This window comes from Camarhynchus parvulus, chromosome 13 (assembly GCF_901933205.1).
Source record: "Camarhynchus parvulus chromosome 13, STF_HiC, whole genome shotgun sequence".
Classification (NCBI taxonomy): domain Eukaryota; kingdom Metazoa; phylum Chordata; class Aves; order Passeriformes; family Thraupidae; genus Camarhynchus; species Camarhynchus parvulus.
Genome location: NC_044583.1, coordinates 6,369,564 through 6,513,742, shown reverse-complemented (window position 1 = coordinate 6,513,742; position 144,179 = coordinate 6,369,564).

Here is a 144,179-nt window from a genome sequence, read left to right as displayed (position 1 = left end):
ACCTTCATTTTAACTGACAGTCCAGAAATTTTTTCACGAGTGCTGAGACTCAGGCAGATCTGCCAAACCCTCGTGCCTCAGCACCACTCCACAGCTCAGCCAGGCAAACCCTTGCTGCAGGTCCACAGCTACAGCTTGAATAAATGGGCCTGAATAGGAGCGACTTTACAGCAATTTAGAAACTTATTTGTAAACAAAACGGCCCAGTGAGGCTGTGAATCTTCCTTTGTAACCAACCAAGCACCCTCACTGCATGTTTCAGTAAAGGCTTCTGCTTTAATTCACAACTCCACAGACTCTACTCCTCTTCGGTCAGTGAAGAAGCTGGAGGCAATTTGAGAAAGTTGTTTTTTAGAAAAAAAAGGGTTTTTCAAACTCTGCTATCTAATGCCCATTTCTTTTGGTAATCTTCAAGCCAGAAACAGCATCCATGTGAAACCCGCATAGTACATTCAGAGGTTTGAATGTGCATATGGAAATATTTTATTAAATGTTAGAATATTTTTAGAGACTAAGATCGTACACCACTTCAGCTCACGAGTATATGAGTCTCCATTTACCAATAGCAGGAACACACTCAGATTCTGTTATGATCCCATAGATGAATTGCATCAGTATTTTCAGCAGTAAAATTATAGCTCTGCCAGTTGCCTCTCTGCCATGACTCAGAATGGGATCACAGCCTGACAGTACAATCCTCTTAGAAGATACAGCTGCATGCAATTTTAATTTTGGAATTGTTTTTATTAATAATGTCTTCAGATTTCACTCTGATCTCTGTAAATCAATGAAACTCAGCTGAATTCAAAGTGTTAAAAGAGTGTTAAACCAATAAAGCAGTTAGTCAAAAAGACTTCACAACCTCCCTGTCAGTTTTGACATCCCACCATAAATATATTACCATATTAATACTCTAAATATTTGACCTTGTCAAGTCCTATAACTAAATGAAGTCTAGGTTATAGATTAATTGATGTATACAACTGCTTTTTCACACAAGCTTTTGCATTTCTCTGTTGCACACAGGAGAGGAGTTTGTAATTGATCAAACAATAATCTAACAGCAGAAGGAGGCCTGACAGGACTGACAGTATTAAAATAATCCAATGGGCTGTGGATGGATTTTTAAGCATACTGAAAACCATGAGGTGAGTGTCAAATTAACACAACATTAATTTCATTTCTGACCTGGAAAAATCAGAGAGAGGAGGAGAACACCAGTAAATAAATATTTTCTTTGTTGTTGTTGGAGGTTTATACTTTTAGGGTAGTTAATAAGGTTTATTTCATTTAGTTATAAGGTTTAGCTAATTTAATACTTTTGGATTCTATACAGTTGGGATTTTAATGATTCAGTTTAGAGACAGTTGGTTTTATATATTTTTTCAAGTACTGTTTTATACAAAAAGTTAGTTGTTTATACATTGGATCCTTAATGTGATTTGTGTTTTTTAAACTTTGGATTTTTCTAGAGTTAGTATTTTCTACTGGTTTAATGTTTTCTTTTATATTTTCTATACATTTGTGTTTTATATTTTTGATTCTTCCTATGGTTGAATATTGTTAGACTTCTGTATTTTTTATGTGGCTTATTTTAAAACTTTTGTTTGTTAAATACTTCTTTTTTTCTACACTTACACAGTTGTTTTTAGTTTGGTGGGGGTAGTATGTATGGCAGATTTTTCAAAAATTTCTTTTTTTTACAGTGGTTGTTATGACAGTTCATCTTTTTAACTGGGTTGGGGTTTTAAATACTTTGTTTACTACGTTTTGCCTTTTAAATACAGTTGGGCATTTCTACCTTGGTTGTTTATTGCAGCTGATTGCTTTTATACAGTTGGTGGTTGATTTGGTTGGCTTTTGATGCAGTCAAGCTGTAATATAATTGGGTTTTGGCACCCAGTTGTATTTCTACCACTAGTGTGTTCTATACTTTTGGGGTTTATGCAATTGGTTTTTGGTTGGCCTTTATACAGACGGTTCATTATACTTTGGCTGTTTAATGTGTTTGATTATTTATGCTTTCATATTGTAATACACTTAGTTTTTATACTGTTAGTTTTTCATACAGCTGCTTTTTCATATGGTTGGGCTTCTGTATTGTCAGGTTTTTATGTTTGGGTTTACACAATTGTTTTTTACACAGCTATTTTTACTACAGTTGGTTTTCTACCCCGTTGGTTTTTGCACATTTGGTTTTAAGAAAGTGGGTTTTTACAAGCTTTTTTATAAGGCTTTCTTATAAGGCTGGTTTAATACAGTTGGGGTTGGTATAGCTGGATTTTTACATGGATGGTTTTAGATTATTTTTTTGCACTTTCCTCCCCTCCCCCCAGCCCCCCGCTACTGGCTTTTGCACACTTGGTGAAAATATGTTTGGCTTTTAGTTATTTCTAAACCAGTTATTTTTTATAGGTGCCTAGACACTGTTTTTTACATGGTTGTTTATCATAATATGGGCACTATTTGGTATGGTTAGTTTTTTATATTGTTGGTGATTTATGCCCTGGTTTTATATTACATTTGGGGTTTTATACTGTTGGATTTTCATACCATCTGCTCTTATAGGCTTGCATTTTTTTTACAACTGGGCTTTACAGAATGGACTTTTTACCTGGTTGTGTTTTATATAAATGATTTTTTAAACTCTGATTTACATTACAGTTGAATTATTTAATGGATAATTTCAATACAGTTGATTTTCAGTGCTGTGTGGCTGTTATAGTGCAGTTAATTTTGATTTGGTTGGTTGCTTATACAGTAGAGGTCTTATTTTCTCCTATTTTTGCTTTTTCTACAATTTGTTTATGTGTATATACATATATATGTATTTTATATATATCTGTCTTAGTTTGAAAGACCGATGTCTGCCAAAGAAGGTGGGAATCTCCCCTGGAAAACAAACCTGTTTTTTTGGATGGTTGGTTTATTACAGTTAGTTGTTTTCATATAGGGTGGGTTTTTTTTTTTTTAATACCTACAGCTTTTTTTTCTATTCTGCTTTTTAATATGAATGGGTTTTTTACCATTTTAGTCCTTAATATGTTTGGGGTTTTTCATAACTTTTTAAATGTTTGAAGCTTCAACTACAACAACAGGTGAAATTTCTATACAGTGTGCATTTTGGCAGCAAACACAGGTTCCTCTAAAACCTTTCTCCCTCATTATTTCTAATAATAAATGCTATCTTTATCGGCTGTAACACAATGATTTTTATAATATGGGCTTTTCATATATTAAATAAATGTATACACACATACAGAGACACATCAAGGTGACAGAGGTGCTGCGAAGTCAGTGCTGTTTCTGGGAACACAGTGACTAGAGAATCATGAATACTGCTGACAGTGACATTATTAAATTCTCTCAGTGTCAGTGCTCAGACACCAGTCGAGTGCAGTGGGCTTCTGTTTTCCCCTTCAGCCTCTGGAGAGAAATGGAAGGTACCTGGCACATAACTCACCCCCCGCCCATGCTCAGGAACTGCAGCCTCTTCCAGCCTTGAAAGGACATTTTGACACCCTGGTACACTTGGGTACATTTATGGCCAAACAGGCATCTGGAACTTAGACAGTGTTTCATTTTTCAAGTTTTAATGACAAACTTATTGAGATTCCTCCAACCTTCCCATTTAATTTTTTTTCCTTCTTCTTCAAGCTCACATGCATACAGAAATTTTCTTGTCAAAATCACCGAGTAACTTCTCATTAAAAGTTGAGATAATATAGGGATCCATTCATTTGGAATCAAAGAGCAGTGTTACATTTTTGCAGTAAAGCTTATTAAATAATTTAAATGGGGAAAGAAAATCTTGCATTCTGCTCATGGGAAGTGAGGAGAGCAATGATTTTTAAAATGGAGATTTTTGATTACTGAATTAAATGATGTAGAACAAAACTGTCATGTTTAAAGAACAGGAAATTTTGTTTTAAAATACAATCCTCATTTTAAGTTGTTATTGGCACATTTGAGACCCACTGAAAGCTGTTGCAATATCCCTAATTAATAAGCCATATATATGTGAACATCTGCATTTCATTCTTCATTTATTTTCTTGCTCATCAACTTGGAGAAAAAACACTTTAAAATATTTAAATGAACATCCTAACAGTAGATAAAATCACATTTGTCTGGTAAAATTGTCTGGTCTGATCACTTATTATTTGTGTGATTTGCAGCTGAATGACCTTCTGACAATACCTGCCTTCTGTCATCTACACCATCAGCTCAGCAAAACGATCTGGTTTACATTCTGAGCTATGTAACATTCAGTTCAGCGGCCTCAGGGTGGGACACTACTGACTTTGTTCAAATGCTGCCCCTAGGAGATGCTCTGGATCAACTGGTAAACTTAACATTGGTCATAGCTGGTTACTGCAGACTATACATTGGGGGCAACAACTTACCATTCTTTGCTATTAAACAGGAGATGGCAGCAGGCTTTTCCTGACAGCCTTTTTCCTCTTAGCACTCAAAACCAAAGACCCTTTCTTGAAGAAATGTAGTTTTTAACAATAATACACATAATGGCTTCTGGGTTGTTTGCTGGGGTTTTATTTTTCTGTTTTCCCCACTGACTGCTGTTACTGCACCCTTTTTCAGAGTCACTGAACATAACAGTTTGCAATCTGGGTGGAGACAGATCCTCACACAGTCACATTGCCAAACTCAGTCTCTTACCTCAGTCTCTGCCTCACTGACATTTAAAATGCAGTAAAGAGGGGCTGAATTTTTGCCAGATACCTCCTGGAAATATGAGAAATGCTTACAGATAAATAAAATTAGACATTGTGATAGTATCAACCAGGAGAACAAAGCAGTTTTCCTGATATTGAATAGAATTTCATAATGCCAAACCAAAAATGCATTATGAGAGGAAATTTAACTGAGTCACTTTTTACAAGCAAATAATCCTGACCTCTATGTTTAACAGTGTGTATGACAGTCTGGCTATCAGGAATGCAGTGCCATATGTGAATGTACTTAAAGACCACTGAAACAAACATCAAAACAGGCTATTTCACTTTGACTTGGGTAAATTTCCATACTTACTGAATTCAGTAGGTTCATGCATATTTTACATGTTTCAATGAAAGCCTGACATCTTTCATTTAATTTCTTCTAAGCCTGCAGTAATGAAATGAGTCTTCTGCCAGAATTTTTCAGTCACTGGGTGACTGAATTGTAATACCATAGAAGTCTGGAAAATAACTACCAAGAGAATTTTCTTAGTTATCTAACAGCTACACAGGAAATGAACAGACTAATCAAAGAACTTCCTGCATGAAGCATCCAAGAGAGATTATTTTTGCTTTTTGCACTAGAAAACAAAATGTTATTGAGTGCTTGAGAGGGGTGAATACACTGGGCACCAACTCAAACCTTTCTGCATCACCACATCCCAGGATGTCAGCTGTTTGCTCTTGTTTCCCTGCTAGCAGCATCTGAGGCATGGCAACTCAGAGCAGTCCATTTCAATGCTTTTCCATAATCCAAAGTACTCCATCCATTTAAAAATATTCGCTCATGCAAATTTATATTGAAAGCTTAAATATGCTCAAAGGATAAAAAAAATTAAAGAAGAATTATGCAATTTTCAACCCAGTGTTGTCTTGTAGTATTCACCCTAAATATAAGTTAATTTTAAAAAATTATCTAAGCTCTGTTTCTCATGAAATAAAACACTCCTTAACTTTTTCATCTGCCTTGATTTGTAATTACCTATCTTAGTCACGTTTGTCTGTAAAAGAACAGTGAAGTGTCCAGATCATCCCCATTCACAGCAATCCATCTCATGCAGCTGTTTGCAGTATGGAGAGCTGTGAAAATACAGCTTAGAAAACCACAGAGTTAATATGAAACCTCTCATGGGAGGCTGAGGAAATGAAGAAGATTTAAGAATTAATATACACTGCTTCATTTCAGTCCCATTCTGTCATATCAGTTGTTTCCAGAGATATAGAAAAACCATTCAGCTGTAAACTTGCCGAGCAAATTGACTTTCTAGGCACTGCTCACTATCACACAGAGCTGTGTATGATCACCTGTGTCAGTGCACACCAAATCTCACCACAGCTAAAAAACAACACCATCATATTTTAGGAAAATTCCTTCTCCTGTGACAGCCACATGGAGTGACAGCATACAGACAAAAAGATTTTGAAAAAGAAAACTTTTTTGTAGAAGTTCTTTAAAGATTCTGACAGCTTTTACAGTTCTCATTGAGTTTATTTTACCACAAAGCAATTCTGAAATAAAACAATCTCGGCTATCATCTAAAGAAGTGGGAAGAAGGATCAATTACGCAGCCTATGGAATAATTCTGGTACCTATCCAAAACATTGACCTAATATAGTTTTTCCAGCAGATCAAAGAGTGACTCTCAAGGTGTCCTATTTCAAACTGTGAACTCTGTAAAAGATTTTCCTATTACCTCTGCAAGAGTTTAATAAACTGATTGTTCACAATGAATATGTAGGAGTAGGAAAATAAGTTTTTTATAAATTTATCTTATTTGTTTTTTTGATCTGCAGGGAGTAGCCAAGACTGAGTAGTTTAAACAAAACACAAGAGGGCTCAGGAGATGGAGTTTCTAGAAACAGGAATCGAAGCCAACTTTTGACAGAGGCAAAGGTGTTACTAAACTTCTGCTCATTTTATAGAGATAATTTTGAGAGAGAAATAAATAAACAATACAGGGGACTCTGCTGACAGTCTCCAATTCCAACCTCTTTTCAGCTGCTGTACCAAGCATTTCAGATATTTGGCAATATTCCAGTAGGGCTCACCTGCTGAAGACACAGTTTGAATGATTTTCCCCAGAGTTAACCAGTAAACCCCACATTCTACTCAAGTCACACCATGATGTGACATAAAATCAACGTGTCAGGGATTCTGGCACCATTAAAAACTCACAACATAACACAACAACAATGAAACAAAACAAAACAAACCAAAAACCCCCTAGAAAGTAAGATACAATCCTGAAAAACAGGATTGCGCTAATAGCAAGGTTCTTGCATTCCAAATGCTCTCAGGTAAGTTTAAAAAATTCTATGCTACTTCTGTGGTCTGTTCACTCTGATAGTACTGGGGACCCTAAGTCTCTGAAAGCACAGCACATATTACTTTTGTTTTCTCTACAGGTGGTCAAGGATATACCAAAGGATTCCTTTCTTTTGTTAGAGTCTTTGGTTTGGATTGTTTTTAGTGTCCTTTTACTTCAGCTTTCCTCTTGCAGTGCAATTATCTATGGCCCTCCTGGATCCTGGTAATGATGGAGCATAGTTCCAGTATTACAAGGTAACTTTAATACTATTTGAGGCAAAAATTTTTCATTTTTCCCTTCATTTTCTTTCTGTTTCTAAGAATAAATGACAGCTCATATTGTGCGTAGGTTCAGCTCCTGACAGTCCAGGCTGCTAACAGATTGCTAATCTGATAACTGGGCTATTAAAAGATCTTGAGGAGACAATTTCCTCTTGCTTTCCAACTACAATCTGGGAAACTTATTTCCCTGTATTGAATCATTAACAGTATGAATTACTGTCATGGTACCTAAAAGATAATGTTCCTTAAATCAGTTCCACACATTCAAAAAGCGCTCAATCTGCTTCCTCACAACCCCTGCCAAGGAGGGGAACATGCTGTGTTTTCATACACGGATGGTATCCTAGAGCAGGGAGCCTTCAGTGGGAGAAGAAACCAAACCACAGCAAGTTATGGTCAAAAGAAGTAAAAACGAGCCAGGAAGCTGAGACATGACCACAATATGGCACTGGCAAATGTTCCTGTCTACTGGAAATATATTTAGTGTCATATTTTCCAGAGTTACAGATACACACAGAGGAGCCCATACAGAGACAACAGCTGCAGACAGGAAAAACACTAAGAAATTAATAGTTCTCTACTAGTTTAATACTACAGGGATATTATTCCTAAATTCAGTTTGTATTATAAAGCATATTATCAGTTCTAAAAAGGCAGAAAAACTTCTAAGGCATTCCACCAGTTATCTTTTTTATATGAACATAGAGAGAAGTTTCTTTCCACAACAACAAAAGTAAATATTCCTCAGTGTTGAAAGAGGCTACCACACACTTCCTTCTCATGCAAGGCAGATGGGTTTGGTGCTAAAACCATTTCAGCAAGCCTGGAAAACAGGTGTATCATTATATTCTAACAGATGCATTATTATAGTCTTACTTGCACTAAGATAATTCTTAGGGTCCCAGGAATAGGGTAGGATGCTTCTGTACTAGGTACTGTAGAAAAAGAAGATCCAGAAAACACTTTCTTTGCTAAAGCTGTACAGAATTGCCAGCCTATAGGATAAATATAGGACGTCATGACAGCTCTTGGAGCAAGGCAGTAAAGTAAGATATTTCTATCAGGCACTGCTAGGCTGCTGGGGTCCCTTAGATGGAGCTGACAGCACTTGGTAACTGAGCTGCTCCTGCTCCCTCTGATTGTCTGCTGTGTCCTCAGAGGGAAACAGGCTTGGAGCGTTTGAGGCACTCAGCTGCAACAAGAGCTAAAGGTCTCTTCTCTCATCCGGCTTCAGCATGAAAATTATGTATTTTCTGCCTCTCACTGTAACACAAGTGCACACCTATGCAGCAGACAGGAGAAGGCAACTCTCCTCCAAAATTTCTGTGGCAGAATAGGCTGAGGGTAATCAGCCAGAGTATGCATAGATGCCTCTTCAGCCAGAGCTGATATTTAAACTGCAGAGTAGCCCCAAAAAACAAGAACAAAACCAATGTCAAATCCCACTTATTTGTAAAGTCCTCTCCTAAAATAAAACCAGTGAATCAAAAACTCACAGCTTTCAGTCTAAACATATTTTGAGGAAGGTAAGTTTACAGTGCTTAGAAAGTTAATTAATGTAATGAACCAGGATAAGACATGCAGTTTGACTTCTAAGTGCTTGTGAGGAAACTACTTCAATTAAGAAAAGATACTCATGTTAATAATTCACTGACTCTCCCCTTATCAAAAAAGCCCTAACTAGTATTACAGAATTCTAATTCTTCATTATTTCAGTCTATTTCTCCATTGGCTGACTCAGCTGTGGCCAATTAGATTTTTTGAACACTGAAGCATTTTTTAACATATATTAAGGTAAAACAAATCATGTTTATTCTAGCAAATATTAAATCTGTAAGATTTTTTAATAAAATGCATGAATTGCTGAAATGTCAACATTTCTCTGTGTGCTTTTGGTATTCTAAACCAAGCTATACTGCAGCAAGGAAGAAAACATTTTTTATTAACTGCTCCTTTAAAGATGATAACGCAGTAAGTAAATCTAAGGAAGTGAACTAATAGACTGTCAAATGATTTCATGAATAAGAAACGGAGACAAGACAACCAGAAGCTGACAGTGACTCAATGCTCGGATGAAAAAAGGTGAATTGGACAGGAGCACGCAGCAAAATCTGTGCTGGGATTCTGTGTGACAGATCATTATCTAAGAATAAAAACTGTCTCATTCCATATCAAAGCATTTACAGACTGAAGGGCTATTTGGTGAACTGCATGAAACTGTGGGTTTTGAAATGAAAATAAATTCAAAACAGTTACTTTTCAGACAACTATCTGGAGATCGAACTACTAAATACTACCAAAAGACAAAAGAAGAAGAAAAAGGTGCTACACAAGAAAAGCAAACAACTGTCATCAGGTAATTTTGCTATCCTGAGTCATGTTAACTGATTAGTTTAACTAGACTGAATGAGACAGCATTAATGGGTAAGAGAGCATTCACAGCAAGGTTATCACAACACAGATAGGGTTGCAGATGCTGAATACAGAAATTTTTTCAGATAGAGACAAACTATGGGTGAGATCTAGAAGTTAGAGGAGTCTGAGATTCTGACCAAATCCCACCAAAAATCAATTTAAAGCTCCACACTGACTTTAATGAACTCTGTCAAAACTAAGTGATGTAATCAAAGGAACATCTTTTAAAATATGTACTTGAGAGTTCATCCAGCATAGGAAAATAACATTCAAAGAGTACAGCAGAAAATAAGGAAGACGTGCCTAAAGCATGTAGCATCTCCCATCTGGTTGGGTTACCATCCTGTGACTGATGACACACTTTGGACTGTAGGCTATGAACTGAATTTTGTCAAACTAAATGAGACACAGGAGAATTTGAGCAAAGACCTTTAGAACCAAGAGCATGAAGTATTATCTTCTCAGACAGAGCTGTATTGTTATGTAAGCAACATAAAGAACATAGCAGAAATGTTAGCAGAAAGGTTAATCTTAGTGGAGCAAAGCAAAGAACAGCTTCAGAGCACAAACACCACCACATATACGCAAAATCCATTGCTGCATCCACACTACGTTTTTAGTTTGACCCAGGAATGCACTTCTAAAACAAAAATTCCTGGTTCCTGCAACCCAGCATGCTTTGGTGCGCATTGTAGAGTGTTCTCAACTTGTACAAACCAGATTTCTTTGGAAGAAATCTAAATTGTACGGAAGCCTTGAGGAGCTCAAACACTTGCTAGCACACATGCGGTTCATGGCATAGAGGAGACTCAGGTCAAGGAAAGATCTCCAAAAACTCACAATGCCACAAGAGTCCTCAACACCACTATCAAACCATGCTCCCTGAGATGTTAACCACAGTCCTCACATGAATAAATTATGTCTGAAGAATCTAACCAACACAAAAGAATCAGATTTGGATGCAGCAAAACAAAGTGAGAAGTCTGTTGAAACAGTAGGAAAAAGAACAATCAAAGCCTCAACCTGAGTTTAGTCTGAGTTTGGTAGAAAGAATACAAGCAGAAATGCAACCAAAAAAACCCTATTGTAAACTGTACTACTAAAAATTAAATTCTCAGTCTGAAACAATGGGAAAATGTAACTTCATGTAATATCTCAAGAGATTAAACAAACGTATCTGAGCTAGGCTTTTCCTTCATTTTGTTTCTCAGCTTAGGAACTGGGCAGTTAATTCTTAACACTAGTATGACTGGTTTATAGCTAAAAGCTACTTTTCTTGGTCTGTATTAAATGGTGTTTACTTGAGAACGTCAATAAACTGCACTGAGAGAAAACTGAAATATGAAAGAGATTTTTTCTTGGTGGAAAGCAACCAGATATCATTGACAATAATTTGCCCACTTATTGAATATTTCAACCCAAAGGATAAACAAACAATGAGACACTTAACTGCAGTGTTTCTTTGAAACTCAGATACTTCACACATTTAGTCCAGTATTGGTCTGTTGGAGTCAAAAGGTCAACAATATGTGAAAGGGAAATGGCTTAGTTACTCTAATGTAGCAAGGGAAAATATTTTGGTTTTGCCTTTTGTTTGTTATTAATTACTATGATAAACAATAACCCAGAAAATAACACTATTTTAAGCTTTGCTTGCCAATAATCACGGGAAATTAATTTCGGCAAAGAGAGAATATAGAAAATAACATCACTGATTTCCAATAAATTTTCTCCCAGAAACACTGACTTATTTTCATTTAACGGTACTGTTCGACGCATCCAATAAGTTTAAAGACTGTAGGCATCTTGTATACCATATTAAAACCCTAAAAGTTATTTTAAACTCTCAGAAATGTCTAACTACCTCAGTTCATTCCTTAATAAAGTTGGTATTATGAGTATCATAGTCTCAGTAGACCTTACTCTTGGAAGTAATGTTCATTGTAGTTCAGACCTCTTGCTACATTTGGTAAATTCTTATTGCTCTGACTAGAAATTGGAGCTAGAGACTTTAAAAGTGGAGATAGTACGAATTATTTTAGAGCCAAAATGCATCTGATCATAAGCATCTGATGAGAAGGATGTCCAAATTCCTACTACATCTGGGCACATCTGGGAGGGGGAACAAAAAGAAAAAGTAACTGAAATATGATAGCTAAAGTCTGTGACAGAGTAAGTGATCATATGGTTATGCCTTTGGACCATTTTTGTACCTCAACTTCATCTGCCATATAGCCATTTTTTAAAGAAAAATATAATTCCTGTTCCAGAATGTCAGACCATGTATTCTTTTTGAGATGGCTGGATACTGAATAACAGTGTTTGGAAACAATCCCATAGCATCTGTGGGATTTTCTCTGTGGCAGGTTGCCACAAGGAGTTTGTCACGGGTCCCAGCTCTGTGAAAGCCCAGCAGAGTCATTGCTGCAACCCCCAGCACACCAAGAGCTTGCAATGGAAATTTTCTTGGGTTCCTTAAAAAGGGAATGTTTTGAAAATGCCCACGCTCTGAAAAACTTCCCAATTACAACTATTTACATTTTGGGACAGAGGGGACTTCAGCTTTTTTAAAGTATTGCTATCAGTATTATTTCTATATAAAACATACACTGAAAAAAAACAATTTGTGCTTCATACTGTATTGGGTATGAAAAATTAGGAAAATTAGGATCATTTCCCAAGGAAGTTTTGAACAGAATTAATATTGTTCATACTGGACAGTTGCTCAGATGCATTAACCTAGACCTTACAGAAATGACCTTGCTGCATACTGCAAGCAGACTGCAACAGTGACTATTTTCTAATTATTGCTATGGCATAATGACACATTTCTGAAGGGTGCTTGAGTTGCTTCTGTCCTTCAAACATTTACTGGGAAACACAATAAAGATCTGCAGTCAGTCTAAGCCAAAGGCATTATGAAACCTGTATGAAACTCTTCAGGGATGAGTGTTTAGACAGTGCTCTTAAGTTGGTTTGTGTTTCTAGTCCATTTTATGTCCTGATGGTCTTTATAGGAACAATTTAGCTGATAGAATCAAGGCAAAGAGTTACAAAACTGCTGACAACACAATGCTAAGCAGCAATTCAAATAATTTAAGATGACACAGGAAGGATTAGGAGGGACTTAGCCACTGAAAATTACTGAGTGTTTGTTGGCATTCAGTGTAGATGGCTACAAAATTAGCTGAGGCATTTGAAACAGCAGTTGAAGGACAGAGATTTTGGTAAATATCCAGTTAGAAGCTAACTTTTCACAGTAATTGACTGTTACTGGGAACCATGTAGGCTAGTACTCTTTTTCTGTATAAAAAAACTAGCCCAAAAAACTGACAAATGAAACAAAACAAAAAAATCAGAAGATGTATGCAATTTTAGATGGTTTATGACTCTATTCAAAGGTATGGATAAAATATTAAGAATGATAAAATACTTTAACTGGGGAAAAAGTAAAAGCAAGAACAAAATCAATGATTGGAAATGCATTAATGATTTGAGGGTTTGCTTTGTTCATCATTAGAGTTGTGAGAAATGGTAATTCTAATGCAAAGTGACATTTCAAGGAGCGTAGCCTCACTGCTAACCCAGTAAAATCTTTTTCTAGTGCTGAGATCATTTAGAAAACATTAACTGCAGAAATTAGAATCTCTTACACAGACAAAGGCAATGAGTACCACAAGGCTGATCTTTGCCTCTGTTTACTGACTGGTATCTAGATTAGAACTGAGATAAGAAACTAAAATTCTTGATAGAATGCTTATTTGTTGATTAGAAGTTGAACTTGCTGCTTTAGAAAGTAAGATGTAGTGGGCTGATTTGCATCATATGAATATAATTGCAAAAAGCAGAGTTTTAGCAATAAAAATCTAAAGCATCCCTGAGGATTTCTGACCAAATATTTGCTTTCTTGGGAAATAAAGATTTTCTGTTTATTTACAGGCTGACTTGCAGGTCACCATTTTGGAGAGGCTTCCTTGTCCCAGCTGGCAAGTAATCACTCCTGAGTTATGTCTTAACACTCTTAGTCTCTGCAACATAAACCTCCAGCACAGCTATTTCTCAAGAATATCTTAAATCCTGAACTTTCTGTCAAATGCTCAATAATCCTTTCAACATCTCTATGATAATCTGTAATAGATGGTAATTTTTTTAAAAACCTATTTCAGAAGCTGCTAAATATGCCACATTTTCTGCACCAAGAAAAATAAAAAAATACTACCATTTGAGATACTAAAGATGCCAATATATTACATAATGAATTTGGATTATTTCTTCCAAGAAATTTCTATAATGGATTATGACTGTGTTGTTTTTAGCAGGATGATTTCTGAAGTGCCTGTCCTCTAGGGAAAGCCAAACAAAGTAATTCCCATGGAATTCTCTTGTCTCGCAGAATAGTGATTATGGTGCAGTAAAAATCGACATTTTGAGGGCTGATGAATATGGGCATTCATCAGATATCCAAGTTCTTTTTAGTTCAGAGACCCATCTTGACAAGTCTAAACACACTCTTAACCTGCTCATACCCTGGTTGCTAAAATTTCCCAGCAAGAGCTGACTGAGGAGCAAACCCACCCTCAAGCAGCCCCTCCTTTCTGAAGGTTGAGCAGTTTGAGGCCTCCCCTCTTCTGTTCCTGCCCAGGGGCTAAACTTACTCCTTATATGAGGCTGATACAGGAGGTTTTACTTCAACACTTGTGTAAAATTCTGATACTCTACCAGTAGAGAGTACATATGGATAATTCATATAATAATGACCTTTTAATAAGCTTTTAATAATCCAACACATTACATGGGAAGGAGCAGTTTGTCCACTTATGCTTCTTTTCATGACAGAGCATAAAGGATTGTGGCTTACTTGGGGAACAGCATCAGCTGACAAACACATATATTTACTTGAAATTTAAACAAATTCACAGTCCCTTAATCAAGCCCAGCCATACACATATTCAGTATTGCAAGCATTTCTGAAAGAGAAATGAGGCATGGGGCAAGACAGTGAAAGAAGCCCTTCCAGACTCTTCCATAGTTTGGCTTAAGCTCTGCTGGTACAAACTGAAAAGGGCATCATGTCCAAAAACATCTGCTAGCTTCAATGCCTTCATGCCAGAAAGTTTAATGCAACCTGAAACATGATACTACAGCCAGAAGTCATACAACTTCCAATCAAATAGACTGGTACAAACTGCATTTTAAAATTCAAAAGAACAGTTCTGAGGACAAGAACAAAATCCTTGCCAAGTTTTCAGTTTGTATAAGAAGCTGAAACTCAATGTGGACAACAAATGAGCAACAATGACAGGAGATTGCCATCTGGTCCTCTTTTTTTTTAATTAAGAGGCACAACAGGATGAACATGCAAAAAGAAGCAATAGGTGACAGATTACTGCCTTCAATCTGTCTTGAACCGATCCCTAAATTATGTAGATCAAGGGAGGCTCAGGTGGTATGTGGACTGATACAACTCACAAAACCTTGACAAAGCAGATGTAATTGCAATTTAAGTGCTTTTAAATGTCTTTTTTTGTGAAATGATTCTGGTTTCCAAAACAACTGGATTTTGATAGAGACAGTTTTGAACTATCTTTGGGAATCATTAAACTGCTATCACATATGAAGATCTCTGCGGACATTTTTGTTTTCTTTTCACTTATCTGCTATGCTTTTAAGGAGATTCTGCAGGATGGGATTTATTTATTCTGTCTCTCAAAGTCTGCACTACCTTAACATGTTAATTAAGATCAATATCTTTATGATAATTCCATTAGAGAGAAGTTTTACATAATAAGTTTCAAAAATTAAATTTTTAGCCAAAGGAAGAAGCAGGACAAATTATGTTCAGTCTGCTTATAAAACATTCTTGGTTTCTCCTCTCTTTTGCAAGAGGAGAATAAGAAATACAGGAAAATGAAGATGCCAACACTATCCACGCAGAAGTTTATATAGCTTCAAACAAAAGCACTGTTTATGTTCAAAGACAGCTTTGGATCCAAGCACTATGAAAAGAAATGACCTAAAAGTATGTGTGCTTCTTAGCATACTAATGCCTCTGAATCTGAGCAATTCTGCTTAACACTTCTGCTTGTCCAGTGCATACACTTCTTAGTTAAAACCCCAAAATACATCCGAAGGAGAATTCTAATTATATGTTTCATTAACTTTCAGAAAAAATAGTATGCACTACTGACTTTTAGGTGCCGTAATAAATGCTGCTGGGTTCTGCTTCTTCCCCCTAAACTAATTTATTCTGTTTCAATAAGTCCCTCTCCAGTAGGAGACGAAGATGTTTAGTGAAGAGTGGAAGGCAGGTATATTTATTTTAGACAATTGCTGGAGAATGGCAAATGGACAGTCAATATATTTTAGTTAAGTAACTCTATTCACTTAATATGAACAAGTTTCATCTGAATATTAGAACAACTGCTGAAGGAGATGTTAAAAAACAGCTTTTGAAAGTTCAAGGGAAAAAAAAAGGATGAGCTGGGATTTTTAATGCTTTTTTAAAGACTTCTCACAGTTGGCAGACTTTCCCCTAATATCTACCTCTTGAAAATGCATTGAATCAATTTTAATTAATTTCTTGAATTCTTTCAAGGAGTTACATGTATATCTGACAGAAATTTAATATAAAAAGGACTAGAAAAGTAGATTTACATTTTTCATGCACAAGTTCAGAGAGTCCAAGGCAGATAAATTTTCCTCCCTACTGCCTGTTCCTGAGAAGTATCAAGCACCAGTAAAATGGAGCTCTTGTTGCAAGTATCCATTAAAGACTGTCTCATGTTCTCCTCTCTTCCACACATCATCACCCCACACCTTTTTTCCTTCCCCTAAATCAATTAACATTATGATAATTTTGTTCCTGACTCCTGTTTCTGGCTTGATGAAGCTGACTTTCTAATCAGGAAGGGTAAATGTTAAAGTCAAGTGCAATCAGGGATTATTAGGCAAGAAGTGATTATGAGAAGTATTTAAAGATAACAACTAATGTTGTACTAGTATAAAAAGCAAACACCCTTGAAACAAACCAAATGAATTACTCTATCTGTCTTTGATTTAACAGAGTACAAATAATCTAAAAATGGGTTGATATGCTCCTATCTTATCTTCATCTTAGAAGGGGAAACACTTTTTGAGGGAGATTTAACCACAGAAAATCTTCATGAGATCTGATACTGTTATTTATTTTGACAGCCAACATAGAAAGCAGAGACTGGACAGAACTGGAAACTTAAGTCCCCAAAAATTTGCTGTGTTTCAGACCAAGTGTGGATGTAATTTGGTTGATGAAAAGTGAAGAGCAAACTCTGCCCCTGTTCTGTCAATGCTGATTGTCAGCTCTCCAACAGAACACACCCAGCAGAAAATGACAGTAAATGATGTTCTGAACATCAGGGAGAAGAGCCTTGGTTTTGTACTTGTAAGAAATTCAGACAAAGGCTTTTTCAGACAAGGTCACAAAATACTGCGTTTATAATATGGTCAGAAACATCTCCCCATTACACACAGAAATGGAACAAAGAAGACAGATGCATTTTCTTCTGCTGCTCCCAAAATCTTTAAAAATAATTCAAATCCATGTAATTTTTTTTCAAAGGTAAAATTTACAGGTATGGATCTGTGGGAATTTAACTTTTAGTATCGTTAGTCCTTTCTCACGTTAGAGATTGGACACACTAGTTACAGTACAATTGTCACGATCTCCTACAGGATTTCAGCCATAAGAGAATACAAACACATGGGATATGTACAGATATACAGATGTCTCCTCAAGGAAAATCTGGATGTCACAAAACCTGGAAGTACAAGCTTTACTAGGTGCCTACAGGAACTTTACAGAAACCAGTAAAATTAAGTTATTATGATAATTATGAGAATATGATAATATTCTCTAGTGAAATAGACTATTCAAGTGGAACCATTCCATGGAAATCCACCTGCTAAAAAAAAAGACTTATGCAAAAATGCTTCAGTGGAGGAAGAGGCCTCATTGAGAAATGTTCACGTTATTATCACTTGGAAATCCCTACAGAGCTAGCTCCACCACTAGGACATCAACAGAAGTAAAACACAAGACAAGTTTGTCTGTTCAGGGCTTTGGGAAGGCACATTGTTTTTAACAATGTGTTAAATTGTGTGGCAGAGTTCAATTTCCATCTTCTCCGTAGGTGCTGACTGCTCAGAAACTTGAGACAAACAAGCCGACAAAATGCCAGCACTTCAGAGTATTTAAAGAATGATTTCTATGTCTTCCAGTACTCAGTTTGGTAGCTCTGAGTCCCTGGACAAAGCACCTGGATCACCCTGTCATTGTTGTGACAGGCGGCAGGAATGGATTGCTAAGTGGGCAGTAGATATCATATCACAGATGCAGAAGGAGCAGTCTGTTTGAATACAGCCTTACAGCACACAAATAACCATTTCTGGTTTCCTTGTTCCCTCTCTGCTAGGGCCAGAGCAGCGAGGCTGTGCTGGTGCCTCCTGCTCCTGCCAGTCGCCACCACACTGCTCTGCCCACCCCACCCCATCCAGCCTCCCACAGCCCTGGGCACCAGCAGGAGCTTTGCAACAGGGAGTACCTGCAAGGAGCTGCTCCCTGCTGAGAAGAAAGCAAGCTGTGGACTCTTTCTGACACACAGAGATGAGTTTGAGTTTGTGAAGGCAGGTGCTCAGATATCAAGGGTTGCCTCCATGCCCTACCTCTCGGAACTGAGAAGTTCAGATTATTCGGCATTTTCACATTTACTTCTGATATACTTCCATTAAGTATATTTTTCATAAAACACCCACAAAGAGAAAACCAACTAGAACTTGTTTTTAGGATTAGCTATTATTCTAAGTGGTAACATAGAGAAAAAAATTAAAAATTCTAAAATCTATCAGTACAATAACAGAGATTGCTCATTGCTTTGTATCTTAGCAACAATACCTGTTTGCAAATCAGGCAATATAGACAATATAAAAAACTGCAGAAGTCCAAACTTTCCACTTGAAACAAATAAAATAAAATGAAACAATTTGTAAAATGACTTCTTCCCACATGTAATAATTAAATCAAAAATCTAAAGAACTTTCGTGTTGTATTTCTGAATCAGTTTGCAAGTCTCAGGATCCTATGTGTTACACGGTTCCAAAAATTCAAGGTAAATCTAGGATCTTGGAAAAGTGTTTTTTAAGTGTCTTTTAAAGTTTCAGATGCTCCTATAAAAATATTCTATCTAGGAAATTATAAAAAAATATGAATGGAAAAATATTGATAATTTTGACTGGAGTTATGTTTTACACCTGTATAATACCAGACAAATAATTAGCAACCAATAACACCTAAAACACTGCTAAAATCATACACCAACACATAACTTTGAATCTGAGTAACTTCATTCATTATGGGCCCTGTGGGGAATCAGTATGACAAGTTCTTCCTCTCCACTTCAATTATGGATATAACACAAGTAAATTAAGCCAAGTCAATATTCTCAGAAGTCAATTCTATATATGCCAATGTCTGCTCAGAAGTCTTAAATAATAATTTATGCAGAGCAAGGAACACTTGGGATTTGGTTTTGATTTGCTGCTCTTTGTGGTTTTCTTTTTTTTTTTTTTCATTTATATAGTGGGGTTTTTGCCACACAAATTTAAATGGATTAACATTTATTTAAAAGAATCTTATATTTTTGCAAACTGAACAATATAAACCACCTTGGTGCCATTAATGTTTTATGATAGTGATTTTGGAATCTCTGTACTACCTTATCCTCCATTACTTCTTTTATATGTAGTCATAAGACAACAAAAACTAAACCAATTGCCATGGCCCCATGACAAAAACAGACACTCAAGAATTTAATTATGCCAGATATGTGAATATAAGCAGAAAAGATGAAGGAATGATCTTCATTGTCAGCAACAATTTTAGCAGCACAAGGAGGTAAGGGCAAGATTCATGGTTAGTCTGTCTAATGTCCTTTAAGGACCTTGGAGATTTTATGTGGATGCATGCTGAAGTCTAACATTAAGAACATAGAAAAAATTCCTTCTCTAAAGTTTTACTTCCTTATGTTGGGATTCTTGAATTTTTGATGATTTAACAAGGCTGTTACCACTCGGTAGAGATAGCAATGAAAAAAGGGACAAGGGTGTGAGTTATGAAGCTTGTTTACTGCACACTCCAGCTCTTTCAGTTATGGTTTGATGAACATCCTCTTGTAAAATAAAAATTCTTGCAGATACTTGCAGCTCTTTATCCTCTGTCCAGAATAGATTTTCTTGAACTGGTCCATTATAACACAATTTGAGTTAAATATCTGTCCTATCAAGGCCTTTCCTTGCGTCTAGCCCATCGTCAGAGGAGTTACCCCCCATGATTTTAACAGGGGCTGAGAATTCCCCTGGCATTGTAGCAGCAGGAAGCTCCCACTGTTCCCTGCTGTCTAACCCTCCCAGACAAATCAGCAGCAACATCCAATAATTAAAGCCACATTTTAAGACTTCTGTGACTGAGAGCCCCAAGTGCAAGTATTCCATCTCATCCACCTGAATTTTACTCCCAGGAAAAACACCATGGGAATTTCTCTCCATTACAGCCATGCTCTCTGTGCCATTGCCACTGTGGCTTTCTGTCCCTGCAGGAGAAGCCCTCATTGCTACAGACCTCTATACCATTCCCTTTCTGGAACAAGAAGTAGTATATTAATATATTGCAATGTCACCTCTCCTTTGATTTTTAAGTGTACACATAATCACACCAAATACTAATTCATCTCTACAGCAATATCATTCATTTTAGATGTTAATCTTAGCCAAATTCTAATAGATTGCAATCTAGAAAACAATGATTTTCACATCTTCCCAGAAGGAATAAATTAACTGCTTGTAAATCATTAATTTGCAGCTCTCCAATGATCAAGGCTGTCAGACTAATGTGATTTTAAACCAATTAGGATTTGTTCTTTTGTTCATTCAAACCATTAACAATAACATGTGCATAATAAGAATTTATATTAAAATATTAGGTTTCAATTGAAAGAGAAAGATTGCATATTTCACTACTTCATGTACCATTTCCCAGCAGCTGCAGCTTATAAAATGTTAAGTTAAAGGAGTTCATTTTAAACACAATGGGCAAGCTGTGACTGATGCACCTGACTGGCAATGATCTGTATCTAAAAACCTATAGCAGGTTTTTAACTTGTCCTCCACTCAATCTGTATCTTTAAGACTGTTCCATTTCTCTGGTGACGTCTTATTTTATATCACACACTATCTTTTGGATCAAAGTTGTCAGGCATTGTATTTTCTGCATTCTAGGCCCACAGAACATCTACAGCCACATAATACAACAATGCTGAATTATAGCCACATATTTATATTTCCATTCACTTTTTCTGCAGTTGTTTGTGATTCCTTAAACAGACACAATTAAGTACTTCGGTTTTACAAAGCTGTTTCCAATATTTATCCCCTTGTGCAATTCCTTAAAGACATTGTTTGAAGATCAAGTGGTCCTAGTGATCTTCACCAGCTAGACTGAGGAACTTGACAAAATAATCGAGTTTTTATTCATTTCCCTCTTCTCTTTACCTTTAAAACCTGTTGGAAACTTAAACTAGCTTGAAAATTCACCTGATTTCTTCCACTGCTGAGCCCCACAAAGTGTTGCAGCCAAGCTTAATTCTTCGTTTGTATTCAAAACCTAATGAGAAAAATTATTTGAAAAGTACATGTGACGTTTCTTTTAAACACTATCATAAGAAGCCAGATGATACATTCACCTGCTGCTCATGCATGGCAACAGTGAATTAGAAGATACAGATTTGCTAATGAACATTTAATTGCCATGGGACTGAAGGTGTCTTGGTTTTTATGTTGCAATATTTCTAAGGCTGCACCCATTAAATGCAAATGAGTAAGAAAGCAGTCTTGATAGATAAAGCTGGAAAAATGATGCATATTTTATGTCCTTATTGAATTTCAATACTATTTGAGGTCTGACCCTTTCTCTGCCCTGAGTCTATGGTTGTGATGCTATTTGCCTGCTTAATTTTCAGCCTGTTTCTTGAGAACTGCTATTCAGCACCTTTTTTACTGGCTGGGGATTCCTCCAGAGCCATCCCCAGGCTCTCCTCTCGACACTCTCTTTGAGCTATTTTCTATGCATATGAATTTTTTTTCCAACACAAGAAAATAAGAAAAAAGAAGCCCAAACCAAAAAAACTTCTTGAATAACTCAGGACACACGTATGCTCAGTGTGAACACTTTTGGTAATTTAATGATAAACCTAAAGAAGGTTTAAATAAATAATTTAAATAAAAATAATAAATAATTTATTTATGGTAATTTTATGACAAATGTAATGAAGAAGGATAAATACCTGATCCTTACCCTGCTGTTTTAGGGGGGACAAGCTGAGATTAAAAAGAGTTAAATAGTGTGACAAAAGCACCTAGCAACACGTGGTGTGTTCCAGCCACCTGCTCCAGGGCTCTCTGTGTAACAAGTCCTACCCATTAATCAGAGCTGGTTACTACTCTGGGTTCTGAAGGAAGAGAAAGAAAACAAAAGTACTTTTAATCTAAACTTGTTTTCATCCTGTCTTTCTGAAGAAGGGAGATATGTCTGAAAAGAGAACCCTTCTCTGACCAGTTGAGTTGTCACAATGAAGAAGGCACTCTCAAAATCTTTCTTAATTAATGAGTATATGAATTGAGGGAAGACTTCAGGCTGAGAGTCGCCACTGAAACGACGACTGATTGACTGTAAACCAACAGGACAAGTTCCTCAGATGCTATGAAATCACAGTAGCACCATCTGGCACCCAGTGAGTCCTTGTGAAATTGAACTGCCTGACTGAAAAAGGGGAAAATGCACTCTTCTGTCTACTACTTGTTAAAACCTCAAGTTTCTCTTAATAACTTCAAAAACTGCATTATATTTTTATCTCCCATCCCCCAGCTATCTTGAGAGAATTTCTCTAACCTATACATGTAGTGGTATTTCTTAGCTGGCTTACCCTTAAGAGTATTTTATTCTTCTCAGAAATACGCTGAGACAAATACACTGGAGAAAACTGATAATCTAACACCAGCCAAATCATGACAGTTGGAATCATAGACAGGAAATGCTTCAGAGCATGAGGTGAAAAATTATTCATTTTCCTTTTTACATCAGACACAAACCCTTCAGTGGTAGCAAATAGGAATAAAACCTTAGAACAGCTCACTGCCAGGCTGAAGGATGAGCAGCATTAGAAGTTCTGGAGTTCACTACTGATGATTCTGACTGCTACTGCCAAAGCTTTTGTAAGGACACCCTGCTGATATACTTTGATATTGACAGATTAAAATCATGGTCATGGCAAAGACATGGACACAAAATCAAACATTTTGGCATGTTAGTCACAACTATCATTCCGGTTCCCTCTCAAACCACCTACACCAGAGGAAATAAAAGCATATTCGTGCCCCCACTTTGAACCAGAACATAGTAACATTCTTAAAAAAGCCCTTTGATAACCTCTTTTACTTGGTTATTTTCAAACTTATTTAGCCATTAACAAAGCATGTTTACTAGAATCTACTTGACATTTCTAAAGGTGTTCTTTTTCTCCAAATTAACACCAGAATGGAGGCTGATAGCACTCTTTCTTAGGCAAACAAGGATCTGGCAAATAAGAAATAAAACTGTGCTATTAAATATGCCGATAGGTAACACTTTATATCTGAGTTTCATGACTTGGCCCATGTGTTGTTCCCTACCATACCCAGAGTCAGATAAATAATATGTTATGATTCTGTGCAAATGAAAAGGTAATCTAGTTTTGATTTATTGCTAATAAAGCCACCAACACTGTTATCTTCAGGCAAGGGAAAGCTTGTGCTCCCGATCATAATTCCTGTTCTTAGAAAAGGTTGTATCTATTTTAGAAAGGGAAGCACTGTACTGGAATGGTAAACTCAAGCCATACTAGCAGGATAGTCTCTAACCTGCAAAGGTGAGGGTAAACACAGATACAAGATATGTATTTTTTATACTATATACTGTATCTTTTATATATATAGAATATATGCACATATAAAAGAAGACAAATATGTATGCTGCAGGATTCTTCAGTGAGTTCACCCTTTCCCATTATTGCAGTTGGTTCAGTGCTAGATGAAGCATCACTAGAGTTTTCTTCCAGCCATGTGCCTTAAGATTTCCTGCTTTTCTACCAAGGCTCCATCACTCTCTAGGTTTATGTTCTTAAGCTTCCACATCAGGTAATGTCTGAATTCACCTGAATTCAAGTGTTATCTTTCCTTGCTTTGAGTGCTATATTTTTCTACTTTTTCATGGCACAAGATCGTCACCTAATATTAACTCTCAGCTGAAAACACTTAGTCTTCAGTCTACACACCTACCATTCCCTAAACTCTTCTTGCCTTTAACTCAGCAACACAGACCAACTTCTGTCATATATTCTGACGAATATTCCCAGCAGTTTACAGTGCCAGTATAACCTGAAGGTTTCTTTTCTGTCTCAAAACAAATCAATGTTTTGCCAGCATCATCTTAGGAGTAAAATGGGGATATTCCCCCAAAACATCTTGAGTACTACCAGCAAAGGTCAATTTGACCCAAAAAAAGCACTTTTTGATCTCTAGGCCTTCACAGCCCTGCTAGTGGAGGTACAGAAACAAGTTCATCCTAAACTAGAAAAGACCTTATTGACATAGCCTAAATTCCTACCTAAGAGTCAGCAGCTACTCTGGAAACTATTCAAAGGCCTACAAAGGAAGTTGAGGGAACAGTGATTTAGTTCAAATAAATTATAGATTGGCTTTGGTTCAGAAGCTAGCACATGAAATTTAAATATCTCATATAGAAAGGCAGACTAATTGATTCAAATTGCTTTTGGTAGCTTAGCAGCTGTGAGTAAAAGTAGCACTACCCCAATTACAGAAAGGCAGAAATCTTGTTCAGACAGGCACAGCATTTATGAATGAGTGAGGTTTACACCCTATTGCTTGTGGGAAAGAAGTGTGCCTTCACATCCTCCTTCTTCAATTATTTGCTTTTGAACTGCTACAGGACTGCTGCCTTTACATAATAATAGAAATCCTTGATGAAAATTTCAAAGAACCAGGGTCATCATCTTTTGTAAAGAAGCAGATCATTTAAGTTTTGTTCATGCAGTGCCTGGCAGAGCACAGCATCTGTCTCAGTTGGGAGTTCTAGGCAAGGGTTCCATACAAGGACTTCGAGCTGTCATCCACATCTGCATCTTTGCAGGCTCTGGTGTTTTCCTTGGAAACAGAACTTTATAAAGCAGAGTTCTATTTTGTGTCAAAAAGTTGCATTTGATCGTGCAAAATCATTATCTTTTGGTTTCATTTTCTTCCTGCTCATTTTCATAGCGGCTCAATTACTATGTTATTTATAACCTTTTCAGAGTCTAATTATATTGCATCAGATATCCTGAAATATTTCTGGATGGGCATTTTCTACACAAAAAATTCCTGCTTATTTTTGTTATTCCCCTTGCAGCTATGCAGTTCCAGCACACCACCAAGATTAATTAAGTAGGCACAATATTGCTGAAACCTCCTCTGGTTTGGTCTGTCTATCATCATTGAGATTTCTACAAGCAGCAAAAGACCTGCTAAAGAAATATGTGACTAATGCTGAAACAATCCAGTTTAATGAGACCTCCTGGGAAACCACTTCTCCCTAAGTGATCAAAAGAGGAACTTAAATCCCTCTTTGTTCAAATGGAAAGGGTAACAGGCTGCATAAATATATACAGAAGCTATCTGTGCTGATCTGTTAAGGAGCCCAATAGCTTTATATTACTTTGACTTCACACTCAAATATAAATCTTGTTCATAAGGCTTACTGTAGGCTCTGCATCTACAGAGTACAATTCTGCTGTCAACTACCTAGAATAATTTACTTCCTAATTGCCTGACTAGTAATTCACTCTTATACTGTGAATATATTAAATTCTGGTAATCTCAACAAACCCTGTGCTACTTAATAGCTGCAGTGTGTGTTTACCAATGTGAGGATTATCTGTGTATTCACAAGAATATAACACCAAAATTCATGGAGATGGTCAGAAAAGCAAAGCACCAACAGCTACTGGTGCTAACAGCTGAGATTACAGGATCTCTCCATCCTACCCATCCAATTGCAGGCTTGGAGTCTTTACGGATTCCTTATATATGAGACAGAGAGAGAAAAAATTTCCTGCTGTGAGTTGTCCTCTGAAGAAGCACCTGAATTCATGGAATACCAGAGATGTGTAGGCAGCTATGCTTCTAATTTTTCTAATTGACTGCCCATGATGCCCTGTAAGGTTCCTTGCCACCCATTCCAACCCTACCTTTCTTGGGAGGCAAGAGGCATCAGAGCAGTTCTTGCTCTAAGAACTCGGCACAGTTCACTGTCTGCTTTGCTTTATGTCCTGATCTGCTCAGCTCACAGCATTTTTATGCCCTCCTGCTGCCCTCCTTGGCTGGAATCCGCTGTAGCTGCTGCTTTGAGATGCCCTTGTCCATCATGTGTCGACGCTTGTCTAAACTACAACCCAAAAGTACTTAACCTCCAAAGGATGAGGAAAAGAGGCCACCAACAGAGATGCAAAGTTTTTTTTTTAAGCACGTCAAACCTTGTATCAAAAATCATAAAAAGAAATATAATCCAAACAGCAGCACCCGCGGTCTTTTCATTTCCTCTCCTTCTTACTTTGCCTGACTGGTTTTCTTTTCCTGGAGGACGGAGCATCTTCCATTTCTGCATCTTACATATTCTCCCACTCTTAATTTGTTTTTAATTAAGTTATTGTTGGGCAGAGAGTCTTCAATTTCAGCCAATTTTGACCAAGCTCCAATTACATTTTAATTTAAATTGTGAAAGAAAACAAACTACTTCATACGGAATGCTTCTGCCTGATAATTTGGAAAATGCATATTTTAGAGAAGTCATCTTCATTAGCATATTTTAAAGAAGGTTGTATAGAAAAACATCTTCCCATTTAATATAACATTGCAGGGAAAATTGACAGAATCCCACTGAATTTTACTAACATATTTTAAGACTTTTAGCATTAATTAAATAATGTTTGATCACAGAGAGAAAAATGCATCAAATTTCACAGAAAACCAGAGCTTAAATGGCTTAAGTTAAATGCAGGTATAAAAGGAATGAGTTCCTCAGGGCCATACATTATTGTGAAGGAAATACAGCTGAACAAGTTAAACAGAGTGGGAGATGTCAAGAGGGAAGCTGGAAGCTTTCAAATGCCAGGATACAGCATGGAATGAGTGACAGCCCTTGCAGCTCTAAAAGGGACACAACGTGACTAGAATTGTCAAGGATTTTTGGTAAAGCAATGAATCTCTTGGGTGTGATTTTCTTTCTTTTTAATCTTTCAATTTCCTTCTTTCTATTGACTGGAAATATCTAGAATACAAACAGCACAAAATCTACACAGAAGAATAAAACAGAAAATATAGTCAAAGAACTGATAGGAAGATTACATCAGGTATTTGTTTTCTCTGAACCAATATTATTGTGGATTTGTTGATCATAAATACAGGCTGGGAAGAGCTGAAAAGCATCCAAGTATGGACCATTTCAAGATGTTTTCATTATTTTATTTCTCTTCCCTTTTCTTTAAAATATAGACAAAGGTAAAGAGAGGTATAGCTTGTCTGCTGCTATTACTATTCTCTTCTAGTGGAGGCCTGAACCTCCAGAATTCCATTCATGCCAATGGATCCTGACAGCTGTAATATAAAAAGCTGCTCCAAGGAAATGAATGTATATTTTTCTTTCCCTGTTGAATGACTAAAACCTTGTATGGAGATATTTTTATGAGAACTTTCTGAAATCAAGTACCAACCTGCCAAAGCTGCTAGGAAACAGTATAGGCTTAGCCTGTCCCTCTGCCCCAATACTTATTACTGGTTCAAGTATTGAGTATGGAATAGTGAGGAGAAAGGGAGACTGGGGGATTTGGACACCTCCCCAGAAGGATCTTGCATGCAAGGCTATGTGCTACAGCAGGTAGGTCAGGAACTAACACAACCAGCCTGTTCTGCACCAAGGCACATGGCAGCTGCTTTCCTCTGCATCTCCAAGTCAGTGATTCTTACTCCTGAGCATCTTGGTGGCATCCAAGATTTGCTGTTCCCCAAAGCTGAAGAAACATAAGAATTTCAGCTTAGCAACCTCAGAAGAGCTTTTTCCATGGTTATGCAATCACTGACAATTCCAGCAAGCAGCCATTGCTGTTTCCCTGTCACTCTGCCTTCCTCTTGCTGCCCTTCTGTTTTCACTCAGACCTCTCTGAGTACGGCCTGAGAGCCTGCTGCAGTGGGGACAGCAGGGGTAGAGAAGAGCAAACACTGCCAGCTCTGTGTAGCTGCCATGGTCACTGGGGTAGCTCTCATCACTACCTGTACATTTAGTGAGAAAACCATCTCATTCACCACAAGGTCTTTTTGGGTAGACAGGACCCTCTTGAAGTCACCTAGATCAGTCCTCAAATCCTTTTTCACCATTTTCTGCTTAGTGCCCTAGATAATTTGTTTTAGTCACACTCACTTAAGGGGATAAAGCCACAGCTGTGCAGTTTTCTTCTGACCTTAAATATGAGTATTAAGCTTCAAAACTGGAAGTCAACATTGCAATGTATTTTGTATGTACACTCCAGAATAAAATTAAAAAGTGACTAACACTTTTTTTAGTGACACACACTGTATGTCATCCCAATTATGCTGCCTAGTCCATGCTTGCACTAAGATTTTTTCCATGTTGGAAAAGTATAAAATCAAGTTTTGTTTGTCAGTAAGCCAAACCTTTAACCGTAATAACTCGTGTCTTTGTGCCATCCTAATAATGATTTGTATCAGTATTTTGGAAATGAGAATTCAATTGTGGGTCTGTGCTACCAAGGGACACTGGGGTCACTTTCTGAAGGTCTCTGAGTGACTCCAGCTGTAGGGCTCAGAATGGGACTGAAGCAGGAAATGTGGGAAATGTCATGACCCAAGCATTGCTTCTGCTTCCAAGCTGAACCTCATCTCTGCTGCCTGAAAGAGTTTTCATCATCCCTAAGAAAGTGAGCAAAACTGAATGGGTTCATCACTGCCATTGTCTATTTCATCTTTTTTTACCTAAAAAGATCTGGTAATTCTTGAGGAATTATTCCAGACTTGGAATTGATGAGATACATTATTTGCTGCACCCTGCCAGCCAAGATAACTGAAACTGCCCTAGCTCAGATTCCTGGAGCAGTCAAACTGAGACAGCAGAAACTCCACAGGGACCAATTTCTCACCAAGCAGCTTCTCTTAACCCAAACAAACCACCAGGACCCAGCAGCTGGCTGGCTTCCAGTGCCCATTTCCAGCTGCTCAGACAGCATTGCTCCAGCTGCTGCAGCACAGACACAGCCTGAGCCTGGTAACTCAGCCAGCATTTAAAAGGGGATTCAAACCCCTTGAGGTCTTTACTTGGACTTTGTCGGGTTTAAACACTTCTAAGTGAAAAGACAGTACATGCTAGAGATTAATGTATATACATGAATGTATTGATACATGACTGGCCATTAGATCAGCCACAACAGGTTAACACACAGAATTGATTTATAAAGTTAGGGGGTTCATAATTGTTTATAACATTTGTTGAAGATATAACCAGTAAATTTAAAGGATTTGAGATGCTTCTTTACTTACTTAGTGCTGATTTAAAAGAGAAAATTAGAATGTAGTTTTCAATGAGCATAGCAATCAAAGTTCATACTAATATGTGTATGTGTGAGAAAAGGACTGACAATGATAATCATTACCATTGAAGATGATTTTCATTAAATGATGATTAAGTAATTAAACATAATTATTTAATATCTTTCCATTTCCATCTTAGCATGTTTGATTAAAATGTCACATAAAGTAACAAGGTCCTGTATTAAATTAAGCATTATTTCAATATTACAACCAAAGCTTATCTGCAGAACAAAGAGTAAGGAGAGGTTTATTTCATTACTTTCTGTTTTAGTGTGTTAGCTATAGGTGATAATTTCTTTGAAGTAACTTGGACTGGGGAGGAGCTGCTGTTGTTTTTTTCCTCCTCACACCATTCAGCAGTTGTTCACAGAATCACAGAACAAACTGAATTGGAAGGGACCCACAATGATCATCAAGTCCAGCTGCTGGTTGGAGTCACAAGAGTCACATCGAGACACCTGTGTCCAAACACCTCTTCAGCTCTGTCAGGGTGATGCTGTGACCACTTCCTTGGCACTGTTCAGTGCCCAGCCACCCTCTGGGTGAAGAGCCTTTTCCTGATACCCAACATAAACCTCCTCTGACACAGCTTCAGGCCATGCCTCAGGTCCTGAGCAGTGGGCAGAGCAAACACCATCTCCATGGTGCAGCAGCGAATTGCTGCCTCTGCAGCAAAGGAGAGATAAGCTGAAGACATGGCAAGGCATTTGAATTGCTTTCCTACATTTAGACATCTAAATTTAGTTGTATGCAATCTGCTACTGAAAGATACCATGAGGGATTCATGTGCTCTATGCTCTAGTTGTCATGATTCATCTGAACTATTTTAGATCTCCATGTCAGGATGGGATAAATCCAGGCCTAGAAACACTGGTTTTCTTTTGTACTTCAGCACTAAAGAGGAGCCTTTATTTTGACAAATAAGAGTAGTTCATCTTGCAACTTAAAATTATATGAAACAAATGTTGAGCAACTTATTGCATATATATATATTAGAAACTTCAGTAGACATAATGACTGCCAACCTCCAGTCACTTCCAGACACTTGCCATTGACAGGATAGATAGAAAGAAATCTGTTGGATATTTTTGGTCTAAGTGTTTCAAAATTGAAAGACGAAAAAACCTTTTTCTTCCTTGTTTTTTCCAGGTGAGAAATTAATCAGAACCTGTTCTGTGGGGTAAAATCTTTTCCTCTAAATGACCAGCATTCTGTCTCTTCACTTTTCCTGCCTCATAGTCATCAAAAATTTCCTTACCAGGAGTAAGACCTAGGAAAGACAAAGTCTATTATTGTTTAAATTGGTACCTTAGAATACTGAAAGCTCCACTTTGAACAAAAGACTAAAATTCCAGTTGTAAGAACAAATTTATCAACCATATGGAAGGGGAAGCTGAAATCTTACAGGTATATCCTTGAGAGTTTCTACTAGAGCACTTACAGAACTGTAGCACCTTATAAAGGGGAAAAAAACCAGAAATTAATACAGAAAAACATAACTGGTCTGATGCTCACAGATAGGGAAGAAAACAGAAATTATATTTCAGACTTTTTTATTTTAGTAAAAAATAATCCTGAAATCTTAAAACTGTATTAAGATAGCATCTCCAGAACAAAAAAGGAGTTAGAGGTAACACTAAAGGGACCAACCAAGAGCAAAGATGACCATGCAGAAGGACCTGGGGTCCTGCAATATTCAGGCTACAATGGGGCCATTTTTAAAGTGAGTTTCCCCATTTCCAGTTCATGACTGTGACAGGGCATAGTATTGAAAACTGAGAGGTGGTTGTGGTCACAGCATTTGGAGTTCTTCCAGAGTAACCTTCAGAGGTTTTAAAATGAGCACAATCATTTCTGTAAGTGCTCATTCATTTTTCATATGCCCAGTCTGTCTTCCATTCTGCATTTAAATGTATTACACTTGCACTTGCACTTTTAATGGATATCTAAGATTTTAATGGAATTTCAGTGAACTGCACTTTGTATTTCCCCCAAAAAGGAATGATTCATTAGGATCTGAAGCCAGGCTCCTTTTTGTTCTGGCTAGTGAGAAGATAGCCTGGAGGTATATTGTATTAATTCCTAATATAAATGAAGTTAGATGACTGCAGACCATAATGGTTATTTATGCTGAATAAGAAAGCAGGCATAGCAAAGAAAATGTGAAATGGAAGGGGACAGAACAGAAAATATACTTCTGCAAACTAGGGAATGAAGTAAGAGGGTAGAAAGTTACAGAAAGATTGCATACAGAAATGCATTCAAAGTGTAGGTACTATTTTCTTTCAGATACCATAAGTGTAATAGGATTTTTTATCATATTAACAACAGTTTTACAAATGCAACAGAAAAAAGCATACAGGTGAATGATCACCAGTAGCTAACAAATGAAATAAAAGTTTTAGGTACATTGTTTAATTTGTCAATTCCAGTCACATTCCCTGCAGGAGCTGTCTGATATTCTCTACTTTATAAAGACTTTATAAAGAAATGTATTTCAGAGTGTATTTCTACCATTTTTGGTAGAGCAGACTTAATAACAGATGTGTGAATGCCATGGTAGATGAGCATGCAGAACTTTAATTACAGCCATGTCAATTTTAGGCCCCAAATCTTGTTAAAAACACTATTACATTGGAAAAGCTTGGTTGCATCAACTGTGTAGCTACCCTTTACATTTTGAAATCCTTTACATTTTGGAATGCATTTGTTAAAGGTAACACCATTTATCTCAATTTGCTAGTTCACCAACCTGTCCCAGAACTTTTTTCTTACTAACCTCAAATGTTTAGCATTGTATCTGAAAATCCTAATTAAAGATGTATTTTGTGCCAGCAAAGAAATGATAAAGCAGTAGCTTTCATATGTAGCCATCAGGAAAGCAGGTAAAAATCTCCATTAAATGACTGCCCAGGACATGTATTTGGGAAGGTAAAAACACTTTTCCTTTCCTGAGCATATCCAGATTAGTGGGCCAGCTGTAGTTGCCTGTGTAAAGGACAACAGAAATAGAGCCCATTGAGTTCAGCAATTTTGCTAAGCAATTTTGCCATGTCAGCCATCACAGTAAGACTGGGGTTTCTACAATAAGCATTGACTACCTTCAAGGCAACTAAGGAATAACAAATCAAAAAAGAGATGGCAGAACTTCAAGTTATTGAACATGCAGTCTAGTCTTTGAAGATGAAAATACAAAATATCTCTATTTTCAGGTTTGCTAAAATGTAAGAAATAAGGGTGGGACAGTTCAAACCTTTTTACTGTGTGTCACTCAGCCAGAACAACAATTAGGAAAGCAAAACACGTGGTCTGAACTGTCCAAAGATTCCCACTCAGGGATGTGAGCTAATCATCCTTCCTAGGAACATCAGGAAATAGAACCACTGTGATGCCTAAATAGAAGCTGCTGTTCAAAGAAGGCAGGATTAGCCTGAGGTATGTGGCCAACTCATACAGGTAAAGTGGGCAACACACAAGTCACCCAAATCACTTTGCCAACACAGAAATTACATGACATTTTTGTATCCCTTGATTAATATATCTTTTAGCCTGTGTCTGAGGCCAAATTTCCTTTCCATCCACAGCATTTAATGTCTACAATGTCCCCTAGGAATTCCACAGTGTGTGCTGGGGAGACTATCCATACCTGCTCTAGGTATAGGTAGTCGCCTCCAGGGTATCCCATCAACCCTTAAGAAAAATTGCTTGGATACTCTGAAACAAAGTGACCAAACGACAAGAGAGTTAATGCCATGTGCCGCCAAGTTAAATGCAATGGATGACTAGGTAAGGCCAAGCAGCCTGAAAGGAACAGTCAGGATTCAGTGTCCTGCTTCATAGGTCTGAAATGTTGAAATTGTTTTGGTGTTTCATTGTCTTATTATATTATGCTCTTTGTCTTCCTTCTATAGTACCCATTCTCCACTTTCTTCACACAAATAACCCATTTTTTGCAGAAACACTTAGTAGAGATGTACACTGTTGTATCTAGTTCTCTGAGAGTCTCGACCAGAGACTTCTCACTGACTTCACCAGGGGTTGGACCAAGCTACATGAATAGATCTGAGACCAGCTCTTTCAGAGGTGCTTTTACTTCACAAGTTGCTTCTCATTCACAAAATGGAATGATTCAATCCTGAGAATCTGTCATTTCTTTCCAGAGGAATTATTACATTTGTGCTCAAAATAGTTCCAAGAAAGCAATTGTTTTATATAATGCCCATGATAATTGAACTGTGTGCTGCTGATAACTACACTGCAGAATTTCCTCTTTTGTAGCAAATAGGTTGAAAACTTCTGGATTTTACGTCATAACTGTGAAACTTCTGTCACTCACAAGCTTGTGAAGAAGAGTGACTCACTGAAGAAACAATTACTTTTTACTTATCAAGCACAAACATATGTTTCATAGGTATTACTTTTTCCTATTGGAGACTCTTTCTCACACTACATTATACTCCTAAGCAAATTTTTGCACCTTTTACTCACTGCCAACTCTACGTTTTACCTTACTGCATAAGTACCTTATACAGTATATTTGTTGTCAGAGAGAATCACAAAAGAAAAAAAAAACAGATTCATCAGTTAAAAAATGTAACATATAAATAAACCACAAAGGACATGCAAATCGTTATTAAAAGAACTGTAAATTTAACAGTATTTTCACTGTTAACAGAAACAAACCCCCTGCTGCAGAAGGGGTGGCTGCCATTAATTTCTCCATGCATTTTCAGGAAGTCTGGTTATTGTCCTGTTGTGCTCTGCAATACTCTGAGCCCACTTCTCTGGAATCTGCCATTTATTTATTCAGATGAGCACATGTGTCTCCTATCAGACATCATAGCTGTTTCTCAAAAACTCTATTACCTGTTGCTTGATTAAAGACTTCTTGATACATTTATGATGGTGGGTAAAAGAAGTGGGTGATGGATTGCCCCCTTTTCAGCCACCAGTTCCACAGAGACCTGAGTCAGAGGGCTGGAGCCACCAGCCTTTACAGCTCTTCATCCATCCCCTCCCACTGCTGCAGATATTCTACTCGCTTCCTGCTCACCTTCAGGACAAAAATGCCATTACAAAAAAATCTCAAGTTTATGCTAAAGGTATAAGGAACATCCCAACCTTCCCACCTCAGCACAAGGAATAGCTCAGAAGCACCATTTGAACACAATGATATGCTCACTTGATTTTAGCCACCACTCTCTTTCAGACGCTTTTCAAAAGGGTTAATTCCTGTTTAACTGTTCCCATTACACCCTGCCTCAGTAACAGATGTTACACACATCTGTGACCATTGATACTGACAATACTTGAGCCACTCAACTTTGTCCTTTGTCCTCAACTTTGCACTTTGTCCAAGATGTTATTTTATCTGTAAGGCTTTCTTTCAGGACCTGTACGTACACACTGATATTTATTGTGCATTATAATATGATTTCTGCAACAGCAGAGCCAAAGGCTTATGAGACACACACACAGATGTTTGGTTGCCAGCCCATCCCTGAGTGATCAGGCAAGAATTCATGGACAGAAGGACTGTGTGGCAGGAGCCACAGTGAATAAAATAGGCAGGAGCAGTAGTGAATGAAGTAATGCATGAATACACTGGCAGCAGCGATGGAGAATCTTCCACCTAAGAAACACAACTAATAAGCGCATCTTTTCAGATCAAAAAGGCTTTGCAGCACTGTTTCAGAGGCAGTGGTCCACTAATCTGACAGTTCAAGAGGGAAATATTTTCATTGACCACTGAATTAATCTATACCTCAAATATTCATCATATCCCAGGAAAACAGTTCTCCATTAAGGAGACATCAGCATGGGGCATAATATGGCTTGCTTGTTCACCTATATTTGCTTCCCAGATCCCATGTTGCAAAGCACCTGCCTCTATTTCTCTTCTCAGCAACCTTCCATGAAGGCTTTCATTTTCTGGTACACAGATTCCTGAAAGAATGACCTTGAGGGGATGGAAGCAATGAAAGAATAATCCCTTAAAAAAGCCCAAATCAAACTGCAGAGAGAAAACAGGTCTTTCAAGAGCAAGTTTTACAGCTTTTCAAATAAGAGTATTAGACTCTTTCTGAGAAGGTGCTAGTTCATGCAAGAATACATTTACTTATAAAACTAGAAGAACTTGAAAGTCTCCTACCATGCCAAGAACTTCTCACCCCTAGCACTAACTGCTAATTAATCAAACCATCAGTTAATTGCCTATCTTTAGATTTGTTCCAAAATGCATAAATACCAGCTTACATATTACACAGGAAGATATTACTGCAAAAAGAATGCCATAATGAGGATAAAGCAACCTGTCACTTGCACTCTCTTTAAATTTATCTTGTCATACACATACACAAAATGAGGCATTCCAAATTTGCCAAATGAACCAGGCAGCTCTGCCAATTTCTAAGCATTAATCCTTTCATGCCTCCCATGAAGTATTAATCTTATCATAGATTACTGCCCAATGGTGCTTTATCTTGTACTTCATTTATATCAGTTAGATTCTTTGAGTGGTCTGCTCCAGAATGGAGGTTCTTGAGGAAAAAAAAGCTAATAGAACAGCCTCAGGCTTGGGGTTTCATTTTCCCCTGCTTTTTCTTTAGATACTACTTTAACAGAGGAATTACTCCTTACATATCACCATCTAATATACCTGGGCCACTATGATTTTTCATTTGCAAATGCTTCGGAGACTGATCCTCATTCTGTAGATGTGTTTATGGTTCTACCTGTCCCACCCAGCGACCAGCATCACCTGTGTCACCCTGGGGAGCCCAGACATCCTTTTAACAAGGCCTTATCCTGCACTTGAAGGCTGGGGAGCCACAATTCTCTCCCCTGTGGATCATTTCCAGAAATACTCACTTTGGTATGCAGCTGACACGAGCAGGAAGGCTGGACATGCCAGGCTGCAGCTGGCCTTTCTTCCTGTCAGGCCACTGCATTCATTTTGATGGATGTTCTTTGTACACGGGGTAGAGACCGTGCTGCTTTTACTGCAAAGGCAAAAGGATTCACTAATTATTGCAGTTATTCATTACCCTGCTGAGACAAATGTTATGAAGAACAAAACACAGAATGCTAATCTGGTGTGAGTTTTGAGTATCACTCAGGGAATTTAAGCACTATGAAAAGATCTTGTGGAATCAGAAATGCCGCCTGGTAATAAAAATAGAAGAAGGGACTTGTTCTCTAATTACCAGACATGAATTTGAGAAATTTGTCTTCCAAGGCACCATGACTTTGCAGTTCATTACATTCTCAATGACTCATATAATGAATACGTCCTTTTAATTGCCCTGTGTTGTCTTGACCCTTACATTAAGTGGATCATCCATTCTTTCAAAGAGAGTGGCTACCCTTGTGCTCACAGAGAACTGCCTTAATCTAAGTGGACTTGCTGCATCCAAGTTCTAGCAAGTAATGACAATCCAAATGAAGAGCGCAGCTACAGAGACTGGGGAATAATCCAGAGTAGGAGAGAGAATCTTCTCAAGTACAGAAGAGAGCTGACAAAAGAACAAATTAAAGGAAGATGTGCATGAGCACCAGAGGGTTAGAGCTTTCAATTTTTGTATTACATTGATATCACAGATCTAGTATCATATGGTGGGGTCCTCATATAGATACACCTGTAATAAACTGCACTGACTCTGCTTCCCATGAGAAGGTATTAGAATTTGTAAACTGAACAGTCCTTTACCACTTGACACTACAGTTACACATAGAACATGCACAAGTCAACACATGAAACATCTTATAGAGGTACTAAATCTCAGGAGGGCTTTAAGTATGTTTGGAATGTGGTATGCTGACTGAATGTCTTCAAAATAGTTAGCAATAAACACTCAGTTTACACATGCAAATTTCATGCTCCCTGAGACTTTAAAAATTCCACTCCAACTAATTGTCATAGTTAGATCATTCTCAGTGTGGGTTGAATTGGTACCATATTCTGTTTAAAAGCTGCTACAAACCATTGATTCATACAGACACTTTGAATTCTCAGGATAACGGAAAATCATTTATGTACGTGTTGAACAGGTCAAATTTTATCGACTTGAAAGCCTTAATAGTCTGTATTGACCTTGAATTAACACAGTCAATCAAAATCTGAGATAAAGCAGAAGTTACCATGTCAGCTTACTGCTTTGTGCTGGTTTCCTTTAGCACTGGCTCATCTTAGGTTAAAAGGTCAGAAAGTTCTGACTGTTAAAGAAATCTCAGGAAACTTCTCACCCTGTTAGTGAAAATGTTAAAAAGTTCAAAGCAAAAGAGAATATGAACTTATGGAAGAGTAGCCACTAGTAAGCCTAAAATTTCAGAGTTAATCACAAAAGCAGAGCAAAGGAAGACTTTTTGTAGTTCTGAGAGACATGTTAAATCTTAGCTAACTAGCATTATCCAAGGGTAAGAATGCCAAGTCTTTTTGCTTAGCATCACTTTCCCTAAAAAAAGTCTTTTCACATAGACCCTGGAGAGGTCTTAGCACATGCATCCACCTCTATGGTTTTGTTTGGTGTTTTCTATCAAAAAGGAAAAGTAGGCAGAAAACTTAATAGTATTTCAACTCTGAGCTTCTGATAACTTTCTAACTTGTTAACACTAAACTAATCAAGTCCTGCTAAAGTTTGGTCTATCTGAACACAGTTTTTTCCTAGGACAGAGGACACAATAGGAGTTTTACATGTTTCACTGTCAACTCTATCCATTGTATAGAGGCAGAAATAGCAAATTATGGATTGTCTTATTTTATGGAATCTCAAGAACTGTAATAAAAGTCATCAGTACTACACTTTAGAACTGAACTTTCTAGTCTTTTACAAGTGTAACTATCTAGAGGTAAACACAATATGCACTCATTGTAACACCAGGACAATGATGCAAACACAAAGTCACCAAGAGTCAAAACAATTTGCTTTTATGCAAAAGATAATTTATATAAAATTTTTACTCTCAGGGATTGAAAGTATTCAAGCATAGTAATTAATGCTAGCACTGATTCATCAACATTGCAGTAAGAGGGAATGCAAAGATTTATTTATGATCTTCTCCCATATTAGCCCGCAAAGTGTTTTTCCAAAATGCAGTTTTACACAACTCCACAAAAAATGAAAGAATAATTTTGCTTGTGATTATATAATGAATTTTTTCACTGAATGTTAGTGAATTTTAAATTGTCATCACTAATTTTACTTTTAATTACAGCACAACATGAATGTACTGGAGCTGATTAAAAATTGAGTCACCTATTTTTTAGTGAAAGGTCTAGTCCCAAATTCCTAAATGAGAATGGGCTTATTTAAATTGCAATTTAAACTTTAAAGTGAGAACGAATAAAGAGTTATTTTGTATAGTTTAAAATTTTCAAGTAGTTCTTAGTATTTTTTGTATGATGCATGAATACAGGTAAAAGAGAATGTTCTTTCACTAAGAAACCTGATTATATAACATTTTTATTTTGGTTCTAGGGCTACATATTTCATGAACAAATTAGCGTGGTACTGCCAACACAATCTTCCTTCAAGTATTAGTGGTTTCAAGCTGAGCTTCCAAGAAAAACAGAAAACATCCATATGGAGTTTATTTCTGGTTATGTATGTCTCTGCTGAAACAGAGCGGTCACATACAGGAAATCCTTATTACAGGAAGTACAGATCAACAGACTTGCAAAGTGTAGCTCTGGTGGGAGAAACCAAATCATAATGTAGCAACCACTGCTGTCAAGTATTTTGAGATAGAGACAGATATATATCTAGATATCTGTTTATTTATTTATTTAATTTTCTACTGATACTGATTTACAAACCATAGAAGCAAGGAACAGAAGAATGATCATTCTTCTGCAACTAGTCTACACTGCGGTACACATGTTAACATCATGCTATGTACAAAGCTTAAGCAAAATAAAAATTTCATCTAAAGAGAAACTTGTATTTTAACCTCACTGAAAAGAGGTACTAGCAGTTACATAAAAAAAACTTAATTTAGCAATCTACAGAAATAACTCAGAAATTTCTCACTGTGGGAAACACTACATCCTTTTATTAGGCAACCCATGCAATAAAATAGAGGAGTGGGGAACAAAGTGTAAAAACAGCATGACAGATACGAAAACTCAGCCTGGAGATAAGCCCTGAGCTGACTCAGAGCCCAGTCTATGAGGTTGGGGTCACAGGTTCCTAGAACTGGTTCTTCCACATCAGTTTCCTCAAAACCTCTCAGGCACTCTGGAAAACTCTGCAAAACTCAGCGTCAGAATTTGTGCCATGGACTGGGTTCCATGTGACAATAATGACGATCATATTTCTGCCTTAATACCATAAAATGCCAGGGCAGAAAGTCACCTTAAGCAGGAGTTACAAATGAACCAAGTAGTCTTTAGTTGTCTGCTTTTCCTCACAGGTTTGCCCCAGACAGTGAGAACTGTGCAGGGGTTATTCCCTTTTTGAAGCCCAAAGTTCATTCCAAATCACACTTCATACATGTTTCTTTCTACAATACACAGCTGTAGCACTGGTGTCACACTGAAGCGACATATCTTTACACACTATTTTTAATTGACTGAGGCCAAATCAACTTTCAACTATTCAACTTTCAACTACTGCTGTGCATTGTTTGTATACACAGCTTAATGAAGAATCTCTCATTGGGAGTCTATCACTCGTTTGAGACTGAGCTTTGTAAAGAAAATACCTTAGATATTTTTGAGGGAGTTATCTCAAGAGATATTAATTAAGTAATTTATACTGGAAATACACAGACATTTCATGTCACTGCTTTCCTGCCGGTGTAGAAGCCAGACTTCAGAATATCAGATTTATGCTACCCCTTGGCAAAGAGCTGACACTGACATCAGGACATGACACTCATGGAAAAAAAAAACCTCCAGGGAAAACAGTATAACATTATGTGTTTGAATAATAATGCTCTATATTATTTCTCTTGCTTCCAAGAGCCAGATTCTGTTTACCTTCATTAAATAAATTTTTCTATCCTTGAAATCAGAGGAAATATATGCATGTATGTATATAGATGGAGTCGTGATCATTTTGCCTGTAGGTGGTATGATATGAGCTGTAATCTAATTGAGTAGATGTAAAATAAAATTTGAATTTGATATGCATTTTATTTCAGTATCTACAAGACTGAATTTTCAAGAAATTGTCATAAATCTCAGCATTTAAAATTTTGGATTTCCAGTTATAGTTTCTGTTCATAATTCAGGATTCCTTCTGTTCTGTGGAGGACACTTAACAGGCAGGCAATCAATTTGGTTTTTGTTTACTTGACCACACAAATTGCAAGAAATTGGTGTCTTTGAGAGGTTAGTTCTATTCATAATCACTACTCATATGCAGTCTCATAAGTGGCACATAAACCCATGGATTGTCACCAGGATGCCTCCTGCTGTGGTGAATTTTGTCTGTTCACATTGGATGGTGTCTTTATATCAAGTCAAATACGTTACCAACACTTTTACATTTGTGAGCACTTTTTTTTTTTAAATTTAGGCCTTTGGAGAAATTGACTATTCAAAATTCCTTAGAGCTGCCCCAAAACACTTCTCGAAAACATGCTGTTTAATTTATGTGGACTTCAGAGTGTCCACCAGTAATTACATTTCTCTATCTGCATGTCTGATAAATTCTCCTGACTGCAGTTTACAAATGGTCCAGCTACAAAGGAGTTTCTACCAAAACCTCTGCAAGAAATGCCTCTTTGGCATCACTGTGCCACAGCGATTGGGAGTTCACTACTCAGCCAGGGCTCATGTGTACATCTACACCTATATCTATAAACATACATAGATTCACACACACACACACACACACACACATATATATCTACACACACACATTCATACATACACATGGATTTTGTAGACCACTGGCCAGCAGAGTGGAATTTGCAAATGGGAAAGGATCAATGTGAACACGAATCTGTGGATTTACCACAGGTTTTTTATTACTCTTATAATGTTTAGAGTTCATTTGAGAAAGTTTCCGAAAACACCTATGGAATTATGCATCCATTGTACTCACTTGACATTCTTTGGGGTTTAAGAGATTAGGTCCATCAAGCTCCATGGAAAAAACCCTCTGCCAGGATTCATACAAGGCTGCTCTTCTAAAGCAATCCCAGTGGAGAACTTAATAATGTCTTGGCCAAGGGGTAAATCTCTTCAAAGTTCCACAGCAGCTCATGCATATCAATGGGACTAAACCATGATATAGGGTCTGGTTTTCAGTGAACACTAGAGACAGCTCCAAAAATTTTAAAATATAATGAAATCAACTTTTCATATACCTTGGCATACTCTTTTTGTATAGTTAGCTAATGGAAAACAATCACGATAACAACTTGCACATTTATTATTTATGCATTCCAGTGAAAAAATTTATTTTAATACTATGCCAATTGAAACCAAGTTAGGATTTGAAATCTTAAGAGATATAATGATATACTGGAACAATCTTGATTACAGAGTTAATTAGAGAGCAAGTAATTTATTTTTATTAAAAATTAATAATTCATGCAACTTAATTGTTAGATAATAACAATTTTGTCTGCTATATGTACTTGAAATTATAAAACCTTCACGATTTACAGCTATGATTTCAAGTATTTATTTTACTTAACATACATGACAAAGGGCTGCTGTTAAAGTAGCTGTCAAAAATCTAATGCAAATGGAAATATTGCTCATGCAGAACAAAACACAAACATAATCCTAATAAGTCTGAGTTGCCAAGGCTTCTATTTCTCACTTTATCATGGAAAGCCATAAAGAATTTTCTGGAGTTAATAGTCAGAATAAACCAGGACCATAAGCATTCAAGAAATTCAGACAGGCCAGTACTCTCAATGAAGTTCAAGGCTCAAGACAGGAGCTCATCACCTTCCTTTAGACTTAATTCTGTATGTTTTTTTCTTCACGCACATGTGAAAATATGGGAAAATTATTTCTGTTAATTAAATACCCCATTTAAACAGAAATGCAATCTGTGTAATACTGTGTGCACACTCTCTAACTCAATTTTCTCAGTACTGTTTAGATGCGTTCAGTGCTCAAACCTGATAGATGTTGTAATCTACAAACCATATCAACTTGTTTGCCTGTATTTTTTCTGATTTTAAATTCCCAAGAAAATGAATAAATTTCTCAATTTAAGTTTATGACAAAGAGCACTCCCTTTCAGAACACCTTTTTCTCTCTTATTTCACTTATACTAGTCACAGCAGTTGTTACTTGGGAAGAATTTTTGACAAGGGCCTCTCTGTGCTCCATGAGTGGAACTCCATATAACTTTATATGACTTTAAAACTGCCCGCTGAGTTTACAGTACATACCAGGACTAAAGCTGTGCATTGAAATGACCAGGAAACATCACAGTTCCTCCTGAATGAGAATTAAATGGCAATAAAGCAGATATACTGACAATCAATATCCAGCAGCATCATAATCAAGATCATGGTGTCATGTTGGACATATTACATCCCATACAGTCTACATGTGATCAGCACTAGAAACAATGCAGAATCTCTACTGAGAAGGAGTTAATGGAATTTCTAACAGGAATCATAGAATAATTTGGGTGGGAAGGATCTTTGAAGGTCACCTAGTACAACTCCCCTGCAAAGAGGGGTTCTTAACCAGCTCAGGTTGCTCAGAGCCATATCCAACCCGACCTTCAGTGTTTCCAGGGATGGGGCATTCACTACCTATCTGGGTCATCCTGTTCCAGTTTTTGCCATCTTCATTGTGCAAAATTTTTTCTTTATATCAGTATCCAATGATAGGACAACAGAAAAAGCTCAAAAATGGAAATGCAGAAAAGATCTAGTTAAACATAAGGCAGGGTCTTACTGCAAAACTGATCAGATATCACAAATAACCACAGAACAGGCTGCCCAGAGAGGCTCTGGCTTCTGTGGCTTCCACTGGTGATGTTCTCAACCCAACTGGATACAGTCGTGGGCAATCTGCTTAGCTGATTCTGCTTTGAGCAGGGATTTCAACAAAATTATCTCCAGGGGTCCCTGCCAAACTCAGCCCTCTTGGGTTCCATGGTCCTAAGTGTTTCTCTCATCTTTGTAACTCCAGCCAGCCTTTCAGCTCTCATACTTCCTTGGAGCATAAATATTTAGGGACATAGTTCAGTTGAGGTTTACGTTGTATCTTCAAGATTACAGAATTTGCCTTGCTGTTCATACCCTATATTTTCTAAGATGCTTTATGTCTTTGTTAACAAAGTCAAGCAATATTGCATTTGTCACACTGCCATGCACTAAGTAACTATTTTAAATTGGTGATGTTCACTGCAGAAAGTGCTAAGATGACTACTTTTTCTGGACTGGAACAGAAAAGAAAAGCACATATTTGCAAGATAAAAAACATGTAAATAGAGGCCTGTTTATGACAACACATAGTATAACTGATGATGAAATAAGCTTGCACATACGGTGAATAAAAATTATTCACAAAATCAAAATTCATGCATCTGTAAAGAGAAATTGAGCACTGTGTAAGCCTAGGGATGTTTTTCCTTTCCTTTGGAAAATGTCTACTTTGCTTTGAATGATAACATAATGTCTACTTTGCTTTGAATGATAACATAATGTAACTAAAAACAGCACTAAAAGCAGTGCTGTTCTGAAAGACCAAGGAGGCAGGAACAAACTTAATGCAGCAGTCTAAAAACCATGACTAAAAGCTTCCTTTTCCCTCCCACCACTACCATTTAAATTCAGTTAGTACAAGGTGTAGTTTCACATCATGTAATACTGTTATGCATGAACAGTCTCTCCCTCTTTTTTGTTTCAATAAATACTGAACACGCTTCTGAACACTGTCCTTTGCTAGTGAAGTCACAAGTCAAGACAGCAAATACATTTATGACAACATTTTTTACATTGGGATCAGAAACTTCTTGCGGAGACTTGAATCACAAGTTTTCTCAAAGCATATTTTGTTAACAGTTCTAGATTGTGATAATGAAGAGAAAAACACTTATAAACATAAAATCCAACAGCTTGGACATGCTATATGAAGGAAATGAGTCAAATGATGGCCCAAACTACCCAATGCTTGAGAAACCTATACATTAATGCAAGAAGTGTGGGCAAGAAACAAGAGAAGCTGAAGAGTAATACTTAAAGATGAGTATTTAATGACTAGCAGTACAGAACCTTAGTAAATTAGACATGTTACTGCAACAGAAAAGGCCACCATGTTCATACATGACACTTGTGATCCCAGTTTGGGAAATTATCCTTGCTGAAAGTCTGGAAACATGTAAGTGCCCATTGCAGATGACTAAATCATGAAAATGCAGCAGAAAGAACTTTTGTGAGCAAATACCACAACTACCAAGGCACAACACAAGATATTAATTTACATTAGCTAGAAAACCTTGAAAACCAGAATGAATACAGTACAACATAGATTAATCTGTAAATTATGGTGCTGATAAGTTTTAGAGATGCCCATGAACATCCAGAAGGCAAAAAAAAATTTGTGCAAAGACTGTTGTATACTTGATCAACAAGAAAGGAAAAGAAACAGTTTAGATGACAATGACCATGGTATGGTAAGAGCTAATGAAACTTGGGGAAGAAAGGGTGCTGGATAGCAGGACAGAAACAGACAGACTTTAGGAAAAGAAAGTTCAATAGATTCAGCAAATCCTTTGGGAAAGCAAGCAATGACTGGAAAAAAACCCTATGAAGAGTTGCATTTCCACAAAAATTACCTATCCCAATATAGAAGTTGAAAATAACTACATCAGAAGCTCATCACCTGTGTCAAGGCAAAGTAGGAAGCACAAAGAAAGTGGAAATAGGTTATACTAAAAATATAGGAGGAATATGTGAAAGAAAATTAGAAATGTCAAAGCATAAGATGGAAAGAAGCCAGGAAAGGCTTCAAAGACATCAAGAAATCATTGCAGATGTTAGGAGTAAAGAGAATCATGTGGCAGTCTAGTACTGACTGTAGAAGGAAAGCTATAAGAATGCCAGGACATCTCACATGCTAAATGGTATTCTTGCTTTAAAATATTAACTGCAAGTATGTTGGTAGAACAATTAACACCAGAGAAAAGAGTCTGGAATAAAGAAAAACAGATTAAAACAAGCTCCACATTCTGACTGATGAACTCACTGAACTAGCCGCAACAAATCAGATGTTTTAAAACTCATTAGGTACCTGTGAAGAACTGCCAAGCCAAAAATGTAATTTGCAGTATCTGTCATTAAAGCCAATATAGGAACCATAAATCAAGGTTTGGAAGCATACATGAATTACTAAATTTCCCTTCACCCTCTGGTCACAAATAACAAGGCATCTGAAAAACATGGCTATGCCCAAGAACTGGTATGTTTTGGTCCAGGACATATCATATCATTTTCTAATTTTCTTCTCCAACAGGGCAATAGGTCACACCAATGAGGAAGAAATATTGTGTATATCAATTTTTGTAGCGTTTTTGACACAATATATTCTATTAGTCGAATCAGGGAAGTACAATCATCAGAAAAGTAGTGAAGAATGGGTACAAAAATGTTTGGGATTACAGGGTTTATGGAATTATTAATAGTGTTTACTATGAAATGGTAAAAGTTGCTCACCAAAGTTACAGAGGCTGATTCATAGGTGTGTTCTATTCAATGTTTTCATTATAAACCTAAAGAAAGGGAGAGTACATTTATTAAATATGCAGCTCCCACCAAAATAAGAAATACCCCATGTACATTGGGGGAGAGGTCTAGAAATCACAGTGGTCTTGACAAACTGAAAAAAAAGTCTGACACTAAATTGGTAAAGATTAAAAACAGACTTAAATTCCTTATTAAGTGAAGCACAAGGCAGGAATGTCACAGCATTACAAACATATACCAAAATTAACGTTGTGTGTCCATTTAGTAAGCACATACAACATAAAAACATACAAAGCACAGTGCACATGCATACAAATATACATAAACCCAATTAAAAAAACAGAAAAATCCTTGTCACAATGGTTCTCTAGTCACCTTGGACAAGGCTTCAGCAAGTGTTGCCTCTGTGAAACAAATGAAGCTGTCAACTGTGCTTTAGCAAAGACATGGACAAACTGAGGTAGATAATCAGAGATTTGGGAAGCATAACAAAAGAAAGAGTGAAAGAGCAGAGGATGCTTCAATTTGATAGTTAGACTAGATAAGTGAAAGATCAAAGGGCTTAAACTACACTAACACACCAGTTTAGAGACTGAGAAAAATCTCAGGTACTAAGGAAGAAACAGTGAAATTAATTGCCTGGGGTAGCCATGGCATAGTTATCACTGGAGGATTTTATCAACAATTACACAAACATCTGTCAGGAGGTACACAGCTGTAATTTATTCTGCCTTGAGGGTCTCCCTGATTTCTTTTTCCAAGATCCTGCCATCCAGAATAGTCATTCATTTAACAGATAAGGTGCTCACACAAAATTAAAGGTGTTCTGGTACCAAGCTTCTGCTCGTACCTAGACAAGTAAATATTTAACAAGTGCTTTGGCCCCTGACTTGAATGCTGATCATCTCATCTGACACAGATGCTCCAGCTCCTGAATTACCATTGCATTGGGAATCCCAGGTGTTCTCTCATTTGCTTACCTTCTGGAAATTTCTGCAACTAAAAGACAACAGACTGATATGAATTTTGTGCAGATTCTTATAGTTAATGAATTTTTCCACTGTTAAAACTATTTAGGCTGTGATTCTTTCCTGCTTGACTTTATGCAGTTTCCTGCATTCATTTCAATCTCTTGGGATGAGGCAAACATCTCAAACAAACTCTGGCAAGTCCAGAGTTCAGTCAGTTTTCTTGGACTTAGCACACTAACTTTGATATAGCTACACATAGGTGGGACAAATCCCCAAGTTCAAAAACTGCTCACCTACATTACTTTGCAAAATTAGAGGCATCACAGTCTGACCTTTAACATTTTTAGCTTCCATTTCAGCTCTCATCCAACAGAGACGATAGCTTGACACCTTAAAGTTATTTTATGCATATTCTGATTGTATTAACTATTTTTAGCTGTCTTTTTTAACTCAAGTGTGTGAGTAAGCACATTTTGCCAAACTGCAAAGTTCAGCAATGCTTTTAAAGGCATAAGCTCCTTTGAGGTTTAATGCAGTCTTTTCCCAAGTAATATGATTTCAATCCAGACTCCAAAATATCATCATTTCACTTTGTGTTCTCAAGGCAACAAAGCAGATAAAATAATTTTAAAAAAACCCCTAACCCCAAACCCCTCATTACTTCAAACAAGGCTCCTCTATTATTCATGTGATGTTAAATTTTCCCTGTTCATGCCATTCTGAGCATCTCTAGCAATGACATTCCACTCTTTAGCTAAGAGCATATGGCTTTGACTGCTTCCATTATTTTAAGTTCTCTGGGAATGACAACATTGTAATGCAATGTTTGCTGTGTTCAGGCCAGGCCTTGCTGCTGAGCAGAAATGGCAGGGCTGGATCCTGCAGGTGAACTCCTGAGCCCAAACTCCGCAATTCCCAGAGCAGGCTGCTCCTCCTCCCTGCTGCAAAGTGGGTTCCATGAGCTGCTGAGCATATGGAGGCTGATGGAGGGAGGAAAATTGGATTATTCCAAAGGGATGAGGAAAGGCAAATCCAGCACATAAAGTGACTGATGCCAATGAAACCACTGAAATGTAACTATTGCCTGGGTGGGGGGTTTAGTAAGGAATGATGAAGGGAACAACTAATGGCAGTGCCAGATCACTGCTATTATGGGAATTCCAAATGTCAACCCACCAAATATTCTATACTATAGAATTTTACTATAGTAATTCTGCATGAGAAAATCATTAAGTGAATACAGAGAAAACTTCACTAATTCTTTAAAATTGACTTTTTAAAGGAGAATTTAGATAGACTCAAATATGAAAACAAAGGTAATTTTACACTGAGGTTCCCTGTTGGGCAGTCTAAGTCAGAAAATTAATGGCAATCTTGCAAAAGTGGTTCTGCAGTTCAATCAGTCCAGAGATAAACCTTTAACTATAACTAAGACATAGGACAATCTTCCTTGATAATATTAAACAAAGTAAAATTCCCTTCTTCTGTAGAACTATAAACATTGTAAGATATGACAGGATGATTATTTTTTCATATTTCATATTGTGATGAAAACAATCATAGAAACTTGAGGTAGTTTTCAAAGTAACTCCTTACTGATTAATCTTACCACTGTGCTGTCATCTATATATGCTGTACATAGCTACAGCCAGCAGAAAAAATGCTATTCTACAATACATATAACTCAAAGTAGCATCTTAATTAATTGGGTATCTCTTTTCACCATATGTGTTTTTATCTAAAATTTGATAATGGTAAATCATATAATATAGAAAATATATAATTCATGCAGGCATGCAACACAAAGACAATTAGAAACACCTTCTTTTGATTTCACACAGCATAATTTTTCCCTCCCTAGGCAGTGATTACTTTTTAGTGGTTTCATTAGCTTCAGTCATAAGAGTTGATTATGATTTTTTAGATTATTCTTCTAAAAATAAATTTCCCTTAAGCAGAAGTACTTTTTTATTACTCTTCGCATCTCTGTGTTCTTAAACATTTCATTCCTCCTTAGTTATATTATGCTTTACCTCCAGAAGCATTTTTCACTGCCTTGCCTGATCAGGACATAGATTCTGTGAACAGGACACAGTCAGTGGCAGCAGCCACTGGGGCAGCTATGATGTGCTGCAGCAGCACTGAAAGGTCTCCAGGCTCTGGCCTTATGCCTGTGCACATCTTCATTGTGGAAATATGGAAAAATGTCATCATTCCAGCCTGCCTCTGCTCAGTCATCTCCTATCCCTGCTCACAGAGCAGTTGTGGAGAGGCCCAGCACCAAACCAGACTGGCAGGACCAGTCTGTGCCTGCTGGACTCACAGGGCAGGCAGCACCAGACGCTGAAATTCCTCACGGTGCTTTCTGGTGAATAGAGTGGTGTTTCCAATAAAAGTGCTACTCCAACAGTATTTGAAGGTATAAATAAAAGAATCTGAATATATCCTACAACATTAACACCAAGAGAAAGGCTTTATTTGCTGAAACAACACACCTCTGATCAGCATTTTAACGTCTCACGGCTGTGAATTCCTTTACATAAAAGTAAAAGGGAATCATTTCAAGCCAACGTGTGCAGAAAACTCTTCAATTTATGTTACTGTCTGCAAAAATACTGCTTTAGAAAAACTCTTCATCTTCCTGGACATTCTTTATGACATTTTTCTTTAATTATCTCAGATGTAAACATTAAAGAAAGGACTAATTAATTAGAAAGCCTTTTGCGCTAGACACCTGATGTCTAGAAAAATTAGTATTTGTTCTTTAGAAGGTCTGGGAACTGATGAAAGAAGTAATTTGAATTAACTGCAGATAGTTCACATTAGTGGATAATTAATTTTCTTCATATTTTGTCCTAGATTTCATTAGGCAACAGTTGTAAACATGTCTGTGGTAGTGAAAGAATGTCAGAATTCAGTTTAGATTACGACTCCTCAGGAAAAAAATAGTGCAACAGCAAGCATAATCAGCAAGGAGAACCAGAACGAAGAAACTTATTGAGAATTCAAAGCATTATTTTGTAGCTGTTTAAATAATTTCTAGTGGAAGTTAAGGGAATACAATCCTCATCGCTGAAGGTAATCTAAGACCTGTGGGAGTTCCAAAGAGCAAAGGCAATATTCTGGTAATTTAGCCTGATAGCTATGATAATGAAATAACTGGATTAATAGTCTTAAAACACAGGATAGCACTACATTTTCTTTATTTCTGTATTTTTACTATCGTGTTTAATGTAAGAATTTATTTTACCAAGACATTTCTGCACTTGAGGATTTTTTTTTACATTTTCTTATTTAGCTGCAGAGAGTAAAATTTTGTCTAATAAAAATTACTCAATATTGCATAGAATATTTGTAATAAACATGCTTAATTTTTATCTTGAAGAAAGGCACTATGAGAGATAGGTTCTGTTTGTGACAAAAGCTGAAAATGGGGTTGCCACGACATATCTTGTGGGAAAAATGTGATTAACACGTGTCCCATCCACGTATTATTTCAGTGAGTGAGGGTTGGGATATAGAACGACTGATAACTCAGATTTAATTCCAAATTATCAAGCTGCTGACAACACTAGCAACAACACTTGTCCTCATTTAGCTGCCATCCTCAGAAATCACCTTAATGTGTAAATTAGGCAGATGAAACCCTGCACTGTGCAAGTTTGTTTAACTGATTGTCATGTGTGGAGATGGGGATGAAGGAGGAGTTGTATTGTTGCTCACACCAATGAGGATGTAGAGCAAGAAGTGGTAAAGCATTTACTGACCAACCACTGAATAAAACTAAGTACTATAAAATTTTATTGGGATAAATGCAAAGGATTTGCTTTTTTTTTTTTTTTTTTTTTTTAATTTTTTTTGCTAAAGTCGCTGGGTTAGACTTAGGCTTATATTCAAAGGTTTTCTGGCTCAAGTCCTCCAGATCATTTTTATGGATGCCTTGGGCCTCCACAGCCTGAAGAAGAGGAGTTTACAGATTACCTTTTCTCACGTCAGCCATGCAAACAAACACTATTGCTTATGTTTTTAAATGCCTGTTAAGATTCAGTGCAGTATTGTCTAAACTCAGTTTCAGACCTGGAATTCTGCTTCTCTTTGGTTTTGAAAGAACTGTGCTCAAAAAGCCTCAGACATCTACTACATAAGAAAACATCTGCAGCTGCAAAACAGAACTTACTGAAAAGCAGCTCATTCATTAACAATTGCATTAGAAAAGCAGAGTTTTTCTACGAAGAGAAGACAGACTGACCCAAAGAAAGATAAGCAAGAAGATTTACTTTGAAAGAAGATTATTCTTACAAATCTGAAGGACAGGGGAAGTTCTGCAGATTCCTGCAGATATATGGAAATTATTTTAAAAGAACTACAATGCCTTCTTGAGGGATAATTATGCTGACATTGGAACAGCAAGTGTAGCTTTCTGTGCCTACACAACATCTGTCCCAGGCACTGAAATAACCATATTGAAAACAACAAAATGCATCTGCCTTCAGAAAGGAAATAAAAATCAAACTATTTACAATATTGTCTACTTTATCTAATCAAACTCAAATAAAAAATGTGATTTCAGCTTAATTGATCTTCATTTCACTGTGATTTCAATAAAATTGTGCAGGCCTTATATTCTAATCAAATAAACCACTTAACAGCTGTTAACACTGACACTTCAGTTTTCTCAGCGCACCATATTAAAAAACAAAAAAGATAGAAAAGGTAATTAGGGTGATTTATTAGAAAACCAATTTTAGTGAAAATAGAGATAGTTTTTAAATGCCAGCATAATTTAGTATGCCAAGTAAGATTTGGAATTAGTAACATGAAACTACTTCCAATGAAATCTGGTATAAGACTTTCACAGCCTTTATTAAGTCAGCTTTAAGCCACAGAAGTTGGAGTACACCAGAAGATTAAATCAGATATAAATGCAGCCTTACAGTTTGCAAGGAGACCCTGGGAGAAGCTGAGCTGCAAAGCCACACTATTGCTGTGAATCATTTTGACCTGGTCTAGGGGACATTAAATCTCTCACTCAATGAGAAACCTTAACACAACTCTTGGAACTTACACAAATCTCCCCCAAACTTCAGCCAGTCATATTATGCCAACAAGAAGGAGAAAGTTATCAGATTTGTATGCTTGTTTTAATGATGCTTCTGTGATTTAAACCTGATAAAAATTGGTTTAATTTTTCTTGACCAGAACCTTAAGAAGAAGGACAGTACAAATTCTTTTGTGGGGAAGGACCAATTCTTCAGAATTAAATTAATCCTCTTATATAAATGTCTTGCAAATATTTAAGGAAAATACATTGCAGTCTTTTCAGGGAATGGATAGAAAATGTGTTAATAGCAAACTGTTTTGCACTCTGCTGTTCATTTTTCAATTCTTTCTGGAGACTACAGTTTCTGCCTAATTGGGTTCAAGATAATTGACAACTGTACTAGATTTAAAGGTTAAGCCTCTAACAGATGCAGGGCCCCAACGACATACATATATATATAAAATATATATACATATCTATATATATATAAAATGTGCAAAGAATTTTATTTATCTCTATATATATATCACTTTTTTAGTGATTTGGATTTTAAAGAAAGGACATTTGGCCTGGAAAAACAAAAAATTCAAATTGTCAATGTTCTTGATCACATTTTTCAGAATACACAAGGTTTTCACATCAAAATAAATATGTTTGGATGAAATCTATTTTGCATAATTTCCTTTAATTTTTAACCAGCTGTGCATTTTTCATAGCTGACTTTATTAGCTAACTTGGCATTAGTTATCCTTTTTTAATCATGCCACCTTTATTTGGCATATTTGTCATTATTACTTGAGATATGTTTTCAGCTTCCAGAATATTTTGTTCACATCATTCTATGAAATGCAAATTATTTTTATGGCTTTGTCTTTGCATCAGTATAGACTTCTGATGCATATTGACTTTCATTGATATAAGACATTATTTTTTATAAGAGATGAAGATTTTTCATGACAATGATGCCTCAGGTATTAACTTTTATATTTTTCAGGTTCTGAGCTGCTTTAGTGTGTGGGCCTGGGCTTCATATAAAGGTACAGTAAGCTCTCTTCATAGAGTAGGGAGACAAAAAATTCCTGTCCTAGCTAGGGACCAAAGACAACTGATTCAAATCTCAGGCCCAAGAGGAGAAACAACGTGGGCTGAAGAGAGAAAAACAAGAAGGATGGAACTTCATAACCTAAAGCTGAAACTGGACAATTAACTCCAATATGCAAATGGACCAAAACTTATAAAAGTGACAGACCCTGTGACCAGTCATCCATTTTCGTGACCATTTTGGGTTCATCTGGGGTGTAGCCCTGCCAGGGCTCTTGTGCTGCACAAGGTGGATCTATTGAGGCCTTCCAATAAATCCCTACTTTATTCTTTAGCTCTGTCTAGTCTCTGCTCTAGGTCAGCCTTCACAAGGCATCAATGATTCTAATGCTTCATCCATCATTCTTTGGTAGGCAATAACCATTTTGTCTTCATGATGCCATTTCATTTTTCTCTCTTTGTAAGCACTGGTGTTGAGATCTAATTGAGAGTGAAAATCCTATATGGTTTATTCCAGTGAGTTACTTTTGATTAAATTTTGGACTTCATCATAAGCAATGAGAAAATGAACTAAATTTCAGCTGGGACTTCCAGACGAAGTCAAAGGAATTAGGTACTCAAATATTACTCAGTTTTAGGACTGCCTTGTCACCACAGTGACTTATCTCTGTACTTTGAGCCTTGCCCAGATCACATTGAGATGACCTGTAAATATTTGCAGAGATTCCATCAGCCACGAGAGGCGTCACAGCCTGTGCCTCGTTGGCAGGGCTCGCATGGCTCTGCTGCACTCCCACCGGAGCCGGAGCTGCCTGGCAGGACCAGCTCCAGCACTGGTCGCTGGGGAGGCACCATAACAAGCAAGACTTGACCTCTCCAACCACCAGCAAATTCTCCAGCCAGATAAAACTGACTGCAAACCACCCCTGAGTTTCCTTAGGCTGCTCAGCGAGCGACGTCTCCCGCGGTCGTTAAGCAGCGCATTGATTAACGAGCGCGCACCTCGTGCTGCAGAGATGTCAGAGCCACACGGCTCTTGGAGACTGCAGCCCAGTTGCTATGGCTACAACAAGCTCCCAAAGGATGGCTGCATTTAGCTGGCACATCCCAGACACCCAGAATACTAATGAAATGGAAGAGTCCATCTATCTGCACTGAATTCAAAGGTGCATTTTACAAATCTAAAATATTTAGGCTTAGTCAACTGCAAATACAATTATCTTATTTCTCAAATATATATATATATATATATATATAAATATCCCTACTGTCTTTAGAGAAACCTTTTCTCTCTCTATGCCCCATAACTAGATTCCATTTTTATGCAATTTTTTAAAAAACAGAGTTTAAATATTGTGGCTTAATAAGTATCCATTTTCCTAAAGCTATAATTACCAAACAAAGGTAATAAGGATTTCACATTAGCTACATTCCAATTTCCTGTGGAGTCAGAAAATACAAAACTGGATTCAAACTGACTTTTCCTCTTTTGGTCAAAGCATCACTGGCCTTTGCAATACAGTTTACAGAATCTGATGTTGCTGAAATTGTGACAGACACTTAATAATTATCTAACAAAAAAAGGTCTTCCCCTGTGATTTAATTCTGATCTTAGGCCATAAAGGGAGACATTGCCAGTGCAAAGACCGCCTCCACAGATGTAATGCAGGACTAATTGAATCCTGCTCAATTTCCATGAGATGGCACATTAAACAATTCTCATAATAGGCACCCTTCCTGTTAAAGTAGCCATTAAGTCCACAGAATATCCATAGACAGGTGAGATTCGTGAACACTGGGATGATGAAATCACCTTACCATTAAATCCAAAACTCTACATGACTGACATTAAATTATGGAAGTGGTCAAGTACCCATTTCCATGTCAGATTTTTTTTGATGTATATTCCCAGACATTTCTTGGTTTTCACATGTAGAAATCATTGCAGCATTTCCCACAGTTCACGTATCAGGACTGTAGTGGAAAACATATTCTGACAACACACTTTTAAACATATAAAATTTTTAATACCTTCTGTTCACATATATAACTCATCACTGGAAGAAAATCTTCCATCACTTTCCATTCACTAAACATTGGATCAGATTTTTAACTACTGATATCAACACATGCATAACTTCTTGGTTATACATGAAAAAAAGGGTCTCCCCATCAAAACAGAGAGATTGTAGACAGAAACATGAATCCTAGGCATAAGGGAGACTTCAGAAATCTTGTGCAACATCTTGAGTAACCTCCATTCAGATTTGCTGTCTGTATAGATTAATATCTACCAATAGAAACCATTCACTGTGTACAGAGGGGTATCTGGAGAAGGTGGGAGTTATGAAGTATTTTCTACTCTCTTTTCATGAAGAGTTGAGTGAATTGATTATACTGAATTGTTGAGGCAAGCAGAAAAATACAGAGCAAGAAAAAAATGTGACCTGTAAATAATCTATTACATAGGCAGCTTCTGAGGAAAGAGGCTTTGCAGTTTGATATTTGTCAAAATCCACTGTGCAAAGTTTATTAAAGCGCATAATCCTAAAATCTCTTAGTGACTAAGAAAGCAGAGTGTTCATGATTGTTAATATCACCCCCAAATCCTACAAACACTGCCTGGAGGGTACATTTATATCATAAATAATGCTTCAACTTGGCCAAAGACATCAATGAAGGTGCACAGCAAGAGAAGCACTGCTCAGTGGACTCCGTCTTGAGCTATAAGAAGGTGTGGTAAGGTGGAGGGATGGACATGCAAAAGGTGAAGAAAACTCCCTGTAAATATTCAAGATCTTCTCAATGTGTCTGTGTTGAAAAATTTTTTCACAGCCTGACTTCACAGAGCTCAGCAGGGGAATTTGGCTTTTCTTACCAAGGTGCATATATAGTGAAAGTAATGGAAACCTTCCTCTAAATTGAGTGAAGAACAGACAGCTGTTTTAAAGGTAATAATTTTTTCAACACCTGCCCATTTTAACAAAATATTTGTATTCCTTTTTTATTTAATCCAAACTGATGACTGCCACATAACAATAATGTAACTTCCAATCACAAAAACAACCTCTGGTGCATTGACAGCTGCGATGGCATTTTCCCAACAGCACTGCAGTTGCCTCTACATACTAACTGCTCTTGAGGAGCTTGGTGACAAATTTTAGGGGCAAAAGCGATGGGCAAAAACTCATATTCCTACCAAGAACTGTGGTCCTCCTGCAAGACTCTGTTAGCTCTTCTCAAAGGTAGTCAGTGATACTAATCTGCCTCAAGTCAAATTAAGTGAATAACACAGTTCAAGTAGGTATTTTGAGTTAATTCAGGTGGATATAGAGAAAAATGTTCTTTCCAAATTATTCTATTCTATTATCCTGTTGAACAGACAGACCTAACTAAAGTTCTCCTCTCAATCCAAAAGTGTCAGCCCACACCTCAGGACAGCATCATTCCAAATAACTTATCAGGAACCAGAGCCACAAGGCCTCATCTCTGGGGAATTTACTACAAAGAACAGTGAGCAGTAAGAAACAATTCCACAACAATTCCTGTAGTTGACTCCTTCACAGATTGTGCATAGACCTGTAAGCACATAACATTCCCTGTTTTGTAGATCTCATACACTTCTGTCATCACCTGGTTAATAAAGGTCTCAGAAATGCCTCTGCCTGAATAAAGGTGCAAATGAGACTATATCCCAGTGGCAATAGCATGGATTTTACTTGATAGCACATACGAGAGTGAGAAAGAGAGAGAGAGAAAGAAAAATAGAAAAATAGAAAATTGGTTGGGGGGACAAAAAGAGAGTGACAGAGACAGAATAAAGAAAATATCACCACTCCTTGGATCACAGTGATACTCCATTGATCCTCTCCAGGATCTATTTGATTCTATCCTATAGTGTTACCTAGGCAGCTTAACTTACAGCCCAAAGCTCCAGTCAGGTATGTTCAGGGAGGCTTCTTTGGTTGCAGCTTCTTTATAAAGTTTTTGCTGTAATGGGCAAAACTCTTTTATATCAATGTTTGAGGCATGGACTATTTCAGTCTATGACAACTTCTCTACGATAATCAACAAGTGAAAAGTTTCCATACCAGCAATTTATGTTACATTCTTATAGAATAAAAATTATTCTTCTTTATTGACACTGAAATAAAGCTTGCAGCTCAAATAAAGATATCACGCAGAAATCTTCTGGTTTTTAATACATGATAAGCACTTGAAAGATTTACATAAATCATGTCAGGTTTTTAGCTTCTACACTATTTCAGTGTCATTTAGAGTAATTTGCAGTTGGTGATTTACAGAGCAGAAATATTCATGGTGGCTGTGTGGTACTGAACAGTTTCTACTGTACAATTTCCCTATAAATAATAATTTTTCATGTCTCATGTAAGCATGACAATGCAGCAAGTCACAGTGGCATACTTCTAACATGGTCTATTCTCAAAAGCAAATCAATATGCTTTGGATGATGTTCCCTAGAGCCAGATAGATTGTACATTTGTTACAAGTGTATTTACAACAGTCTTTCAAGGAGTGGGAAAACTGATCTTAGAGGCCCAAAGAGGAGACCTGAACCTTGGCATGCAAGAAATAGCAAGGAACATCATGGAGCATGAAACATCACGAAACATCATCTGTTTGACAATACAGGCCTGTCAGCGTATTCTTTAGTAAAACTGGAGCTTGGCTTTAGTGCAAAACAAGAGAAAAAAAAATTGTGTAGCTACTCAATTAAACAACCTAGAAGTTGCTCTTTCACTAAGGATCTTACAAGATGGCTTTTCTCTATGCGTCAGAAAACATACCAGTTTAAAAATTTTTGTATAATGCCAGCCAAGTTTGTTCTCCTTTGCCCCGGGGGAAGAGAACTGAAGCTTTTTTCAGGGCATTGTTTCTCCAGGTAAGGCCTGATGAACTGAACACACCAACAGACTGGCAACATCAACAGAACACCAGTGGCCATCTATGAACATCTACCCCAGATTCTGCCTCTGGCAGAGTTGGAGACATCTCCTCTAGAAAAGACTATAAGGAAATCAAAAAATGAAGATCTAATTAACATCAGAACCGAAGAAATCCGGGTCCAATGGGAGACCAAACAAATACTAAGAATTACAGAACTTGGGACCAATGAACACTGACCCAATTTGTTTCTACGAATTTTGACTGTATAAAAGATCTGAAAAATCTAGTAAAAGCCATGTGTCATGGAATGATTCTCTCTGCACACCTGGGCTATGTGTAAATGAGATTATTTCTATGGTACATCCTGGCCAGATAATTAAGTTGACTTTCTAACTTTAAAAATATTGTTGGAGAGGTTTTGTTTTTCCAGTTTTGGCGAAATAAGGGAAGAAATTTTAAAAAGAGGCCTAAAGTTCTGCATGAGGGAAGAACTCCTTCAGTACAGGAGACCCATATACGTCTCCATTCCTTTTTTCCTTTTCTTAGAGCAAATTCATCTAAGTCTACTTATGTCTATTTACATATTAATGGCTATGAGGTTTTCCTTAAGATGTGAGTCTGACCCAATTCACTTAAAGTATCTACTATTTTCCTCTGTTCTTAGGACCTGAGAGCAGGGAGGGAGAAGTTTATCAGGTATTTTACATAAGCTTCTGTACACACTATAATTAAAATTAGAAAGGAAAATAAATTAATACTTAGCATTATTCCTAAGTAACACATGTATTTGACTTAATTAAACTGAGAAAAATTATCCTTTCAGTTAACAACCAAAAGAACATTCTGTATGAAGGATTTTCTTGAACAACTCTTCAAGCATTAATTGATAGACTGTGGTTTACTTGCTGTAATTGTCTGCTTCAAGAATTACATATGTGACTCCTGAGAGTGGTTTATTGGAGGTTATCCAAAAGTAGCATCTGTCCAAAGCACTGGAAATATTGGACTTCCCTATTTGTGCCAGATATTTCACCATATTTCACACAGAAGAGGGAAAACCCCATTCATATTGCCAAGAACTTCTCCATGGTATTGTTGTCAGCAAAGGAATAAAGAATTCTGTTGTTTGAGTGTTCCAAAGCCCACACTCTGCCCAAAACCATGCAGACCATTGTTTCTGTTGTTCAGTTTCAAAATAATCATATAAAATGGAAAGAATTCAGAGGCTCAGCTGATACCAACTGGAGTAGCTGTTTTATATGTAAAATTCTGAAAGCAAATAAAAGAGAGCTGGGAAAAGGGGGTTTTAATGTGTTTTCCTGCAACCAGAGTTTAATTGTGCTAGTCTTGAGCAAAGTAAATTACTTGCTAGAAAGATTACTCCCAAACATCATACTTTTAAATGCAATTTCATTTGCTTGAGGGTTGAGGATGTTGCAGAAATGAAGGGAATTATTTCCAGAACATGTATAAAACCCTTTTAGCAAAGTAGCCTCGTGCCAGATCCGAGGTACCAGGCCAGTTAGAAGTTTGCCAGGGTGTGGACACATCAAGGGACACTGAAGATGGTGGCTTGGGGTTTTCTATTCCCTTGTGGTCTGCTCTATGCCCAGAGAGGGTTGCTGTACTTGGAGGTGGGTCTGGGGCAGGAGGAGCCTTGGGGCTCTGGCAGGGGCTTTTTCAAACCCCACTCCCTGCCATGGGGCCAGGCAGGCTGGGCTCTCTATTGCTTAGCTAGCTTGGGGTTTTGTTAGCTTCGGCAAGTTTTTCTCCCTGGTGCTATAGACTGTGGCAACAATTCTTTGAGGCCTTTATTTCCTGAACTGCCTGGTTTGGTTTGGTCCAAGGGCAGAGAGGATATCCACAGGAGAAGAGGGGAAGCACTGGGGAGCCGAGCGGCTGCTCCATCCTGGCTCCAGACCTCAGAAAACCAACCCAGCCAAAGAAAGAACCCTAAATCCACCAGCTTCATCTGCTGTGAAGATGACACCAACATCAGAGATTCACCATGTTCCCATCTGTTTTTTTCCCAAGCTGGTGGGCAAACCTTTGGTTTTTAATTCCCTGAGACAAAAGCCCTTGCCATTTTTCCTGTGCCATGTGGGCACTTTGTCAATAGACAGTTGGGTTTTTTCACTGTCATCCACTAGTATTAATTTTCTCATTAGCAGAAAGGGATTGTTGGAACCTCTTTTTTTTTTTTGTTAGAGGAAAGGCTCATTCCAGAGTGTTCCTCTCCTGAACTTGTCTCTAAACTGAGACAGATGGCATTAGCACAAGTAATGGTTAATTTCTCCAGGTTCAGTCTTTAGAAATGCCTGATCTTCATCTTCTACCTGGAGTCCTTAGATACTCTGCTACTCTTTTAAAAAAATAAAATGGTTCTGACCTTGAATATTTTATTAAAAACCAAACCAACAAACACTTGAATCACACTCTGGTTGGCAATCACTTCCTTCCCTCTGATACCCAGCTGTGCATTTTATTGTTGAAATTATAACCTGAAGGTCTGTTAAATATACAGCAGTGTACAAATGCCTGCTAAGCAGTGGGATGTAATATTCTGGGGAATTAAGGTAGCTACCAATAATAAGTTAAACAAACAGTGTTCAATCATTGCTGTCCCTTGTGTTCCTAAGTTATAGGGCAGATACAGTTATTAGTGCAGCACAGCACAGGGAATTCTCAGCTAATAAAAATTCACAAAGGCCTTGGGTGAAGTTTGTGGAAACATGACTGAATTTGCACTGCTGCCCCAGCTGAAGGTGATATAGGTAAGAGCCTGGTAATACCTTGCTGAAAAACTAATTTAAATATACAGGGACTTTTTCACAGATCTCACATTTTTAACACCTTTATAATTTTTCTTGCCCATCAGCTGCGTCTTTTGTCCTACTCCAGTGGCTGTGCCTCCCAGGATTCAAGAGGATCATAGGCCAAACTCATTAATATTCATCAGGTCACATTTTCTCCCATTCTTCACAAGTTAAAAGGGTACTGGAACAACCAACAACACCCAGAGGCTAATATCTCTATCTCCATGTTTCATTGGAAGACAGACACAAAATGAATAATACTTCGTCCTCAGTCATAAACTGTGGTAATTAAAACCTTGGAATTTGCTTGAAGTCTAGATGATGCTCAGACTTGGTTGTAAAAGAGTCAAAGTGGCCACCTCAGTGGGAGGCTTCAGAAGCCTTCAATGCTTCCTTTGCAGCACCTCTAATGCTCTTATGAGCCACACACCTCATACAAGTTATCAGGCATATGACACTTCCAGGTGTGACTATGACAGCTGTGACACTTGCACAGTAATTCACTTTAAAGATGCTGCAGCTCTGGAGGTCCTGACTTTGTAGTTTACTTCTTTAAAATGCAATTCACTAACCTCATCCATAGCTAAGAAAATAGACAACTGCGATACTTTTCCTCCCCCTAGATTTACAAATAAAGTGACTGAGAAGTTCAACAAAGTTGCTGCAAGCAAAATTAAGAACATTATCTAGGTCACTAACATGACAGGGCCAACTCATATATTCAGCTCTCGATGCCTTTCAGCTCACCAGAGGACTAATAAAAGGAAATTTTGCTAGGAGCTGTAAGCTCATCAATTGTAGATGTCACAAAGAAACCCGGGCATATTAGTCACCAGTCACAGGATGAGCCACCAATGGGATGAAATTGTGAAAAAAGTAAATGAGCAGTTAGAGACAATCAAAACAGGCATTTCCAGGAGAGACTGAAAAACATTAATCTTTGTCATTATTATGTTATTCATACTTTTAGAAGTTAAGTGAGACTGAAACATGCAAAAGAAAAAAGCTACTGGCAGAAGAATGAAGAGACTATTACATGAGAAGAAAGAACAGCTCATCAGAGGATATGACTGTTCTCTATAAATGCACTTCAGGATAAAGATTAGGTATTTAAAAGAATAATTTAAGCTAAAGGTTAAAATAGGTAGATGAGGAAATGCATATAAACTGAATTGTCTCAGACTGGAAACTAGAAGGTTTCTACCTTTCAGAACAATGACATTCATGAACAGTTTTCCAAGTACAGCAGCTAAGACAAAAATCCTAACTAATGTAAAGTTTGATTTGAAGTTTATGAAACAGCAATACCAGCATGATTTGTTGATCCATGAAGCTTTTTCCAACCCTTGTTTCCTAATATGCTTCTTCCAGAAGCACAGATACTGAGCTAGGAGGCTTAATATCTACCATGTATCTGTTACATCACAAACACAGCATCTCACAGGTCCCCAGAGAATACAGCCACCTCTTTCATGCAGAAATAACACTGCCAATATAAATCAAACATTGCTGCAGCTGCTGGTTCAGACCTCTATCACCTAATCAAACTAAGAAAAAATAAAAAAGATTGACAGTCCAGCTTTCCCTAACATATTTAGATTACAGTTTATATTTTGTTTAATATATATTTTATTGAGCTTGGCAAGCCTAAAGCACCCTTTTTAGACTAGGCTAGGTTTTAGATACTATTTCCAGAAGGTTATAGATATAATTCTTTTCTGAAGTCAGAGTAAGATGGTGTTCCTGTAAGACTCAAAAAAGGGCTGAGCCTGTGTTAGCAAACTAGCATTTCCAGCAGTTAGTCCTATTTTTATCCTCAGATATAGTTAAAAGAGCAGTCAAACCTTGATTCAGTTCTTGGTATTAAGACAATCCCTCTGCTTTTTTCCATTTTTGTATTCAGCTGAATAGCCAGAGATGTCCCTTTCTGCCAGCTTCATGTATGTTTTGCACTAATGCTCACCCAGAACAGAAAGCTTAGGGTAGAACCTAATCCTGAGTCACCTTATTTATCAATTCTTGATTTGCACACGGGTTTATTTACCATCTTGCACGTGGGGAATAAAGGCTACAGGCTACTACATGAGCCCAAATAAAACCAAAACCAAGACAGTTAACAGCTCTAAAACACATCAGCACTATGCAGCAAGCAAAAAGCCCTGAAGGATTTTTCTAATAAGCTTTGAAGTCCAATAGATTGTCTTGCTTAACCAGTAGAAAACATCTTGAAAAAACTGAAAAGCCAGATAAGGGAGATTGTTATCTTTATCCCTGCCACAGTCCTCTTTTTTTTTCCTCTAACCATGGACCCATTCTGCTCCCACATGGTGCCTTCCAACTCAGCCACCAGATAGTCTAAATTCCAGGTTGGTAAAGGAATTGTTCTCAAGCTTTTCTAAGCTCATGTTAAATCCCACCTACTTGCAAGGCTAGCAACAAGGAGAAAAAAATTCAGCCACCTTCTAGTGCAATGTCTCAAAGAGAAATTCCAGTCTCCTATCACCTCTGAAATGCCAAAGCCCAGCTTCCTCTCATTATTTCTTTTAATTCCTTCTATATAAAACACTAGTAATTTGCTTTATTGCAAATATCTCCTCCTTCTAGGCAGAAGATTAGAAGAGTCTATACATGCTTAGCACGTGTAACTGTTCTGGGGTAAATTCTTCTCAGGATGCAGAGGCTTTATGATCAGTAATTCAAATGTGCAATCAGTGGCCCCTGTGAGGAGTCTTCAGCTCAGAAGTTTCCTGTCTCTGTAGCAGTTTGAAGAGTAAGTTTGACAGGTTAAATAGCACAGTTCTATTCTGTCCTCACCCTGAAGGTTCTTTTACTGTATGCTAAAGGACTGCAACTTAAAAACCAGACCAAAAACCCCACACAAATACAAAACCCCAGGGCAAGTGCTGGCAAACTCCAGTCCACAGGCATATCAAGCACCTGCACAAGAGTATTATGCACAAAGAGATAGGTCAATACTTAGTTCACACAGGCAGAAGCACAGGTTTGCATTAAAAGGCTTCTTCCTTTGTGTTCTACCAGCCAAGGAGTGAACACAACCACTGATGGATATTTCTGTACACAGCACTGCAAAATACTGCATTCCACTTTCCAGGTAAATAGGTAAAATTTCTCTACTACTTTCCACACAAGACCCTATGCTTGTACTGGTTCATAGGTTTTCTGCTCAGGTGAATCAGCCTGTGAAAATTTGATACTCAGACAAAACCAAGGTTTATCTGTCAATCCTGTCTGCTTTTCTTAACACAAGGCTCCAAACAGAACTACCAGGGTGGAGATTGTGAGCTAATCACATCTCCAGGGAATTGCAATTCTTGAAGGCACTTCACACTTCCTGAGCTTTAACTTCAACAGCTGTAATTAGTTTGCAATAATTAGACCTTGGCAGTGCTTATTTCTTAAATGTCTGCCATATCTAAACATGCCAAAACCAGAAGTCATTTAGCACTCGAGCTATAGGATATTAATATCTGTCCCAATATTGTTTACCTCTTCTGCAGCAAAAGCCTTGGGTTTTGATTTTGTAACAGCTCAGACTGTTCAAACCCCAAAGGACTGGATTTAGAACCTTCACGTGAAGTAGAAGAAGCCTTTTTTTCTCTTGGGGCTCTTGAAATATGATGGCAAGCTGAAGGTTTTGGGGGATTTTTTCTTCTTTTTAACCTCTGGACTAAAGCAGTTTTAATTGCTGCATGCAGTAAAAGCTATCGACATGATGAAAAGTGTGTTCCCCAATACTCCTCCTTCCCTCAGAACACTTCCCTGCAGCTAGCTCTCATTAGCACACCATCACCATCAAAAAGCAAAAGCTCAACAAAGCAGAGATCTACTTAAAGAGACATTCATAAAGACTGGTTAACTGAACACCTACTAGAGAGTTTTCTTTAATTATTTGTGCTGTTAGCTGGTGCCTTCTGTCTGAACTAAACATTCCACTCAGATCTTCTTCCTTGTAGCAAAGGTAAAATATTTTTTTTCTCTGCAAATGTTTGCCTTCTTGATGTTTTCTTTAGAAAGCAAACACTGCATTAAAACCAGTGGATTATCATTTTTTAATTCTTTTTGAAAGAGATGTCCATACATAGTCAGAAGCAGTGCTGAAAGATTTCTCTATTCAAGAACAAAACTCCTCTTCCTTCTATTTGACATAATTTTATTGTGTCCAACAACACTATCTTTCCTTAACTTAAATTCTTGCTTGCTTACACACTGCTTTCATTCACCTATGTGAATTTTAAATTATTGGTCTATATTAAGACATCATGACAGCCTGGCAGACAAGTGAGGTAAGTTAGATGCAGATGAACAATTTGCAAACTGGCATAAAGAATAGAACTTCAGAATAGCCCAGAGCATGACTACTAGCTCTCAAAATCAGCCAGGTTTTTAGCTGCTGCATTAAAGGCCCAAACTTCTCATTCTCACACCTCCAGTTAGAGACCAGAACCTTGGGATACCACAAGACAGACAGGATGAAGAACCTGACATCTCAACCACACCATATTTTCAGTTCTCAAATACATCTACTTTTTTCCAGCTTTGTAAAGACATTAATTTCATACCTGCCATAGAGATGAAAATGCCCTATATATTCATCTTAATTCTTTAGGTTTTATTCATCCTCTAATCAAATTCTATGGTGCTCACTGCACAAGTCTTGCCGGGTTTACTAACTCCATGTACTACTCTAAAGGTTACCGTATATTATATAAGAAATATTTCCAAACACTCAGCCTCCTGCTTTTCTCTGTGAACTGCATTCCATAAGTACAAAATGTCATCAAGTAAAAACTGATATTTAGGTTTCCATCACAAAATCAAATTCCTTGCCTGAAATCTCAGTTTCCTCATTTTCAAGAGAGCCTAAAAAAATAATTGCACATATATATTGCAAACAAAGTACAAGCAAAATGTAACAGAAGTAACTTGTCAGGTTATTCAAGAAAAACAGGGAGAAAAAAAGAAAAAAGAGAATTAACACTGATCAGCTTTTTCTTAGTAGTTTCAATTTGAGCCCCTCAAGAACCTCAGACTTTCTGGGCCCCTGGAAGAACAGCTCTTGTTGCAATTACTAAGCAAGGAAGAGTCTAATGGACTTTTGATGAAATCTTAATGAAGATTCAACATGAGAACAATACAGAAAGACATCTTTTCTTGGTATATTCTGTGCTCTAATAGCTTTGGCCAAGCAGGAACTGTCTTTGAATTAAATATGCACATTGATGTACTGCATGGTTTCTTATTTTGTTTTGCTTTTAAGAAACTAAACAAGGACTAGAAAAGGAGAAATAATCACTGGGTCACACTACACTTCTGAAAGCAGAAAATAATGAAATGAGTTATAAATTGATTTAAACTGAAATTCAACACAGTTGCAGATGGAAATTTCTCTACAAGAATAGCTCACTATTTCATCAGTCAACAGTCTCTCACCTTGAAGGACAAACTATAATTTTTTCACATTCCAGCATTGTTGAACAACATGAAATTGAAAGACGTTACAACCTCTAGGTGGGTAAACATGAGAATTTTCTATCTCAGTTAATGTTTTCCGTTGTCTCCGATGAGAAACACACTAAATTGAGCTTATTCATGTCCAATATAACAAAACCCTTTGTTTTTATTAATGCCATATGTCAAGACAATCACAACCAGTCACAGATCACCACTCCTTAAGCCTTTCAAGGTTCCATTTTATCCCCCTACTCCCTGCAATGATGGCAGCTCTGCCTGAGCAGGCACAGGAGTTTAACCATTGCAGCCTCTTTGCAATTCCTTCACTTGGATCATCACAGCCCTCAGCCCCTGTGCTTCATGGAACAAGTGCCATGTCTCAGTTGTTATGTGTCTGAAAGGCAATTTTATAAACTTCCTTTGTGCCACCTGGACCCTGGAGGATTTTTTATCTGTTTGAGGCCTGGAAACAGCCTTCAACTGCCTGGGTAAGGCTTCTTCCAGAGGGCAGGGCAGCATACACACTACTGAGAGCCTGACTCCTCCTTGCTTAGAATTTGTTCTTCCATAAAATACTTGTGATTTTGCACTGCAAGTTGATAAGCAAACTAGCTGGGTGAGGCAAAACTTGTGTTACTGCAAGTGTTGAATATCAGGCTCTCCCTCCATGGAAATGCAGGGAGAACCCCATGGACTGCCCATCTCCCTGCAGGTGCCTTGTGCAGAGCTGCGCTGCAGCTCCAGCTGCTGTAGGGCAGTGCAGGATAAATGAACACATGTGGCAAATAACAATGTTGTGCTTTGTAACCCATGGGTTAGAAACAAGCACTGCTGCAAACCAGAGATCTTTTGGACAGATGTTGCTGTGCACTGTTACACGAGACAAAATGGTTTAAGACTTGAGGTGATGAGTGCTGAATCCTGATCAAATTTCAGAAGGAATTCAGAAGTAATAATTTTAAACAGAACTTAGAAAAATACTGGCACTAATGCCTTAACTTTCACAGAAAGGTAAAGTGGGGAACACAGGTAGTATCACTGCGTACAAGGAAAGAAAGTTGTGACTACTTTAGTCTTGTTTCTGTAATGGAAACTGTAAGAGCAGAATAGTTCTCTATTTCATTGTGCCATGTACAGACAATTTTTCTGACACAAAAAGGATGTGAAAAGTTGCTGAATGGGAACAACTTGACCCAGAGTTTGCCAAGGAACACTGCACCATACAAAAGAGAAAAAAGCAGGGGTTTGGCAAAGACATTGAAATGATCCCAATGGTTTGAACAGTCACTCTTAAATACCATGGAGTATTCCAAAAACACATTCCACTTGGCAGTGCTCTTCATCTCTCAATCATCACTGAATTTGATGAAAATATTTCAATCACTTGTGGTGATTGGTGCTATTGTATTCTGTGTAGCTAGATATAACCTAATTACATGAATATTTATTATCTTAAGTGTGACCTTTATGTTGCTTATTTCAGGCAGAGTCATTCTAAATAGCTGCTGGTACTTTCCAGGTATTTCGTTATATACAGAATGTTCTTATATCTACAACTAGCCAGGGACCAGAGCTAGGAGACAGCCAACTTTAAAGGTTTGGTGGGTTTTTGTGGTTTTTTCCTTTTTTTTTTTTTTTTTAACTGAGCATGTAAACAGAGTAATTTCTTCAGGTTACTTATATGCAGCACAAAGAAACAGCTAAAAATTCAAGAACCTCAGATAGCTACAGTATTTCTCCACATAAAAGAAATGGGGAAAACAAAGCCTAATTATTACAATTGTCACTATGGGTATAAGTTCTGTACAGTATAACTAATAGACAGCCATTTGGCTTTGAAATTTAGGAAACAAAATCAGAGTCTCAAATGCTTATTCTTCATGTATTCCTAACAAATGAAGTACAATTTTAGAAGTATACCAAAATTACTTATTTAAAAACTTTTAAACTCTACCTAAAATAATGGTAAGATATTTACCCCCAAAATAATATAATTTCTGCCTATTAAAATTATAATTTTAGTGCAGCATGAAAAGGTAAAAAACAACAGAGAAAACTGACTACTGAGAATGAATAGTTATGTAAATAGTAAAAATATTAAAATATGAGTAGGTCCCTTTTTTGGTTATGTGTATTTCATAAAGAGCTGCATCAGACCAGCTGGCATTGGGCAGACATTGATTCCAAAAACATCACCTTTGAATGGAAAAGCAAAAGAAAGAAATAAACAAGAAATCCAACCAGCAGTAAAGAACACCAATGTACCACTGGAGACATACAACAGGGATTCAGGTTTGCTGATGTGAGGAAGAAATTTTCACATGAAGTACAACATATCACTTCTATCTGGAACTGAAAACAAAGGCTTAAAAAGGACAAGATCACTTTAATGTTTCCATAAAATAAGCCTAACCACATCAGTTGTATCACAAAACAGAGAGAAGTGGAAAGGAGGAAGGTAAGGTGAACAGAAGGCTTGCTTTGGCTTTGTGATGCACAAAAAATAATTAAATTCCTATGTCAAGGTATTTGTATATACATACCACAGTCAGAAAAAGAATAGTGATAAGCAAAGGTGAATTCTCTGCTTTTAGAAAGCACCAGCTTTGGGAGAGTAAGGCCTGCAAACCCCAAAGCATCTGTAACTGAGACATCTCTGCACCACAGTGCACAGACAGACAGAGTCATCTCTTTGTAAAAGCTGCATCCACAGCTGATGACATATGTTTCCTGTCTAAATATGCAGAAAGATAAAGCAAAGAAAGAATCACATAATTTAGTCATTTCAAATTTGCAAATGGTCTATGCCAACTAATTATTGCAGTTGGAGCTCCGGACACAGGAGAAAAGATGGATCATATTCACAGCACAAATGAAGGCACTAACTCAATTTTTTCCTCCAGCAGAATCACTGGATACAATTACTGAAGTACATAGTGGGATGCATTAATAGGTTGTTATCTGGATGCTAATACATTGCATACTCTCCCACAGGTACAGAAGAGAACAAATTGGGCATATCTGAAAACCTGTGAAGTCCATTTCAGCGTAAGCTCAATGAAAATACAAAGAAAGGGGTAAGAGGAGCAGCAGCCTCCCTAGTCAGCCTCCTTCCACAGCTATGGCCTGTCCTAAGAAGCAAAACAACTCCCTGAGCATCAGATTCTGCAGGAAAAGAGCTTTCTGAGGAAACCTACTGCAGGGCTTTTTCTCTTTCAGGCTGAGCTGACCCACAGGTATGTGGAGCACACACACCTTTAATGTCCTGAGGGTCCTTAGAGGAACAAGGCATGCAGGAGGTTCAGTGTGAGGAGGATGAGGCCTGCTGTGCTGCCAAGATCACAATTTCATGAAAAAGCAGCTGAACAGCCAGCTTCTCTCCAAGCATCTATTTTTCACTGCTCTGATGCCATCCTAGCCAGACTGTGGCAAATTCTGTGAAGACAATTGATCCTGCCTCTTTAATGGAGCTTGGTGACAGATTAAAGCAGGAATTCCTGCATGTCCTCCCTTCCCTTACCTGAGTGCACACAAACTCAGCACTGCATGGCATGATTCACATAGGTTAAAATAGGAAGTGGGAGCTTATTAGAGGCTTCCCTTCTTTCCTTTGCACCTTGCAGACCTTTCCATGGTCTTCTCAACTTTTTCCTCTTTCAGCCTTTTTATAAAGGCATGCAGCAATGGGATACAGCTTCTTCCAGATGATGAGTAGACACACTCAGGAGTAAAGGTTTTTTCAGTCACAAGCCACATCCCAGTATGAATTCTGAATAATGTTCTTTTGGCACAGATTGAAAGGATCCTAATAACAACCCCCTGAGAAGTTGCTATCTTTACATTTTCCTTTGTCACGACACAGACATGATGTAAATTTCAACTCCCTTTTGGTATTCTCTGTCTGCTGGGCGCATTCAGACTGTCTGGGCAGTGACCCTTCAGCAAAGTGACTCACAGCTTAAAAGGTAGAATGCAATTTCATTATTTTTGGTGCTGTGAGTAAAAATGTGCAGAATTCAGCAAAAGGTATTGAGATGCACACTGCAAGTCAACAAAAGCTTTGTCCTCTGTCCAACTAACTAAGCTTTAACATCTTTGGTCTTTTAGACCAGTTGCCACAACTAATTTCCTAAGCCTTTTTCTTATTTTCTTGTCCAGTTCAGAGTGATTTGTTTCCATGCTCTTCCTTGTAGTGGTACAAGATTTAAACTGACTAGCACCCAATCCCCTCTATTCACAGTGTCTTTATATTCTTCAGTTCTTTTAACTCCCCATCACACTTATTTCCTTTATTTGTTATTCCTCTTCACACAGGCACTAGTGTTTATTTTGCTTGCTTATATAACTGATTTCCTCAGCTATGCAAACAGTACCAAGACTGTGATATTCTTCAGCAGACAGACATTTTGCCAGTTGGTATCTATAAAAACACTTTCAGTCTCTTCTTGTTTTTCTACCATTCACTGATGATGGATTTGTTACTCCTTTTCCTTTTGTGACTGCAGTAGCTCTTTACTTTGATTTTTGGACATGATTATTAATATGCTGATAAGACATGGGGTACCATTAACACTTTGTGTAACTATTCCTATCATCTCTAATTCCTGATTTGCTTGAGATGGTAGCTCTCTATGGTAAAAAGTTATCTAAGATTATAGCTCCAAGATCCAGAGGAAATGCAATGCTCCTATGTCAAATTCTTTCCAGTAACAATGTGGCACTGGTGTGATATTAGGGTGGTATTAACACATGTGGGAAACTGGCATGAGTTGTCACACAGCCCCAAGTGCAGCAAGAACAGCCAGACCAGCAGTTTGTAACTAATTCCCTGCATGCATTACCCAGCACACACAGATCAGATTCCTTTGGAGCATCCGAAGAGCAGTTTATGCCACTATCACCCACCTGATTACACTTGAGTGACTGTGAGGAGAGAAACTGCAGTGGCATTGGAAAGACCCAAACCAAATACAAAGTTTGCCATTCAGCCCAACCCTGTGAGTTCAAAGGTAATGTATATTGCAAACCCCCTAAAGAAGAGGTACCACAGAAAGGCTTTATAGAATGTAATTTTGTAATCCTTTTTTTATTCTTTCAGTCTCATTTCAAACCTTACTTTTGTAAAGCCAGGTAAGGTTCTCCCATCTTAAAGTTCCCCTTAGGCCTCCCTTTCCTGTGTTCCTGTATTTGTAATTGGTATTTTTGCTCTTGCGCAGCAAGGGCTTCTCTGGGACCATGGATTGCAAATTCTGTGCTGGAGCAGAGTAAATGTACTCCGGAGAGATCTGCCTCAGCTCAGTGGCTGACAAAACACGTGGGGTCCCTATGTGACAGAGCAGGACCAGGTGAAACAATGGCTGCCAAAAAGCAAAATTAAGAATTCAGTATCTTGAAAACTGTCAGCTTGACAGTCCTGGCACCCGAGCTACTCCAGCCACAGAATGAACAGCACATGCAGTTTCCTCCCACTCTCACTAGCACGTGCAGTTGTGAGCATCTCAAAGGCAGTACCTGCATTTCAGCCTCCTCACAGCCTCAGTGCTTTGGCCCTCTGCCCACACCATTCTCAAGACAGTCACTATGTATCCTTGGACAGAAATGAAATTACTAATTACAAATTGCTTATCTTAGCAAGACTGCAAAATCCTTATTGTAGAATGAAGTCTTTCCATTTGCTGCAATTGCCAGCAGGGCTCTGCATTTGGGTTTTTGTTAACAATAAGGTAGTTCAGTAAAAAAATACCAAACTTCTCTTTCCATTTGGTCTCAGACCTTTCTTTTGTGTGACTCCAGGCAGCAGTCTGTGTGCCCACCCCAGGGTTACAAAACTCTTCTTGTATTTGGCCTTGACATCTTGAGAAATGATAGGAGAAAAACTACAGGAACAGCATCAAGCAAACCCTTTCAGAGAGAAAAAGGAATTTGTAATGAAAAAAGAAAGAAGAACCATGCAGAGTGCAAAGCTGACAAATCCCTTGTACAAACATATAAATAAATTAAATAATACTAATGGATGAGTGACAGAAAGACAATAGTTTATCAGCCTCAGTTGCATCAAGAAGTACCAATTTCACACTCTGACACCTTACATTACTGAAAAGATATAGACTTGTGCATTAATCAGAAAAAAGTTAAACATAAATGTTTCCCCCCCATTTCCATCTGCAATTTGTTATTTAGAAAAATATAATGAGAACAGTAGAAACTGGCATTAAAATAGAGATAGAATGACATCTACTGGCTGCTATGAACTGGCTGGAAATGCTAAAAATGTTTTGGATTTTTCTCCCTTTCCTAAAATATTTAAACTGAGATTCTTATTACTAGTCATAGAGTTTAGCTATTGAACAGGGAATGGAGAGCAGCTCAGTAAATTCCCCAAATAAAATTCTTCTCTGGTCAAATTTTAACCACCTACATAGACAGCTTAATATATTTCAGAACTTTAATATTAATGCTAGTGAGTAAAGAGATGCTCTGCTCCAGAACTACCAGAAACTGGGAAAAACCCCAGAAACACTGCAATTTTGCAGAGGATGAAGGTCTCCGTTGCACATTTTACAAGAATATTGATAAACAGAACTAAGTCTCTTATCAAAAAATTAGTTAAGCAGCTGAATTCACAGCACAGCATCACTTTGTAAAATGATAACCATTACCTTTTTTCCTGAATTTATTTCGTGCAATGCAATTATTGTTCATCTTTTTACTTAGAATTCTCAGCACCTTCTTTTTAGGGATTTTATAAATTTCAAATGAACAAGACATTCTATTCTGAGGTTTTTTTAACCATCCTAGAACAATCGCCAGTCGATATAAAAATCCCAGAATGTCTCAAGATTTTGTTAAAGGTCACAGAAACATCTCAGTCCTATGAGAACACTGTTCTTTGTGCTATCCATGTCTCATGGATCTGTGAGTGAGGCCCTTTTCCCTGCTCACAGTTCACTCTGTGGGTGATGCTGCCAGCACAAACAAATCGATCTTGCTCACTTTCTAGCCAGCACAAGATATATTTTCTCCTCCTGCAGTTTCTCCACACTAGTTAATTAAACTCCTCTCTACTCTGTATTTGGTAGTCTCCTCACCAAGAAATATCTATCTAGCCCTCCCACCTCTAAAAAGAATCAGAAATTAGTCTGAAATAGACATGAGCATTTGGTGATTCTTTCCTAATATATTCAGCTGGGAAAAAAGAAAAATTCTAAGGAGATCACAGTGTTATGCTAACTGATGTTTATATAGCATAGATTTATACAACATACTGCAAAGAGGCAAAAGTAAGACTCAATTCTGGCCTTGAGCCATGGCCAAAATAGACAAATATGAACAATGAGATAGCATGCAAACAAAGGTGGGGGAAGAAGCTGAGGGTGAACAAAACCAAGAGCTGATATTTGCAAGAGCAGACTGGGGATTTAAGAGTATCTTTCATAAAACTCCAATGGCTCCTCCGCTGCAGGAATAGATTCAGACTTAGCAGGAATAGCACAGCTGCACTGAGCAGTGCTCCCTCTTGCCCAGGCTTGGACTCAGAGCAGGGGATGCTGTGCTGGGCTGTGGAGGACACTCAGGGAACATCCCCTGATGTCCCTTCCTGCAGCAGCTTCACTTTGGTGCATGGATCTGCCACACAGACCCCTGAACCTGCAGGGAAGCTGGAGGGCTGCATGAGTTACCACTGCCAGAGCAGGACAATAGAGAATCATCTTTCATCATTCATGTGTCTTTTTATTTCATATGCCGGTGTGTTTTGAAGTTCACAAAATGTTTCCAGGTATTCCTTTAGGGATAATGAGGATATATTTATGCTACTACTTGTTGTCCAATCCTATTATCTTTAAAAAAATAGATAACAATATACTAAACTGAAATTGATACATTGTTATTTAAAACTTTTTACTCCATAAGCTATAATACCAAATTTACTGAAGGGAATCATTCAGAACTTCTACTGAAAGCATATCCAAATTTGAAGAAAAAAACCCCAAAGATATTACCTTGGATTGTTCCAATGCATCCATAGGAAGAAATATTATATTGTACTATTTCATGCTCATACATTTTAACCACAAAATACTCCAATATGAGTTATTCATTAAAGTACCACTGCAGATTCCAACAGATAGCTCACTTGGGAAGTTCTAGCTCAAACAACAAGAGAGCAGCAGGTTGCTTTAACTCAACTTGTTCATCAAACAATTCCCACAGGAAACAGCATGAAATATCTGTACTTCCTAGGGAGCAAAATCTGTCAATTCACCCAGCTCAGAATGTTCCAAAAGTCACCTAATCTTTTTGTTAGAAAACCCACAAAATAGTTCTATGAATTGCTCTCTAGAAGAGCCTCTTTCTCTCCATCAAGTTCAAAAGGAATCTAGCTAAGATACAGATATCTGTATTGCAGAACTCTGAAGCTGGAGGAGATTCAATCTCAGCCTATAGATAAGAAGCAATATTCTCCTTGCACTCAAGCTCCCAGCAGCCTTCGAGACTGAATTTTGCTCTGTTACTTCACTGCTCAGAGGGGCTGGAGGGCTTGAAGTGCAGCCTCCTCTGTTCTGTGCTGAGCGGTGCTTCCTCCAGATTGGGAATTTCAGCTTTGTGCTTCCAGGTGCAACCGAGGCTTCAGGTCTGCGCTGCTGAAATGTGTCATATGTGGAGCAACCTCCAGTCCCAGCAAAAGGAGCAGTCATTCAGTTTATATCACAACTGACTTTTTGCTCTCAGGGAGTACAACTTGCTGAGATTCTGCATTAGAGTTTTTCGCACATTTAAATTTTTCTTTCCTATTTCTACACATACAGATTTCATGGCCCTGATTTGGTATCTGCATTTACAGACAACTCTCCAAGTTGTGTATTAAACTGAAAAGGAAAAATTTTTCTCCTGTCATCTTGTTTGAGATCTTCATAAAATTCTTATTGCATATCTGTCTTTTTTTCCAACATCTTCATTCACAAGCCCATGTAAAAACATAGATCTTTTATTATGTAAATAAAGTCTACAAGAAGAAAATGAGGAGGGCTGAAGCTATGTCTGACTTCACACATCACAATGATTGATTTTTGCTATCATTAAATAGCTATTTCTAATGTGTATTTTGCAATGGAGATAGAAAATAGAAGGGTAAAATGCAATAGGTTTACAGCAACCTAATGTGACATAATATGGTGTTTCTTTCATTTTTAATGAATTGATGTAATTATAACTTAGTAATTTCTAGTTTCAAATAGATATTTCTGATGCTGTTTGGAAACACAGTAATAACAAAGACCAGATTTATCAAAAAGTTACCTTATGCTTTATATTTCATAAAATCATCTCTTCCAGTAGCCTGCCTACTGTTTTCTCACAAAATTGCATTCTATATTCTGAAAAATACTTGATGTTTTAGAATAACTCCCATGTCATCATTCACTGACTGTTACAATAAATTTGTCATGAAACGTTTCATCTGGTTAAAGGTCAGAATATTTTAATGGTTTGGCTATTTAATGGGCTTCAGGCAGGCATAATGATTTTATATAGAAATGCATAAAAATCTTTAAAAAAGCTTGTTATTTCAGTGAATCCATGCTGCCTTCTCTAAGAGTGCACTGATGGATGTTTAAGTCCCTTTTCAGCCCTAAATGAACCAGAGATTTTCCTCTCAGCTTAAGTCATAAACACAAACAAAATCCCTGTGTTAGAGCTGGGCCATTGCTTGGCTTTCCAGACCTGTCTACATTTAGAAGTGGGAACTGCTGCTAGTGCAACAAAGACCAAACTCTGGTTATACCATCTCTGGAAATGGTTACATTACCATCTCTGTGAATCACCAGAGTGAGACTGTACCACCCTTCTCCTATGGAGTGTCTACGGCCTTTATCCCATCATGCTTTTATTCTTTAGCACTGGATAAATATAAAAAAAGATTTTTAATAAATAATTGAATCAGTTCTTACCTTGACTGGCCAAGACATTCCAAATGGGTTTCCAGAGGTCTTTTCAATCCATAGCACAATGGCTGCAGCCAGCACCATGAGATTAGTTCTCAGCTTGTTTTTAGGAATATCTGCAAAATAAAGCACAATAAAATAACCTAATTTCCTGTGATGCAGGTATCAAAATATATGAGTAACATGTTTATAATGTTTTTTTCATTAAAATTGTACTTTTCAAACATAATTTTCCACTTGATTTATATCTTTCCTTGTTCTCTTCCAGTTTCGAGATGACTTTCAAAGGTCCCTTCCAACCCAAATTATTGAAAAATTGCATGACAACTGCCTTGAATGATTTGCAAAGACAAATTGCTTTATAGAAATGACATCCTAAAGTAAAAGATTAAATTCAATTATATTAGAAAGTTCAGGACATTATGAAGGAAAAATACAGGCTTTCTCAGTGGATTCTTCATCAGTAATTTTTCATTACATGATTTTCAACAAGGAAACAATACAAAGTCAATTCCTAATGCATGTACTTTGCTGTACTCAAAGGAAGACAAGCGGATTTTTATGGTTTTAAGAGCCAATGTCAGACTAACAGTGTCATACTACCCCGTGCAGTTTAGAGCACTGTAGGCGTTCCTGCACTTTTTAAGAAATAAATAAAAAATCATACCACTTTAGTTAACTTTGATTTCCAGTATGTAAAATGCATGCAAGTCTCAGAATGGACTGAAGCCATGACACCACAAGATTGAGGGGATACTGCTTGAGATCCTTTTCTGCTGAACACAGCAAAGCTTTTTGCAGACTCCCTCAATGTCTCCACAAATGTGAATTCTTTGCCACTACATTCACCTACCAGCCCTTCTAAAACCCTCACTCCTTCTGGAAGCTCATTGGAGCTCTCTACACTTCAGTAACCCTTTTTAAGGCCTATTCCACAATTAGTATGTATCTCTGATCTCATCACGTACTCCAGAGAAGCAAAGTTTCTCAAGCACAGTGAATACTTGACATTAGCTCTCCCACAGGTGAAAAAAATAAAATACCTGTGAGATTATTTCTGCTTGGAGCAAACTTTGCAACTTACACATTTCTGCACTTAGTCTTATCAGTTTTAACAAATGCATTATATCTTTCTCTTTCTGCTTTAAATTAAGAAGTGCTCTCATCATTATAATTTTAGACTGAAAAAGAAAATGCTTGCAGAATAAATCATTGTTCCATAACAATGGCTAAGCAACCCTGCAGAAGCCAAAGGGAGATTTATCAGGACTGTTCATAAACATTGATACAGACAGAATGAAATTATCATCATTGTGGTCTTTATTGATTATTATATCACACAATGTGACTTCAAGTGTGACACAAAACACCTTGAAAAGTATTTCACCTCCAAGTCTTTATGTCAATAGCTAGGAGAAAAATTCTTTTTCTTGACCTTTCACCACAGGCAAATCTTCCACATATTACATATTGATTTTGTGTATTTCAGAACATCTTGAAAGATGAAAGCTTAAATGAGTTGTGATCAAAGGTTGCTTTCTTTTGATAAAAAAGGATTAGCTAAAAAAACTTCTATTAAAAGAAATAAAATCACATAAAAAAAGGAGGCATCCTACAACAGCATACACAATCCATACACATGATCTAAAGAGTCCATGAAGACATGGGAAAAGTTACCAGACTCATATCCCAGATGTAGAACTGCTAATTTTTCTGCTTCATTAATGTAGTAATAAAATGAGAGGGGAAACATTTTTAGAGCGTGCAAAGGGCACCTTTGCCACAAAGGGCACACTCTTTCATGCTGGATATCCAGGTTTTGTCTTACTGCATCAGTGGGTCAATCCTGCCCAAAAGCACATTTAATTTTAGTAACATCACCTCATTTTAGCTAATGGGAGTGAAGTTTAATTTGTTCTTCTTCTCCAGGAGCCTTTTGTAGCTATAGAACTACTCCTTTGTCTGGGTTGTACATACAAACTAATAATCTATTTGGCATCACAAGAAATGTAGGTTTATAGTCTTGAAAGTAATAAAAGGAAAGGCAGAACACACATATTACATATTTAAAAGAATAAGCATCGGGAAACCCATTTCTGATAGGACCTCCAGAAACCATGAATATGATTTCATTGTGTGTCCTAGTTTCCTCCAGCCAGGACAATCCTCCCATCCCTCAGCTTCCAGGTCTTTATTAAACCCATAATGATGAAACTTTCATCTTCTCTCCTGTGGAAAACTTTTTAAATTTTTCTGCTTAAATTATCATCCACCATGGGTCTTGTAAAAAGATAGTTCTTGAAAACCTATAGAGAAAACATTGGTCTCAGTTTTTGTGGTCCAGACTTCATTATGTCTGGCATTTCCTTCCTTCTGTGTTCTAGAATTCTAAAAGTTTTTGTCAAGAAGTTAGTGTTGTGTTCTTTAGATATTGTGGGAATGTACTGAGAACACCTCCTCTGTACAGATATTCCCATTGCTCAAGCAGAAGATCCCACCACCAGCATCTCTGGTGATCTCTCACCAGCTGTACTGGTAACGGGGTTTGTGCCATCTCTAATGTAACAGATTATCTATTTTTATCTTTTCATAAAAACTGGAAATGTGGATGAAACAAGAAATTTGGCTTGTCCTATGAAATAAGAGTTTTGCCTGAGCTTCAGCCAAGAGAAAAATCAGAAGAGAAACGGTGAAGCAAGTGAGCCTTGCTTTAGCAATATTTTGCACAAGTGCCATCAAAATTTTTATTTTCACCTACTACAAGTGCAAATTGCAAAACAAGTCAAGGTGAACTGCTATGAGAAAGAAGGGCATTTAAAAATTATGAATTTTTACAATCTGGGACACTTTTATCCTCCTTGGACAGTAACCTTGCAACTTTCAATTTCAGGGAGGATGCCAAGAACACACCTGCCAGACCTCTCCTCTCTTTGAGGACCATAAAAATGCACTGTGTTTGGCAACTCCATTGCTGAAAGTGATTTCATCCCAGCTCCTGCTGCAGAGTGCTCAGTGCTGAGCTGTTGCCATTGGAAGCACAGTCTAGACAAAGATAAAATTAGAAGCAAGCACTGTCTTTTTTGGAAAGCACAAAACAGTATCTAATCTCATCTCATCTCAGCAGACTTGTTCTGTCTTGTCTACATTATCTAGTGACATTATAAAATGGTGGACAGGACCCTCTTTGCTTGAATTGAGGAGCAATCTAGTAAGTGCAGTCCCAAAAACAGATATGATGAAACACTTATCAGAAGAAAAAGAAAAATCTGACAAGTACAGTATTCATCACTATTCTACAAAATCTTATCATTTTCCCTAGCAGTGTAGAATACATGCCAGATTTAGCAACAATAATTATTAACTGAGCTGACTCCAGGGGAAAATAAAAAACATGCAATACTTCTGTACTTCAGAGACAAGCAGTAACCCGTGTATATCACAACTACTTTTTAGTTTGAAATGTATTTTATTCACTTTCTGCACAGCCTTGACCCCAACATTTTTCAGGATCCATTTTAAAAATGCAGGATTAAATGAGATATTTTTCCCCCGATTCTGGATAATGGCAAATCGCTCACCACATCCTTAAGTAGGTTGTTCCCATGGCTAAGTTAACTGCAGACAGAGCTATGAATATGTTTCTGGATTTCATTCCCAGTATGTCTGTTGTCACATTGATTGCCAGAACATTTTATGATCATTTTTTCAACTAGATTGAAAAGCCATCAACTACTAGAATATTATTCCCCTTGTATGTGTTATCCTTAACTAAAATTCATTTTCACTTAGCTATGCAAATAAATTCATTTCATTAAATCTTTCACAAGTCAGTTATTTTTTCATTTGCTTCTCCTGAATCCCTCCTAATCACTTTCTGTGCTATTTGTAGGAAAGGAAAAATGTGAGCAGCATTGCCCTGTAAGGACAGAGGCTGTGACTGCCTCGCATAGCAAGGTTTCCATACAGCCTGCACCAGGTAACTGTGGGCACCCACACCCAGCACAGCACCCAGATCTGACAGCTGTGTTTGTCCAACCCCACCTTTGTATGATTAAGATAAACTTGACAGCACACAGGTACAAGGTCAGTGACTGACAAAGCATTATAATAATGGCCAATGCTCAGAGCACAGAAAAAAAATCACCCAGTTCTCTTCCAAACTTTCCTGGTCTAAGTCTACTGTTTTCAGATGAGTTCATGTTTATTTATACCACAGAAATATCAGAAACAACACATGTAACAAATGCTTGTCCCAGAATTCCCTATACTGACCCATTAGGAAAGTTGTGGGACACTATAATTTCCAGCTGTACAATCCCACCACCACGGCCATGCTGCTTCTTCCAAGCATTGGTGATATGAATTTTTAGCCTCCATTTGTCACCAAAGTAAACATGCATTCATTTAAAAATAACATTCACATTAAGCTATCATAAACTGCATTTCTATCTCATCCACTAGATTTTGATGATATTTTCCAGTTATATGGAAAGAGTTTGTTGGTCAGTCAGGATTTCTCTGAACTCTGAAGATCCCAGATTAGGTAACTTTCAAAACTCCAAATTGTGTTTTACACAACGTGCATGCTTTTACATATTAGTTATTACATTAAGATTAAACATGCAAGAGTTGAAGATCTACAGTGTTTTCCAAGCAACTAGCAGGCAGCTTTAATACACTCAGCAGGAGAAATACAGATTGTATTACCAAAACAAATATTGTTGTTTAAGGCACAGAAATACAGCAGTAAGAGAAACTTCAGCTATTTCAGGTCTATGCTGCTCAAGAGCACTGTTCTAAATTAAAGTTAATGAGACTCAAAAAGTGGCCCAAAAGAAGAAATGGTAACTGTATACTTAAAGATGCAAGTATTTGAATATTTCAAAGCAACCCCCAATTATAAGGTAATTATCTCCATTACAGTTAAGCTATTTCAGAGATGATGCAACAAATTAGAAAGTGCCTATGTTTTAGCTTTGTTTTTTCTCATTTTCCTAAAAAAGCAAACAGTATATATCACACTCCCTGTTTGTCCATCTTCATTTGTCAGTCCTTCATTCTCCCTGCAATCACTCTTCAATTCGCTGGACCATTTCAACCAAATTTGATGAGGTTAACGTTTCACAAATTTAATTTTCAACTTTGTGAACTCTAAGGACTGACTAGAGAACTGCATCCAATTAGTGCCCTGACAGAGGAGAGCAGGGAGAATTCAAATTTTAGCTGCTCTGCTCATTTCACTCACCAGCTAAAGGGCAATAATCAGATGATCAGTCAGCCATGAGTAGTTCCAAAGCTACCACGGCATGTGCTGCTTGTTGACAGCCAAAAGCACAAAAAAAGGCATTTAGGGGATTAGTGAGAGACCAGACAGATTTTAAGGGAGGTTGCAAGATATAAAATTGTAGGCAACCAGTCATTAATCCTTATGGAAGGATTTTCAACTTATTTTTAGTTGTTTGATTGTTAGTTGTTTTGGTTGCTTGGGGGTTTTTTAATAAGTACCTACAATCTGGAAAAACAAATCACAGAAAAATTCCTCATTCACATACAGATTTTCTTCCTGTTTCTTCGCCACTTAAGGAAATCTGTGGGTCAGTTGCCACTTTTTAGGAAGATTAAATGCAGTGATTTTTGACTGCCTTTAATTCATTTCTTTGGACACACTAGTCAAGTTCACCAGGCAAAACAACAATCATATACTCACACATGTAACTCTCAATTAACAACAGCCACCTCTCCATAAGACTGCCCTTTTCAGACATTCTGGGTGGGGTTTTTTTCTTGACTTTTTTAAATATAGGTACCATTATTCTGTTTGTGACCTTTTTTCTTTCCATCTTACATAATTAATAGAACATAAATACTTCCTATTACAAACTTTTTTTTTTCCTCAAGAATTACATAACTGTCACCAAATTGGATAAACAGAAGTGGTCATCATCTTTTGAAATGTGTTAAATCAGAGCTGTCTTTTGCACTGGCTTTATACAAAACCCATAGAACTGTGTATTTCCAGACTCTATTCCTTCTATTCCAAACTCTTTTCCTCTATTATAGGAAAAGCTTATCTAAGGAAGAAAACAAAAAAAGTCTGTTACATGACAGTGCTCTTGGTTTTGTTCATATTTCAAATGAAAAAAAGGCCTTTATGATTCCTTTTCCATTCTCCTCTCTTTCCTCTCTAACAATTTTGGAATTCATTGGTATTTGATAGAGCCCAAAAAATCAAAGAAAATTGGTTTCCTCTGATAATCAATTGCCACGAATAGAGGAGAAAATAAAACTGGTGCTCTGAAGGAAGGAAGATTGGGAAAACTCATCAGCTGCAGTTTGACACAATCCAGATAACCACTCAGGAGGCACAGATACAGACAGAGTACACTGGAGACGCAGCCATATGCTTTATGGAATGAGGAGGAAAAGCCCTATCTCACAAAACCTAAAGTTCTCAAAAAAAAAATCAACAAACAGGAATGAATAAAGATGGGAGACACAAGTTCCTGCAGCACAGCTCTGCAGGATGCTAAGTAGCCCTAAGATAAGGCACAAGGTATTTACCCTGGGATATGCATACACAGACTAGAAACAGAAGCAAACACTTCTTGCAGCACAAAGAAGTCACCAGTGAAGTGTCAGAATTTAAATTAAAACCACATTGTTTCTGCACACTGGCAAAGAGAGGGGTGACACTGGCCAGCAGTCCCTGGCCACGCATCACTGCCCCTCCTCAACAGGACAGAGGGAGCAAAAACAAAAAATTTGTGGGCCAAAACAAAGGCAGGGAGGTCACTTAACAATTGCCAAAAAGCATTAAATTTCGGGAATACTTATTTAATTCACTGGCAATTAAAAGAGATTTAAAAAAACCACAGCAAATTCACATATTTAATGATCCAGACTATCCATACTCTTGCATGAACAAGAGTTTTGAATTTTTGATCATAAAGACATCAGCTGACAAAAGCATTAGGTGACTGCCCAAAAAAACTCAGTGAGCGGGGAAAGATTGGGAAGGAATACAAAACCAAGACATCTCATGCCATTGCATAACTCCAGGGTGTGACATGGGAAAAGGCAAAGGTCAGCTCAAACAAATAGGGAGAACCACAGAGAGATGTGTAAGCCATGATTCCCCTGAGCAGGAATCACTCTGAGATGTCACTGGCTGGGTGAGGGCAGCACCAGGCAGATGGCACAGGACACAAAGGTGGTGGCTCCTTTGTACATGGGCACTCAGGGTGTGAAACCTCCTCCAGAGCCCTCCAAGGGCTCACACAGGCCCAAGAGGAGACAGAGTGAATTAATGAAGGCAAACACATCAAAGTTCAAACTACACAGTCACCCCACCTTCCTCTGAGCTGCAGAGTGCTCAGTTCCCATTCTGTACCACAGATACTGGGGTTTAGTCACTGTCATAGGCAGGGTACTGGACCCAATAAACCTGGGGCTGGAGCATACAGGACAAATTTTATAACTTTTATGTGTGTTCCTGTTCTCCAGACCTGGGTGAACTGACACTATTAATTATCCTTTTTTCCTTTGCTTTGTTTGTCCAGTCCTACACACATTATCATGCCTGAACTGTCTTAATTCCCACAAAATCTCCTATCTTATTATCTTCTACAGGACGGAACTAAATTAACAGGGAAAACAGAGAAAATGACATCTGCACTGTTGTTAGTGAGTGTGCTAGCTATAGATGTCACTTATTTCACATTTGTTCAAAGGATACATTTGTTCTTTGCAGGTTTTCAGAGAAATGAGAAAAAATAATAATCTTTCTATCCAGATGGTGATGACAGTAGAACAATTTAGCATCATATCTCTCTGTTTCTCTAGGAGATTATGTGATTTTATACAACATACTATGAAGAAGCTTAACCACAGGTAATTCTTAACTGAAACACAATAAAAACAGATGTGTTTTCAGCCAAGTACACAAACACCATAAAGGGGTTTTTGAAATCTTAAAAAGTTTACCAGTAGTAATTGGGGAAGGAGTTGAAACTTTGTACATTCATGCAAACTCAAAGAAGAGCCACAGAAATGGACCAGAAGTAAAGAGGTAACAGGCAAGTTTCCCATACAAATAAATAACACAGAAAGATGACTACTTTTCTAGAAAGCCATAATTGCCTTAACAGCAGTTCTGCACATCTCTGCATCTTTCAGTATAAGAATCACTTAAAACCTACATCATAGTACTTATGTAATGATATAGACTCTGACTGTATATTTTTATCTGCTTTAGACATCACATATACATCTATTTTCAGTGGTTTCATCAGAATTTTGACTGCAACCACACAAATTGTTTATGCCATACAAATCTGAATTCATCCTAAAGAAAAAAAATTGCCTCCTGAGCCGTGTTGTTCTTGCTCTCAATTTGTAGTTTCTAATATAGCTAGATAATAGCTAGTTTTAAAAACTAATGTAAACATTTTGCAAATAAACTATATATTATCATCTTCAACAACTCACATAGAGTTGAGAGAGCACAAAAGAAATTTCTTTTTATTCAGTTCATGTAGTCAGCAGTAGAAAACTACATAGCTATGTTCAAGGAAGTTCCTGCAAGTTCACAGAGTGCTTTAATGGAATATTCCACAGCATATAGGTTCAGTGACATGTTTCAGCAGACACTTGGACCCACTGTAACCACCTAGAAAAATTATCCAAGAACAGTTGAATTCTGCACAGTTGAAACATCGTGCAGATCATTACCTTTTTTTTTCTCATTAACCTAGCTCTGAAGAGCTGAGGATTCAACCTGGGCTGTGAGTTAATAAATATTTGATTCAACCTTATGCACCTCCAGATAGAAAGCCAGGAATTATGAGTGCAACTTCTTTAAATTAGCTAAGGTTAAAAAAAACCCAAAAACTGACAGCCCTCATTTCCTTTTCCACTAGGTCTTCTAATTTGTTAATACTAACAAAATCAAAGATGTCCATCAGTAGCAAAATAAAAAACAAACAAAAAAAAAAACCAAAAAAAACCCCAAAATAAACCCAAAGAAACAAAAAAAAAAAAAAGCCACAACAAACCATGAGATATTGGAAGTTCTTGTTTCTGTCAGAACACTGCAGAAGTGGCATCCATATTTACTGTCACCTATTTAAGCTTTCCATACTAGCCAGCACAGCTCCATTGTGACATGAGTGGGCTTTTTTCCATGACAAATGTATCCACATTCAGCATCTTCCCCATGTAACCTGTCTTGCTATAAAGAACTGCTGAACTAAGCTTGTACATTCAGAACATATAAAAAAGCCAATTGAAAAAAGAAAAACCACAAATGTGAAGTGTGAGAAAAAAGATCATAAATAATGAAGTAGATTTCTTTACTTAAGAAGTAATTCTCCTTCATAATACTCCACTCATAAAAACCAGGATTTAAAACACTGCTAGTGACACCATTAATGGATAAGAATAAAAATGGTACATCCAAAGCATTCCTTTTACTGTGACTCAGGTTTATGGAGAAATAAAAAGTCTAATAATCTCTTCCATTAACTCCTTTCTGTATCACATTTTTAAATACTGTAGAAAATGAAAACTGTAACTCTCCTGACCAAAGTGACACCGTGCTGCATTCAGCAGCTGAAGACAGACATCGTACAGGATTTTGAATACTGTAGAGAACTATGGCAAAGAGAAGCAGGAGCTTGGTGCATGCCCTGCTCTGGGTAACTGCCTGAAAACAAGAGATCTGTGCTTATCTGAGCATCAGGACAGCGGACAGCAGTAATAAGGTACAAGATGTTATCCTGAAGGGAATGATCAAAACATCACTGTTCAGGGGCAGCGTAATTCCTTGTGACATCTGTGCTAAAATTACATTTCCATGCTACAATATACACTGGATCTGATTTAATACTTTCAAATGCATTTCACATAAGAGTGCCTCAAAGTCTCAGAGAGACAATTTTGCCTGGCGCTGCCAAGGTCCCTCTTTGAGGAACCAGAGCAACTGGGAGAATGATTCCCTCCATTAAGTTCTGCTCTATTTCCTTAGAAAAGCTAAATGCCAACAACAAAAATAGAGGCATATGGTAACAACATTTTAATCTGCATATTTTTGTTCTCTGTTCTTGGTCTCTTGCTTTCAATTTCATTATCTACATACTCCCAGTGTAGAGTGATGCATCAGCACTGCTCTAAAATGGTGAAGTGACACTAAGAGTTACCTGAGATGAAATCAGAACAGCTCCTCATCCATGTTTTGTTACCTCCTTGTCTTGCCAGCAGTGCAGCTAGACAGACATAAAGATGTATATGGAAATCAAAATAAAAATCACTTATCAAAATATTAAACCAGAGGATATCAGCTGACAAGAGAAACCATGAAATCCAACTCATGCTGCATTATTCATCAATTTCCAAATGCATGTACCCAGCCATCATTCAAATACTTCTACAGTAAAACTTAGAATTCTTTCTCCAAAACAAATCCAGGAGACAATGTCACAGCTCATGTTGCAGTTGAGATGGTCACCATACACAGAGAGTCACCACACAATTTCAGAAAGCTTCAGCCCATACACAGTAACCACTGATCACTTCAGAAGGCTGCAAGCATCTGCCCTTCTTGTTCTTTAGCCCAACCTTTTATCCGCTCCTGTTGATGCCCTGCCCCTGTGTGCCCTCTGCTCCCTTTGGTGGTTGCTCAGTGCCCCTGGGCACTCCATGGCTCATTGCTGTCAGTGCTGCTCCCCTGCTGCTCACAGCTGTGCCCATGGGGATGGGGCTGGGCCAGCCCCACTCCAATCACCACACACTCTGTGCCTACAGGACGCTGGGACCAGAAGGGGAGCACTGACTTCACTCAGACTGGTGGCTGCTCCTTGGCTCTGCCCTGTGCCCCACTGCCCCTCTCCCCCAGCACAGGGTCACTGCCTATGCACGAGGGAGAAGCCATTAGCAATGCCTTTAAGATTTAAGAATGCTTCAAATACCATCCACACTTAAACACAGAAATGCTGTAAAACCAGTCAGCTCTCCAGCTTAGCCATAGCCTAAAACAAGGCCATTTCACCACTTTTCCTGTTGAGAGCACAAAAACTATGTTCATCATATTTGCTAAGGCTTTATTTGAACTTTAAAAAATCAGGAAATTGTTCACAAACATAGTTTTTCTCCTAAAGGAAAAAATATTTTTCCGTTAAATAGTTTTATGTTTTCAAGTCCATTTCAACAATAGATACATCAGCTGATGATGAAAACACAAAATAAAATTCCCATTTTGACACCATGCTGGCAGAACACAAGGAAAGCAGAGTCAGTTACCCAGTGGGGACATTCTCAGGCAGTACATGGAAGCTGTCAGAGTACTGAGAATGGCTCTAACTGGTGCAAACCCACCAGCTCCCTTGGGGCTAACCCTAAACACACCTGACATCCAGCACTCTCTGTGCCCTTATCAGCACAGAAACAGCAACAGCAGCCACAGTTAGAGGTGCTTAAACAAACAGCTTTTTGCAGTCCTCCTCGTCCATCTTTATAGCTGCTAAAACAGAGCAGCAAGCAGAATTATTAGCTCCTAAAATATACATATGACACAAATCCAAGCATGTAAAAAGTACACACATGAGCAAGAAAAGTAACAATACCAAAGATACTGAAAAATGTAACCTAACTTTCATGTATTTCCAATAAGCCTAGCTGGTAGTTTATTGCATTTCCTCTCTCAGTAATTAGTGTCCTATAGGGATCTGTTTCACTGCAAAAAAATTGAATAAACCATGAAAAGATTAAATGTAATTATCATTATTTCCATTTCTGGAGCAAGGCCTTTTCATAAATAATTATGTCACAGTGTAAAACTGGAGGCTCTATACAGTTGCCCTATCATTCATAATAATGAGTGGGATAATAAGCCACAAGCCAAATCTTCACATTCTCATTAGATAGAGAAGATTAATTAGGACTTTAACCAGAAATGCCACTAACCATGATGCTTACTTAGGTAATTAAAGCACTGAGGATATTGAGGCTTATGTTGTCTTCCAAACCTGCAAATAGCACGATGCTGACAAATTTACATTGTATAAAACCATATGGTCTTCAAATAAAGTTAGAAAAATTTATTTGTGTGCATCAGGCCTTCATAATAAAATCACTTCAGTGTCAAACAACCAAATTTTCTTCTCACTCTGTTCTTAACTAATGTTGTGGAATTCGAGGTGGTACCTTCAGTGTAAAACTACTGTGGCCAAGACCTCTGCCAATGTGACAAAGACTCATTTCTACACCGAAGGCAGAAAGACCTTTGCCCGCAGCTGGATGAGGTTAACAAATCGACTCACTGCCAAGATGCTGACTCAGAGCAGCCAATGACATCTCCTATTCATTAAATTTTCAGAAGGACTAATTTTGGATGGAATAGTCTTTTCCTGTATTTTATCCTTGAAGGAGTTGCCTGCAAATATCTGACAGCCTGTTTTTGCCATATCTCCCTTTGGAAAGCTACTTTTTGTTCTAGCCTCCACACAAGCAATACACACTCCAGGCTGAACAGCTGGTGTCTTGGAAATACCATTTACCATACTGACAAAATGATACCAGTCTCCCATTTCTTTATCTCCCTTTGTCCACCTCTTTTTCATCCTAAAGGACATTTGAAATGTCTCCTGTTCTAGTTCCAATTCTGTATAAAATATAGGCCATGCCTATAGCTCATGGGTACTGCTCATATGCAAATAATGTACATTAGTAATAATAAAGTCATGGCTGAGGTCAAATTTCTTTGGGTATCTTAAGAATATTTCACTGATGTGAGAAGATAAATATTTATAACCATGTTGAAGAACAAAAAGAGGGCTGTTCTGTCATCAATTGGTTCACAAGAACAAGTAGTAGTTTAGAAATCTATATTCAAGAACCTCTACTAAAGCACTCCTAGTTTCAGCTTAATGACTGTTTAGGAGCTGAAAAGCTTATCAATAAAAAGTCTTCCCAAAAATGTCTTTTTTTAAAAAGATTATTCTGCTTATTCTCCAAACACATTCTTTCCTCAGACTAAGTCACTTGTGAAAAACACAATTTAAAAACTCCAAGTAATTAAACATCCCTTTTGGTAGGCAAATTCCCCATTACCACAACATTCTCAATACACATTAGTGAGCACATTCTGAGCTCTATGTAGAACAAGGATCAACATGAAAAAAGGGTATCTTAGAAGACTCTTTAAGCACTTTAAGCTTCAGTTTTACTGTTCGTTCTGGATGATTTGGCCAGTTTTGCTGAAATGCAAGCAGCACTCAAAAAGGTACTGGCTTTTTTTTGTTTGTTTTAAATGTATTGATAGAACACTACATCAACCAAAATATATAGCCAAAAAAATGGAAAAAAAATGAAAATAAACCCAAATCTCTTCCTGGTTGAGAATATGGAAGCTTCTCAACCATGAGACACAGAACTAGAAGTAAACTGCAATTGCCTCGTTCTAAACAGCCCATGAAATGATATTTCACAATGTAACAAAAAGGCTTTAGAACTATTCCCCATTTGTGTTCAAGGTAAGATTCTCCAAGAGTGAAAACGATCTTGTGTGGTTTATTCTAGCAGAGGAGAGTATTGCTAACATTCTTTTTCAAGCTGCATCTAGGAACTTCTTTTCTTTTAAAAGATAACTTTTTTTGACAACCACATGCTCTGCAAGAGCAGTGGAGGTGAAGAGGCTTTGTCTCTGAGGAGAGAGCAACTCTCAAATTCTGTCCTTCCTTTCACAACTGAATTAAGGTTTTCGAGAGAGATAATGATTTAAATAAACCAATTTCTTGGTACAGAAGTTCCATGCAGTCTGAAGCAAAGACCTCTGCAGCTGTGGCAGCAATGTTCTCTTGGAAACTTGGTCCAGAGTAAGGATTGGAGCAAAGAAAGATCCCAAGTAAGTGTGAGCAGAGCAAGAAGAGGAACTAAAACAATTTGATCTATATTTGTCACAAGAATAGCTGACACAGGACATTCTCTTCCTAAGAGAATTCTCTTCCTCAAATCTGAGTTTGGCAAGACTTCAATAAGGGTGCTGAACTGAGAAAAAATTCTAGACTAGACTAGAACCACCAGTTTTTCAAGGAATTGAATCCCTTTGTAGGATCCAGCTGGGATCCTCGCACCATGGGTCATTTTTGTTTCTGATTGATCACTTGACCTAATCCCTCACACTTGCTTTAATCTCTAGTCCATATTTGAAGAGAATTATCTAGGTGGGTTCTCTCTCTCTCTCTCCTCTTTATACTGCCATGTTATTAGCTTTTAGCAGGATATAATTTCCAGTTTAAAATGTGTAATAACAGTGGGCATTCCAGACAGGCATGGGAAACCAATAAACCCAATTGTCAGGCAGGAAAGATTAAGGAGAAGACAATTAAAGAAGAGTTACTGTCTTGCAAATTCTATTTCCTGGATAAGAGTCAACAGGAACTGGATATTCTTGTAACTTGGAAACGAAATTCAGGGTAGCACCCTCTGGCTCAGGACACAGGGATCAATAGTTCTGGCTTTGTCACTGTGCTGTGAACACAGCTTTAGTCAGCAGCAGCTCAACAAGTTCTCTGATGGGAAAAAGATAATTTAAAAATTATGAAATCTGCAAGTCCCAATTACCTCAAAGCAACAAATGTAATTTTGTTTTTCTTTTTTAAGATTCCCAGATTAAATAATGTTGTCCACTAATGTTGCCTTGTTCACTCTGCTATGCTTTGTAATTTAGAAAACTGGCACCAATGTCATATCTTAAGTGTATTTCACATGCTGTTAGGCATAATAATGCATATGGTATGCTTCATTTAAACAATCAGATACACCTATTACTAGTCATTTGTTTTGCTTTTTGTTATTGATTGCTTCTTATTTCACTGGATGAGATAAATTAATCCTGCTGACAACTTTCTTGCAAGATCATCAATTAGAAATTTTCAGTCAAGCAGCACATATTAGATGCTTTTTGCTGGAAGAACACTTCCAGTAAAATGATTTGTTATTCTCTGAAAAGTCCATCCAGTATCACAGATTCTCTGACAGAGTTGGGCTAAACTCAGAGAAGTTAGAGCTGAACTAAAGCTGTCCTAAAGCAGTAAGAGAACTCTTCCTGTTCTCTAGTTCATTTCACATGCTTCCTTGACATTTATATCAGCTCTAGGCTCTTTACCTATTTTCTTTTTTTTTGCCTTTCTTCTTAGTCCAGTCACCATTACAGAATTTTAGGAGAGGTGGATGTTAAGACCTTATGCTTGCATTAATGCATGAGCATTAATTAGCCTCACACTAAAAAGCACTAACTGCAATCACAGTCTTGAAAAACAGAAAGTGGTCTTTGTCTGTAGTCCCATCATGTGTAAGGCTTTCTAAATTTCTATTTCATTAAAACCAGAGCTTGGTTTCAACTACTGCATTGGAGAGACGCTATTTAAATATGACTAAACATCTGACTCCTGTTTTGGTGACATGAGAACAGCACTCAGGAAGGCTGCACTTGCTGTCTGCCTCCCATGGACTAATAAATCCTCCAGACAGCCCAGAACAACAAACTCCAAGTAATAATGGCAAAATCCAAATCCAGCACTGTGTCACACTGCCGATGGTGGAGGCCTGGAGTCAGTGTGCCAATGAACAGCTACTCCTCGTTAAAGGACAATGAAAGTACCCACACTTTCTAAAATCTGCACATGTATATGCAAACCTGCAAGAATATGACTGTGGGAGTTCTGGCTGCAACACAAAATGTTATTTCTACCTCTCAATAAATAACAAAGATACATTATTTCAGAAAAATGCTTAGCTCTGTCAATAGTCCATAAGTCTATAAAATCTTTCATCTACTATAAACTTGTTTAATAATCTTGTCATCTACTTCACTGCTTATTAATTGAATGGAAACGACTCTGAGCCACAGGGCACATGAGATATCAGATTTCTGTATGCATTATGCATATGCAGAAGCAGCTGAGAGCTGTAAATTTTCCTATTAGGGGACTCTAATGGGCTATTTAAAGAGAAGCAGTTAGGGCTGACTCTTGTAAAATGGAATTACAGCTACCTTAAAAAGGGTTCCACGTGTTTTGGCATGCCAGCCCAGCTACCAGAGTGCCATCCTTTAAACCTGCATTACCAGAATTCCTAATGTAGAATGAGATGAAAGCAAATTAAATTTATATGTGGACTCACAGATTTATTTGGTTTTCAAGGTGTTGAAAAAAACAAAATAGAGAGCAATAGAATATATTTTGGGTTTGCATTTCCTTTTTAGTTCAGATCAACTTTCAAAGGTCACAAAAGAATGAAAAGAGACAGAATAAAAGTGAGCAGAATGAGGAAAATGAATCAGTTGGAAACTCCCTGAAAAGGTGAGTAAAGCTTTTCATTTTGAAAGCATTGAATCAAAACCATATATAATAGCCCTATTGATAGAGTATTACATTGGGAGAATAATAACAGAGACAACATCAATGAAAATATATAGTAGCTCAAATCCAAAGTGTCTATTAAATTATTCAAAAATCCCTTTTTCTCCAAGGGTGGACAGACCTCATACAGCCAAAACGTCATCTCTGTAATATTCCCAAGCAGCTTTTCCTTTAACAAGAATATTTTCTGTTTGAATATTAAAAATTCTGTTGAAACATTAAAAATTCTTGACCATTTTTATTTAAAACAGTGCCAGAGTGTTACCTAACATTTCTTATTAATATAGATAGCTGTAAGGAACTTCATTCAGCATAAGAGTTTAAGATAATGAGTTTAGTACATGGACAAAAAAAAATTAACACTCTTTAGCACCAGTTAAACTCTCTGCCAAAATGCAAAGACTGAACCATTTAATGTAAATATAGATGAAAATGAAAATCCAATCCAATTAAATCCAAATACAAAATCTTTTGATTCCACTGCTGAAGTGGAAAGACAAACATAACAATAAGGCAAAAGCTGGCACTTGGGTTCAGCATTCAGGATCTGTACATCAGTTTCTTCTGAAGTCCTGCAGTTGAGTGAGTTCTTTCAAACATCCATAGTCACCAGAGAAATCATCATGGAAGGGAGTTAGGATGCAATTTATCAGTTCGTGGGACAAGTACTGCAAAGCAAATACTCATTTATTACTAGCCTACTGTGTAAATAACATTCACAGCACTTAAAAATCCTCCTGCCATGGCTGCTCTATTACCCTGATATAATTTTTTTTTTTCATCTAAAAGTAAAATAACCGACCAGCCATATTAAACATGAATACTTAAGAGTAATGTGTAATAAAAGCACCTAAGAACTGAATTCAGACCTATTTATACAAAGGTATTTTCCAAACACCACATGACATAAACTTTGTTTCTAGGTTTCAATGTCAGAATGCTTCTTCTGGTGCTTACTCTAGACCTCTTAATGAGTATTCCCAGAAAAACCCAAAAGGAGAGGCAGAGATATAACACCCACTTTATTTGCCACTTTCAAGGCAAAATTATTTGATAACATTAGACAGCAACAGATTGGAAATGAGATTAATAAGCCAGGAAGGACAAGGTCATTTTTGAGAAATAGAAAAGATAGAACAGTTTAAAAAAGAAAATACTGTGTGCTACATGCAAAATACATACGTATGCCTTTATGGTGGGTAAGACCCATTTAGTTAGGAGCTTTTTCAATATTTTCTTTATATTGTAAACTCCATTGCAAAGGCTGAAAGATCTGGCTCAATACACCATAACAATTCCTGATTAACTTCAAGTGTTGCCTTCAAACTTTCCTCCATTACCAGGCACAAGCCATAAAAACATATAATTGGTAACTCCCTCATCCAAATGGTGTTTGAATGCAAGAACTTGTCTGGTTTCATAGCTGACATTTTTTATTATTGTTGCTCTTTCTGGATCAAAAATGGCCATTTGTTTAGTCTGGTCCTTATTTGACCTTTCAAAAGTTTAAGAGAAAAATTGAGTTCAGGATATGAAACGCTATTTTTGTGGCAATGCTGAACGTTTTGAACCAGATATATTCTACACAGTGTGCAGACAGCAGGAACACTCAGTTTTGCTTACCTTTTCCAACTACTGCATAATAATAACGACCCAATTTTCTGATCTGGATCCTGCAGGAATCTTTTTTTTCCTTTAGACTATTTCTCTAAGTCTCTGGCTGACTCATCATACAACGTATCTCAGAGGCCTGTCTGTCTTCTCAAATTAAATCGAAAGGCTGCTGAAGAGAGATGAATGACAAAACCAGTATTTTCCACTTACAAAATAATTCAGGTTGTATTACATATCTACCATCCAAACCTTTCTTCCCACTTTTTACCATGTAGTCACTTTTCTAAAGAATAGAAGTATTGTCTTCTATAACTTTCTTTTCATATACAGACCTGCTAAATGAGTATCTAAGAAACAGACCCTGTTAATCCTTCAAGATCTGACATTACTATTAATATAACTTGGTTGTAGATCCTCACCTGGAGTAAAGCTCCAGAAGGGCAAGACTTTTCAAAGAACTACAGAAAACAACCTTTGCCCTTACAAAAGGCCAGGAGAACAGATGAAAAACAAAGCACCCTCTGAAAGCTGTTTACTCAAGGATGCAAGTTCATGAACACAACCAGCATAAAAATCAAGCTGTGTTTCTTTGGAGGACGGTAAGGAAGCAAGAACTGCTTTGGATTTTTTTGGGTAGTGCACCTGCAGAGGAACAATCACAACAGAACAGCCTCAGAAAAACAAGTTCAGCATTCTGCTGTTGTCTCTACATTTATTTCCTATCTCTTTGTTGCCCCTTGAAATCCAGAGACAAGTTTCAGGGAACTGCTCTTGCCAGAAAAACACAGGCAATTTGTAAGCAGAGTGTACAACGTGACGGATAAAATACCTGGGTATTTTCTCCCTTTTTTCATGCTGTACACTCCCCTGAGAAATAGTTACCCTTATCCTTGTCTCCTTATGCATACCTCTCTCCTTCCATCCCAGTTACATCTCCATATTCAGTCCCAACAAGAGGTGGCTTGTGCCAGCTTTGACCTCCCAGCTCCTCTATTTTTGAACTACTTTGCTTCACACACAGGAACTTTTTCCCAGCAAACTCATCCTCCACGTCCCAGGACAAAAATAGCAACATTGACCACACCAGGTTTTCAGCCATGGGCTAAATCAAACAGGATTTTTTACCCTTTGTGCCTCTTTACCAGCTGTGCTGGCCAATCCACTGCCATGAGCTGGATCCCCTCTTCTTGGAAAGGTGCTGTGAGTGCATGTGAGTGCTAAAGAGCCCCAGCTCAGAAGATTTTTTGGTGTTTTTTTGTTTCTGTTGGGTTTTTTTGTTGTTATTGTTGTTGGGGATTTGGAGTTTTGGTTTTTTATTGGTGGGGAGGGATGTTGTTTTCCCTTTTCCCCTTATTTCGCTTCTAACCATGTATTAACACAGCTCAGGTTCAAGACCTGAGCTTTATGTCCCCAAAAAAGAGAGCTTTTCTATAAAACAAAGCAATTATCATCTCTGGAGAAGTCTAGGGCTAGAATTTAATAATGAAATCCATAATAAACAGTATGGATTTTTTTCTTGGTAAGGTGAATAACATGGCAGAACCATGCTGTCAATAGGAAGACTCAGGACATTTATACATAAAACTGACTAATAATAAATACTGCTTCAGTTTTATGTTCTGAGGCCAGCAGTGAGAGCTGGAATTCCAATTACTCCTATCCTGAATTCCATATTTCAATATACTTGAGCTGATGCCACTTCTCATTGTACTCTTAATTTCCATTCCACAGAACTCTCATAACTTTTAGCAATTCGTTGATGCAATTTTGCTCAAGTATTTAAAATTTTACAATTCACATAAATAACAAAGCAAGATATGTGCTTACATCGTATTTTTTTCTTAAAATATACTCCAAAAGAGAATATTGGGTACTTTGAAGTGTCTTGTAAAGGTTCACTGAGTGGATGAATATCTTACTGAGAAGCTTTAGCTGAGACTACATTTAGAAACTGAAACACTTTCTTGAAAGCAAGAGTAAAATACGTGCTGCTGGGTTTCAGACTCAGACCTAAGGCTGAAAAGCTGTAGAAAGGTGTGATGGGAAATGCATTGAGCACAGGAGGGGAACCACCAGGTTGGAAAAGCCACCTCCACTCCAGCCTTGGCTGCTCACTCATACAAGGCACGTGCTTGTCCCAAAAGGACAAGTCTCATTGACCCAGAAGGATTCACAGCTTGAACACAACACCAGTCAGGTGCTGGACATAAAATATTTAAAAAGTTATGAGACCTTGCTAGAATTATTGAAGGAATTAGAACACACTACTGTCAGTTGGGACTTACTGGAAAGATGTATTTTCCCCTACAGAACCTCCATTTTAGGGCTCCAATATACAGAATTTTCCTGCAATGACATGCAGCAGGCTCCAGTGAGAGAACACATTCAGCAATCTTCCCTTCACCACAATATTCTTGCTTAACCATCTCAAAAGGGAATAAAATAACCCTTGGTAGATATGGAATTGTTCAGTTTTCGATTTAAAGCAATATCTGGGAAACATCAGGAGGTCATGTATTCCATTCGTAATATATAAAGCTTTACATCTTCCCAGAGGCACTGGAGAGCATGCATAATTCACAAGGCAGATATATTCAATAAAATGGTCAAAACATTTTGCAAACAGCACACAGCAAATAAGACTTTATTTGGTCCTTTTGTGTTAAGCTCTCTTTCCCCTTGAAAATACTCTTCTCTGTAATTTTTTATCCAATATTTCTGAGGTGTTATTGTTGTTCTGCTACCTTCCCTAAGCAAATTACATACAAAGAATATCAGAGGATGCTTACTTACAGCTACAATCTCAGCAAGAAATATATGCAACGAATTCACTGCTGAGAGATTTGTGTGATTCTAATCAGAAAATGTCATAATAAAATGTTTACAATGGAAAATGAAAAATCTTAGGCTTTTCGGGCTGCAGGATAGGACATTTGCCACTTGGCATAGCAAAATTTTTATGAATGTTTATGAATTATTCTACTGGAAAATGAATGATGGGCTATAAAAGTTTTTGTGTATATGTCACTGTTCCCAGACACCCTGTGATGGAACTATTCATGTATAACAGTTAATACAGCAGAGCTGGAGCTTTCCCTGCCTCAGTAGATGCTGGAGTTTTCAGAGCCAGGCATTTGTTAATGCCCATTGGTATGCATCTGAATCTAGACATTGTCCAAATTCAGGGAGACAGAGCAGACAGAAAATGGAGTTTAGAAAGAAATACATTAAATATCTGAAACAAAACAAAAACCAACCAAACAACCAAACCCTTCCCTCACCAACAAACAAAAAAAAAGACCAACCAACTAAAGTCGAGTTTAAGACATCTCCATAGAGCTCATCATTCATGCATTGCAACTCATAAGCACAGACACAACCCCATTATGCATTCCCCACAGCAGTCAGGGAGGGCACCTTCAAAACACAGAGGGTGGAAATCAAAAACTTAAACAAAACAAAATGACAGAAGAAGAAAAAAGTCAGTTCTGTGCTGCCACCTCTTGCAGACCCCTCCAGAGCAGCAGCAGCAGGGCAGGAGCAGTCATGGCTCACAAGGGAGAGGGAAAGGGAGTACAGCAGCACTCATATTGGAGGAGTTTCTGCTTCAGAGTGAGCTTTGCCTGAGCTGTGACTCACAAACTCCTCCAGAGCCACTGCCTGCCATGGCCCTTGCTAAACCTCTCTGTTCTGCTGGGTCATTAAGCCATGGATAGCTTGCTGTTCCCTAAGATAAAGGGAACCCTTTTTTTCCCCTTTCTTTTCTTTAACTCCAGAGAGAAACTGACTACAGCCTACAGCTTAACCAAGGTTTCTCAGGAGAAACTTTTAAAAGAGGAAGTTATCAAATACAACTAATAAAAACACTTATTTGTACAGCAAACTGTATTTGATGGTAAAATAAATTGTTCCTGTATTCAGCTTCCCAGGACAGAGATCAGAGTTCTCATTATGGATAGCAGTCTATTAAAGAGTTGCATGGATCACGATTTTCCTTCCTGCTGGTCCTTTGGAAAGGCAAGTTGTTGCCAGAAAGTTGTTCTGTTTGTTATGTAATAGCTCATCAGGACCTCTTTGGGCTGCACCAAATCCAAACTTACTTGTACTATCCCACTGCCATTATTTGCCTCCCATATTCGCTGAGTTAGCAGCTAACAGTGTGCATGGAATACTGCAAGAAGGGCTGTCTGAAACTCACCCATTTCCTCCTCTTGGTCTTACTAAAGATGGACACCTTGGGGATAAATTAGAAAAGAAAATCAAGAACAGTGTCATACCTGGCAGACAGATCCTGAGACACAGCTGCTTGTGCCATGCTAAAACTTGACTTTTTATAAACAAACAGCCAGAAAAAACTTTTTCCTTTCCCAAACACAGGTAACACCTGGGTTTGTCAGACCCTCAGTCTGTGATTCTTCCTCTATTTATCATCCTGCAACTTCAGTGATCACTACTGGTTGCTTCATCTTAATGTTTAAATACTTCTGTAATGGAATGTAGCTCAAAAGATATGTCTGAAAAATTAAGGCCATGACATGGTTGGAATTTCAAAGGAAAGTCTGTGTGTGTGTTTATTTGAAGAAATATTTATGCAAACAGGGTTCTCTAATTATACACACGTGATAACACTCTGAATCAACAGAACTGGTGCACCTTTGACATTAGTTAGTTTTATACCCTTTAATATGACAGTAATTAAAAATAATTCATGCAGATTTTCCTTTAAATATACTCTATTAGCAAAGAACATTTGTCAAATCTACCTCCAGCATACAATGCCTAATGATATCCCTAAATATTAAAAGCCCTAATCTTGTAATTTATAGCTCAAAGCAGTTTACACATATTAGTCTAATAAACTGCAAGCAGTGAATTAACAGATGCCTGCTGGTACGTGGAATAATTCATGCACATTTAGTGACAGATTGGTGTGGGTAACTACAGTGGACCCACTAACATGGGAACTGATGAAGACAAAAGGTGTTTTGAATACTCTCAATCTCAATGGTTGTCTTAGGATGTACCAATCTCATGAATAGTTTATGACAAGCATCTAATTAGAAAACTTAATAGGCTCTATAGCAGAATGGAAAAACTGCAGACATGGAGAACTGTAGTATTTACTACCCAATATTATTCAGTCTATTTATTCAATAAAACATTGCACTACCTATTAGGCCCATTGCCATTTAAGATTATTAAAAAAAAAAATCATTGAGACCACAAACAAATTCCAATTCTCACATCAATTAAAGTGAGAATTATTCTTATTCTTAAAAATAAAAAATGCAGCTACAGATATAACTAAGACCAGGCTTATACACAAGATTATCAGGCCAATATTTATGTTAAATATCTTGACTCAGTGGCCAGTTTTGATTTGTATCCTTGATATAATAAAGGTTCCTACTGTGTAGGTCCAAAGTAGTTCTCAAGGATGACTACATAAGCACCACTGAAAATGAAGAAAATTCATAGCCTTTGACAGATAAAAGCCTAAAATATTGTCATGCAGAATTATAAATATTTCACAAACAACTAATTTCTGTCCTCAAGACAAAGGCATGACAGGAAATACACAAATACATGTCAGTAAAAGGAAGCAAAACCAATCACAATCCAGAAATTAGCAGCCCGTAAATTTTCAAGGTGACTGAAGAGGCACAGCAGACAATCTGGTTGGCATTATGCTGCTGGATTTTATTAAAATGGTCTCCCAGTTTATATTCTTTTGAATCCTCACAGCTCCTTGTGGTTAACTAAAATACGTAACTGCAGTGACTGACTTGGTAATTAAGGAAAATGTCAGAGACAGAGTTTTGTTATCAAGAGCTTCAGGATGTGAGGTTTTGTATTGGGAAGTTGTGGCAACCAGCCAGATCTCAGTAAATCTGAATTAACAATGGCTTTTAAGCACTTATAGGTCAATCAAGGTTAAAACTGATTAGCCCAAACCATAAAGGCCCAAAGGGATTTTCTGTAGCATCACTGAACCTACAGGCTCCTTGACTTGGTTTTCTCCTGCACAATACAAAAAGATGAGAGGATTGGCTCACTAACACTCCTGTTATTGAAGTCATGACACTCAGTGATCATGTCCTTGACAACTGGAAAAATGGTTAAGATCTGATAGCACATAAATAATATCATGCATTCAACTCCTGCTCCTTCAATAAAAATGTTTTACACTAGTAAATGAGATTTTCCTCTCACTTTTACCAACGGGAATTTGAAAATAAATTATATTAAGAAAGAACCAAGCCAAGCAGATTTCCATCTCCTCCATCTATGTGATTGTTTTATAAGTGAATTGATTACTGTAGTGTCCAGCACTTCTCATTTCTAGCTGGTTCTGATAGTTCAATACAGGAAGCTATAGCAAGTCATATTAAACATGGCTACAGAGCAAGGAGCAGTCCCTTCAGGTTAATTGCTCTTGCAAGACAGATCATCTATAACCTCTTCCAGTTTATCATCTTCACAAAAAAAAGGGAAAAAAAATGGGCTATGGTCACAAACATGTAAAATCCTTTCTCCACTGATCAGGATAAACATTCTGGTCTGTTGTATTTCTAATGTCCTTTATTTTGCAAGAATCACTTTGCCAAATGTATGAAACATAGGACAGCATGATGAAAGATACTTGAAAAGAGGCCTTTACAGCACTGGGGTTTTTATCATGTACTGATTATATAATGATTAGATTTACTGTGTTACTTTTGGAAATAACTCTAAAGTGCTATAAATGTTATACCATTTTTTAAATCACAAACAGTTAAGAAATGCAGAAGGCTATTAGCTTCATTGCAACCCCTTAAACTGCTGTGAAATGAGCTCTAAATGTGCTATAAAGTGATTTCAACAATTTATAAGCCTCCCCTGATTAGCCTTGAGCAAGATATAAATGTTAGAGAAAACGATTGCTGTAGAGGAGATATTCACTTTGGAGATGGATGATCATCCTTTAGTAGTTTGCACTGAAAACCCAAAAATAAAGGTTTTGCTCCTTTGGTGTTCATTTCCAGCTAATTTCTACACAGACTCCAGAATTTGCAGTTCATCTTGGAGTTTCAGAAAAGAGAGATATTTTACTTTTATTCTGCATGTCCCTTCCCTGGGATCTAACACCATTTTTGAGCCATCTTTTGAGCAGCACTCATCTCCCTTATTCCCACAGCAACCATTTTCTTCCAATGCCCTAAAATTAAATTACTCTCACATTGGAACATCTTATAGTATCCACAACAAAAACAACCACCCCTTTTGGAAACAAATACCCCAAAATGTATCAATATACTGGAGCTGTCGATGTACTGCATTTCTGAAGTATCTCCTTACACAGAGAATTAAAGTTCTGAGCACTGAAGTGTCCATATTGCAGTTTATGGAGAAAACACTCCCTGGAAATGCCCAAGGCCAGGTTGGATTGGGCTTGGAGAAACCTGGTCTAGGGGAAGGTGCCCTGGTCCATGGCAGGTAATAGAGTTAGATGACCTTTAAAGTCCCTTCCAACCCAAGCCACTGTGTGATCTGATGTTCCATAACAACAGAAAAAGCACATAAACACAACCATCATGGCCAAGAGAAGCACAAATTTTTATTCTTAATTTTTTTGATGCCATTAGTTTTTATGCCTTTAAAACACATGTGAGAATGTAAAGGTATAATTTCCTGGTAGTCTGGACATGAAAGGAATCATTTCTAGAAACTCAAACTCATTTTTTCTAGCACCATTTATGAAAGCTATTTATTAGAGCCGTGGCTGACTGCCCTGACCTGCTGTTCCCAGTTCAAACCACTCACTTCTCTCACAGTATAACAAGACACTGATCAATACCTGGGATCTTCTCTGAGTAAGAGTTAACTTTTTCCACATCAGTAAGCAATCTTCCCCTCCCTTCCTGAAGCACAACAGAGCCAATCAATTCTCAGTGTCTGCTTCATCTGTTTGCATTTTTTGCAGTGCTTCAGAGGAGGAAGGAGGACTTCTGCATGGCAAGCTGTAACCCAGCCTTTGCACACTTCCATCAGGAGCCAGACCATAAATGATGTGCCTGGAACTGCATCTCACATCCACTTGGAGCTAGGGCTGCATGGGAGATAAATCACACAGGAATATCAACCACCCCAGTGTTCAGCACTGGACATGGAAAGCTGTAGAACTCAGCTGCAGTGTATTTTATATCTACCTATGCACAAATACTGTATGAGAGTAAAGGAGAGCTCTTTGTACATGAAGTTCCTCTTCCAGACAAAACCAAATTACTTTTATTTAGGATTCTGAAGATTTTTTTCCCAGGCATTTCAAGTGGTTTTATTTTGCTAGGTTTTGGTTTTCTGTTTTATTTTACTTTTTTTTTTTAATCTAAACATACCTTTCTTTGTATTTTTTTACCCCAGGCAGGAGCAAGAGGGGTACAGTTGTGGTATGACAGAAATATTGACCCAAACTAGAAGTGCCAGAATCCTCAAGAGAAACGTTTCTAAGATTTGAAGTCCAAGTCTGCCATTTGAAAATGTGTGTATGCCCTGAATAAGCTTGTAAACTTTTGGATACGCACACAAACTAAATTAATCCCTGAACCTTTTGTGATACATTTGTTGTAATTATGATGGGAATTGTTACAAGAATTTAAAGCAGTACAGTTCATAAATTCTATTAACCTCTTCATCAAAGATCACTTTGAAAATGCCACTGGATCTGTTACAGCTTTTTTTTTATGTTCCCTGCCTGCCAAAATGTCTCTTTTCTGCACAGCTAATAGTGCTTGAAAGATCTGTTCACATGATTCCCAAAAAAGAGTTTGAAATGTTATGCTCTACAAAGTATAAAAAGAAGATTTTTTGATTACTAGCTTTTGTTTACATTTCTTTTTAAAATAGATGAATTAAAAAGTACATAAAAATTCAATTATTCAAATTAAACTAATAACATGAGACCAACTATTAGTATCTGCAAGAAACAAGAGTAAAGATAAAACATCCAGATTGAATGGAATTGGACATTTGAACTTCACTGGAGTCTCACAATTTCTGCTCTTAGGTAACTCCTTCCTTGCAAAATAAAGGTGTTATAAGACCTGAGCTTTCTGTGAGAGGGACAGCTCCACAGTTTATATCCCAGTGCAAAAGTATAAACTTAAATATTAAGATAAATGATCAACAGTCATAATTCATTTCCAGTTTTAGCTTTTTTCAAGTTACACACAAGCTTGGGAGGGCTGGTTCTGGAGCCACAGGATCTCTCACCTTTGACCACTCCATTTGCTCTCCAACCATCCCTGCAGCATCACCAGACCTCCCAGTGAAAGCTGCTGCACTGCAACCATGAACAATGAGGAAACCTCAACTGAGGATTAAGAAATAAAAATTCAACCTAAAGGAGCTAATGCTTCCACAAAGCGTGCAGTGATACCCAGGGACACAAGATGGACAGGTTTGTGGTCATCTGTCAGAGCCCTCACTTGGGTCTTTTCTGGGACCTCACACAAATTGTGGAGTTTTCCTGAGCCTCAATTTCCTACCTGTATAACAGGAATAACAACATAGTCAACAGTTTGAGTAGGGAAACATCTAAATGTTGGCAGAAAATCTCTACCAATCAATACAGGCGGGAAGAAATATTTTATGAGACTTCAGTTAAATGAGAGACTTCTAATAGCTAGAGCAAAAAAGCTTTGAAAAAACTCAGTGTGATGCAAAATGAATCATTAAAAGCAAGTTTTGATTTATTGTGTCCTTACTGCCTCAAGAGAACTATTCAGAAGCCTCCTTGTGGTATATAACTGCAAAAATGAAAAGCAGGAGATGGAGAAAAAGGCCCCATCCAAGAGTGGTTGAGGAAGGTGAAGATGATGGTTTTGTAGAAATACTTCTCTAATCAGATTTATTCCAGTAACACAGGGCTTCAGTCAGGCCCAACAGGGCATATGGACAGTAATTAAATTACTCTCTTTGGCAATAAAAGACACCACTGAGTCCTTCCAGCCAGTCTGAGCCTCTAATTATGTATGGAGGCTTTCCCAGTGCAGTTTGACATTCGCTGTCTTTGAAGTCAACCAGGAATTAACACGACCTTGCACAGCACAAGCTTGCTTTCAAAACTCCTCTTTTTGGAGTCTTCTCTGTAGGCTTCCTGCGCTGACCGATTTTGAAAGACACAAAGATATCTTTACTTGTTTTTAAATAAAACAAATACACAGAATTCAGGATTAATCAGCTTAGTCTTCACATTTTTCTGAATCTCTGGAAGTTTGTTGAAACTATTCTGAATTTACGCTTCAAAATTAATTTATTCCCTTAAATCCTATCCCTGTATTTGTTCTGCATATTACAGCTGTCATGGAAATAGCCTCAGAATCCAGCCAGATCTCCCAAATAGACTAATTTTCACCTCACTGTGTCATGGTTTAACCCCAGCCAGCACCTGTGCACAGCCACTCACTCACTGTCCCCTCCAGTGGGTCAGGAGAAAGAATCAGCAGAGAAAAGTGGGAAAACTCATTAATTGATATCAAGGCAGCTCTGCAGGTGAAGCAAAAGCTGCACACACAGGCCAAGGCAAACATCCATCCAACACTTCCCATGGGCAGGCAGGTGCTCAGCATCCCCAGGACATCAGGGCTCCATCACATGGAACAGTGACTTGGGAAGAGAAATGCCATCAAACAGAACGCCCCTCCCTTCCTCCTCCCCCACATTTTATATGCTGACATGCCACACAGTCTGGAGCATTCCTGTTGTCACTTGGGGTCAGCTTTCCTTGTGCAGCCCCAGGCCAGCAGTGGGGTGGGGTGAGGAGCAGAAAAGGCCCTGACTCTGTGCGAGCCCTGCTCAGCAGCACCCCTGCCTGAGCAGCTCTGTTTCCAGCACAAACCCAAAACACAGCCCCCACCAGCTTTACAGGTTATTCATCACTGTTCATAAGGTGCTTTCTGCCCAGCCATTTCCATTCCTATCATGCCTGTGTTTCAGCCTTGTGTGTGTTTCTTGTCAGAAGAGCTGCTGTTAGTGCATAAATTGAAGCTGGGCTGTTATTACTGTAATAGCAACAGTATGCAAGACAAATATCTCAATTCAATCCATTTTCAAGTTATTCTCCATCTCTCAGAGCTAGAAAAAGCTAATTCAAATACAGCTCTGTTGCAAGTCCCTGCTTGCCTAGGAGAAAAAATGCAAATACTTGAGAACTATGCTCAAACTGCTACTGAGAAAGGAGATAAATCCAAACAAAACCAAATATTCCTCTCTTACCCTGTGAATTGAAAATGCAACATAAACCTTCTTTCATGCTGCAGCAATACTTGATAGATTAGACAGTAAAAACATGATTTGATTATGTGCTAGTCAGAAACACCTGAAAATAACTTCATTCAAAACCTAAATGGGTCCTGCACAATTTACCTCAGGTTTCAAGAACTCAACTCATTAGCAAAATACCACTGAATTTCACTATAATTCACTAGTGCTACAAAACTCTTCCAGAAGTACAGATTTAGATTCAGAGCTGGATTAGAAGTGGGAGAAGCTGTTCCACTTACCTAGGTGGAATTTATGAATTCACACGACACAAGATAAGAAATAGCACATTGAAACAGAAAATGGGACACTTGGACACCATTGCTTCTGTTTCTATGCTTTTTATTTTTTCAATTTCTTCCACCAAATGACTTACAATATGAAAGGCAGGGTGTAGGTGAACACACGCATCTCATACAAAGCCTCTTCATGATAACTGATCCAAATAAATAATATTACTTAATGAATTTTTGTGTTCTAATACAAAAAATATATTAAATACCAAATTCCTTAGAAAGATTTGTAAGATGTGCTCATTTGGAGCTTCTGATCAGGAATTTTCATCTCACTTCTAATCTGGAGTACTCAGCATGATTTAACGGTTTTCATTTGTAAAATCAGAAAATAAATCCATTCAAACTTTTATCAAGTACCATATCAAAAGTCATCATGACTAACAACTACTTTGAGCAATCTAAAAGACTTTTTAAAGATATAAAATAAAATAAGTCATTAAAAGAAAAATATCAAGAGGTAACAAAATTGCCTTGACTAAAGTTATGCTATTTAAAACTTATCTTTAGCTCAGAAATTCCTGTCAACCTAATTTCTAGGTAAATTTCCTGTTACATTTAAGAAAGTTATTGATAGCACATTCATATACGTACTCCCATATATCTGAGTATCTGTATCTATACATGTTTTGATATAGACTTATTTAAAGGCCCTACCTGAACAGAAAAAATAGTTGCTTACTTACCCTGCCTACACCATTTCTGGGCCAAAATCACAAGATACCAAGAATAAGTTTGTTTTAAAAACAACTTTTCATGCATCAATCTCCATCTCTCTTCAAGGAAGCAGTGACATATGGCAAGGAAGATCCTGGTCCTGGGAGCTTCATTCATAAACTCTCAGTGCTCCAGGTTCTAGATTAAATGAACAGTTTGACAAATGCTCATCAAGATGTGTCTAATAGGAATATGATTCAGCATTCCTTTCTTCTGTGGGCAGAAGCCCTCCTCTTCTGGAATTCTTCAGAAAGAGAGAGAACATAGTACTGTATTTGCTCTTGAAAACCTAAAAACAGTCCCCATAAATAAGATCCAGCCTGAGAGAACATAGAGAAGGCAGAGAGGAATCATAAGCACAAGGATACAAAGATTAAGTGAAAGCTCAAGAAAGATAGATGACAAAAGAAAGCTCAAGAAAGCTGACAAAAATTCTCCATGAGACTCTCCTTAATGAGAATTTCCTTGGTATTATTATTGTTGTCTTGCCCCAATTTGTTATGGGTATCAATGCTATTTCAATTTCTTTTTTCCCCCTTGTGATACGTAGTTTTTGTACAAGACTATTAGTATCAAAAGAAATAAATCCCAAAGCCTGTTCCAAAACATGCCCTACCATTTCTTTGCAGCACCTGAACTAATATTTCATATTAAACTGAGTTTCAATTTTTCTGCTGTAGTGCTCATTAAAATGAGGGAAGTGATTTTATGATAAATAAATAAACTCATGGAAAAATAACATGAAGCAACACCCCAGCATTAAAGCACAATTACTTCAGCAAAACTTCAATGGAAAATATTCTGCATTTCACCTAAATACATAGCTATATTATAGAGTGGCAAAACTTTTGTACTGTCCTGATACACTGAAGAAGCTGCTCGTGTAGTATGTTTGATATCTCTGAGAAGCTGAACAGTTAAGTTTAAAAGAGCTTAGTGATATCTTTTTCCACCAAGCCACTTTATTTCCATTTTACTAAATTATGTACTGGGAAGGAGTGAAAAAGATTATACTGAAGTATCAGGGAAAGGTTAATTCAACACTATAGGACACAGCTTAAGGATTGGCAGACTATTTATTCTAGAAAAGAAAACTGAATTTCTAGATTATATGTTCACATCATAGGTAGTGAAAAATTGTGTTTTACATTGTTAGAAACATTAGACTATCTGGATCTTGTCAGGCTTGACTAAGAAGAGGCAACATTCAACATGTTTCTATTCACAATGTCAAGCGAAACAGGTTAAAATGTCAGCTCTGCATAGAAATCTGAGGCAACCCTTGCTGATCTGCTATCAATGCTGTCTACAGTGAGGTGAGCATTCACTGGGGAGCAAAGGAACGTCACTAATTTTGTGCTAGAAAGAACCCAGTCATGCCACCTTACAAATGAGACATTTCAAAAAAAATTAACATTAAAAAAAGAAATAAAAGAGCTATAGAACTTCTCAAATGTTTTAGTTTCATCCCTCAGTATCATCTGAGATAATGAGACAAATTACTGAGGGATGCTGCTTAACATTTCACCTCTCATTAATCTTCATCCTCCAAACCAGATGGATTCCCAGACAATTTATAGCCATTTGATGTCCTCTCCTTTCACCTTGAACTGCCCTCCCCATGTTCAGGTTTCCTTCCCTTCACACACCCATAGAGGTCAGGTCATAAGATTTTCCTCATCAGAAACCTTCCTCTCACTCTAGTTGACACCAAATACTAAAAATCACATTTTGAAGCAGCCATTAATCAAAATATAAACGAGCAGCAATAATTTTATTAGGCAGTGTGCCCTTTTTCTTCAATCAGATGCATTTTCATTATTATATCTGAAAATATGCCAAACACAAGGTAAGCTTAAAGAGAAAATAAATAGCTTTATGTAAATACACTATTTCTTATCTTGTAGTGTGAAGTATTAATTCTCAGGTTGAACATCTTTCATTTTGGCAAGCTTGAACATCTATCAAAACAGCCACTTGCTCTTTTCCAATACTTGGAAACTATTACTTTTCACACCATTTTCTCCTTCAATTCAGAAGTGTTAAATAGTGTCTATGACATTCAAGTACATTTTCTTTGAATCCAGTACAGGAAAGATTTTTGTTAATCACCCCAGAAAAAGAAGATACTTAGAGTGAGAAAAAGAAACCTGCTGCACTGCTCCCCTGGAGACTCTGACAGGGAAAGAGCCATGGAAATCAAGTGTGAAAACTGTTGAAACCTCAAGGAGAAAGTTTGGCTGAGGACTGGCCTAGGGTGCTCAGCACCATGGCCATCAATTAATCTGCCATTAATATTTTGATACACTCTTCTTGTGACAACAGTTACACGGTGACACAGCCCCATGTCTAATGTGCAGATCAATATAAATATTACAAAGTTGAGGTCTTTTGAACAAGATAATTATCACATCTCAGCTGCATAATGGAAGAAGAGACATTCAAGAGAACTTTTGGGCTATGAGGAAAAAAAAACCCAAGCCCTGTTAGTGATTCCAGCAGAGTCCCCATAATTTGTAGGCATTTTTATGTTCAGTCTAACTCCCATGTACTTAGGTTTAAGTCAACATAGAATCATAAAAGTAAAACATTCAGAAAGAAAGAAAACAAGTCTGAACACACGTGCCACGAAGCTCCTGAGTCTCAGTTTTAGAGCAAATTTGAGCTCTTCCCACCTGGCCTATCCCACCACAAGCGCACCCCCAGAGCTCCAGGTTTTCCATTGGAACACTTTTGCAATGCAGTGCTGCAGTACACTTAAACTGCATTGCCTCTCATCAAGCAAAGGGAAAAAAAATCTTCGTAACAAATCAGCTTTTCTAAGCACTTCAAGATATTAGTTGATTCCCCTCTTGGTTTTTTTTTGTAATAGGTTTTTGATACTATTGTGCTGCATCCTCAGAGTTTCCCAGCTCTGCAAGCCCAGACTTCCAGAACTTCCCAGAAAATTTAATAACAAGCTGCTACTGCCAGACCCCTCACATGTCTGAACTCCTACAGAGGTTTCTGGACATTAATTGCATTGACATGTTCAGGTCCTCAATAAATAGAGATGTGAAGGAAAATGAGTTGTTACAACAATACATCCAACCCAAGAGCCAAGCATATAAAGAAGTTGGGTGTTAAAAGCTCTCCAGTGCTGCACAGATTGGGTCTGGAGTGGTGTAGGAAAAAGGAGAATATTTCACTGCTTTTGACTCCCAGAATCAACTCTCAAGACCAGAGAATTAATATCACACCTGTCCCACACCTGAGCAGACTTCTTAGAGCCACACAGCACAAGGTGGAGTGAACCTTCCCTCTCACAAGTGACAAGTACTCCACAATGGGCAATGGCTATTATTTTAAAGTGAAAGTTTGCTTTATACTCTGTTCTTGGAAGTGACACCAATTTAAAAAGTTTCACATTTTAAAACAGAATTAATAAGGAGCATTTTGCTTGGAGATTTTTATTTCTATCGAAAGAGAAACTCATGAGACAATACTTGATTGCCATCTATGCATCTCAGGATGATCATTTCAAGGATGCCCCAGGCTTTTGCCCTATTTTTCATCCCCTTGTTTTGACATTTAGATTAGAGCCCAGTAAATGTCATGTTTTTCATATTTAATGTTAATGCAGTCAATACCGACTTATTTTACATCTTTATTGCTCTCTTCGTAATCCTAATATATGAAACAAAAGTTTTAAACTCCTAATTATCAAAATGTGTAGTGGAAACATGCCTACTGTAAAAATAATTCCCAACAAGCTGAATTCAAAGAATCAATACCATGGATCTGTACAAAAAGGTACAAACTGCCAGCACTTTTCAAATCATTGGGTTTGTTTTTTTCAAGTCAAGAGAGTTAAAATATACCAACTAATTAATTAACAGGACAGCTTTTAATGGTAACAGAATGTTTCTTGATATTTCACATTTTGGCACAAACATGGTAAAAAGATGAGTGTGAACAACTCTCTCTTCTCCCTCATACTTAGGCAAGTGCCTTTGAAAGTCAAGGGAGTTCCCAGCAAAGCATTAGCAATCCTCACATTGCCATCTGAAATACTTGCATGTCAATACTTGCCTATGCAAGGAGACTCAATTAGCTCTGTATGATCCAGGCAGTATAAATTCAGTCAAATCCATTGAGGGTGTGACAGTTTACAACACCCAAATATTCTGCTCAGCTATTGCTCTGCTTTAAATGCATTAATCTTTATCTACTATTTTACAAATATGTTAGTGAATATTTTACATATGTGATTGTTCATACCTGAATGTAATATACACACAAAAAGAAGCCTTAGATTTATTTATATCACTGAGAAGTAGTAAAATATCAGTGTTCTAATGCTAAAAATATTTTTTTAAAATATCTGCTTGACTATTACTCCAACAAACTTGTATGATAACAGAGTAATGTCTTCCATAAATCACAGCAATTTAAAGCAAGCTCTGACATATAATTGTGTATGTCTTACCCAGCATATTTACAGCTAAGCAGTAAGCACAAATGTTACAGACATAAACTCCATGCCCGGTAGATAGGAATGCTAGAATGAAAGAAGAGTACTGAAAGGCTGCCATTTTAATGTATTTTCCATTTCCCAAAAAGAGAAAGAATTCACTACCAGGTATTTTCCAGGGCTTGCCAATGGTAATGACTAGATATATTTTTAATCTATCATCCATCTGCCTTTGGAGGTGAAGTAATAAACACTAAGATGGCTGAGGCATGGCTTGGCATGAGAAACTATGAGAAGCGCATTGGAAAGCAAACTCTTGAACATAAACAAAATCAAGTTTCTTGAAAACATTCCAGTCCTGACAATGCGGCTTGAAACACCATTTTCCTATTTCACTAGGCAGCTCCCTATCTGTTGTGTCTGCTTTTGATATAACCTCAAAGCCTAGAACATCATCTTCCTTCAATGGCACTACCTTTTATATTTATGCTTCAAAATCTTCTGCACAAAAATGCAGAAGTTCACTTTAGGAAGCTACAGAGCACTTTTTAATAAAGTGCACAGATAGGGGATTTGATGCTCCCTCAACTAAAACAATAATTTAAATTCATAATTCTCAAAACAAAATGTGAAAACTCAGTTTTACACTAAATTTTCTGACAAATTCAGGTTTTGTGGTGGTTTTGTTGCTTATGCGTGTTCCCACTAATTTTTATTTTCTTAGTCTGCAACTCCAGCTACCAGGCAGCCATTCAGAGCTGCCCTCCAACACAAAAGCTGCCTGACTTCAGTTGCACAGCTCCTCATGATTCACATTCATTCCAGTTATAATTATTCATTTATTGCTGAAAAATAAACCCTTCGCTCCCATCTGCCCTCATAGCAGCACTTTGACCCACTAGTCACACTGTTCAGCAAATACCCCACAAACTTCTCCAAACCTTGCTCCACTGTGGAGGAACCCCTCCAGAATCTCTTTCCCTGTCTGCTCTTACATCCCACATAGAACCCTTATTTGCTGTGATTCTATAAAAACCCTCCAGCAGCTTTGTTACTGTTCACTGCCTCCCACTCTGCCTCACCTTACCTGACACCTCTGCCATCACCACTTTCATACAACTGAGCACAGAGCACTAGAGAAAAACTCTCTCTACTTTTCATTTAATTCATTTTAATATTACAGCTGTGGTTTTTATCAGCCTCACCAGAAGAAAGCAGCAGGTGAAGCACAGGAAAGATGTACTCTTTTACCTGCATTTTCAGTCTCCTGGGACATGCAGCAAATCAGCATTCCCTCTCAGATATATCTGAATCTTGAACTTGGACTTAACATTATGATAATAAAATTTAAAAGTAATTATATAGTAGCTATTCAAGCAGCACCATCTAGCTGTCCAAAAATCAAAGCCTGGACTGTGGGTATATAGTAAGGTGTAGTTCTCTATGGTTAAGAATATAAACAAGCATTTCTGACAGAGAAACACATATTTTTCCTGGTTCTTGGATGGGGAGGGTGCAGTACATTATTTAATAGAGCCAGAAAAAATTAACAAGGGGATAAAAGAGGCAGCCTTCCTTCGGCCTGTCTGCAACCAGCACTGCCCAGAGAGGTTAATCCTCAGTTAAACACCACTGCCCATACTCCCCAGTAAGGCATCCTCTGACACAGTCTGCGACTGGTATCCAATACACAAACACACACTTTTGATTGTCAGTAATCAAAGCACAGACTGCCCAAACCTCCTGGAAAACACCACAGTGCATCAGTCATATCTTGTTAGCACATAAGAAATGCTGCCTCATTAATATATAACTGTATGTCTCCAGCCACCACCATCATTATTAATTTCTAATGTCTATTAGTATCTTTCTCAAAATACCACATATTGCAAGAGATTTTACATGTTAAAAATTGGTTTTAATGTTCTAAATTAGCAAATTTGAAGAGATGTTAGCACAGCAGAAAGCGCAGACTTCTTCATTTACAAGGGTGATTGGATTTTTAGAAGAGATTATATCAAACTTGTTTGTCAACGTGCAATACAGACCTGCCCAGAAATAAATGACCTCAATAAACATAACAACAGCTAAGAAAATGAAGGATCCTGCAGAGTTTTGTGACTTTGCTCTTTTCAGCGTTGCAGTCATGAGACAGTGTGAGTTTTGTCCCCTTTCCAAGGGGAAAAAAAAAGTTGCTGGTCAGAATGAGAATAAGATGAGCACTTCACCTATATGCTGCATTGAGCAGCCTTAGTCAAGGTGACATTTGGTTTCACTTGAATATTATTCTTTTTTAAAATGCAGCACTTTTTAAAAATGATGTTTACAAAGCTAATTTCACTATTACTGTGTCATAAGGATACAGCACAAATAATGCATTTTAAACACCCATCCTGAACAAAGCAAACAAGGAAAAAGGCTTGTTCACATCAGGCTCTGCTTTAGTTTGTAATTATTTAAGATGACTATTTCTTAAGTTCACCTGGTTACATATTCATTTGTTCCAACAGAAGTTTTCTTCTATAAATGGTCTGTACTACCTAGATAGTAACATTAGGAACAGAATATCTAATATATCACTATGACCTTGAAACCTGGAAAGTGGAATACATTTGAATAATTTAATTATACATAGCATCTGAAGTGATTATTAAACATCTTGCATCTTGAAAAAGCTGAAGAAATGTAAAAACTGCTTACATTTGGTACATAAATCCTGCCTACTTCCACAAAATAGTCCATTGACTGCTGTTTTTTTCAATTAGAATGTATTACACCAGAAATGTAAATAAATGCACATAATATGCATACAGCTCATGCATACACTGCCATGCTAATATGCATATCTTGCTGTGTTCAGACACAAAACTTCACTTCCATTATTCACTCCAAATTACTGAATTATAGTAATTCACTTGGCCTGATCTATTATTTTCAAACTCTGAGGATTTAAAAGTCCTTGAAAAGAAATTCCAGCCAAAGCTGCCATGAAGTTTCTGCTCACCACAGAAGGAAGTAGCCACTATAAGGAAAAATAACCATAGATTCTCTTTGTAAAGTATAATAAATAGACATTTTTACATTAAACAGCACATTGTACTAGATCACTGATAAGATGGTTCATTTTTTCCAGCAGCATTTACTGCATACAAGCTTCCTGGAAAGGCTGACAGCCATGAGAATTTTCAGCATGAGCCCCTTACATACCCCAAAAGACAGCTCATGCCCCAGAACACCTGCCCCCATCACCTCCACCTTCCTAAAGCACCTTCCATCCCACCTGCCTGCAGCTCTAACACTTCATTCTAAGCCACACAGGGAAGGACAGAGAAGCCCAGACTGGAAGGGATTTCTGGGAGCCATCTAGTCCAGCTCCCTCTACAAACCAGGTCCCATGAGATCTGACTGTCCAGCCATGTTCTAAATATCTCACACAACTGGAAGAGAAACTGGCGTTTTGTTGTTCTGTGTTTTTCCTTATGATTTCATCTTGTATGAGAGACTGGACTGAACAGCAAATAACGTCACAAGATAAATAATACAGACAAACAGATTTTTAGGAATACGAAAAGACCATGGTATCATCTTGCTTGGTTTTTTTAATCCTTCCTTATGAATTGAAAAACACCACTTCAACTGCAGTGACAAAAAAAAAAACAACAACAACAAAAAACCCACAAAAAAAAACCCCTATTTGATTGATCACCATTATCAGAAGCTGCTGAACAATTACTTTTTCTAGCAGCTAGAAGAAGAGTACAGCATGAGTCCAGTGTGGTGATGTCATGGACAAAAAGATGACAAAACTTGCTTCTAAGTTTGATATGGAGCAAAAACAATCAGTTAGAAAATTAAGAAACCAGAGAATGGTAATCCTGCACTGCATGTTTCTCCTGCATATTTAATATTACAACTGATTTTTCACACCAGTACAATAACTCCCCATGTAAGAGTTAGAAGAGAGGTTCATTGGCAGCCCTGAAATGAGGGGTAAATCCTTGAGTGAGCTGCAGTGTGAGCACTGATGTGTTGATGCACCATAGGCACAGATTGTGTGAAGGGTACCTGATGTCTTGGGCCATGTGGGAACTTATGGAAGTGCAGATAATTAATAGTTCAACATGCAAAATAAAACATTCAATTATCTGTCCCTGAAACAATTCAAAACTGATGCATTCTCCATTGAGAAGGTGTGTTTTGCAATATGTTTTGAGCACATTCTTTTTAATATACAGGTACATTCTTAGCTTCTGGATCTTTTTTTTTTTTGACATAATTTGTTTTTCTAACTGGTCAGAAATTAGATACATGCTTTTTCAAAAATAAAAAACAAATAAAACAAGCCAAGAGTTGTTTTTCATACCAATTGTTATTGGTATGAATAATATGAATAATACCATAAATAATACCATTGTTTCTTACACTATGAGTTCACACAAATATTTCTATAGATACCATCTCAGAACTGTACAATGTTTAATAACAGCTTCATCCTTCTCAACTGCCACAAACTGACAAGTGGCAAGCAGCAGAAATGACCTTATTTCTTTTTGGAAGACCACTTGTTGCCCAAAATAATTCCTATTTTCTCCATTCCCCCAGCACTTGAATGTTCGTTCCAGGAGGGAAGTATCGATATAATAATTTCAGTTCTCAAAGCTGACCTACCAATGAGTCAGTGACTTCAGCAGGTCCACTGAAAAGGGCTCCAAAGATGCAGCAACTAATAAAGAGAGATAAAGGTAATGCCAACATTACCTCATACATAGCATCTCATGAGTCAAATGTTCAGTGCCCTGTCCTACCGCACAGCCAAGCAAGGCATGAGCAGGGATGATGTGGCTGAGCCTGGAGGCCAGATCAGATCCAGTGACCCAAGCATTTTTGCACTGATACAGCAGGCTAAATTTACTACTGATCTATGCCAGTTTTTATCTAATTTAGGATGAATCATTTTGCTCTGAACAGCTTACACTTACTCAGGATATTTCACTTGGCGCATACAGGCACACCTTTGTGCCAGTGGAAATGATTTGAGCATATTCATTAACACAGGATACAATTTTATCCCCCAAAAATCAATTCACAGTGAGGTGACATAACCTTATTGACCTCTATAGTAGTTTACTGGGGCAACAACCAATTTTGGATGAGAAGAGGCTCCAGAAAATCTCTTCAGTTTGGCCAAATCAATGTGTCCTCATATATAGCCAAAAAAGAAAAACAGATAAAAGCCCAGTGGTCAGGCCTGTTTTATTCCTGCTGGCACACAGAGATGAGCAACCTTTCCAAAGGTGATTTTCCTTATCCTAGGGGACCCTCCACACTGTCACAGCTGTCTTGATGTTCATAATACAAGATCCTGGCTGCAGCCAGGAAATGCACTTGGGAGCAAAAAGCCAAGTGAAACATCCAAGCACAGCCACTGCAACACATCTTTTTTATTTGTCCCTATCCAGCTGTTGATGCAGAGGTGACTCTGCCCCTGAAATCCATCTTGTTTACTGCACACAGAGATGCTGTCCCGGGACAGTTTGAGACAAAACTGAATGACCCCTGATCTGTGGGCAACGGGGGAGCTTTGTGAGACAAAGTATGCAGCAACCATTTCTGAGTGACTGCCCCAGTATTTCCCAGCCCTGTCAGGCACATTGCAGTGACTGGAGGAAGGGAAACATTAAAACTCCCCACAACAAGAGCAATCACAAGTTTTAATGGACAACAGGTCTATTCCAGCTTGAGCAAAATATACAGATTATGTCACTATATTTTACCCTTCACCTTGCAGACACTGTCAACTTAAAAGAAACCAAAAAACCCTCCACCCCCCAAAAAAACCAAACCCCACATTAAATAAGCAAGGTCCCTGACAAATAATGCTTTTTAAAAAATTCAACTCCACAGTGATCTGTCATTTCCTCAATAAAAGAAACCAAATCAATCAAAACCATCTGTTGCCTCTGGTCTTACACTGCAAAAATGATAGTTTTTCACTTCTGCGGAATATTCCACAGGAAGGTAAATTGTCCTTCCCACTCATTTATTTAGGCACACAGCCAGTTCCAGGCTATCAGGCACAGAGCCTACACAGATTATGAATTTACGAACAAACACCATCTCCTTTCATTCTATGTAAATACAGATTTATTTCTTTTATGCGTTGGCTGCAGATTTTTAAGCTACTGTCAGTTTTAATTTAGGAAAGACAAACAAACATGCTCTGTGGGTTCATTTGCCTGTGTCACTGACTACCAATCACTCCTGAGGATGCCTCTGCAGGGCTCACCTTTGCCATTCACAGCAGAAAATCTATAGATATAAAGTTTTGCAACAATGCTTGGAAATGCCTTTCATTTTTAAGAGTCATATAAGCAAGGCAAATAGTACTTAAAGCCATTGATTGATAGAAGCTCTCATTTCAAACTGAAACAGTGCGCTGTAGAAACTTGACACGTACCACTTTTTAGCAATTTCAGTAGAAGACACTTTGTTAACAGGATTCAAGACTTCTGATATGAGGGGGGAAAAAGGCAGCAAAGCAAATCCTACTCTAAGTTGCAAAACAAAAAATTAACTTTCAAAATTGGATGAAAAAACACCAATTTGTGGCATAACAGGAAAAAAATACTGGAATGGGTGATCTTTTCAGAATTATGAGTGCATTTACAAGTAGGTAGGAAATAAGATGAGGGTAATCATATACCTGACATTCAGTGCAATGAATCATAAGGAAGCAATTTAGTTGTGCTGGCGCACTGAAGAACAATGGCTTAGAACTTAGAACTGAAGAACAATTGACTTGCTAAGAGAAATAATAGTAAGTTAATTCAACATACTATACACTTTTTATTAGCAAATAACACTTCATGTGCATGTAAAGACTTTTTTCTTTTTTCCAGATCATAAATCAGATTTATATAGATTATACAATGTCTTAATTTCTCTCAATGCCAACTGTCTACAACATAGCAATAGAAATAATGCTACTCCATGTAATTCTGCAGTTAAATAAAACACTATATTTGGCCAAATGGCCTAATGTCCTGCAGCTACATCAGGACAGATATTATCACTAGCACTTAATGGCTGTTGATTAACATAATGAAAGCAGGATATTAAACTGAAACAGCGTGCTGGGTTCCACGAGGTTGTGCTAAAACAGCTGGTGAGGTTATGGTTTGGTTCCTTTGCATTATGATCACCACTTCATTTATGATAACAGCACAACACATTAACATACATGTTTCTTTGCGGTACCCTAAAGATCTATATCCTTTAAGCATGTTTTCAGCAGATAGAACCAGCAGCTCCCCCTTTCCCTTGTCCACATTATTTAGGCATCACACTGCTCCAATAATATGCATATTTTTAGAGCAGTGATGTCTAAGAAGTTAATAGATGTGCAAGAGGACATTAGCCCCCATTAAGATCACAACTCAAAGGAACCTGTGAGAAGGTATCCCCCCAATCTCCAAAATCCCATGTTCACTCCCCTCCTTTAGTTTGTGCCCTGAAGGCCACCACAATCACACACAGGTTGTACTGGTTCCTCCTCTTCTCCAGCACACCCACACTCCTCAGGGACACCGTGACTGCAGGCTGTGATTCCAAATGCCCCTGCAGTGATCTTTGCTACTCAGACCTGGTCAGCATCTGATTGCTGGGACTCTGCCGGGTGCCAAAAAGCTCCTGCTCAGGAACTGAACTGTGCTGCTGTTCATGACCTCCATGCCAGGGAGTCTGTGGCTGTAGTACACCCCTGGGCTATAGAGCTAAGCATGACAACACTACAGTCCCAGTCAGAGATAACAGGACTCAAGAATTCAAGCTCTTTGCAGTACACAGCATTTGCCTTCCAAGCCACTCTGCAACCTCTAACTTGTGAACTGAATTTAAAAACTTAAACACAAAAAAGAAAAATCAGAGCTGTAGTGCAGACATACAGAACACTCAGGTTAAATTATTTCATTCATACACAGTTTTTAAATGAAACATGATGGCTTCCACACAATTGTCAATTACACTTTAAACCTCAGCCAACACACAGGAGTATAAGAAAAACCTTCCCTCATCTGCTTCCCAGCTTCTCCTGAGCCTGCCCACCCTGCACCGCACCCAGAACCCCCATTGGGGTGTCTCACAGGGAATCTCAGGATCTGCTGTGACTCAGTCTGCTCACAGCAACAGGAACACTCCTGCCTGGCTAAATCTGAGACAAAAGAGTAAAGCACAACATGTACAGTGAGCCAAGAGCAGTGGAATGCTACCAGGAGAAGAGCGAGAATGTAAATGGGGCTGAGAGGCCAGCAGGCAGAAGGGGCTGAATTAGGACCTGGTCAAGTGCAGTTGGAGACTTCATGGTCAGGGTTTCTCCTTGGAAGGTGTCCCCAGGCTCCATCACCTGTCTGCTGCCTTAACCAAAGCAGCAAGAGAAGCTCCCTGTACTCTTGACAGCATCTCATTACTTAAACATAAACTCAGCTTTACTCATGTGGGAAATAACTATGCAAAATTAAAGATCTGGCAACACTCCTGATGAACTCTGCACAGAACCTGGGGAGGTGCACAGATTTCCACATGGAAGTGTTTGGCATCTGAAGCCAGTTTACATACCCATGGTCAAGGACCAGTGCTTCAATTGCAACTGACAGCTGCATATCTGCAGCCACATTCTTTTAACAAACAGAATTGTAGTTTCCTAATTGGAGATATTTTTTTCCCTATCATCCCTCAGAGTTTGTATATCAAACAGCTGTGTGCTTTGTCTCACAATACACAGGGATATGCCATAAAAGAGGGAAACAACAGTGCCTGCTTCACTGAACACCAGGGACTCGGTCAGCTGCACTTCTGATCTTAGGGACTTGTACAGGCAGATTTCCTGGAGAGGTTTTGGTAATCAGGGCATCCCCAGAGACATCACCTGGAGCCCAACCACATTATGCCAAGTACTTCTGGTGGACAGTAACATCATCTGACAAATCCAAACTTTGTACAAGTGGTATCTGAAAGCTGAACTCAAAGAAACCTAAGCAATGCCTTAAATCACTTGGTATGCCTACAAAAATGCTCACTTGAAAAAAGACAGCACCATACATGCAGGAGGAAAGGAAAAAATGCAGATTGATATCACTAAAAGCAATTGGTTGAGTTTGCTCCTATTTTTTAATCCTTGCTTTTACCAGAGATCATTCATCTCTCACACATTTCAAAGCATCACTCACTATCATACAAGCTTCCAGAGAAATCAAGGAACTTATCAAAGCAGATTAAATAGTGTTGCTTAAAACTGCTCTACATTTTAAATTAAGACACAGTTATGGTGTAGTTCTCCAAGATGTCTAAAACTGTGAAAAGAAACTCAAAAAGACACAACCACCCTAACATAATTCCTCTCATTTCAGAAAGTTATTTTCTTGGCATGTGTGTGTCATCTTGCCCTCTTCCCTCCATCCCTCCCTGGATAATCAACTCACATTCTTTTGTTGGGGCTCTCATTAAAAAGATTTTTTAAAAGCTATTAGAACAGTTTTAATGCAGTCACAGAGTTTGTGCTCAGTTTGTACAGAAAGTCACATATCATTAACCAGTCTTACCAAAATTAGTGGCCACTGCATTGATCACTTCATTCTGGCAGGCTGGCTCAAATGGGTGGGAGCCACAGGACCCTGTGGTTTTGCTGTTTTTTTTTTTTCTCTTGCCAAGATAGTGAATCATGACTCAGATATAATGAAAACACATCCAGATCATATAATTTAATTGATTTCATCTCAGGTTTCTAGTGATATTTAATGGTCTCCCTCTGCCTTGCTCCCTCCAAAGAATAAAACAAAGTTTGTTTCTTTATGGCAAGTACCACCACAGCACTGCCAAGCCAAAGTACTAGAACCAGCTTGACTGTGTCCAGGCATAACTAAAATTGAATTCATGAAGGGAAAATCTAATAGAACAACAAAACACTTCAACAAGCAAAACTGCAGTGTTTATGACTGCTGAAATATATTACTTCATTCTACAATTACTTAAGAAGACAGCTAATTGAAATAACCATCAGCCAGCTTTCAGTGGACTACTTGCAAGAGAAATTACTTATGAATGTATAACTGAAAAGTAAATTACAGTTTGATTTTAAACTGTTTAGTTTTTCACTTACATGACTGTTATGTGAAGATTTCAATGCTGTGTCTGAAAGCAGTAAAGTACTGATTATACTGACTTTTTAAACGCATTTGTATATTTATGTAGGAGAGTGTGTGTGTGTACAAACTCATAATCTTTCCTATATATATACCTCCATCATCTTCCTGAAAATTCAGGAAAACTAAAAAGCACTCAAGTGAAATGTTATTCAATGGTCACAAGGGCACAGACTGGTCTGCTGTCCTCTTTCAGACTTTTTACTGTCTTATTCAACACTGTGAACTTCCCATATAGCTCTGATTTTCCTTGTGGGGAAGATGTCAAAAAAGCACTATCACCAGCAAAGCTCAGGTCAAAGAGATGAAGCAGATGTCCTCTTGTGGTACTTCACAGAAATCCTTTAGTCCATGCCCCTAGAATATTTGAAAGGGACGCACTTCTGCTTGAGCAGTTGATGCCTGTAGGCATAAAAACACTGAAAATGTTATTTCAGGTTCTGTTGTGGATTCTCAGAATTCAGCCTAAGTAGCAGTCAGTCTCCTACAGACCAGTTTATTTATATGTATACACTGAGATGCTCTGAGTTGCAGAAGGAAGTTAAAATCTCTTCCTGTGTGTACCTCAGACTGTAGCTGGTAGAACAGGGCAAGCACATCTTGGATTCCACACAACTCAATCTATTTGTAAGCCAATGTGAAAAGAAAAGATGAGAAATAACTTTATAAGAAACACACCTGTGCAATCTCCAGAACAAGCATTAAAGAAATCATAAACTGGGCTTTAACTCAAAAAACAAACAGATTTCTAGACAATAAGGGGTTTAATTGGAGGAAACATTTCATTTCCTCAACAAAGAAAGGAATTCATGGGAGATGTCTAAGAAAGACCTCAGCAGCTGAATCAGAAAGGGCTTCATTATCTGCATTTCACATCTTGTTAGACTTGTATTTTACATATTTTAAACCCTGCACCTGCAACAATCTTACAATCAGTGCAGTGATTAGTCCAGCTGTATTTATATTTGGTGTAAAGTTCATTTTACTTCTCATTCCTTCTTTACATTCCAGCCTTGACAGTAAATTTCCTTTGAGGAATGTGACTGGGATTGATTTGAGGCTTTCTGTTAAAATTAAACTACTAAAAAACCACATTCAGAGAAAGCTGAATTTGGAAATGAGATATGCTAAGAACTGGCCTTGGGAATCCTCCCCTTACAAGGGTGATGATGAAGAAATGGGCAAATCTATGAAGAAGGATGGGGTGCAGGAGGTAGAAGAAATCAGTCTAGGAAATGCTAAAATCTACACCAGGAATAATTTTCATGTTTTTAAATTCCCAGCAGAAAAAGAATAATCATATTGGAACCCTTGGTCACTATTCTACTACACAGGAAAAGTAATTCTGAACTATTTAGCTCCAGTCTTTACTAAGGTACCCAACTGGTACCAAAAAATAAAAAAGTGTTTTCTAATAGTAACCACTTGCTATCTGCTCTAAGACCAACAGAGATGTGTCAATGCAATGAAATTCCCTGCAGGTTCACTTGTGTCTCCTGATCACCTCATTTTTTTGGTAATTCTCTTATTTCTCTCCTTGTTGAAAACATATGATTAAATCTTTCAGTACATCATTCTTCATCCTCATAAGCCTACAGCATCAGCAAGGATTTGGACAAAGCTTCTGCCTTCAGGTGTATGCCCTGCTTCAATTAATCATCCCTGCTAATTTTCATATGAAAACTAAAATTGCAATAGTTTTTAACTGGCTAAAATTGTTCATGAAAAAGAATAAATATTAGGAACTGGAAGAGCTAATTGTTCTCTTCAAATGCCCCTAAAAGCAAATACTTGAGGCCAACCTTTAACAGAATAAAAATAATAGAAACTTTTTCAGCATCAGAATTGTACTCAGCTATTTTTCCACTTTATTTTTTGTTCTTCTCTTGCCTTCACAATTCATCTCTTCTGTAATTTGTCTCAGAATTACTGTCTACAATTGTTGGTGATATTAAAAATGAAAAATAGCAAAATAACAAACTTCTGGCACATCACACTCTTCCTTTTCCCCCACAGGGGAGAGAACAACCACACTTAATATCAATATAAGCTAATTTCAGATGAAATAAAAAGCAGCACAACACCCAATCCTTTATCCACCTAAAGCAGAGTCTGTCATGACAGCAAAATGATAAACCTGGGAATCAAATTTGTCATGATACAACTTCAATTCCAGTGTTGATTGGAGAAGACAGATCAAAAACTTTAAGAAAACTTCTTTTCAAATAAAACTGAGTAAGCCACCACCAATGCATAAAGAAATGGAAAAAGTCTGTCCAGATACCAGTGCACTGGAAAATCAAGTGAATGACTTTTTTATCATTATTATTATTATTAAAAACTTGTTGTACATGGAAGGCGGAAATAGTTAGATCCTTGGAGAACTGGCTTGTGGCACAAGAACCTGTGATGAGCACAGCAGGGCTGTTTGAGGCTCCAGAGCTAACAGGGGTCCCTAAACAACAGAGCCCATCCAGAACTTCTACCCAGAACCCTCAGTTCTGCCACAGATTTCCTGTATGACTTCAGAAACCTCATCAAGACACAGGCTGAAGCACTTGGGCAATTTCCCTGAGTGTCTTTGGGGATCCACAAAATCCTCACCCAGCTGTTTCAGTGGCTCCAGCTCCCACCCTTCACCCAGAGCCATTCACTTGCTGGAGTGTTGCTCCCAAAGAGAGCTGTGGTGACCACATTCTTCTGCATTAGGCAAGGTATCAATCCATGGCACATGTCCCTGCTGGTAAAATCCCTCTGTCTTCACTCAGGCTCCTCATTTCTTAGGTCAATGAAAACCAGAGCTGAGAGTTTTGGCCATACAGAAGAGCTGTAATGACCAACAGGTCGCAAGGGAGGGAGCGCCCTTATTCTAACACAGCAACACAGGCAGCAAAAAAAGAATACTGCTTGCAAGTCAAGTCTACACCAGATTTCACTCCAACACAGTCATCTGTCACAGACACTTTTCCCAGTCATTCTCATGTGAAAAGCTGCTGGTGAGGACAGATTATCCTGGAAAGCAAAAGTCACAGAACTTCTGAAGTCAAGCCAATGATACAGCACATACCTCAACTGCCTCCCTCTCTCTGGCAGTTCTTCAAACACACAACCAGGCTTCTGAAAGCTCCACTTGGACTGTTTGCTCTGCCAGGGCTCCTCCAAGGACTTCCACTCAAATATTTCTAAAAAAGGGGACCATGTGCCCTCAAGTGTCCCTAACCAACTTCATGGGGTGTGAGTCAGCACTTAAACAGATTAAAATACATTCCTTGAAAACACACACCTTAGTAGAAGCATGTATGTCTCAAGTCGTAGGCTTTATGTGCCTACAGTGAGGTTTGTACCTAGTATTAACTTTCTCCCCTGTAATTCAGCTTTAATTCACATACAGAACTGTTCAGGGACATCTACTTCAGGCAAAGTCACTACACAGAAACAAACATCTGTGGAGACTAAATTTCTTTTTTGATAAAATTATTCTGAATTCAAGATTAAACATTAACCAAGACAACAAGCAAGATACTTTGGTTTTGCCTCTTCTCAAAGGATACATCTGGATCTCAGACTAGTAGCATTACCTGAGTGCTCTTCGGAGACCTGCACTTCCTACTTTACTCTAAATAACTCCTTATCTTATTCAAAGCTGCTGAATCAAGGGGAAAAATCTTCAGGTTCCTGCCCAGGGAGGTTTTCAATCAAGATCTACTCAAGGAAATTCACTCTGTTCTGCTACTGCAAAGCCTATCTGGTGCTCTCCAAGGAATCTGTACAACAAAATCCCCATTAACTGCATATGTCAATGCTCACAGGTACCAAAATTCACTTAGCAGTTCTCCAGTGCTAGTAGCTACAGTCTGCCTAAGCCAATCTGTAATTTTAATTTTAAATGGTTCTTCAGTAAGTGCAAAGCTCTCACCAATTGTGCATTTTGGTCCCGCAAAGCCCTTATGATCACAACCACAGTTTTACAAGTCAAGTTTCCCATCCTTAAGAAGGCAAGGGAAACTAAATCCTGGGGTGATACAAACCACTTTCTATCAGGAATGTGGCGTGACAACTGGTCCTGCCCTGCAGTGCAGTCCATCTGTGGGCTGAGCAAGGAAATAAATGCCTGCCAGTAGCACTAAGGGTGGCACCTCCCTGCCAGCACTGAGGCCACGTGTGCTCTGCCCAGCACTGCTCCTGGTCTCATCCAGGCTCCACATGAGACCCACAGCCCAGGGACAGGTCCCTGTGCAGCTTTTCAGGTCAGCAGATCTCAGATGGTGAAATGGCTCTTTGGCCATGATGCGACAGCACGAGGTGGGCTGTGTGCCTGGCACAGCACGGGGGGGTTTGGGCCGTGAAGATGTCAGCTACAACAAAATACCACTCAGGGCAGGGAAAGCCAAACCTGGCAAGCCCATGTTTCTGCTACCTGACCCAGGCAGACTGTCCCATCAGCTGTGTGTGGCTGTCACAACCCAGGGTGGAAGCACCACTCGTGGTGGGGAGCAGCACTTAGGAAGGCAAAGAAAGAAAGCCAGAGGGAGAGCAGAGTTCCCAGGCAGGCTTTGGTACCCTATGCCTCTGGTTTAGGTGACCAAACTGTGCATGAGAGGACAACCTACAGCATTGTTATTCCTACATCTGTGAGCACTAGGACTCTGCAGATGGGTATTGTATAAAAAACTCCTGGCTCAGCTGGTAGGAGACCAGTTAAACACCTTGAAGATGTTTGAAATCATGCCAGAAGGAAACATATCTACAGTTTCAAAGGCTTGCATTTGGGGGCAGGGAAGATGCTTGTTTGGATAGATCGTGAAAATTAAAGAAAATTTTCAATAATAACAATCCAGAAGTTTTAGACACAAGATTGCTGTGGAAAGCAAAAAAGGGTTTGGGGAGGAAGTTTTGTGGGTCTTGGAGTTCAGAGGATTTTGTTTGTTTGTCTGGATTTGTTGTTGTTTGGTTGGGGTTCTTTAATTTTATGTCTTAGTTGTTGTGAGGTTATTTTGAACACAAAACTACAAGGCTTTCTATAACATATAAACAACTTAAAACCTACTTATCATTGATTTCTTTTTTTAAATTATGTTATTAATAATTAGAAAACCTTGTTTTCTGGATTATGTGTTAAACAATTACACTAGTACTCCTCAAGGTATTTCCAACATTTAAATTTAAATAAACTATAATGAAGACTAATTTAAAGGAATACTTAATTAGTTCTTGATTTCCAAGCATTTCCATTTTGTGGCTGGCAGTGGATAAGACAGACCAGTCAGAGAAACTTAGATTGCCTTCATTGTTTATCTCTGGATTGTGCCCAGCTCCTGCCTGCCCAGGGAGCAGCACCCCTGGCTGCACAGAGCAGCTCTTCCCACAGCACAGCCCCAGGACAGTTGCACTGGCACAAAGAACAGGCTGCAGCAAGCAAATCAGGACAAGTGGCCCAGGCAAGGAAAAAATTTCTTCACTGAGTGCTGTACCCAAGCTACATCTCCTCAAGTGGCACCCGCAAGCTGCAATGATATTGTCAGCTCAATACTGTGCTGAATGGAAAGGGACAGTCCTGTCATACCCCAGTCCTTGGACAGTCTGTCTCCCCTGCCTCATGCCAGCTCTCACACTCACCAGGCCAGGGAGCTTAAGCAGCCAAAATAAGCCAAGCCAAAACACAGAATGAAACCTCCACTCATTTTCAAAACCTCACTCCTGTGTCACACAAGCTCTTGTCTGAACACAATAGGAGGGGGTGGGAACAAACATCCAAGGACACACATGGGAGAGTTATCTTCTTCAGCACTCTGCAGACTTATCAGAGCTCCACCATTCTCATGATCTGAATTGTGTTCGTGCTTTCACTGCGGCACACCTGAGAGGGGAAGGCGGGTCTATTTGCTCCCCTCCATGACAGAACAGCGGGTGAAACAAATCTTTCCCTTCAAAGCTGGAATATTCAACACTAAACACCCGCTCAGTCAGATGGCAGCTCCTCACAATTCCATCAAGTACCACTAACCAGCCCTCTCTGAATGGCTGGAGTGTACTCATGTAACTGAAGTACTAAGAGCTAAAAAATACAGGACCCTAATTTATCTGGGCACTTTTGCATGGGCCTAAGCTTACATCCATTTCTCTGAACACAGAAGATAAGATACAGTAAAACAAGGAAAGGCTGCAAGGTTATTTTATGCAGACCACAAATCCCAAGGTACAGTCATTGTCAGATGCAGCTGATCAGCCAGTGCCATTCATCTTTTTCTTGTATTCACATTTTCACAATTGACTTCTTCAGGAATTATATATACACACCCTTCATCATCATGAGCCCAACATTTGCAGTGGCTGATCCCAAACCAAAGTAATGGTTACCTACAGTAAGCTGAGCAAAGTTAAACCTTGGAAATTCTCTCCTTATAAATGTTAGTTACAGGAATTTAGGTCTGCTGAAACAGACCATTATGTAATTCTCCTAATCCTGCAGTGTCTTAAAATATCTTGCTGTACTATCACATCAAGTACAGGCACACAATGGGCATCAGATGTTTGTCCTGTGAATAAAATAGGAATAGAAAAACATTCCTTTATTATCATCTTAAATGTTTTAGAATGTCTCTGCTCTTGAGACAAGCTGTTATTTTTTCTGCACCATAGAAAAAATAAATGGATTTGTGACTTGTTTGAATTTTCTTTTTGTTTTAAAGACAATAAACTAGAAAATGTATGCATTTCCAGAGAACTATATTCTGTTTGTATGACATACATGTCTGCACAAGAATGCTTGAGTAATTACAAGGTTCAGGTGAGGACTACTGAAGAAATACACACTAAGTTTTGGTCAGCTTGTACTTAATTACCACAGGTTCTCCTCCTGCTTAGGAAGTTTCTGCATTTAAACAAAAAGAAATTCATGATCCTTATCAAATGTAGCCATATGGGAAGGCTGCTTGCAAATCACTATTGTTTTCAAAGGAGCAGGCAAGCTTTGCTGGGCGTAGTTGAATACGCATCCCATCACAATTCCTTGCATTGCTCTAACACCACATTAAGATTACATTGCACCTCTTATTAAGAATTCTTATTGAGATCATAAATGCACAATATGCATACAGAAGAGCACTTCAAACACCAAAAGCTGCTTTATGCATAGAGTAACTACAGGGTTTAATTAGGAAGACAACAGGGTTGGGTTTTTTTAGTCAGATATTTCTTAGACTCTATCTCTTATCCTGTGGTCAGTGCTGGTGATTCCTGCAGCTTCAGAGAAGCTTCACCTCAGAGTGATCTGGGCAGTGGCCAAGGAGCTCCTGACTCACAGTGGGGAAGTCAATGTTAATGAATCCTGAATGGAGCAGAAATGGCAGTGTCAGAGGGAGAGGGGAGCAGGCTGCAAGAGCAGGGTCTCGCTGTGAGCACTGGGCAGGCTGCTCATGAGCAGCACAGACCTGTACACCTGTGCTGGAGTGTCTGTGGCTGCACAGCTGAGCCTCCCTCCACACTGCAGAGGCCCTGACTGGCTTGTGTCACTTGGCAAACTATGAAACTTCTTCACTGGAAAACCTCAGCAGAGATGAGAGAAGCAGAAATATTCCCTTGTTTCTGTATCCATGCCCTATACAATTAGGAAGAAAGTTCAGTCTGCTCTTACTCTGAACAGCAGTCAGGAGTCACTCTGGAGTCACTGTGGCACACAGGTGTCACCAGAGATGCCACAGGCTCTTCTAGATCATTATGGGGTCAGCGCGCTCCACACACCTCTAAGGAGTTGAATCCTACAGAACAGGTCTATTTTAGCTTCTGCAAAAGCAATTGGAAAAATCTGACTATTATTATGATTTTCAGTATTCTTGCAGTTTTATATTTTGAGGAGATGTTATAATGGGTATTCTCCACAAAGATCAGGAGCAAAATAAAACCAGGTCCTTCAAGGTGAGGCCTGCTGCATCAGGCAAACCCAAATGCTCCACCATCCACAGAAGACATAGCCATGAGATTTTACAGCCAGTGAATGATTCAATTCTTTCCTTTCAGCTACTGTGTTAAGATTTCACCTCTTTAGAATTAATTTCTCATTTTTTAGATTAACATAATTGTTAGTTATGTATGTATTGGATTATCTCCTCACCAACAGGACAAAGACTATTTACTATTATCTACTTCTGTCTCAGCCTGAAAACTCAAAACACATTTACCACTGTAGATTGCTCATTTAACGTCCATTGAAACCACAACCTAAACAAATTCATGTCTATTTCTTTTGAGCTCAAATGCTGCAATTTAAGTTTTTATACCTGCTGAAACATCTCAAAAAATAATTACTGAATTTTCTCATTAATTTATTAGGGATGCTGTCAACAACAAATTCTATGTAGCAGCAATATTAAGAACAAAATTCCAAGGCCTGTAGATTGTATCAAATTTAGGGGAGATAAAATAATGACTGACAACACAAGCTGCTTTAAACAACTTCATTTAGGTGATTCCTCCAACAGATGGCAAAAACACTCACTTCTGAGCACACATGTACAAAATAATTGCTCTGGAAGCAGGTAAGTAAGAAAAGTGTACTAAATAGCACAATTATTCAGCATAGTGATTAGAAAAAGGATTTGGGGGCTTAGCAAGGAAAAGAAATGACTGAAGCTACTGGCACAAAGGAAGCAGTAAGACACAAGCATTCATTAGCAGTATCAGACAGCAGGCAGGTTATCCCACCAGCACACAGAACACAAGGTGCTCTCCAGCTGGCACCTACCACAACAAACAAAACAGATGTTTATGTAACTGGAGGCACTTTTTCTACCTTCTTTCTCCTCTGAAATAAACAATCTTTTTTCACTCCCACCCTAGATCTCACCAGCACGTAAGTTTTTGGTGAGCACGTATGCCATGAACCCGTTTTCCTTTGGTCAGTTTGCAGTTGCCCAAGTGCCAGGGCTACCACAAAGCAGATGCTGTTGCAAGGTCCAAAAAAGAGTGATCAGGGATGAGGAGAAGGGTTAGCATCACTCAACAACTCAAAAGGATTGCTTTTGTTCAATGTTGACTGCATTTTCACAGCATTACTTAACAGAAGAATTCTATTAAAAGTAGTACATATATTATATAAATAATATTATTAATATTATTTATTTAAATTATATATTAATATATGTTTTATATATAAGAATATTTTTATATTATATATAACAGTATGATTGAATATATATATAATATATATATTATATAGCCCAGCACTTTTCCCTCCTCAATGTGATTTAAAGCTACAAAACAAAATGAGTGTCAATACAGATACACAGCATTACAAAATGACAATTTGAATTACTAATCTGAAAGACTTCTCAGCCCCACCAACCACCAGCCAGTCAGCCCAAGTGCCACAGCAGCTGGGTAATGCAGCCAAGGAAAATAAGGCAGGCAGCCAGCACTCATCTTTCCTGGCAGAGAAGAAAACCTTATGTAAATCTGTGACAGATAATGGCTGGGAAAGCCAAAGGAAAGCTTTTATAACAATACATAATATTTCCATATTTTCTTGGAAATGTTGATCTTATGGCTTCACCACAATAGCAATTACCTGCTGACACAGAGCACAGTTTTAAAAATTTTTCTTACAGACATGAGGTGCTTTAAATTTTATATCCTGAAGACCATAAAATTATTCATTATATAAAATTAATAGTAAAAAAATTGCATTTTGTAAGTACATCCCATACTTCAGCGAAAATAATTTGCATTCTTTCGCAAAGTAACATTTCAAAAGGTACATCTCTGGATACTTTCTGAAAGCACTTGGATTATGGGCTTCTTGCAGAACTTTTACAATACCTATGCATCAATTGGGTCCCAGAAGAATGTACTTGCTTGCTGTATATCTGTGCTACAGTTCCCATACAAACATTTGGAAAGCTAAGTAAGGAAGACAAGCTAATGGCATCTCTTGGGTTTCCAGGTTTGATGCCAACTGTGGCATAATCCAGGGAGGTCTAAAAAAGTAACAGAAACCTCACAGCAATCCGCAGCAAAACTTGGCACACACAGCTTAGGGAATAGAAGTCTCCAGGAAAAATACTTGGGTTTTTTGCCCACACTGTTATGAGATACCGGCAAGTAAAAGATAAATGCTATTGACAAGCAGTGTTTGTTCAAAGCAGTTTTCTTCAAAGCTGGTGTAATCTGTTAGCAGCTATTCTGAATAAGATGGTGCACAACTGCAATTTCAGCCACGTAGGGAAGTACAGCAGCACAAATACCTGTTGCACGTGCAGAGGCATAGGCTGGGATCCTCTTCCTCCCCACAAAACCCCACCAAGTATTTCACCCTCGTATATATACACACAGTTCCTATAACTATAAATAGCTGCAAGTTTGTAAGTAATATTTTCACTAATTACCACAGCCTTACTGAAACAGCAGGAGGGGAAAAAGTCAAAAAACCCACCAGACTGTGGAAGCTATGAAATTAGAATAAACCCACTTTTCTTTCAGTTCCTACTTAGCATCAAAATAGTCCTAGAATGTTCTCATTCAATAATTGCAATAAGAAATGGGAAAAAAAACCCAGAAATCATTAAAGAACTCATTTTAAAGACAGCTGTACAATAATGTTCAAGTTTTACTCCCTCATGTGTAATTTTTTTAAAGGAAAAAAAGAAAAGTTGTTGTAAAACTGGAGAAAAAGAAGCTGATGCCTTTTTCCCTGGTCCTAGAATTATGAGCCAGACACAGTTAAGGGATAAAACCATTTTTACCTCACTATTTAATAAGGATCATTGTACCTGATACTGCATATACAATTGTATAGACTTGCAAAATAGCATACCTGACAAATAGTCCCCAGTGAGAAGCTTCTAAAGTATTCCCCCCAGATGGGGCTTAATCCTGGTCTAAAAAACGTGTTCTAGAGAGAACCTTGGTTTCTCAAGACAGTGCAAGGCTTTCAGCCTCCAGCTGTGAGACCTTCAGAGTGTTTGGTTTTCTTGCCTAGCAGAACACCATGACTATGTTAAAATATCTGGCTTAAAGAATTATAAGTATGTTGTAATTACAAGTATGCTAAGAATACTGAGAATACATAAAAAGGCATATAGAATCAGAAAAGGCAGAAAATCATCATGGCATGATTGCCACTGATTAAAATATCATTTTTTAAAGTAACTGTATTAAAGTCAGCAAAGTACAGAGGCTTTCCAACCACCAAAGTGGAGTAGAAAGAAGGATCTGGAGGTAACAAAAATGAAATTGCAGCATCCTCATTCACCTTGCACAAAGCTGGACTCATTCTGAAGGACCAATTATTGAATCTTGTGGCAGTCCCAGTGAAGCCCTAGAGCCAAAGCATTGTAAGTACTGTATTAGAGTTGAGAAAATTAAAAACCTGCAAAATGGAAGGGCTGTTACGTCCAGATTCCTCTATGTTACAGCATAGTGCATCCTTCTCAGTGTGACTAAAGTGCAAAATTTCCTTTCTGTTTTAAGTGTTTCAAGGTCTATGAGAAGCCACTTTGCCCCTTACCATAGCTTCAGGCACTACACAAACAACTAAAGCTTAACCAGAGACTCCTCTTATCACTTCTAAATTGCAAGAAATAACAAGAACCTCCTTCGGAGCGTATCAAGGCAGAATAAAAAGTGATCCAGAGTACTGTTAGTTTATCAATTACTGTTTGGTCCATAGGAAGGCAATTAAATATTTCTCCTTTCAATTAAACAAATAGCCAATGATGTGGCAAAGTGGGAAGGTGCTTGCTTGGTTTGTTTGGTTTGAATGCAATTGATCTTTAAAGTACCTGTACTCATGGACTCTCCAGAGTCCTTTGTAGTTTTTCATACCAGCTTTTACCTTTGACAGCCCATCCTTTCATAAATGGCAACTCTGCATAATGAAATGGTGCTTTTTTAATTAAAAATTTCAATGAGCATTTAATAGAAAGAAAAGCCACTTTAATTACAGAACTGAAGTTTCAAGAGACTATCTCTATTACACAAAATTATGGTAACTAATGCTTATTGCTAAACATTATTTATAACATAAGTCAACTAACGCATTTTTTGGCAGCTATACTGCAGTTTAAGCACTCAATATTGTGGTTAAGAGTGAAGCAATGAAAGATCAAAGTGAATGCTGAAATCCAATGTATTTTTATTAAATTGCAGCTCATAACCTTAGCATATATTCTGTCATTCTTTCTGTTAAGAACTATTTAAAACATCAGCTGCAGTTGTCTTTTTTCAAGCATGAGCTTGAGCAAAATGAAAGTTCTCTTTCAACATCATTCAAAATCAACAGCAGGAAAAAATGTATTTATAAATAAAAGGCATAGAGGTTCAGCACTCAGTGCTGCAATTTCTAATTAATATAATTTTCATCAACTCTGCTGTAAAATTCAGTGATCAGAAAAATGTTTTCATGTGTTCCACCTCCAAGGTACATGTTGCTCACTCTGCTGAAGCAGCAGTTTAATTACTTAGAAGCTTCTGGATTTGAATGCAGCGAGACCTTTTTCAAAGGTGAACAGTTATTCCTCAATAATTAAGAGGCAGGAATTGATCTCTCTCTATTCCACTTCTTATCTGAAGAAACTTGCTGATGTGGTTTCTCTGCATTTTGCTTCTTATCATTGATTAACTTTTGAAGTCCAAAATTTTAAAACTACCCATAATGACATCTGAGGAAGTTTGTCTTAGGCTTTTCTCCTTTTAAATTTTCCCATATGTTTCTTTTCTCCCAGAAAAGGAATCCCATAATTTCCAGCTCTCCCTTTAAATGCACTGGGAGATGACAGAAGAGGAAGCCTACAGGACTCATCCCTATCAGAACAACTTACTACATCAGAGTGCTTTGAAGCAGGATGGAAAGATATTTTCAAAACTTAATTTCCTCTATAGTACAGCAAATTGTCTGCCACAGGACAGCTGGCAGTCATTTGCAGGAAATGTTACAGGAGAACATGTTGGACCCTCACTTATAACACTTCATTATGTTACTGCATTTAATATTTATAACTTACTTTAAAGAGAAATAAGAGCCAGATCTAGGACACAAAACTACACAGTGCTGATATCCTACAAGGATAATATTTCCCAAACTCCTGGATGCTCCTGTTTCCAAACGATTTTTGTATATTGTCATTTGTGACCTTGGGAAGGGGTGGAATCAAGACTTTGGTACTTGTCAAACCTCAGTTTAACAGATCCATTGACTATTAATGAGGAAGAAGAAGCCTTAGAGGAGAAATATTTCAATAATCTATGTAGGCATGTGGTCACAAAGCCTCCTGGAAAATATATAGTCAGAGAACTAAAACAGAGCTGTCTGCTTCTCAGTGAGTTCCAATTAGAATTAAAAAGCTCAGTGTCAAACTCCCTAATGCCAGAAAACACTTTTAGGCTCCTCCTTCCAATCAGCTCCTTGAAGCAGAAATAGAGCCTTAGAAAAAGTTACCACTTGTCGTTGTTTTCCCTTCCTGTGCGCTCCCTCTTCATGAGAAACTTTTGATTAAAGTTTCAGTGCTACTTCCACTCTGCCACCAAAAGCATTCTGTGCACCTTTTCTCTGCCAACACAACTTGTCATCAAAGGTCAAACCAGAGTGAAAACTGCAATAAAAATTTGGCATCAGCTCTAATTTAGTTACACTGAAGAGTGAAAACACATGGAAATACTCAGTGCATACCTGCACTACTCCACTAATATGTGGTTGATATGGGTAAGTGTATCAATCAATATATAGAACAAAGTTAAACTGCCATTGAAAAAACAAAATCAGTTTTTCTTCACAATTATAACATGAAAACCAACGGCAAACCTAGGAAAATAACTGGTTTTCACCAATTTTCTCTGTATAAGAAATTCCTGGATTTCTCTGATTTATACTGTCAAAGCAACACAGATTATTAATTCATAACAAAAATCTTGAGAAAACTGAGTGTATTTTGCCTGGATAGTTCAAACAGAGAAAGTCAAAAGTCAGCATTTAAAAGTTGCTAAATCTGATTTTGAGTTAACATTTGACATTTGGGATATATTTTAGCCAGGAATAAATGGTGAAATTCAGATGGGTAAGGCCATGAAACGTTCCCTCCTCCCCAAGACATAAACTTTCAAATGTTTAATAGGAAAAATTAACGGGATTTGAACCAAAAAAAAAAATTGCATGCAGATTACCACTCTTCCCTGTGGACTCTCCATGACCTTAGATTTGCCACAATCATCTTCAGAGAATAAATATAATTGGATGTTCTCCTGCTTCACAGACCTAGAATACACCAGGCACAACTGTGCATTAAAGCTGCAGGGCTTTGTTTAAGAGGTGACACCAGCTCATCTCAAGGGCATTGCACCTAGCTGTAAAAACAAGTTTAAATAGTACATCCACAGAAGAACTCAAACTTACTTACAAAACGTTCACTAGTGTGTTTGTTGATAGGATTATTATAGGAGGTTAAATACTGTCAACATGCAGAAATGAATGGAGTATTTTCATATCATTAAGTGGAGGAAGACAAATAATCCATCACACCACACAGCAAACATTGCATTCAGGAAAAAAATTGAACAAAATGTTTAATTAGGGAATAAACTACAAATGCTTGAATTCCTTGTTTAGTTTGTGACCTTTCAAGCCTCACTTGTTCATTACCATGCTACCCTCCAAACTGAGACTAAGCAAATACCAACTGCTCCAAAACTTTTCAAACATTACATGTATTATTAAACATTAGAGAATTGCCAGAGCTAAATGATTTTATTTGGAGAGCAGATTATAGCAATAAAAATTGCTACAATATTCAAGTTTGAGGAAGAGTTAGATGCATGAGTAGTTTAGCAAACTTGCTAAGAAGAAATTACTGTACATTCAGCCATAGAATTCTGTGCCCTGCACAGGGCCCAAATACCACATTATTTGCTTTCATATTTCCATACCTCATCGTTTGACACTGGCCCAACACCAGGCACCCACTAAAGTCACTCACTTGCCCTCCCCTGCCACAGCGGGGCAGAGGAGAGAAAAAATATTAATGAAGTGTTCATGAGTTGAGATAAGGACTGGAAGAATACACTGCAAGGGCAAAACAGGCTCAGCTTAGAGGTACAAAGTGAATTTATTACTAACAGAGTCAAGAGGAGGATAAAGAGAAGTAAAAATCAGCCCTTAAAAACAACTTTTCTTCCTCCAACCCTCCTTCCTTCTCACCAACAGTGCAGGGGACAGGGCATGGGGGTTTTGCTCTGTTCATCACCCAATTTTCCCCTGCTGCACCATGGGGTCCCACCCATGGGGACAGTTCTCCATGAACCTCTCCAGCACGGCCCCAATCTCACGGGCAGCAGCCTTCCCAAAACTGCTGCAAGGTGAGTCCCTCCCAAGGGCACACAGCCCTCCTAAAACTTTAATTTAACCAATCCTGAAACCCACAAAAGGTTCAATTCAGGTATTAAAAAGTTACTGACTACAATATTGGTACTAATTGAAACCAAGACAATCAGAACACGGATTGGGATCAGGCTGTAGCAGAGGACAGTCTGTAATAATACAGCTCTTGTCCACAGTGAGGTATCATTGTTATTCTTCTGCCCTTCATTTCCTTCTCCTGGTAACAAACCCCTGTAAGGAAACTTGGCTGCACTTCATTTTGTACCATTTAGTATTTACACAGCCTGGTTCCCTTTATTCTAAGCAGGTGATTGCTTTGCTTCTACACACTGTTACTCAACAGCCACACCTATGTTGAGATCCTCTAATTTGCTCATGAATTAGGCATTACTCACACGCCTTCCTGCAAGAACAAAAGGTAACTGCCAGCACAGGAGGGTTAGATCCACACTGAACAAACCACTAAGCACACTTCCTAAGAATTGCAAATCACCTTATAGCAGTTGAGGATCAAATAAAATTTAACAGTTTTATTTATAAAATTTGATTGCACCAGTACCATGGGTTTTATATGCTATTCCCCAGTCTTGAATCTACTGAAAAATATTCCTTAGGCTCAAATACAAGCTTCAAATCATACAGCCATAAAAACAGGCAATATTTGTAATACAAGATAAAACCAAATTGCCTTTAAAAATCCCACAGTATTTTCCACAGAAGTGAAACTGTTAGCTCTAATGTACTGGCCAAGATCCAGTCTGGGTAATTATGTTCTCTTACCTGAATTTCCCTTACAGTTATTCAATTTCACCACCTGTCCTAAAACACTGTGAACACTTAAGTGAATCCTATTCCTGGTGCTTGAAAACTGATATAAAGCTTTCTGTTTCAGCCAAGTTTCATAGGAAGAAAAAGCTCTCTATACATGCATACATACACATCTATACATATATACGTGTGTGTGCATGTTTTGCTGACCTCAAAGCAGTAATCTACAATTTTTCTGATTGCACTTCAGCATTTTAAGGCTTCCTTAAAACGTGTATCTGTCACCCTGCCAAAAGAAAGAGAAATTACTTCATGTCAGATCCATCAGCCACAATCTGGCAGGAAATCTTGGTATCAATCTCAGGCCTCCAAGGCCATCAGATATGATCCAGGGTCCAGCCTGCTTTGGAAAAAGGAGTCTGAAAGTGGGAGATTCCCAGTTTTTGCAACAAGTGGAAGACTTGAGCTTGGGGAGACAATTTCAATAAAGTTGAAATGTCATTGTAGGCATTCATTGTATTCACTAACCTCACTGAAAGTCTGGGAAATGTTTTCCATTAAAAATGACAAAACATGGCTGGGGCTTGTGGGGCTGCCATGGCAGCTGCCTTCTGTACCTCGTGGTCACCAAGGTATTTGGAAGAAGTTGGGTTTCCTCCCCTCATCCCCCCACTCCCTGCCATGTGTACACACACCCAAACAGACACTGATGCAACCCTGCTGATCAGATAGCCCAGTTCTTTACAAATTCTCATTACTAATCAACACAACCAGGATTTGGTCTCATTAGGCTGCTGCATTTCATCCCAAAGCTGTCTGCTGATTCATTGTGTATGTCAAACAAGGTGAGGTTTCTAAGGAAACACTGTAATTTCTATTAAATCAGTAGATGCAATTAAAAAATAGTCATGCTTCTGAGAATACAAACCCAAGCTCATTCATTTTCAAGTACAGATTGTAATGTTTCTGTATCCTAACCTGGAATCTCTAAGGAAAAAGTGGTGTAAAGTCCTGGGTCAATTTTGCTATTACACTAGGGCTGGCATCCAAATTGCTCATTCAAAAACACTGTCACATCCCTTGCAGATATCCCCCTATTGCCCAGGGTATTCCAGGCTTTTGAAATAGCCTAGCCTCTCTAGAGCACAAGTAGAGGCACCCAAGAGCCAAGCTGAATATTACAGCCTGCATCTAGGGGACAAAATGTGGGAGGATTTCTCTGGTCATAGCTAGCTGGGGAGGCATTATTAAATTTGTGGAGAAAATCCAGACTAGAAATCTGATGGTGGAGAGCTGATCAACAGATTGAAACCTAAACAGATGCCTGTGGCTAGAAACTTACTTATAGATCAAAATCAGTACTGAAGGATACTGCTCCCCCATCTCAAGTTAAATGTGTATAATCTATTTCAAATTTTACAGTTGTAAAGTCCAATATAATAACAACTAAAAATATTCAGCATTCATAAGAACATAAGAGAGGTCATAATTTTCCTTATCTGCAAGAAAATTGTGACTCTGTTTAATAATAGCTTATAAAAAGTAAAACTTTTCTGTAACTTATTTATTGTTATGGTATATATTAGGGATCACAATTTTATATTCATTATGTACACAAGCACTTCTTGTAACCTAAACAATACCTAGTCCATCAATGTGCAGATATGACACATACACATTTTACTGTTAGCTTTTAAGCCTTTCCCTAAAATTTTATGAAGAACTGAATTAAACTTTCCTAAAGCCCAACTTACTTTAGCAGTGCTACAAAAAAAAACAAACTAGACTTTCACAAACTAAAAGCCAGAAGTACTAGACGATATATGGAAGCATTTCAGAAAGATTAAAATCAACAGTGAGGAGAACAAATAATATGGCCTGATGAGCTCCAAAGTTCATAATTGTAAATCCACTTAGAGAAAGAACTACACTACTCATTGAGTTATTCAGTCACTGATACACCTGACTTGCTTCACTCCAATGATGTCAGATTCCTGCTCATAATGAGGTGCAGTTTTTCTCAAAAATTGGAAGTCTTCATTCAAAGTGCCTGAAGTGAAGAAAACTCATCACAGACAGCTTTAAAACAATCTGTGCAAAACCAGTTTGTTACAAATGATTCTGCTTTGAACTTCAGGAACTTGCAAATTTTGCAAACATTTGCTTATGGTTGGTAGGTCCTGATGGTGTCACGAAAAAACATAGAACCAACAAGAAATCAAAAAAAAAGGACAAGTAATAAGGAACAGGCTGACCGAGAACTGAATGATGAATTGGCCTCTGAAGCATTTTAAGAGCCAAATACAATAACACTTTTAGGTTTCATTTCCCCCACCCCTCAAGGCCTGTAATATTCCCTCATTAAGTAGCGCAGCTGAGGAACAGATTCAGCTCTCTCACTCCCAGACAGAGCTATATGTGACATAAGGAATCAATATGTGCACCAGAATCACTCTTTCTCCAAAGCAGTCACATAGAAAGAAATGGTCTGAGCCAAGGCACTGCAACTCATACATAAATTTTCTAAATGAAGAAGCTGTAACTTCAATCTGCAAAAAACACCACGGAACACTAAGCTCATTATAAAGATCTGCAGAGCTTCACTTTTCTCCTCTTCTTTAAAGAAGATTTCCTACCTTAAAATGATAAAACTTTAACAGCCTGTTTTGACAAGGGCAGAAAGCAGAAAGGAAGAGATCACTTGTCTGCAACAACATAAAACTGTGTCCTAGTGATCTATAAAGGCCAATTGTCTGAAACATGTCTCATGATACACGCAAGCCACTTTCCATCTTGAGACTGGCAAATGGCCCTTCCCTGTTTTGACATCCATACAGCAGGTGTTTTAGTGGATTTTTTCCTCCCCCTTTTTTTTTTTAACCTCCAGTATAAAGCAAAAATTTCTATTTCAGCTGTGTTTGCATCATTAGCTTTCTGGCAATCATATAAGCCTAAATTATCCAGGCAAGCAGTTTCATTTATCGAGACCTCTTGCTGGAAAAGAGCAGCAATCAAATCAGTCAGCCCAAATTATCCTTGACATTAACAAAGGGCTCTAGGATCATTCTAAGAAATTACTTTCTCCTATTAAGGAGCTGATTATGTGGTAGATGCCTCTGCCGCCTCACAGCACAAAACGTTGTTTAAAACAAAAATGTTTATAAGAGCGTGTAATTTTCATTGCCACTGTTTGTTATATTCCGTGTTTTATTAAGGCATGCTAAATATACATTATATGTGTAAGGGCACGTGTGCACCAAGTGTATAAAAGCAGTAATGGCACAACAGCTTGTGCTTCCTTCAGCCAAGCAGCCCTGTGGAGATGGGAAAGCAGCAGCCAGGTCCCAGCCTGAGGGGCTCTCTGAGGCTGAAGCCAAGGAAGCTCCACAGATTATTGCTCTGCATCCCTGCAGCACTGAGGTCTTACCCTCTCAGAGGCCACATGAGCCAGGTTGAGTTTTCAGCCTTTCCCAGACAGTGCTGGTTCCTCACTCATCTTTAGTGCCTTGTGCTCATCTTCTCTGAGAGCTTTATCAGGCCAAGTCTAACTTAGAACTTTGAGAGCATACAGAGCTCTAAATGGGCAAGGAAGATATTGGGAGTTCTCTATGCTTGCCACTGATAAAGGCTGAAGGAAGAGGAAAAAAAAGAAGGCATCTTCACAGTCTCAGTAATCAGCAAAGTTTTATCTGAAAGTAAAAAGAAAAAGCTTCCAGCTCCTAAATTTTATGATCTAGGGCCCAAAGGACACTGCTGTTTCTGAGGTGGTGAGGTAACAGGTTCTGTATTCACAGCTCACTGATCTGGCATACAAAACCAAAATAAAATATTATCAAAAATTTTAAAAGTGCTTCACAATTATTGCCACTGTAGAAAGAAAAAAAAAACCACACAAAAAACTAGAGCTGTCAAATGGATAAGGGAAAAATTAGAAGAGAGGAAAATGTATTCAAGCTTCAAAAAGAATATTAAAAAATCCTACTGGGAGCAAAAATGTATTTAAAACTAGAAAAATAGCTCCTACTGAAAGCAACCCATGAAATACAGGATGTGGGAATTTTCCCCCCAGGTAAAGACAATGAGCTAGAACAGCAGCTTTGTGGTTAAAGAGAAAGACATTTCTGGTTCAGGGCCCAGCTATGCCACAGGCACAATACCTTATCTAAAATTATAGGCTCGTAATGCAAACACATTTTTACCAGACACCTAAATCTGAAATAAATAACAAATATAATGAACAGCTTAAAATGTACCACAATTGAGTGACAATTCCTAATTGTTGGTTTTAAGCTCAAAATTAGTAAATATGTAAGATTGCACTGTGATTGGTGAAATGACAAGATTGAAGGCTGACATTGATTTTAGACATCCCTACTCTGCATTTGCTAGACAAGTTTCCTGCACACTCAGTGGTATGAAATCAGTTATTACACATTCTCCTCTCCAGTTGCATGCTATTAAGTACATTTTCCTGCATAAAGACTCAGGCATATTGTGCCAACACTATTCAGATGTTGTTTACAGTTCCTTTTCCCAAAATGTGCATCCTACTTCTAGACAAGCAGACTAAATTCCAGCCAAATACAGCTCATATAGAGTTAGAATTAGAGAATCATGTGTAGATTCATTTGACAGATTACACTGGTTTCTGGATCCCTCATTACCTCTCAAACCAACCTCCATAAATCAGTGTCTTGTAAATCTTGCCCTGGCACAGCTCACTTTCTAGTACAGTATGTTCTATAGCCACTCAAATCACAGTAAGGTCACAGCAAAACTCGCTGCGACATGCATCTTACAAATGGAGTGATGATCGACCTCTGTCCCCAGAGCTGAACTTAGGTTAAAAAGCAGACCTTGAGACCAGATGTGATTTACCTTATCTGGCTCAGCAACAGCATCCGCTTCCTTTGAGCCACTGAGCTGGGTTTCCACAGGTGGAAAGCACAGCAGATACCAGAAATGGCAACCATGCCTCACCATGCTGTTCCCTTGATTTGGAAATGACACTCAGGGAAGATACAGGCTTTAAAGTTTTAGATCTGGCCAGCTGTGTCCAACACACAGAGGCATCAACATTTCAGAAAACCAGAGTTGTTCAGTGATTGTCATTATAATGTTTGGAAAAGGGTTGAAAAGCAGAAATACAAGAAAACCTCTCCTCTAGATACCACAGTAGGTTCATTTGTAGGAACACTATAGCATTTACATCTGTTAATCAGTATAAACAGGTACATTTATTTCAGCTCCCTTCTGTACTGATACAGTGGGTAAAAAATTATCTAAGTGACTCACAAATCCTCTCTTTCACCTTGGAAGTCTTTGGTCATTGTTTAAAAAGGTTTATTTAGCATACCTGAGTCTCCAAAGAAAATTCACAATGTATGACAGTATAAAAGATCCCCCTCAAGTCAAGAAGGCAACGTTACTGGGTTATTTTGTCTGGTTTATAAATTTTTTTCACTGTTATGCCCCCACAAATCCCAAATTCACTAGCACTAAAAAAAACCCAGAATATTCTGAAAAAGAGAAAAAAATATGGTGTCAATACTATCATTCTTTTTATGATTTTCCATCTTAAGGGAAAGATTTAGTCAGCTAATTCTTTTTCCCCTCCTCCCTCACAGTGAAACCTGGTGAGATTCTTAAACATATTCTGCAAAGCACCACTTGGTTCTTTAATCTCTCCAAAGAGAACATGTTGCACATGAGCATTTCTTCTGCTTACTCCTTCCTTGCCAAGGGCATATAATTGTGTCTTTAAAGTGAAAATATGACTCACACCTCTAATGGAACTCAGATTATAGGTATACGTATACCTCAAATTAAAAATGCTTTCTTATTTTATTACAGCAAGATTTGTAGCTGGATTTCCGTGAAATTCAGATTAAAGTTGTTTTTCTGTTTCCTCTGTATCTTGATAAACATTTAATTTTGAGAAATCTTTAGCTGGACAGAGGGAGGGCACCATTAAAGAGCAACCTTAGAAGCGTTCTTGCAAGATGCAGGAAATCTTCTAAACTCACACAGAAAGCAGAGAAAATCAACCTAAATACTACAGCATTATATAATCTATTCTAGAAAGTAGAAATAGTGTTATTTGGAAAAAGCTTTTGATATTTTTTAGTTGGTTTTTATTCCTACCAAACTTCAGAGAAAAGTGAGTTTTATTAGGAAGTTGCAATTGGGCAAAGTTTTAAAACAACAAGTTTTAAATTTTTTAGTCACTCCTACAAATAAATTGAAGAAAATGTTCCAAAGCTATGCTATCATTCAGTCTTATATTTTAAAGGAAAGAAGTTAAAAATGCAAAAGCAACAAAGAGTCATCTCTTCTAAACCCTACTGAGAGATCTGAAGAGGCTGTGCCTGCCTAAGGAACTTAGCAGGGACTCTCAGTCCCACCCTCCTGCTCAAACACAACAACACAGATCAGAAATTATTGAAGCACACTCATCTCAGAGCCAAATATAAGAGCTTTCTCCTTTAATACCAGGTGTTTTAACAAAGGGAGCAAAGGCTTAGCCTATCTCTTCTCCTCTGCCTTCAGCAGAAGCACATCACTGACTATCAAAAACTCACTAACACAAGTTTCACAACTTGTATGGCAAACCAGCACAGAAAAAAAATTAGGGGTCAACTTAATAAAAATTAAAATCTTCCTTTTTGGAAGAATTTGCATACAAATAT